This window comes from Pseudophryne corroboree, chromosome 6, assembly GCF_028390025.1.
Source record: "Pseudophryne corroboree isolate aPseCor3 chromosome 6, aPseCor3.hap2, whole genome shotgun sequence".
NCBI classification, from domain to species: Eukaryota; Metazoa; Chordata; class Amphibia; order Anura; family Myobatrachidae; genus Pseudophryne; species Pseudophryne corroboree.
The window spans coordinates 402,260,720-402,404,898 of NC_086449.1; the positions used below are offsets into that span (position 1 = coordinate 402,260,720).

Below are 144,179 nucleotides of genomic sequence, written 5' to 3' on the forward strand. Positions count from 1 at the left end.
GAACACCACCTTAAGGGAAAGCCACTTGAGGTTCAAATGGAGGCTCCTGCAACGCCTCCAAAACAACCGACAAGTCCCAAGGAGCCACAGGCGGGACATAGGGAGGTTGGATACGCAACACACCCTGAGTGAAAGTATGAACATCAGGTAAAGTCACAATTTTTCTCTGAAACCACACCGACAAGGCAGAAATATGAACCTTGAGGGAGGCCAGATGCAGGCCTAAATCTAGACCCTGCTGTAGAAAAGCCAAAAGTTTGGCTGTACTAAACTTGGAAGCGTCAAAATGGTTAGATGCGCACCAAACAAAGTAGGAATGCCAGACCCGATGGTAAATCCGAGCAGAGGCCGGTTTCTGGGCCCGCAACATAGTTTTAATGACCTCTTCAGAAAAACCCTAAGCTCTTAAGACGGAAGCTTCAAGAGCCACGCCGTCAAAGACACCCGGGCTAGGTCCTGGTAGACACAGGGGCCCTGAACGAGGAGATCTGGGCGTTGTGGAAGTAGAAGTGGACGCTCTGATGATAGGCCTTGCAGGTCTGAGAACCAGTGCCGTCTGGGCCACGCCGGAGCTATGAGAAGCAGATTTCCTTTTTCTTGCTTGAACTTCCGAATTACCCTGGGCAGGAGTGACACCGGTGGGAACACGTACGGCAGCCGAAACCTCCACGGCACTGCCAGCGCATCCACGAATGCTGCTTGAGGATCCCTTGTCCTTGCTCCGAAGACCGGAACCTTGTGATTGTGTCGCGACGCCATCAGATCCACATCTGGAAGACCCCACCTTTCCACGAGGAGTTGAAACACTTCTGGATGGAGGCCCCACTCGCCGGCATGCACGTCCTGACGACTGAGAAAGTCCGCTTCCCAATTCAGGACTCCCGGAATGAATATTGCCGATATTGCCGGTAGATGGCGTTCTGCCCAACGTAGAATCCGCGAGACTTCCTTCATTGCCAAACGGCTTCGAGTGCCGCCTTGATGATTTATGTAAGCCACTGTGGTGGCGTTGTCCGACTGTACTTCAACAGGACGGTTCTGAATCAAATGCTGGGCTAGGTTGAACGCATTGAAGACCGCTGCAATTCCAGAATATTGATCGAGAGGAGAGATTCCTCCTTGGTCCACCGACCCTGCAAGGAGTGCTGCTCCAGCACCGTGCCCCAACCTCTTAGACTGGCATCTGTCGTCAACAGGATCCAGTTGGATATCCAGAAGGGACGGCCCCTGCACAATCGTTGGTCCTGTAGCCACCAGAGCAGCAACAGACGGACCTCCGGAGTCAGAGATCATTTGAGACATGATCCAGTGAGGCAGGCCGCCCCACTTGGCAAGAATCAGCTTCTGTAGAGGGCGGGAATGGAATTGAGCATACTCCACCATGTCGAAAGCCGATACCATGAGACCTAGCACTTGCACTGCCGAATGTATCGACACTTGCAGATGAGATAGGAAGCATCGAATCCTGTCCTGAAGTTTCAGGACTTTCTCCTGAGACAAGAACAATCACTGGTTGTGAGTGTCCAACAACGCTCCCAGGTGCACCATGCTCTGAGCAGGGACCAGGGAAGATTTCTTCCAGTTGATGAGCCACCCGTGGGCTTGCAGAAACTGGATAGTCAGATCCAGATGGCGTAGGAGAATTTCTGGGAAATTTGCCAGGATCAACAAGTCGTCCAGGTACGGTAGGATCCTGACCCCTTGACGGCAGAGTACAGCCGTCATAACCACAATGACCTTGGTGAAGACTCGCGGAGCCGTGGTCAAACCAAAAGGTAACGTCCGAAATTGGTAATGGAGGTTGCCAACCGCAAACCTCAGGTACTGCTGATGCAACACTGCAATGGAAATATGCAGGTAAGCATCCTGTATGTCCAGGGAGACCATATAATCCCCAGGTTCCAAGGCCAGAACAATAGAGCGAAGGGTTTCCATATGAAACTTGGAGACCCTCACAAATTTGTTCAATGACTTGAGGTTGAGAATGGGCCGGGATGACCCATTCGGTTTCGAGACTAGGAACAGCGGTGAATAGTACCCCTTGCCTCTCTGAGCCAGAGGCACCTGTACTACCACTCCTGTGTCCAGGAGGGACTGTACCACCGAATGAAGAGTTTTTGCCTTCACCTAATCCGAAGGGACATCTGTCAGGCAAAATCGAAGAGGGGGACGATTCTTGAAGGATGCGGCGTAACCTCGAGTGACTACTTCCCGTACCCAGGCATCTGAAGTGGTCTTCAACCATTCCTGGGTATACCCTAGAAGCCGGCCCCCCACCCTGGGGTCCCCCAGGGGGAGGCCCGCCCCATCATGCGGTAGGCTTATCGGTCTTGGAAGCTGGCTGACGGGCAGCCAAGGCTCTTTTGGGCTTCGGCTTACCAGGTTTGGAAGTGCGGGCCTGTTTTGGGTACGCCTGACCTTTTGCTTTCCCTGAAGGACGAAAGGATCAAAATGGAGTACTCTTAGCCTTCGCACCGAAGGAGCAGTACTAGGTAGACATGCTGTTTTAGCAGAAGCTAAGTCAGTCACTATCTTGTTGAGGTCTTCTCCGAAAAGAATGTCTCCCTTAAAATGGAGTACCAGATCCACAGAGCAAGGATTGTAACCAGAGAATACGGTAAGTCAAAATGGACGTAGTAGAAGCCTTGGCCGCCAGAATACCGGCATCAGAAGCCGCCTCCTTAATGTAATGAGAAGCTGTGACAATATAAGACAGACATTGTCTAGCATGATCAGAAGCGTTGGAAGGCAACTCCGCCTCCAGCTCCTGAGCCCACGCTTCAACAGCCTCTGCAGCCCATGTTGCTGCAATGGTGGGCCTATGCCATTAAACAACCCTCCACACGCTTATCCGTCGGTTCTTTCAGAGACGTGACGGTAGTTACCAGCAGAGCTGAGGATACCACCAGCCGCGCCACCTGCGAATCCACTGGCGGGGGTGTTTCCCAATTTTTACTTAGCTCCGCTGCAAGGGGGTAGCGAGTCAGCATCTTTTTGTGAGGCGTGAATTTCTTTCCTGGATTTTCTCAGGACTCCTGACGTATATCAACTAAATGGTCAGAATGAGGTAAAACTTGTTTAACCACTTTCTGCCGTTTAAACCTGTCCGGTTTCTTAGGGGCAGCATCAGACTCCGGGTCATCAGTAATTTGAAGAATGGTCCTGATAGCCTCCAACAAGTCAGGAACATCCACCTGTGAAACAGATTCCCCATCAGAAGCGTCGGGATCAGAATCTGTGGGGTCAGTATAAATGCCATCCACATCAGACGAGGAGTCTGGGACGTTGGCGGATTGTGAGTAAGTAATGGCCCGCTCAGAGGACCCCTGGGTCTTAGGCGGGCAAGGGTTAGACTTCTTCTGAGTAGTCAGTGATTGGTTCAATTGCTGTAACTGAGCAGACAGTTGATCTGCCCATGGCGGGTTAACTGTGGGGACCATAAGCGGTTGTACCGGCACAGGAGGTCCCAAAGGGGGCGATAGTCTACTTACCAGCGTATTCAATAGCGTGGAGAAGGTAACCCAAGGTGGGTCATTTTGAACCCCCGTTGCTACAGTTCCACTTGGGGGTAAGGATCCCCCAGAACCTGAACCCTCAGCTGCTATGTTTTCCTCAAATGTGTCTACAGCGTCACCACCACACAATGTGGGATCAGCCCCAGCACTATTGCCCTTTGTAGCTGACATACCCGAAAGCTCAATGCAAGGCAACACAGTACAATATCAGCAGCACAATACCTGACAAGAACCCCCTGTGCAGTGTATCAGCACAAAAAGGGAATTCAAGAGGTATATCGTGACTAAAAATCACAGAGAAAAATACACACTGAGTATATCCTGTGAACTACCTATATTAAATGATAAACCTGACGCACTTAGCCCCCTCAGGTTATAGAATATAGGGATAGCAATCTGAGTGAGACACACGAAATGGAGGTCACACAGCAGCTATATGCACACACACATAGTCACATTGTAAAATGCAGAAATTATGACATGCAATAAAACTGCACTGGACTAGCAATATAGAGTAGTATTAAGTATAGCTATACACTCAGTAGATATAACAATGCACAGTAAAGACTGGATGTATATCACAGGGTACTTGTACTAAATAACCCTGACTAAATGCACTCTTTCTTAAATAACACTGTCAGCAGATATGTAGAATACTTAAGTGTCCTGTAAAATGCACAGCGCTGACATACAGGCGGCTTTACAAAGGAGGATTTGCCCAAACAGTCCCAGGATCAGCTCAGCTTGTCCTAATGGTGCCCAAACGCTGACAGGGAGTGAGGGAGAGAGAGAGATGCAGCTCCAGGGTGGGAATATTTACTCTAAATGGCACCCTGGGGCTGGGGGAGGGGCTACAGGTCAAAGCCTTATCCCCCTGCTGGATTTCACTACCAGGTACTGTGGGCTTATATAAACGGTTTATGAGAGAAAACCAACCTGTGCCCTTGCCCTGGTGGTCTAGTGGGGTCCATGTACTACCACAGTGTCCACGCCAGCGCGCACGGCCCGCCTCCCACCGGCCGCGCGGGATCGCGATTTACAGAGGGTCCCGCCGGGGGGACCCACTTACCTCCTCCCTTAGTGTGGCCACGCGATCCAGGAGAACAGCGGTCGTGTGTGTGACTAACTGGAAGAAAACTGGAGCCTCAGCTGTAAGTACCCGGCAACCAGGGCGTGGGAGTATACAGCGACGCTGAGGGAGGTGATGGAGCTGCAGCAGGAGATGTGTGACTGACATCTAACACAGTTAGTGTCTCTGCTGCAGCCCTTGAAGTCTTAATTTTTCTTAAAAGCTTCTTCTCAGGGCTGCTGGAGCAGCCCCCCTGTTGTATGCCTGCCTACTGCATGGCACCAACTACAAAACTGAGCGCCTGTACACGGAGGCAGGGTTATAGAGGAGGCGGCGCTATGCATTATGGGAAAAAGGTCAAAGCTTTGAGCCTGTTTGTGCCTCAGATCAAGATCCTACTCTACACCCCAATGTCATTCCCTGTGGAGCCCAGTGTACCCCGCAGCAGAAATTATTTTATAATACTTTTATAATAATAACTAATATTGCATTTTCAGTAGTTTTGATGTTGTCCTTTATATTTATGAGAGGTATGACTATTTGCATAGTGTGCTGCTTAACTGGGCACTGTATTATGAGAGGTATGGCTATTTGCATAGTGTGCTGCTTAACTGGACACTGTAAAAGTTGCAGAGACATGTAGGGGTCGATGTAATTTGTCTCATCCCTTGCGTTTAGGGAGGCCAATCCCGGGATCGGGATCCCGGGATTTGGGCCCAAAAATGCCGGGATTTGAATCCCGGGATTGGAGCCTCCAATCCCGAGATTCACGGAATTAGAGTGCGCATGCGCATTTTTGCCGGACAGCGCTGAGCACTACAGCACAGCGCTGCCCGGCTGTCAGCGATATAGATATAGCAGCCACAGGTAGTTCTACACTCACACTGACCTCGCTGGCGGCATTTCAAATGTAGCGCCGGCCGCCAGCCAATCAGAGCTGGCATACCGGCAGCCAATCAGGGAAGCGGCAGCAGCCGCGGCTCCTGATTGGCTGCCAGTTCTGACTGGCTGGTGGCCAGTGCTACATTTGAAATGCCGCCAGCGCGGTCCGTGTGTGTGTCCATGGCTGGTGCCCGCGGCCCATTAATTAGTAAGTGTTATCGCATTCGCTACTTACACCCACACTCTCTGCTCCTGACATTCTCCCTCCCTCTCTGCTCCTAAAATCCTCCCTGCTCGCTACACCCACCTTCCCTTCTTGCTCCCTACACAGCCACCCTCCCGCTGCTCCCTACAACCACTCTCCCTTCCTGCTCACTACATCCATCCTCCCTTTCTGCTCCCTACACCCACCCTCCCTTCCTGCTCCTTACATGCTCCCTACACCCACCCTCCACCCCTCGCTGCCCTCCACATATACTCTCCCTGCTCCCTACACTGATCCCTACTGCAATCCCGGGATCGAGCATTTTTCAATCCCGAATCCCGGGATTGAAAAAATGCCCCGGGATTGGCCTCCCTACTTGCGTTGGTGCTCCCAAAATCACTGAGTTTTGTTTGCAGTTCCATAGCATTATGTGCAAAAATGTACAAGCCTGGCATGGGATTGACCTGCAAGGGGGGTGATATGAGGTGCTGGCTCAAGTTCAGAACATGGGACCCACTGGGCTAGCATACCTAAACTGCCTCAGAGCACTATCGATGTGGACATCTATTGGGAATTACTATCTGTGGTGAGCGAAGCGAGCCAACGTGCCCAAAGCATGGCAAGGGTACATGTTTTAATGTTCTGAACAAGTTTAATCATGTTCTGAAGCAGTTTAGTTATGCTAACCCTGGTTCATGTTCTGAACTTGAAGCTGAGGTGCCACTTCAGCGCAACTCCCCCACCCCTTAACGGCTAATTTAATCAACCCCAAATTGTATCATTTAAAGACATACTTTAAAAATATATATATGGTAACCAAAGTGGTGCTCTCATTTTGGTTAGTTGGCAATTACAAAATTACTGTCTTTACAAATCAAATGTATCTATTTGTAACCATTAAAATGGCCACACACCACCAGTAAGAGGTCAACATGCCAGAGAACTACTGTAGCTAATGCTATCTATATTCAAGCTATTTCCTTTTTGCTGAAAGGCCCTTTATGTCCTACTAGGGGTCAGGTCTTGTGTATGAAAGGGATCTAGCCAGCCCTGCACAGTTACTTATTTCCCCTTCGCCAAACAGACCCGGCTCCGACCGCCAGGCGCCTGTTGTCGGCGAAGGGGATTTTAAAGCCAGGAAGTGTGAGCGTAGGCGCACTGCGTGGTGACCGTTACACCCTGCGCACTTGTGATGGCTGCGTACGTATAATGTCGGCAACAGAGGTCTATCTCTGCTCCAGTTGGAGTGACGTCACGCATACCTCCGCTGTATACTGGGAGTCGTAGTTTCACTTCGCTGAATCTTATGTGTGTCTTCTACTGAGTAGGACTACATTTCCCGTCGTGCCCCTCACAGCGGGCTGTACTGATGACGAGCGCATTAGATCAACTAGAGAAGAGCTTTGTTATTGCCCAGCAGCAGTAATGCATAGTGGCTACAGATAGATGTCATTTATGTGTATGTTTAGAAATGTGTTGGTAAATATTGGGAAGAGTCAATGCATATGTAATCCCTTCAGTAGATGCACATACACGCCTGCAGCAGCAGCAAGGTATAGTATGACATGACCTATTTTCTTACAGCACACACTGATCGAACACAATGTAACACTTTAGTAAACTTAATTTAGCATTTTCTTTCATCCATTCATATGAGCAGTTCAACCAAGATGAGCAAGTGTCTCACGTTCTGTACAAGTATGATTTGTCATAGTTATGACATATGCACATAGTATTCTTTCATAGTATACTGTGTTACACTGTGCTTTATAAAGACAATTCACAACATCCTGGTGTATATAAATCTTTGTTACATCTGCAGCACAGCTGGTCATACACATCTCTATGTACCTTGGTTTGTGTCAGGCAATTTATTACTGTAGTTCCTGTTATACCAGGTCAGAGTTATTCTGTACATCATTGATTATAATGGTATAAAACTGCTACTTGTATTGTGGAGAACCTGCTGCTATATTTACAGTGAATGTGGTATTACTAACCTTGCAAGGCTATTCTAATATTGTTTATTCAACTTTTATTTCACTTTAGGCCAGGAATTATTACAAAGAAACTGCAAATATACAGGGTAACCATTTCAGTGTTGCCTATTTTTTATTTAGCTGATTTGTGATGAAAAAGTTAAGAAAATTGTTTAAATATATTTGGACATTTAAGAAATAGAAGAATTTATAATGTTGTCAGGCAGACGGCAGTGAGCGATAGATGCTCTGTGCCCTGTCTCCAATATAATCATCTTAAAACATTTTTCTAAAACATTAAGGAGCATATGTATTAATAATCTCGAAACTGCCGCGATTATTAACACTACCGCAGTGAATATTTTAATTTTTTATGAAAATATTCGCACTATGTATGTAGGGACTACGGGAGTGATAACTACAGTCCCTGCAAGTTACTTCTCTGGCATTTTAAAGAAGTTTGTCATGTTTGTGAAAAAAACGAACACTGCGCATGTGCACAGTGTTAGTTTCCAGGATCGGAACAGGCTGCGGGAGGGGGATCGATGATCTCGGTATCCGTTCACATGGTCGACCATGTTATGGTCGACAGTCATTAGGTCGACCACTATTAGTCGACATGGACACATGGTCGACATGGACACATGGTCGACACATGAAAAGGTCGACATGAGTTTTTTAACTTTTTTTTCTTTTGGGGAACTTTTCCAAACTTTACGATCCACGTGGACTACGATTGGAACGGTAATCTGTGCCGAGCAAAGCAGTAGCGGAGCGAAGGCACCATGCCCGAAGCATGGCGAGCGAAGCGGTGCACTAATTGGGGTTCCCAGTCACTTTACGCAAAAAACGACACCAAAAAAAGTTAAAAAACTCATGTCGACCTTTTCATGTGTCGACCATTTTCATGTGTCGACCATGTGTCCATGTCGACCATGTCAATGTCGACCAATAGTGGTCGACCTAATGACTGTCGACCATAACATGGTCGACCATTCATACCGGAACCGATGATCTCTCTCCTGCTACTATGCCTATATGCTAAAAGGAGTTTACACCATCTGAGGATGGTGTAAACTAACATGGCCAATTTTTCAGGGTTTAGTACATAGTGGTCAGATTGTAGTCCCCCTCTGATAATAATGGGGACTGTGATCTGTAGTGCTAATTAGCAATCTGCATGAGATTTCTGTGAATATTTCTGCATTATGCTATTAGTACATAGCCACAAACCATAACATTATGCAAAAATTCAGTCTCTACATAATTTTATGGGGGGAAAAAGATGCTTAAAGGCGATTAGAAACTATTATGCTGGTGCCAAGCATTTTCTTCACACCAAGGGCAGGGTTGTTTTCTGGATTCCATCTGGGTCAAACTCAGTCCGTTCCAAAAGAAGTATTAAAGTACTTAACATTTTAACAACACAAAATATTTTTATCCACTGGAGCATGAGGACCACATATATTGATAATAATTAGAAGCTGCCACCTCATTGAGTGTTGCAACTCCATAAGGTTAGAAAAAATAAAAAGGGGTGCTACCCAGACATTAAAACCAAATGCAAATATATATATAGGCAGAATTTCTGAGTATTGAATTACTGACTCCATTTTCAAACACGTGGGGCAGATGTATTAACCTGGAGAAGGCATAAGGAAGTGATAAACCAGTGATAAGTGCAAGGTGATAAAGGCACCAGCCAATCAGCTCCAATATGTAAATTAACAGTTAGGAGCTGATTGGCTGGTGCCTTTATCACCTTGCACTTATCACTGGTTTATCACTTCCTTATGCCTTCTCCAGGTTAATACATTTGCCCCACGGTCACTTCCCCAAAATGTCATATAATAGGGAACATGGCCTAGTGAACATGAGTCTACGCCCCCTTACAAACATGTACGTATAAGGAGCCCCGACTAAGGATTTTTAATTGTTAGGAGGTACTATATGTGTTTTAAGTCTCTGAATTCTGTTTCTCTTTGTTTCATCTGTAATACATCACCTGCAGCTGCACGGAAATGCCAATCGCCTGTGATATCTATATAGTTTATTATTATTGATAATGCTGCTGCCTAACAATAGCCACCTTTGCTTTCCGCACCAATTGCTGCTTTATGTAGCATGTGTTTCCCACACCTCTTACACTGTTAGCTGACTTGGGCAGGTCCATTTTCACCTTCACTGTTATGTCTTTGAATGTAATTTGTGTCATGTCATGATCTCCTCAATGAACAGCACTGCGTAATATGTCAGTGCTTTATAATTAAGCATGAGAGCCTTCAAAATATATTTATACTGTGAGTTGTCCCTATTAGGAAGAAATGAACGTGGGAAGTCTTGAATATAAATAGCTGTCATCTGTTAGTTTTCATTCACCAAAATATTTTTTTGCCCTGTTATGAATAGAGCCCAATCTAACAGTGTCTGCCAAATTAATTGATTAAAGGCAAGATGGATAATGAACAGCAGCCAGTGACCGACGAACTCTTACAACACAGCTTGGAGATTATCTCTCTACTGACTGGAGAGGTGAGTATTTGCTGGCCTATGTCACCTGTAAGTAGAGTGACAGGTAAACCCGATGAGATCAAAAACACAGGAATTATTTTACTAGGCCAGTGGTTCTCAAACTCTGTCCTCAGGACCCCAAGCAGTTCACCTTTTCCAGGAAACCTAGCAGGTGCACCAGGGCCGGTGCAAGGTCTCTCTGCACCCTAGGCACAGCTTCAGCCTAGCGCCCCCTAACCTGCAATCCCCACCACCACCTCTCAGAGGGAAGATGCAGGTGGGCTGGGGTGAATTGCATCATTATACATATGATTAGACCTGCAGCAGCAGCCAGCGCAGTGTAAAAGTAGGAGGCTGTATACAGAGACATCCTTCAGATTTTTGCTAGATTCATTCAGTGGAGCCCCCCAGAGGCTGGCGCCCCTAGGCAGCCGCCTAATGGTAGAGCCGGCCCTGAGGTGCACAGGTGTACTCATTACTCACTGACACATATTAAAAGATGGTGCAGGTGTAGCTAATTGCTTCACTTGTGATTCGGGGGGTAATTCGGACCTGATCGCTTGGCTGCGTTTTCTCACAGCCTGCGATCAGGTCTGAACTGCGCATGCATATGCACTGCAATTCACAGGCGTGACGGACCACAGCAACAGGGATCGGTGCATAGCGAAGGGATGGTGCGTAAAAAGCGATCGCAAGGTGACTGACAGGAAGCGGGCGTTTGTGGTTGCCAACTGACCGTTTTCAGGGAGTGTCTGGAAAAACGCAGGCATGTCCAAGCATTGGAAGGGAGCATGTCTGACATCAAATCTGGTCCCGGACAGGCTGAAGTGATCGCAGCAGCTGAGTAAGTCCTGGGCTGCTCAGAGATTGCACAAAATCAGTTTGTGCAGCTCTGCTACAGATGCGATCGCACACTTGCACAGCTAAAATACACTCCCCCAGTAGGCAGCGTCTATCTGATCATAGGGCTGCAAAAATCGCTGCCCAGCGATCAGGTCTAAATTAGGCCCTTGGTGAGCAGACCTGGAAAACATGAACTGTTTGAGAACCTATGTACTAGAGTCAGACAGATGTTCTGAAATTGATGGTGGTGAATGGATATTTGGGCTGAGAATGTTCTTCTAATTGTTTAAATGTCTTGCAGTTTAAGATGATGATGTAATATTCTTGTTATGAAGTGTGTTTCTGTTTCTCCTTTGATGTAGGATTATACAGTTGTAGAGAAACATGGTGAGCCTGTCACTATCAGTGAAAATATTTCTATGTCAAAAAATTCTTCTACCAGTTTGCGATTACCCCAAATAAAGCTTGAGAACAGACTTGTAATGGAGAAGATGCAGGAATTAGCCAACAAAATAATTCAAGTAATCAAAGAGGAGGTGAGTGTACAGCTATATACATAACAGCTACATTATGCAAACTTTACTGTGCCCATAAGTAATAGAACTTGTTTAATCTGTGTACTGCTATATGCCTCAAGACACATACATACATACATACATACATACATGCATGCATGTCATTTTATTAGCTCACCAGTTCTTGGGATTATTATTTGTTTTCTTAAATCCTCTGTTCCTCTTTTTTTTGTTTTCTTAAATCCTCTTCATTTTTTTGTTTTTAATAACAGTTCTCTGGAATGTCAGGTTTCCTAGAAGAACCATGTGAGGGTAAGTAAAGACTATCAGGCTCTTGTGTTATGATGACTAACACACAGTTCATGCTAAATAATCAGAATGTGGGGCAGATGTATAATGCCTGGAGAAGTGAGAAAGCAGTGTTAAGTGGAAGGTGATAACGCACCAGCCAATCAGCTCCTAACTATCAATTTACATCTTGGAGCTGATTGGCTGGTGCGTTATTACTTTGCATTTATCACTGCTTTATCACTTCTCCAGGCTTAATATATCTGCCCCATAATGTGTATCTATTGAAGAGCACAGTAATAAGTATGTCACTCACAGTGTTGCGCATACTTTATTTTGCCGGAAAGTCAGAGGAAGGTACCATAGAATTATTTCTCACACTTTCATCACCATGTGGAAGACAGGTCATTCCATCTGTGGTAGATTTATTTTTTTACATGCCAAATGTCGATTTTGCTATTTCTATACACTGTCTTGGGCATAGTTAGGCTTAGGAAAGCAGGTTCAGCACTGAGTACATTCATGTTTTGCTTTTTCTGCTTTGTAGTATTGGCAGGAAAATGTGGCTTCAGAGTGCAGTCTGCACCTGGCCTCCATCAGCATGACCCTGCTTTCCCTGGGCTGATAGATTTCTCAGAATGCGCAGAGCCGTAGGCGTTTCTACCATGGGTTCAATGTGTGCAGTGCACATGGGAGCCTGAATCCAGGGGGTCCCACACAGCACACACTGCACCCATGTTGTATTATACTTAACCTTTCCCGCAGCCGCAGCAAAAATCACTTCCAAAATGTCTGCTGTACATGCGCAGTAAGAAATTTGTCTCCGAACCATGGCAGGCGCCATGTTTCCGCAGTCCTGCACATGCGCATTTGGCTCCGGCACAATGCCGGAGCCTGTGGCGCCACAGAGAGGAGAGGGCCCACCCAAAATCTGCAGACGGGCCCCCTCCTCTCTTAAAACGCCCCTGTGCAAAGATATATGCATTAAGCCAGGGCTGACCAAACCGGTCCTCGAGATCTACCAACAGTTCATGTTTTCCAGGCCTCCTGGAGATCTGTAGAATTGTCAGTTAGGAATGAATGCAGCACATCTTAATTAGTAATGACTACACCTGTGCACCAGATAGGTGGTCTGGAAAATGTGAACTGTTGGTAGATCTCGAGGACTGGTTTGGCCAGCCCTGCATTAAGCACTACAAGCATTGCTGTGCAGCATCCAGGCCATGTGTATATGCGTACCAGTATTTGACCTTCATCATTTCATACAGTGCAAGTGCCACCACACTTTGGGAGGAAAACTTGCATCTTTTACCCAACAACCCCCCTGTATTGTCATGCGCACCAGCTGCATGTACATGTGCACCCAAAATGGCTGTGCTTGGGACATGTCACCCAACAAAATTCCTAACTGTTTCGGCAGTGCACTAGAATCCCACATAAATAGGAACAGTTGAGCGGTATGTGTGGAGGCCTACAATGATATTACACTTTTGTCTTGGGAGATAAAGCAGCTATGTTTTGCCATTCTGAGGTCCGTCAATTTCATAATGCTCAAATACATTACGAAATAAGCTCTTTTTTTTTTTTATTATTGTTAGATGTAACAAATGTTCTTTATTATTAAAGTAATAGTTTATATGGATTATTGTAAAGCAAAAATTTTGTATGAAAATGAACAATATTTGTTGAATCCAATTAAGTCAACCCCACATGCAAGGGGAGTGAGTTTCCATTACAACAGCGTGTAATTGCTGGCAACGGCTTTGGAATTTGCTCCCCTTGCGGCCCTATCTTCCCAGATTTGTGGATTTTTGTGCACAGCCATATGGGGCTGTAAACAAAAATCCTCATCTAGCTGTACCATAAGTGGCATATAGCCGCATTCAGGCCGGGTACACACTAGGCCGATATCGGCACAATTTTCCGTATTTGCATGACAAATCATGCATATTGCTTAGTGTGTATGTCCAATTTTTGCTCTCGTGGTCGCATGCGTCGTCTTCCGGTCGGTTGGAAGACGACAAAGTTATCCTTCACTAAATCTTTCTGGTGTGTATGGGCAATCTGTCTCTAGGGAATCGTCCCGAAAATGTGCCCGTCGCTCAGGTGTGTACCCAGCCTTACTCGCACCCGCAAGCTAATTGGATTGCACCCTATGTTGGAAATAGAGAAAGGGAGGCTGCTGTTCTAATTGGAGTGCATCCACCCAGGGCAGAGCTATTGCTTTGTGTATATATTTTGTCACCACACCTATTGTTTACTTTCTGTCTTGGCATATAGCCCACACATTTCTTTACATATAATTCCACAGTAGAGTTTACATGCTTTTTTTGTTATGTCAAAAATGATTGCTTAGATGGCTGCACCTCTAAATGCTTTGACATTAATTTTTCAGAGCTCTGAACCCAGCCAATAATTTACTGTGTAAAAATGCTGTAGTATTATTATTATTATTATTATTATTATTATTATTATTATTTACTATTACACACAAGGTTGAAGGGAGAGGTTTTGGGATGATATAAAAAAAATTCTGAGACAGAAACAAAAACAATGGTTTTGTCGCAATGGTTTTGTTGATTGTAATCTTATGAAATGAATATTTCTCAAATCACTGTATTCCTTTATACTTCACAGTTTCTCTGAAATCTCATTACACAGGTCAGAGTAGCATTTTCTGTCCTTGAATCACCTATCTCTAAAAAAAACACATGGATAAGCAAGTTTAATTGCCTATCTAATTATAGTCCATGGAAGGAACAAATAATTTGAAATTACAGCATGTTTGAAGGTGATGTATAAATAAATAATGATTGGGGATTTTTTGTTTTAGTAATGTTGACAAACCAAAAATCATCTAGTTTAGAACATGTGTCTCCAAAACTAAATTAACCCAAACATGAGATGGCAATCATACTAAGGGGCATATGTATTAATAATGGTGGAACTGACGCGAATATTAACACTCTGTTTCACATGCAGGGTCAGCGGTAGTGATGACCACTGTCTCTACAAGTTAATTCTCCGGCATTTTGGAGGAGTTTTTCACTCCTCTGGGGGAATCTGGCATGTGCACAGTGTCAGCTTCTGTGATTGGGGCCAGCGCTAGACAGAGGTTGCAGGAGGGGGATCAGAAGATCTCTCTCCTGCTAATATGCCTCCTAACGCTTACAGCCCTTTACACCATCTCTCTGAAAAGAGTCAGATTCTAGTCCCCACTGATAATAATGGGGAGTGAATAATAATTGATAATAATGGTGAGTGAAATTATAGCCCGCAGTAGCCCGTGATCAGCCCACAGGATGCAGATTTCTGTTCGAGCCTGAGGAGGCTCACATAGAAATCTCTGTTAAATGCCCTGATTGCAGGTGCTGCGAACCTGTTAATCCATAGCTCTGGTAATTTATTACGGATTCTATTGGTTAACACACGTTATCTGATAATTTCTCTGACGTCCTAGTGGATGCTGGGAATTCCGTAAGGACCATGGGGAATAGATGGCTCCGCAGGAGACTGGGCACATCTAAAGAAAGAATTAGGACTATCTGGTGTGCACTGGCTCCTCCCCCTATGACCCTCCTCCAAGCCTCAGTTAGATTTCTGTGCCCGGCTGAGCTGGATGCACACTAGGGGCTCTCCTGAGCTCCTAGAAAGAAAGTATAATTTAGGTTTTTTATTTTACAGTGAGACCTGCTGGCAACAGGCTCACTGCACCGAGGGACTAAGGGGAGAAGAAGCGAACCTACCTAAGTGGTGGTAGCTTGGGCTTCTTAGGCTACTGGACACCATTAGCTCCAGAGGGATCGCACACAGGACCCGACCTCGTCGTCCGTTCCCGGAGCCGCGCCGCCGTCCCCCTTACAGAGCCAGAAGCAAGAAGGTCCGGAAAATCGGTGGCTGAAGACTTCTGTCTTCTTCAAGGTAGCGCACAGCACTGCAGCTGTGCGCCATTGCTCCTCATGCACACCACACACTGCGGTCACTGATGGGTGCAGGGCGCTGGGGGGGCGCCCTGAGCAGCAATAAATAACACCTTGGCTGGCAAACTGACACCATATATAGCCCCAGAGGCTATATAGGTGTATATTAACCCCTGCCAGAAATCTTAAAATTGCGGGAGAAAGCCCGCCGAAAAAGGGGCGGAGCCATCTCCCTCAGCACACTGGCGCCATTTTCCCTCACAGCTCCGCTGGAAGGATCGCTCCCTGGCTCTCCCCTGCAGTCCTGCACTACAGAAAGGGTAAAAAAGAGAGGGGGGGCACAAATTTAGGCGCAGTATAATATATATGCAGCTATAAGGGGAAAACACACTTTATAGGTGATATCCCTGTGGTATATAGCGCTCTGGTGTGTGCTGGCATACTCTCCCTCTGTCTCCCCAAAGGGCTTTGTGGGGTCCTGTCCTCTGTCAGAGCATTCCCTGTGTGTGTGATGTGTGTCGGTACCGCTGTGTCGACATGTATGATGAGGAAAATGATGTGGAGGCAGAGCAAATGCCTGTAAGTGTGTTGTCACCCCCTGAAGGGTCGACACCTGTGTGGATGGACTTATGGAAGGAATTACGTGACAGTGTCAGCTCCTTACATAAAAGGTTTGACGACATAGGACAGCCGGCTACTCAGCTTGTGACTGTTACAGCGTCTCAAATGTCATCAGGGGCTTTAAAACGCCCGCTACCTCAGATGGCAGACACAGATGTCGACACGGATACAGACTCCAGTGTCGACGACGATGAGACTAATGTACCCTCCAATAGGTCCACCCGTTACATGATTGAGGCAATGAAAAATGTATTACACATTTCTGATAGTACCCCAGGTACCACAAAAAAGGGTATTATGTTCGGTGAGAAAAAACTCCCAGTAGTTTTTCCTGCATCTGAGGAATTAAATGAGGTGTGTGCGGAAGCCTGGACTTCCCCCGATAAGAAATTGATAATTTCTAAACGGTTATTGGCAGCGTACCCTTTCCCGCCAGAGGATAGGTCACGTTGGGAAACATCCCCTAGGGTAGATAAAGCGCTTACATGTTTATCAAAACAGGTGGCACTACCGTCTCCGGATACGGCCGCCCTAAAGGATCCTGCCAATAGAAAGCAGGAAGCTACCCTAAAAGCTATATATACACACACGGGCATTATATTGCGACCAGCGATTGCATCAGCATGGATGTGCAGTGCTGCTGCTGCGTGGTCAGATTCACTGTTGGATAATATTGATACCCTGGATAGGGACAATATTTTGCTGACAGTAGAGCATATAAAAGACGCTGTCTTATACATGCGTGATGCACAGAGGGATATTTGCCGGCTGGCATCAAAAATAAGTGCAATGTCCATTGCCGCCAGAAGGGGGTTATGGACTCGGCAGTGGTCAGGTGATGCCGATTCAAAAAGGCACATGGAAGTTTTGCCTTATAAGGGGGTGGAACTGTTTGGGGATGGTCTTTCAGACCTCGTTTCCACAGCTACGGCTGGGAAATCGAAATTTTTGCCACAAGCTACCCCACAGCAAAAGAAAGCACCGTATTATCAAGTACAGTCCTTTCGGCCCCAAAAACACAAGAGGGCTCGAGGCGCGTCCTTTCTGCCGAGAGGCAAAGGTAGAGGGAAAAAGCTGCAGCATACAGCCAGTTCCCAAGAGCAAAAGTCCTCCCCCGCGTCCGGTAAGTCCACAGCATGACGCTGGGACTTCACAGGCGGACCCGGGTACGGTGGGGGCCCGTCTCAGAAATTTCAGCACACAGTGGGCTCTCTCACAGGTGGATCCCTGGACCCTTCAAGTAGTATCTCAGGGGTGCAGGCTGGAATTCGAGACGTCCCCCCCCCCCCCCCCCCCCCCCCCCGCCGTTTTCTAAAATCTGCCTTACCAGCAACTCCCTCTGCCAGGGAGGCAGTGTTGGTGGCTATCCAAAAACTGTATTCACAGCAAGTGATTGTCAAGGTACCCCTCCTTCAGCAAGGAAAGGGTTACTATTCCACAATGTTTGTGGTACCGAAACCGGACGGTTCGGTGAGACCCATCTTAAATTTAAAAGCCTTGAACACTTAATCAAAAGGTTCAAGTTCAAGATGGAATCGCTCAGGGCGGTTATTGCGAGCCTGGACGAGGGGGATTACATGGTCTCCCTGGACATCAAGGATGCGTACCTACATGTCCCCATTTACCCCCCTCACCAGGAGTACCTCAGATTTGTGGTACAGGACTGTCACTATCAGTTCCAGACGCTGCCGTTTGGGTTATCCACGGCACCGAGGGTCTTTACCAAGGTAATGGCCGAAATGATGATACTCCTTCGCAAGAAGGGAGTTTTAATTATCCCGTACTTGGACGATCTCCTGATAAAGGCGAGGTCCAAAGAACAGTTGGTAGTGGGGGTAGCACTTTCTCGGGAAGTGCTACAACAGCACGGCTGGATTCTCAATATTCCAAAGTCACAGCTGGTCCCGACGACACGTCTTCTGTTCCTGGGAATGATTCTGGACACAGACCAGAAAAAAGTGTTTCTTCCAGTGGAAAAAGCCGAGGAGTTGTCATCTCTAGTCAGAGACCTCCTAAAACTGGGACAGGTGTCGGTACATCAATGCACACGAGTCCTGGGAAAAATGGTAGTTTCGTACGAAGCAATTCCATTCGGAAGGTTCCACGCAAGGACTTTCCAGTGGGACCTGTTGGACAAATGGTCCGGGTCCCATCTCCAGATGCAACAGCGGATAACCCTGTCGGCAAGGACCAGGGTGTCGCTGCTGTGGTGGCTGCAGAGGGCTCATCTACTAGAGGGCCGCAGATTCGGAATACAGGACTGGGTCCTGGTGACCACGGATGCCAGCCTTCGGGGCTGGGGGGCAGTCACACAGGGAAGAAATTTCCAAGGACTGTGGTCAGATCAGGAGATTTCGCTTCACATAAATATTCTGGAGCTAAGGGCCATCTACAATGCCCTAAGCCAAGCAAGGCCCCTGCTTCAGAACCAGTCGGTACTGATCCAATCAGACAACATCACGGCGGTCGCCCATGTAAACAGACAGGGCGGCACAAGAAGCAGGAGGGCAATGGCAGAAGCCACAAGGATTCTCCGATGGGCGGAAAATCATGTGTTAGCACTGACAGCAGTGTTCATTCCGGGAGTGGACAACTGGGAAGCAGACTTCCTCAGCAGGCACGACCTCCACCCGGGAGAATAGGGACTTCATCCAGAAGTCTTCCAAATGCTGGTAAACCGGTGGGAAAGACCACAGGTGGACATGATGGCGTCCCGCCTCAACAAAAAGCTAAAAAGATATTGCGCCAGGTCAAGGGACCGTCAGGCGATCGCTGTGGACGCTCTAGTAACACCGTGGGTGTACCAGTCGGTTTATGTGTTTCCTCCTCTGCCTCTCATTCCCAAGGTACTGAGAATAATACGAAGGCGAGGAGTGAAAACTATACTCGTGGTTCCGGATTGGCCAAGAAGAGCTTGGTACCCGGAACTTCAAGAGATGCTTTCAGAGGACCCTTGGCCTCTGCCGCTCAGACAGGACCTGCTGCAGCAGGGGCCCTGTCTGTTCCAAGACTTACCGCGGCTGCGTTTGACGGCATGGCGGTTGAACACCGGATCCTGAAGGAAAAGGGCATTCCGGAGGAAGTCATCCCTACCCTGATCAAAGCCAGGAAGGATGTCACCGCAAAACATTATCACCGCATTTGGCGGAAATATGTTGCTTGGTGTGAGGCCAGGAAGGCCCCAACGGAGGAATTTCAACTGGGTCGATTCCTGCATTTCCTGCAAACAGGGGTGACGTTGGGCCTCAAATTGGGGTCCATTAAGGTCCAGATTTCGGCCCTGTCGATTTTCTTCCAGAAAGAACTGGCTTCCCTGCCTGAAGTTCAGACTTTTGTCAAGGGAGTTCTGCATATTCAGCCTCCTTTTGTGCCCCCAGTGGCACCTTGGGATCTCAATGTGGTTTTGGAGTTCCTGAAATCACATTGGTTTGAACCACTTAAGACTGTGGATTTGAAATATCTCACGTGGAAAGTGGTCATGCTGTTGGCCCTGGCTTCGGCCAGGCGTGTGTCAGAATTGGCGGCTTTGTCCTATAAAAGCCCTTATCTGATTTTCCATATGGATAGGGCAGAATTGAGGACTCGTCCTCAGTTTCTCCCGAAGGTGGTATCAGCGTTTCACTTGAACCAGCCTATTGTGGTGCCTGCGGCTACTGGGAACTTGGAGGATTCCAAGTTACTGGACGTAGTCAGGGCCCTGAAAATGTATGTTTCCAGGACGGCTGGAGTCAGGAAAACTGACTCGCTGTTATCCTGTATGCACCCAACAAACTGGGTGCTCCTGCTTCTAAGCAGACTATTGCGCGCTGGATTTGTAGTACTATTCAGCTGGCGCATTCTGCGGTAGGACTACCGCAGCCTAAATCTGTAAAAGCCCATTCCACAAGGAAGGTGGGCTCATCTTGGGCGGCTGCCCGAGGGGTCTCGGCTTTACAACTTTGCAGAGCTGCTACTTGGTCAGGGGCAAACACGTTTGCAAAATTCTACAAATTTGATACCCTGGCTGAGGAGGACCTGGAGTTCTCTCATTCGGTGTTGCAGAGTCGTCCGCACTCTCCCGCCCGTTTGGGAGCTTTGGTATAATCCCCATGGTCCTTACGGAGTTCCCAGCATCCACTAGGACGTCAGAGAAAATAAGAATTTACTCACCGGTAATTCTATTTCTGGTAGTCCGTAGTGGATGCTGGGCGCCCATCCCAAGTGCGGATTGTCTGCAATACTTGTAAATAGTTATTGTTACACGAATCGGGTTATTATTGCGAGCCATCTGTTCAGAGGCTCCTTTTGTTATCATACTGTTAACCGGGGTTCCTATCACGAGTTATGCGGTGTGATTGGTGTGGCGGGTATGAGTCTTACCCGGGATTCAAAATCCTTCCTTATTGTGTCAGCTCTTCCGGGCACAGTGTCCTAACTGAGGCTTGGAGGAGGGTCATAGGGGGAGGAGCCAGTGCACACCAGATAGTCCTAATTCTTTCTTTAGATGTGCCCAGTCTCCTGCGGAGCCGTCTATTCCCCATGGTCCTTACGGAGTTCCCAGCATCCACTACGGACTACGAGAAATAGAATTACCGGTGAGTTAATTCTTATTTTAGTGCACAAGGAAAAGGGGTTGTAATTGAATAACACCAGGAGGCTACCACCCTTTTCCTGGCGTAGTAAATTACTGCATCTAATTAAATCCGGCCCTATACTTTGCAGAAAAAATATAATGTACTGTAATTTTTTTTTACTAATAATTACAGGCACCACCCAGCATGGGGATAGCAGTCAGATCTCAGAACATTTGAACAACTTAGTCAATTTGGTGAATAAGATGACCAAGGATAAAAATCACACGGTTGGAAACATTTTGAATTGTACTCTGGAACTCATCTACCTTCTGATTGGAGAGGTGAGCAGATAGGGAAAGAAGGTATGTACTTCCGCAGAATACACACAGCAACATTTCTAAAGCTAACACAGAGAGAAACGTCAAGTATGTGCTTTGTTTCTTGTCTTGCATATGATGCATATTTTTAATTGCACTTTTACATTGTTGTTGTGTGGGTTTTTTTTTTTCTTCAGTTTTTTCTTTTTATATTTTGCAGTCCTCATGCTGGAGTGCTTCTAATAATGTAATGAAATAATGGTGTATTACTGCACTATAAGTATAGTAAAACCATTTTGAAAGTGCTTTCAGTTTAATTTTATCTATTAAAATATTTTGAGAAAAATTGTATGGGACCCTAACTGATTATCTGTATATTTTAAGGATAGCAGAACATAATTTATTTTGAATATTTTGTCATTTTGTGTTTGTCAATTGTATTATACTTTTGTATAAAGTGTCCATTGTGATAGTAGTATTCTTTTGTGATAGCTAGACAAAAGTTATAGCAGCTTAATCTGAGTGGTGACAAACCAAAAAGAAACAGGTGAATCTTTGCATCTGGACAGACCATGTTGCAATAGCAGTACAAATACATTCATACTTTTTGCAGTCAGGGTAAATACTGTCTGCTTTTGCATGTAGTCCACAAACAACGGATAATCTAGGGCGCCGTGATTCAAAAACGTTTGTGAACCACTGCATTAATACTGTATTTAAAAGAGATCCCCTCTCCAATCCTGTTACTGCGGTCTAAAAAAAACATCAAATAAGGATGGGTGTAGATGAAAGTATTCCAAATAGTAATGAGTGTAAGTAGCAATCCTCTCCCATTTGCACAGTGACATCTTTCTTGGCATTCAGTATGTTTTCCCGGTGGTAGGGATGTTTGAAATCCCGACAGGGGTGAGGTAAGTATGTTACCCCCTGTCCCATACACCCTAACCCTCCCTTCCCCGCAGCGTAACCCTAACTCTCCCCCCTTAATGCCTAACCACCCCCCACGCCCTCCGGGTGGTGCCTAAACCTAACATCCCCGGCCCTAACCTACCCGTTATAATTACGGTCGGGTTTCCGGCTGTTGGGATTCTGGCGTTGGTCTCTTGACAGGTGTCGGTGTTCCAACTGCTGGATCCGACAGCCAACATCTTAATTGCATCCCCGTTCTTGAGGCCTGTTGAAATCTTTTATCCCTCTTTATGCATAAACCTAATAGGATTTTAATTACCTACTGGTAAATCCTTTTCTCGTAGTCCGTAGAGGATACCTGGGTCCACATTAGTACCATGGTGTATAGACCGGTCCACTAGGAGCCTAGGGCACTTTAAGAAATCAACCGTGTGCGCTGGCTCCTCCCTCTATGCCCCTCCTACCAGTCTAGAAACTGTGCCCGAGGAGACGGACATATGCTGAGGAAGGATGTAACAGAACAGTGGTGAGATTCGAACCAGCACACACACAACAAGCGGAAAGCCATGCTAACCCAACTTGAACAGGAACAGCAACAGCTGAACCAACATTACTTAACTAAGTAACAGTGCAGGAAACATGAAGCACGGACTACGAGAAAAGGATTCACCGGTAGGTAATTAAAATCCTATTTTCTCTTATGTCCTAGAGGATACTGGGGTCCACATTAGTACCATGGGGATGTAACAAAGCTCCCAAACCGGGTGGGAGAGTGCTGAGGTTCCGGCAGAACTGATTGACCAAACTGAAGGTCCTTAGAGGCCAAAGTATCGAACTTGTAGAACTTAGCAAACGTGTTCGAATCTGACCAAGTAGCTGCTCGGTAGAGCTGTAAAGCCGGGACACCCCGGGCAGCCGCCCAGGAAGAACCCACCGATCTAGTTGTGTGGGCCTGTACTTTAGGAACTGGCAAAACTGCCGTAGAATAAGCCTGCTAGATAGCACACCTGATCCAGCGAGCAATAGACTGCTTGGAAGCAGGACACCCAATTTTCTTGGGATCGTAGAGAACAAAGGGGGTAATTCCAAGTTGATCGCAGAAGGAATTTTTTTTAGCAGTTGGGCAAAACCATGTGCATGCAGGGGGGGCAGATATAACATGTGCAGAGAGAGCTAGATTTGGGTGGGTTATTTTGTTTCTATGCAGGGTAAATACTGGCTGCTTTATTTTTACACTGCAAATTAGATTGCAGATTGAACACACCCCACCCAAATCTAACTCTCTCTGCACATGTTAAATCTGTCTCCCCTGCAGTGCACATGGTTTTGTCCAATTGCTACCAAAATTCCTGCTGCGATCAACTTGGAATTACCCCCAAACAGCGAGTCAGATTTCCTGTGACGGGCTGTCCTCTCCACATAGATCTTCAAAGCCCTCACAACATCCAAGGACTTTGAGGAAACAGAGGTGTCTGTAAACACCGGAACCACAATAGGGTGGTTGATATGAAACAGACACCATCGTAGGAAGAAATTGCTGACGCGTTCTGAGTTCAGCTCTATCTTCGTGAAAAATCAAATAGGGGCTTTTGTGCGACAACGGCCCCAGTTCCGACACACGCCTTGCGGAAGCTAAGGCCAACAGTGTAAAGGTTTTCCACGTAAGAAACTTTACGTCAACCTCCTGTAAAGGCTCAAACCACTCCGATCGGAGAAACTGCAACACCACGTTGAGATCCCAAGGTGCCGTGGGAGGCACAAAGGGTGGTTGGATGTGCAGAACACCCTTCAAGAACGTCTGAACCTCAGGGAGGGAAGCCAATTGTTTCTGAAAGAAAATGGATAAGGCTGAAATCTGGACTTGCAAGGAGCACAAACGTAGGCCCACATCCACACCTGACTCTAGAAAAAGGAGAAAACGTCCCAGTAGAAATTCCACTGCAGGAAATTTCCTGTTTTCACACCACGAGACATATTTTTTCCAAATATGGTGGTAATGTTTACACGTTACCCCATTCCTGGCTCGGATCAGGGTTGGAATGACCCTGCTCGGAATGCCTTTCCGGGCTAAAATCTGACGCTCAGCTTCCATGCTGTCAACCGTAGCCATGGTAAGTCTTGATAGACGAACGGCCCCTGTTGTAGAAGATCCTCGCGAAGAGGCAGAGGCCATGGATCCTCCAGGAGCATCTCCAGAAGGTCCGCGTATCAGGCCCGTCTTGGCCAGTCCGGAGCAATGAGAATTGCTTGAACCTTTTCCCTTTTTATTCTTTTAAGAAATCTTGGAATCAGTGGAAGAGGTGGAAACACATAAACTATCTGGTAGACCCATGGAGTCACCAGAGCGTCCACCGCCACTGCTTGTTGGTCCCTCAACCTGGAACAATACCGCCGGAGCCTTTTGTTGTGAAGAGAGGCCGTCATGTTTATTTGTGGAGTCCCCCACGCATGTGTCAAGTACTCGAACACCTGCGGATGACGACCCCACTCTCCTGGGTGGAGGTCGTGTCTGCTAAGGAAGTCTGCTTCCCAGTTGTCTACTCCCGGAATGAGGATTGCCGACAGCGCCACCGCGTGTCTTTCTGCCCAGAGGAGAATTCTTGTTACCTCTGACAGTACTGCACTGCTCTTCGTTCCGCCCTGTCGGTTTATGTACGTTACTGCCATCACGTTGTCAGACTGAACTTGAATGGCTTGATCTTGAAGAAGATGCGATGCCTGTAAAAGGGCGTTGTATTTGGCCCTTAGTTCCAGAACGTTGATCGGAAAAATGGTTTCCTGACTTGACCATTGGAACTGCTCCCCAACCTCTGAGGCTTGCGTCTGTGGTTAGCAGAATCCAATTTTGAATCCCGAACCTTCGACCCTCGGTCAGGTGAGACGTCTGAAGACACCACAGAAGGGAAAACCTGGCTCTTGGCGAAAGACGTATCCTTTGGTGCATGTGAAGATGCGATCCGGACCATTTTTTCAACAGGTCCAGCTGGAAGTGCCTTGCATGAAACCTTCCGTACTGCATAGCCCCATAAGAAGCTGCCATCTTCCCCAGAAGGCGAATGCAGAGATGCACCGATATCCGGGTATGTTTTAGAACATCCCGCACCATTGACTGTATCACCAATGCCTTTTCCACTGGAAGGAACACCTTCTGTGCCTCCGTATCCAGTACCATTCCCAAGAACAGAAGCCTCCGTGTCGGTTCCAGGTGAGAGTTTGGCAGGTTCAGAATCCACCCATGAGCCTGGAGTAATCGAGTTGACAGGACAATGTTAGCAAACAGCTTCTCCCCGGACGGTGCCTTGACCAGCAGGTCGTCCAGGTACGGTACTATGTACACTCCTTGCATGTGGAGGCGAAACATCACCTCTGCCATGACCATGGTAGGGCCTGGAACTGGAAGTGACAGTCCAGTAATGCAAATCATAAATAAGTCTGATGAGGCAGCCAAATTGGAACATGAAGGTACGCATCCTTGATGTCCAGATACACCAGGAATTCCCCTTCCTCTAGACCTGAGATCACTGCTCTCAGAGACTCCATCTTGAATTTTTACCCCTGTAAGTACGGGTTCAGTGACTTGAGTACTACAAACAGGTTGGAATAAAACCCTTTGTTTTGTAGGTGAAGTGGAACTGGAACAATGACCTGAATCAGTACTAATGTTATCCCAATCCTACTTCTGCCACTAGTTGCCTGCTATTGTGTGGTGTTTTTTTTTTTTTTTCCTTTCCATTGCTCGCTTCAACCCCACCATGTGTTTTTCCTGTAATGTTTACCTCCACTGATTGCACACCTTTCCATTGTGCCCTACATGCAGGGTACATCATACTACTACATAAGCATCAGTTTTCCCATATATGAACTTGGCCCTTGTATGGCTCACCTCCCACAGTGTAACCTTCAAAGTGCGCCCAACATGGCTGCCCCATATGGTACACTTGTGGATGGGATGACAAATACATAGGCCTGATGGCTTTGATGGAACCCTACTCTGTACTGTAGGACTCTTAAATCACCCCCATTTTGTGTCATCTCTTCTACGGGTGGACTATTCCACCCTGGGTAATCCTACGCTGAGCGCCCAAGATTGCTGCCGCACCTGGTACCTTGTGACGGTGGAAAGTATTAACACTTGGAAGTTAATACCCAAAATGCCTACAGCAATCCTGCATTATGCTTTCTGTGTGCTTAAGGTTTTCTTTTATGTCTGCTGGCTTATCTATTGTTGTATTACTCAAATCCTCTGTATCATGTGCATTGTTTTTGATATCTGTAAAGCGCCTTGAGTCCTGTTGGAGAAAGAGCGCTATATAAATAAAATTATTATTATTATAATTATTATTACTAGTTTTTGAATTGCTGCCTGTAAAGTCAAATTTGCTCCTGGAGAAGCTGGGTAGCCGGATTTGAAGAATCTGGGAGGTGGGAGTTCCTAAAACTCCAGTCTGTAGCCCTGTGCGATAAGATCTTTGACCCAGGGATCCTGGCATGATGTTGCCCATATGTGACTGGAATAACGTAACTGGCTCCCACCTGCCTGTCTTCCAAGCAGTGCAGTCCACCATCATGCTGAAGGCTTAGAGGATGCAGTTTGGGTTTACTTCTATTGCCTTTGAAGGCTGTAGAAGAACTCTCGGATTTGCCTTTAAAATTTGCCGTCCGAAATGACTGCAGAGTTGGAGCAGAGTAGGTTTTTCTAGCTGGGGTTGCTGCGGAAGGAAGATTTGTAGACTTACCCGCCGTAGCCTTGGATATCCACGTATCCAGTTCACCTCCAAAGAGGGCTTTACCTGGGAAAGGTAGGCATACCACGCCTTTCCTGGAATCCGCATCCGCAGTCCACTGGCGTAGCCACAAGCCCCTGCGTGCTGACACTGCCATAGCAGTGGTGCGTGCATTGAGTAAACCAATTTTCTGTATGGCCTCCACCGTAAGGCTAGCAGAATCCTGTATATGCTGTAGGAGTAAAATAATCTCTCCCCTGATAAGGAATCTAACCCATCAATTAGATTACCTGACCATTTTGCAGTGGCTCGAGAGATCCGTTCACAAACTATAGTGGGTCTTTGGGCCACCCCCACAGCTGTGTACGGGGATTTCAGAGAAGTCTCAATCTTGCGGACAGCCGAGTTCTTTGAGGAGGCTGCACCTGGGACAGGTAAAATAAACTTACGGGACAATCTAGACACGGATGCGTCTACGATTGGTGAGTTTCCTCATTTCTTCCTATCCTGAGGGAAAGGGAGGAAATGAGCAACCTCTTTATGGATCTGAAATTATTTTCACTGGATTTACCAAGTGACTTCAACAGAGATCTCTTTTGATGCAGGAAAAGTAGCTGAGGAATTATTCTTTTCATTAAACAAGATCCCTCCTTGTCTACTGTCACCTAATAGGAATCTGCAATACATCTCTTCTATCAGAGATTGCACCCCCTGAGCCAGAGCTGCATCGCGCCCCCCCCCCCCCCTATATCCACACTGTCCCCTGCATCTGAGTCATCGCCATCAGTGTCAGCCTGCAAGATTTGGGCCAGTGTACACTTTTGGGGACCAATGGTAGGGGTTTGAGGCTCTGGCGTGGGAGCTGAATCTCTATTCATCAGGTCCTCCACATTCTTAAATAATGCGTCTCATTACGGGATAATTTATTATCAATATCAATAATCATCCCGCTTTTTGGAATCCAACCATGCATGGTCGGACCCACAACCTGAGAATGTGTACTGAGTTCAGTGTAATCTGATCCCCCCAGGGGAATAGTAACAACCTGCTGTGCAGGAACACCTCCTTAGACATTTTACACAGCGCTCCTTTAGCCAATAAAAATGTCAGCTGGGCGCAGACTAAGTACCCCTAATAGGGTATTTATACTCTTAATACTGTCCCCCCCCCCCCCCCCCCCCCCAACCACCACCCTTTTGTGGGGAAGCTGCGCATCCCTACCAGCGTTTTCAGTTTGAGCTGCAGAGGGAAAATCGCGGTGGGGAGCCGCAGGATCATCTCATAGTGAAGCCCCGCCCCCTTAATGGCGCTCTGCTTCCCGCTTTTTTATACTGGCCTGAGGTCATTTTTGTGAATAACAGCGGGGTAAAACCCCTGTTATGTCTATAGCCAGTGTATATATAACAGTTGTGGCTCAGCGCGCCCCTCAGCAGCGGGACACCCTATATGAAATGTCTTCCTGAGCCCCCTGGAGCGCAGCCCGCACTTAGAGCTGCGCTCCTACCCTTATGCCGATATTCTCGCAGGCGACCAGCTAACCGGAACGTCGGCGCTGTACTCACCACTCTTCTGGCTCTGTTAGGGGGTGGCGGCGTGCTGTGGGAGGGTACGCTGCGCCGTGGTGTGGCTTGCGAGTGGCTCCCTTAGGAGCTCAGTGTCCTGTCGGCAGAGAAACGGGACCATTAACTCTAAGGAAGTTGGGCTGTTCTCCACCCTAAGTCCCACGAAGCAGTCAGGCTGCTGCCAAAACAGTCCTGAGTGAAAATAACAAACATTTAAAATGTTTTCAGGAGCTCTCCAAACCGTGACCAGCTCCTCCTGGCACATTTTCTAAACTGAGTCTGGTAGGAGGGGCATAGAGGGAGGAGCCAGTGCACACTATTGATTTCTTAAAGTGCCGAAGGCTCCTAGTGGATCCATCTATACCCCATGGTACAAATGTGGACCCCAGTATCCTCTAGGACGTAAGAGAAAACATTATTAAAAAAAAATGATAATGATACAAGTAAAGAGAAAAAAAAACATGTGACTAGGAGAATAAACAAGTGGAATACATAACAAGCATGGCCTCCTGTACTTTTAAAACATACAGTAACTGATGATAACAGTAAATGTGCATATAGAATACATTTGTTGACATTAAGTTTACCTTTGTACAGAAGTTTATTTGATGCACAAACCTGCTTATGTTACTAATCCATTCTTTATTATAAAGGTTTGCAGTAGAAAGTTAGGGTGATAGAGAACTCGAATTGCTCAGCTGCTCTGTCCCAGGGTTTCTACTTTATCCGTTTTACAGCACATTTCTGTTCCCAGCTTTAAATAAACATGCATACAGCTTGGTGCATTGTATTTACATAAGCATAAGGTTGCCTCTGGCTTTTAGATTTTAAATGTTTATTAAAAATGGCAGCATTCGCTCATATCAAAAAACTGTCCTCATGGAACACTTGGTCCCTACTGTCATGGGACCAACATGTCTGGGATCATCAGTTTACAGTGTGTATAGGATGGGTGTAGTATGGTATGCCGGCGGTCGGGCTCCCGGCGACCAGCATAACGGCGCCGGAATTCCGACCGCCGGCATACCGACAGCTGGGCGAGCGCAAATGAGCCCATTGCGGGCACGGTGGCATCTATTCTCCCTCCAGGGAGGTCGTGGACCCCCAAGAGGGAGAAGAACTGTTGGTATGCCAGCGGTCGGTATGCTGGTCGCCGGGAGCCCGACCACCGGCAAAGTGAAGACCACCCTATAGGATTGCTGTTTGTCCTGGTTTCATGCAAACAATCAGTTTACCATACAGTGTATTATTACATCTGACATTTTTTCTGTTTCTTACACCAGCAAGGGCCAAATCTCACCTGTATGAAAAGTCATTGTAATCACAGCGTATTTTGTACAGATGTTGTTGGCACGTAGACCAGTCTGCAAATAGTAAAATCTTTGTGCAGAAATGTAATGCACCTCATCTATTTCTGTATTTATTGGCCATATATACACATTTATTTAATGCTCAAACAGACAGTGCATCCGAAAAGTATTCACAGCGCTTCACTTTTTTTCACATTTTGTTATGTTACAGCCTTATTCCAAAATTGAATAAATTCATTTTCTCTTACGTCCTAGAGGATGCTGGGGTCCACATTAGTATCATGGGGTATAGACGGGTCCACCAGGAGCCATTGGCACTTTAAGCGTTTGAGAGTGCGGGCTGGCTCCTCCCTCTATGCCCCTCCTACCAGACTCCCTTTAGAAAATGTGCCCGGAGGAGCCGGTCACAGATAGGGGAGCTCTACAAAGCTTCTTTAGTAAAGTTTGTTTTTAGAGTTTATTATTTTACAGGGAGGCTGCTGTCAACAGCCTCCCTGCTTCGTGGGACTAAGGGGGGGGGAGTAGTGTCCGCCCTGCGGGGTCTGAGCCACTATCTCCGCTGACAGGACACTGAGCTTCTGAGGGGATAGATCGTTCCCCGCCACAGGGGATCGCTCACCCCAGCAGCATGCCGCCACCCCCTTACAGAGCTGAAGATCAGTGGCGAGTGAGTCACCGGCCGCCCTAACAAGCGGGGGGCCAGTGTGAAGATGGCGGCAACAGGGTAGAAGTGCAGTACTAACTGCGCTCCGGAGTCTCAGCGGTACTTAGTGCGGCGCTGTGAGGGGCGCCCTGAGCCAGCGCCTGAACCCTGCACTGGTCAGCAAGCCTGTCAGGGTCCGTGGATCTCAGCCAGCATTTTACCTCAGGAGAGTATAATCCTTGTGAAGAGCGGGAAGACAGCGCCATTTTGGGGGCGGAGCTGCTCAGCAGCGTTTCAGCACCATTTTCCTGCCTGCCCAGCGCTGTCCAGGAAGAGCAAGTCCCTCCACAGCAACTCCAACTATCTCTCACGATACCAGGGGGTTGTAGAAGGGGAGGGGAGGCTGCAGTAAGACTGTGTAACCTATTTAGGTGCACAGTCAGCGCTAGTAGGGGTCTCCCTTTACATTAAAAGCGCTGTATGTAGGTTGGCTCCAATCTCTGTGTCTCTCTTGCCATTCTTGGGGGTGAAACTCTGCCCTCCCCTGTGTGTGTGTGGAGTGTCTGTGGTCCCCATTAAGCAATGTCCAGGGACCCTGTGTCATATGCTGCAGAGGATATGTCCTCTCGGGATGATCCCATTCCATGTAATCAGAATTGCACTGGTTTAGCACAGATACCAGCAAGGGAGCCTGAGTAGTTATCCTCTATCAAATCTATGATTTCTCAGATTTCAAATAGGGTTGCACAAAATGAATCTGCAACTCAGGCTTTACAGAACTCCTATGGCAGTCTGGCCCAGTTCTGGTACCTCAGGGCCCCCTGCTGTATATTCACATAAACGTGCTCTTGTGCAGATCATGCAGGATGATACGGATACCAATTCTGACACTGCAGACGGTGACGGGGATGTGTTGCGGGGGACAGCATCTCTTGCTAAAGGGGTGCAGTTGATGATAGAGGCTATGAGGCTATTGAATATTGCTGATACAACACTTGAGCAGGTTGAGGAGGCTTACTTCACTGAAAATAAGAAAGCCTCGCTAATTTTCCCTGCGTCAAAGGAATTAAATGCTATTTTTGAAAAGGCTTGATAAAACCCGGATAAAAAATTCCAGATACCTAAAAGGGTTCTGGTGGCATTTCCTTTCCCGGTAGAGGATAGAAAAAAAAATGGAAAACCCGCCTATTTTTGACGCGTCAGTATCCAGACTCTCAAAAAAGGTGGTTTTACCGGTTCCAGGATCTACCGCCTTAAAAGAGCCGGCTGATCGTAAAATTGATAATACGCTCAAATCCATGTACACGGCTTCTGGGGCAGTACTACGTCCCACTATTGCCAGTGCTTGGATTGCCAAAGCTATAGTAAAGTGGTTAGGCATGTTACTTGAAGACTTGGATACTATGGAGAAATGTAATGTTGAATTTTTTTTACGTAACATTCAGGATTATGCAGGATTTCTGGTAGAATCCATGAAAGACCTGGATTCCATGGCTGCGGAAATTTCTTCCATGTCTGTATCAGCTCGTCGAGGACTGTGGTTGCGCCAGTGGTCTGCCGACGCGGAATCCAGGAGAAGTGTGGAGACCCTACCCTACACAGGTCAGGCTCTCTTTGGGGAAGCGTTAGGTGCGTGGATTTCCACGGCTACGGCTGGTAAGTCACCTTTTCTTCCCTCAGCTACACCTGCTCCGAAGAAACCCTTTTCTTCAGCTACATCACAGCCCTTTCGGTCTACCATGCCCAGAAAGGTCAAGCCGTCCAACACCTTCTTTAGGGGAGGGCGGCCCAAGTCCAAGAAACCTGCGGCTGCAGGTTCCCAGGAACAGAAACCTAATTCAGGTACACCAAAGTTCTCCGCATGACGGTGGACTGCACGCCCCGGAGGTGCGGCCAGTGGAGGCGAGACTCAGGCATTTCAGTCACTTCTGGGTGTCATCCGGCCTGGACCCCTGGGTGCAAGATATTGTGTCTCAGGGGTACAGGCTGGTATTTAAAAATCTCCCTCCTCACTGATTTTTTCAAATCAGGCTTGCCAGCTCTGCTGGTGGACAGGACTGTCCTGCAAGAAGCCGTCCAGAAGTTGGTGGAGGCACAGGTCATTGTGCCAGTACCACCTCATATGCAAAACAAAGGTTACTATTCGAACCTTTTCGTGGTACCGAAACCGGATGGTTCGGTCAGGCCCATTCTGAACTTAAAATCACTAAACCCCTTTCTGAGGGAGTTCAGGTTAAAAATGGAGTCTCTAAGGGCAGTGATATCAGGTATGGAGGAGGGGGGATTCCTGGTATCCCTGGATATCAGGGATACGTTCCGCCACATTCCGATTTGGCTGCTGCACCAGGCTTATCTTCGATTCGCACTGTTGGTCTGTCATTTTCATGTCCAGGCCCTGCCATTCGGCCTCTCCACAGCACCAAGGGTATTCACCAAGGTGATGGCGGAAATGATGATTCTCCTCCACAGACACGGTGAACATAATTCCATATCTGGATGATCTGCTGATAAAAGCATCGTCCAAGGAGAAGCTGTTACGGTCCATAGCTCTCACGACCCAGCTTCTCAGGGAACATGGTTGGATCCTGAATCTTCCAAAATCACATTTGGAACCAACCTGGAGGTTGTCCTTTCTGGGAATGATCCTCGACACGGAAGTGAAGAGGGTGTTTCTTCCAGAGGAAAAAGCTTTGGTGATGCAAACAATGGTCCGGGATGTCCTGAAGCCAACTCGGGTGTCGTTTCATCAGTGCATTCGCCTTCTGGGAAAAATGGTGGCCTCATACGAGGCCCTGCAGTACGGGAGGTTTCACGCTCGGTCCTTCCAACTGGATCTCCTGGACAAGTGGTCGGGATCCCATCTACACATGCACCAGAGAATACGTCTGTCACCAAAGGCCAGGATTTCACTCCTCTGGTGGCTGCAACTGCCTCACCTTCTGGAGGGCCGCAGGTTCGGGATTCAGGACTGGATCCTTCTAACCACGGATGCAAGTCTCCGGGGCTGGGGCACAGTCACTCAAGGGGAAACCTTCCAAGGAAGGTGGTCAGGTCTGGAAGCCGGCCTGCCGATAAACATTCTGGAACTAAGAGAACTAAGAGCCGCCTACAACAGTCTTCTCCAAGCGGCACATCTTCTGAGAAATCGGGCCGTTCAAGTGCAGTCGGACAATGTGACCACAGTGGCTTACATAAACCGACAGAGCAGAACGATGAGCAGAGCTGCAATGTCAGAGGTAACCAGAATCATCCTCTGGGCAGAAAAACACGAGTTGGCACTGTCAGCAATCTTCATTCCGGGAGTAGACAACTGGGAAGCAGACTTCCTCAGCAGACACGATCTCCATCCAGGGGAGTGGGGTCTCCATCCGGAGGTGTTCAAGGAGGTAACAGATCTTTGGGGCGTACCCCAGATCGACATGATGGCCTCTCGTCTCAACAAGAAGCTTCGGCGGTATTGTTCCAGGTCGAGGGACCCGCAAGCAGTGGCGGTGGATGCCCTAGTGACTCTGTGGGTGTCCCAGTCCCAAGGGTTCTAAAGCTCATAAGGAGAACAAGGGTTCAAGCGATCCTCATTGCTCCAGACTGGCCACAAAGGGCTTGGTATGCGGATCTTCTGGATCTACTGCAAGGAGAGCCGAGGCCTCTTCCTCTTCGAAAAGACCTGCAGCAGCAGGGGCCGTTCGCCTATCAAGACTTACCGTGGCTACGTTTGACGGCATGGAGGTTGAACGCCTGATACTAGCTCGAAAGGGCATTCAGACCAAAGTTATTCCTACCCTGATACAGGCTAGGAAAGGAGTAACGTCTAAACATTACCATCGAATTTGGAAAAAATATGTATCTTTGTGTGAGACTTACCGTGGCTACGTTTGACGGCATGGAGGTTGAACGCCTGATACTAGCTCGAAAGGGCATTCCGAACAAGGTTATTCCTACCCTGATACACGCTAGGAAAGGAGTAACGTCTAAACATTACCATCGAATTTGGAAAAAATATGTATCTTGTGAGTCCAAGAAATTTCCTGCGGTGGAGTTTCAACTGGGACGGTTTCTCCTCTTCCTACAAGCCGGTGTGGATATGGGCCTGAGGTTGGGATCTGTGAAGGTCCCGATTTTGTCCCTATCCATTTTCTTCCAGAAACAATTGGCTGCCCTCCCTGAGGTTCAGACCTTTTTGGAGGGAGTTCTACACATCCAACCTCCTTTTGTGCCACCTACGGCGCCTTGGTTCGAGCCTCTACAGGAGGTTGAGGTCAAATTTCTTACATGGAAGGCTGTCACGCTGTTGGCCTTAGCTTCTGCTAGACGTGTGTCCGGAGTTGGGGGCTTTGTCCTGTAAAAGCTCATACTTTATCTTCCACGAAGATAGAGCTGAGCTCCGGACACGTCAGCAGTTTCTTCCGAAGGTTGTGTCGGCATTTCATATCAACCAACCTATTGTGGTGCCAGCCAGACTGAATCCTCAGTTTCATCAAAGTCCTTGGATGTTGTACGGGCTCTGACAATCTATGTGAGGAGGACTGCTCGTCACAGAAAATCAGACCCTCCGCTTGTCCTGTATGATCCCAAGAAGATTGGGTGTCCTGCTTCAAAGCAGACGATTTCTCGCTGGATCAGGTTTACTATCCAGCATGCGTATTCTACGGCAGGATTGCCGTGTCCTACGTTTGTCAAGGCCCACTCTACTCGTACGGTGGGGTCTTCCTGGGCGGCTGCCCGGGGTGTCTCGGCTTTACAACTTTGTCGAGCAGCAACTTGGTCTTGGTCGAAAACGTTTGCAAAGTTCTACAAGTTCGATACTTTGGCCTCTGATGATCTGAAGTTCAGTCAATCAGTTCTGCAGGAGCCTCCGCGCTCTCTCTCCCATTCTGGGAGATTTGGTACATCACCATGGTACTAATGTGGACCCCAGCATCCTCTAGGACGTAAGAGAAAATAGGATTTTGGTTACCTACAGGTAAATCCTTTTCTCGCCGTCCGTAGAGGATGCTGGGCGCCCGCCCAGCACTTCGTTTTCCTGCTATCGTTATTTGGTTCAGTACAACTTCGTTTTAGTTTAGTACTGCATTGTTACTTGGTAAGTAATGTTTCTGCTGCGGGGTACACTGGGCTCCACAAGTCTGGACAATGGGGTGTAGAGTAGGATCTTGATCCGAGGCACCAACAGGCTCAAAGCTTTGACTGTTCCCAGAATGCCCAGCGCCGCCCCCTATATCACCCCGCCTCCCAGCACAGGAGCTCAGTTTGTCAGTTGGTGCTGCAGTAAGCAGGCACTTAACAGAGGGGCTGCTCCAAGCAGCCCTGAGAAAAGCTTTTTATGAGGTAAAAAGTGAAGACTTCAAGGGCAGCAGCGGTGGTAAATGTCTTGTGACATTCACTGCTGCAGCTCCAGCTCTCCCCAGCGGCGCTGTACACTCCCGAGCCCTGGTTGCCGGGTACCTACAGCGGAGGCTCCGGTTTTCTTCATGTTAGACACACACGGCTGGGGCTCTCCAGGATCGCGTTGCCGCTCTTCGGGAGGTGGTAAGTGGGTCCCGCTCGCGGGACCCGGTCTTTATCGCGATCCGGTGCAGTCAGTGGGAGGCGGGCCGCGCGCACTGGCGGTGGACACTGTGAAAACAGGCGATCCCACTAGATCACCAAATCCTCCTATGTAAAGCCGCCTGGTTGTCAGCGCTGTGACACTTAAGCATTCTACCTGCCTTTTTAGTCAGTGTTAGTAAGGAAGAGTGCATTTAGCCAGGGGTTTATGTACAATTACCCTGTGATATACATCCAGTTTCTTACTGTGTAGTGTTATATCTATTGACTATATAGCTGTGTAAGCTAGTCCAGTGCAGTATTATTGTCTGTAATAACCTCTGCATTGTACAAACTGTGACTATTTGTGTGTGCATTGATAGCTGAGTGGTGTCCATCTCGTGTCTTTCACTCAACCTGCTATCCCTATATTCTATAACCTGAGGGGGCTTGGTGCGTCAGGTGTTATCTAATATAGGATTTTCACAAAGATATACTGTATTACGATTTTTTCTCTGTGATTTTAGTCACCATATCTCTCCTTTATCTCTGCTGGTGCTGACTACACTGCGCAGGGGTTTGGGTTTAGGGATATGGGCCCTCATTCCGAGTTGTTCGCTCGTTATTTTTCTTCGCATCGGTGCGATTTTCCGCTAACTGCGCATGCGCAATGTTCGCGCGGGATCCGGACTGAAAGTCGACAGTAACTAGGTCGACAATGTCTAGGTCGACCACTATTGGTCGACAGTAACTAGGTCGACAGGGTCAAAAGGTCGACAGGATCAAAAGGTCGACATGTTCTAGGTCGACAGGTCAAAAGGTCGACATGAGTTTTTCACTATTTGTTTCTTTTTTTGAACCTTTTCATACTTAACGATCCACGTGGACTACGATTGGAACGGTAATCTGTGCCGAGCGAAGCGGTAGCGGAGCGAAGGCACCATGCCCGAAGCATGGCGAGCGAAGCGAGGTTCCCGGTCACTCTACGAAGAAAACGAACTAATTGGGGTTCCCGGTCACTCTACGAAGAAAACGACACCAAAATAACATTAAAAACTCATGTCGACCTTTTGACCTGTCGACCTAGAACATGTCGACCTTTTGACCCTGTCGACCTTTTGACCCTGTCGACCTAGTTACTGTCGACCAATAGTGGTCGACCTAGACATTGTCGACCTAGTTACTGTCGACTTTCAATACCACACCCGATCGCGCTGCGTCAAGTAAATTTGCTAAGAAGTTTGGTATTTTACTCACGGCATTACGAGGTTTTTTCTTCGTTCTGGTGATTGTAGTGTGATTGACAGGAAGTGGGTGTTTCTGGGCGGAAACTGACCGTTTTATGGGTGTGTGTGAAAAAACGCTGCCGTTTCTGGGAAAAACGCGGGAGTGGCTGGAGAAACGGGGGAGTGTCTGGGCGAACGCTGGGTGTGTTTGTGACGTCAAACCAGGAACGAAACTGACTGAACTGATCGCAGTGGCAGAGTAAGTGTCGAGCTACTCAGAAACTGCTAAGAAATTTCTATTCGCAATTTTGAGAATCTTTCGTTCGCAATTCTGCTAAGCTAAGATTCACTCCCAGTAGGCGGCGGCTTAGCGTGTGCAATGCTGCAAATAATTGTACTGTGTTACCTCATACTGCAAGTTATATCATGTCTGCTTCTGAGGGTAACTGTTCTGGGGCGGGACACACTGCTGGTGGTTCTGAAGCCACAGACACATATGGGGAGAATATAGCAGCTGTGGGCTCTGGTTCTGGGGGCTCCTTGCCCCCCAGTGGGACTGTGGCAACGGAGGCACATACTGACCCTCCGTGGGCCACTTTTTCCACGCCTCTGCATACGCTAGTTCATAAACTAACACCCCCTATGGGACCCCCAATGCCGGTACAACCATATGTGGTCCCTGCAGCTAACCTGCCGTGGGCGGACGATTTATCTGCTCAATTAAAGAAGTTGAACCAGTCCCTGACTACTAAAAAGTCCAAGAGGTCCTCTAAGTGAGCGCTCGTCTCCTCACAATCCACTGCTGTCACTGACACCTCGTCTGATGAAGACAGCACATACTCTGACCCCACAGGTTCTGACTCAGATACGGCTGATGGGGAGGGTAGTTCACATGTGGATGTTCCTGATCTTTTGGAGGCTATTAAGTTCTGGAATTGCGGGCGGTCTTCAATGCATTGAACCTAGCCCAGCATTTGATTCAGAACCGTCCTGTTCGAGTACAGTCGGACAACGCCACCACAGTGGCTTACATAAATCATCAAGGCGGCATTCGAAGCCGTTTGGCAATGAAGGAAGCCTCACGGATTCTACGTTGGGCAGAACGCCATCTACCGGCAATATCGGCAATATTAATTCCGGGAGTCCTGAATTGGGAAGCGGACTTTCTCAGTTGTCAGGACGTGCATGCCGGCGAGTGGGGCCTCCATCCAGAAGTGTTTCAACTCCTCGTGGAAAGGTTGGGTCTTCCAGATGTGGATCTGATGGCGTCTCGACACAATCACAAGGTTCCGGTCTTCGGAGCAAGGACAAGGGATCCTCAAGCAGCACTCGTGGATGCGCTGGCAGTGCCGTGGAGGTTTCGGCTGCCGTACGTGTTCCCTCCGGTGTCACTCCTGCCCAGGGTAATTCGGAAGTTCAAGCAAGAAAAAGGAAATCTGCTTCTCATAGCTCCGGCGTGGCCCAGACGGCACTGGTTCTCAGACCTGCAAGGCCTATCGTCCGAGCGTCCACTTCTACTTCCACAACGCCCAGACCTCCTCATTCAGGGCCCCTGTGTCTACCAGGACCTAGCCCGTCTGTCTTTGACGGCGTTGCTCTTGAAGCTTCCGTCTTAAGAGCTAAGGGTTTTTCTGAAGAGGTCATTAAAACTATGTTGCGGGCCCGGCAATCGGCCTCTGCTCGGATTTACCATCGGGTCTGGCATCCTACTTTGTTTGATGCGCATCTAACCATTATGACGCTTCCAAGTTTAGTACAGCCAAACTTTTGGCTTTTCTACAGCAGGGCTAAGATTTAGGCCTGCGTCTGGCCTCCCTCAAGGTTCATATTTCTGCCTTGTCGGTGTGGTTTCAGAGAGAAATTGCGACTTTACCTGATGTTCATACTTTCACTCAGGGTGTGTTGCGTATCCAACCTCCCTATGTCCCGCCTGTGGCTCCGTGGGACTTGTCGGTGGTTTTGGAGGCGTTGCAGGAGCCTCCATTTGAACCTCTTGGTTCAGCTGACCTTAAGTGGCTTTCCCTTAAGGTGGTGTTCTTGCTGGCTATTGCCTCTGCTAGAAGAGTGTCGGATTTGGGTGCCTTGTCTTGTAGTTCCCCATGTCTGATTTTTCACCGTGACCGGGCTGGTTCTTAGGACTCGTCCCGGATATTTACCTAAGGTGGTTTCTTTGTTCCACCTTAATCAGGAGATTGTGGTTCCAGCTTTTGTCTCTCCTGATTTGTCTCCCAAAGAGCGGTCTTTGGAGGTGGTACGGGCTCTCCATATCTATGTGAAGAGAACTGCTTCTATTCGAAAGTCTGATTCTCTCTTTGTGCTGTTTGGATTTTACAAACGTGGCTGGCCTGCTCAAAAGCAGACCCTGGCCAGGTGGATTAGAATGGTGATTGCGCATGCTTATGTGAAGGCTGGTCTGTCAGCTCCTGTTCATATTACGGCCCATTCTACTCGGTCTGTTGGACCTTCTTGGACGGCCCAACGTGGTGCGACCCTTGATCAATTGTGCAAGGTGGCTACGTGGTCCTCCGGGAACACGTTCATAAGGTTAAATGCCTTCGATACTGCCGCTTCCCAGGATGCTTCCTTTGGAACGCCGGGTTCTTGTGCCCGCTACAGTGCGTCCCCTCCCATAAGGAACTACTTTAGGACATCCCCATTGTCCAGACTTGTGGAGCCCAGTGTACCCCGCAGCAGAAAACGAGTTTTATGGTAAGAACTTACCCTTGTTTAAACTCTTTCTGCGAGGTACACTGGGCTCCACAAGGCGCTCACCCTGACGCACTTAGCTTCTTTGGGTTGATATGGCATTAGCCGCTGACACTTCTCTTGTCGTGAGAGTGTGGTGTATGTGGCTACTAACCGTTGTCGTCTCTTTTCCTGATACTGCATTGGGCTGGTTAACTAAACTGAGCTCCTGTGCTGGGAGGCGGGGTGATATAGGGGGCGGCGCTGTGCATTCTGGGAACAGTCAAAGCTTTGAGCCTGTTGGTGCCTCGGATCAAGATCCTACTCTACACCCCATTGTCCAGACTTGTGGAGCCCAGTGTACCTCGCAAAAAGAGTTTTAACAAGGGTAAGTTCTTACCATAAAACTCGTTTTTTAGCGGTTGCTGAGTTTTCACACTAGGTTAGCTTGATGTGCCTTGTATGTGTGAGCTGGTATGAATCTCGCCACTATCTGTGTTAAATCCTTCTCTCGAAGATGTCCGTCTCCTCGGGCACAGTTTCTAGACTGAGTCTGGTAGGAGGGGCATAGAGGGAGGATCCAGCCCACACTCTCAAACTCTTAAAGTGCCAATGGCTCCTGGTGGGCCCGTCTATACCCCATGGTACTAATGTGGACCCCACCATCCTCTATGGACTACGAGAAAAGGATTTACCGGTAGGTAACCAAAATCCTATTTTTTCCCTCAAAATTCTACACACAATACTCCATAATGACAACGTAAAAAAAGTTTTTTTGAGATTTTTGCTTATTAAAAATAAAAAACCTAAGAAATCACACGTACATAAGCATTCACATCCTTTGCCATGAACCTCAAAATTGAGCTCAGGTGCATCCTGTTTCCAATGATCATCCTTGATGTTCCTACAGCTTAATTGGAATCCATCTGTGGTAAATTCAGTTGATTAGACATGATTTAGAAAGGCACACAGCTGTCTATATAATGTCCCACACTAGACAGTGCATGTCTGAGCAAAAAACAAGCATGAAGTCAAAGGAATTTTCTGTAGACCTCCGAGACAGAATTGTCTCGAGGCACAAATCTGGGGAAGGGTACAGAAAAATATCTGCTGCTTTGAAGGTCCCAATGAGCACAGTGGCCTCCATCATCCGTGAATGGAAGAGGTTCGGAACCCACAGGACTCTTCCTAGAGCTGGCCAGCCGTCTAAACTGAGCGATCGAGGGAGAAGGGCCCTAGTCAGGGAGGTGACCAAGAACCTGATGGTCACTCTGTCAGAGCTTCAGCATTCCTCTGTGGAGAGAGGAGAACCTTCCAGAAGGACAACCATCTCTGCAGCAATCCACCAGTAAGGCCTTTATGGTAGAGTGACCAGACAGAAGCCACTCCTTAGTAAAAAGCACATGGCAGCCCGCCTGGAGTTTGCCAAAATGCACCTGAAGGACTATCAGATTATGAGAAATAAAATTCTCTGGTTTGATGAGACAAAGATTGCACTCTTTGGCGTGAATGCCAGGCGTCATCTTTGGAGGAAACCAGGCACCGCTCATTACCAGGCCAATACCATCCCTACAGTGAAGCATAGTGGTGGCAGCATCATGATGTGGGGGATGTTTTTCAGCGGCAGGAACTGGGAGACTAGTCAGGATAGAGGGAAAGATGAATGCAGCAATGTACAGAGACATCCTGGGTGAAAACCTGCTCTTGACCTCAGACCGGGGCGACGGTTCATCTTTCAGCAGGACGACGACCTTAAGCACACAGCCAAGATATTAAAGGAGTGGCTTCAGGAAACTCTATGAATGTCCTTGAGTGACCCAGCCAGAGCCCAGACTTGAATCCAATTGAACATCTCTGGAGAAATCTGAAAATGGCTGTGCACCGACACTTCCCATCCAACCTGATGGAGCTTGAGAGGTGCTGCAAAGAGGAATGGGCGAAACTGCCCAAAGATAGGTGTGCCAAGCTTGTGGCATCATAGTCAAAAAGACTTGAGGCTGTAATTGCTGCCAAAGGAGCATCAACAAAGTATTGAGCAAAGGCTGTGAATACTTATGTACATGTGATTTCTTTATTTTTAATAAATTTGCAAAAATCTAAAAAAAAAAAAAAACTTTTTCATGTTGTCATTATGGGGTATTGTGTGTAGAATTTTGAGGGAAAAAAATAAATTATTCCATTGTGGAAAAAGGGAAGCGCTGTGAATACTTTCCGGATGCACTGTACATCAATTATAGTGCATTCCTTTTCCAACTGAGCTTTCCCTCAGTAGAGAAAATTAATATAAGGGTCACACAGATTTTTATTAGATACTAACTAAATAGTACTACTATTATCAAGAGCATTCTCTTCAATTACATAATGTGCCATACTTATGTCTTTGTTTCTTCATTTTTAGGGCTATATTGTTGTCAAAAAGTGTAATGATAAAGTCACAGCCATAAATGACCTCTCTGTGTCTGAAGAAGATCCACACTCTGTGATTTGTGGGAAAAAGAAAGCAAAGAAAGTCTTGGAACTTGCCAGTCAAATAACTAAACTACTTAGTGACCAGGTGAGCATTTCAGGTACATACAAACACAGGTGATTTGTCAGCAAATTGGGCCTAATTCAGATCTGATCGCAGCAGCAAATTTGTTAGCTAGATGTAACATGTGCAGAGAGAGTTAGATTTGGGTGTGGTGTGTTCAAACTGAAATCTAAATTGCAGTGTAAAAATAAAGCAGCAAGTATTAACCCTGCAGAGAAACAGTATAACCCACCCAAATCTAACTCTCTGCACATGTTACATCTGCCCCACCTGCAGTGCACATGGTTTTAGCTAACAAATTTTCTGCTGCGATCAGACCTGAATTACCCTTCTTGTCACTTAGTAAATATATTAAATGCTAATCTATAATGGCACAGTGACTTTATTGGGATGGTTGTCTGCGCTTAAAGTCTATGGGGCCTATGTATTAATCATTTTGGCAGTTACCTAACTATAGTCTGTCTCATTCAGACTTTTCACTTTTGACAAAGAAAATTCCCAGCTATGTACTGCCTGTAACAATCGGGGACAGTGGTAGTGATAACTGCTTCCCCTGCAAGTTATATCCCACCCATAACAGAGGAGTCTATCAAATTTTGCACAACTCCTCCTGAGAATCTGACACTGCGCATGCGCAAAGTGTCAGATTCGGGAGCCAGATAGAGACTGCAAAAGAGAGTGTAACTCTTCTCCTACGAAAATGCCCACACTGGAGCCCTAATCTTATCAGCCCAAATTGGAAAAAATATATAAGCAAAAAGGATTTTTTTTTTTACTTACTGCTGCCCGGCGCGGGCAGCAGAAAGTAAAAATAAGAAAATGAAGAAAATTAAATTATATTAAATAATAATAAATTTTAGAGGGTGCAGTGGGATTGCCTTTGGGGCCCCCCAAGCCGCCGGGCCCCATAGCAGCTGCATCCCCTACACCTCATATAGTTAGAGGGCCCCCTCTTGTCCGTTCGCCTTTCCATCTATACCCCATATGGTGCTCTGTCTGTCGGCACATGCCCCTGTTCGTCCGTCTGTGCCCCCTTCCGTCGATTTATCTATACCCACATATGGTGTTCTATCCGTCCGTTTGTCTGTGCATGCCCCCTCACGTCCGTCCGTCTGTCTGTCCATCCATCTATGCCCCCTCCCGTCCGTCCGTCTATACCTCCATATGGTGGTCTGTCTATTCGTATGTCTGTCTGTGCCCCCTCCCGTCCGTCCATGGCCCCATATTGTGCCTCTGTCCTACCATCTGTCCGCCCATGCCCCCATCCATCCGTCTGTCCATCTATGCCTCCACGCCTGTCCTCTGTTGTAGTCAAGTAGTGTCTCTCCTGCTAGCTCCTTCTCCCCCTAATTCCCTCTTTTTTTCATGAAAACCTGCTCTCTATCTCTCTCCCCCTGGCACTCTCTTTCTCTCTCCTGCCCCTAAGGGGCATTGTAGCGACAAATGCTGGTGGGTGGGCCCTTCCATGGGGCAATGTTCTAGTTTGTCCCCTGCATGTGATTAATAATTAAGATAAATGTTATAATTTCATTGCACCTAAAATCGATTACAATTACACAGCCTAGTAAATAAAGCTGCCAAGTATTTGGGTACTAAGTGGAAAAGCAGGTAGTATTGTCCCTGGATGCCTGCGGCCTAGTTTGTCCTGGTGTGGATTTGCACCTTTTAGCTGGACTTAATTTTAATTTTATATATAATATTTGGTACTCATAGGTAGGTACAGTTTAAACTTGCTTGTAGGCATGATGATCCAAACTACAGTAAAACCATTATCTGGGATAGCCCAAGTCACAAGGTTCTAGTTAATAGATCTGGGTTCTACGAGATAAAATGCTTTCATATACTCATGGATGAAAACTAAAAGGTTATTCTCATTTTAGATGCCTATAAAAAGTGAGGATGTTGAAGTATATTCCACCATGGAGGAGTATATAAGAGGATATAGGGAATTTTTTAAAGATGTGATAATGGACAATGAGCAGAGACACCAAAAACTTGGTAAGAGCTTTCCTCATTACAGTAGCTGCCACAAGTGCATTCTGTACAGGTGTCACTCTTCCACACTGACGTTTATATGAACATCATTTGTTGTTATTATTATTATTATTAGCTTTTATTTATAATGAACCACAAGTTTCTGCAGCACCATACAGAGCAAAAATTTCTCTGACGTCCTAGTGGATGCTGGGAACTCCGTAAGGACCATGGGGAATAGACGGGCTCCGCAGGAGACTGGGCACTCTAAAGAAAGAATTAGGACTACTGGTGTGCACTGGCTTCTCCCTCTATGCCCCTCCTCCAGACCTCAGTTAGAATCTGTGCCTGGCCAGAGCTGGTTGCACACTAGGGGCTCTCCTGAGCTTCTAGTAAAGAAAGTATTTATTAGGTTTTTTATTTTCAGTGAGATCTGCTGGCAACAGACTCACTGCTATGAGGGACTTAGGGGAGAGAAGCGAACCTACCTGCTTGCAGCTAGCTTGGGCTTCTAGGCTACTGGACACCATTAGCTCCAGAGGGATCGAACACAGGCCCAGCCTCGGTCGTCCGGTCCCGGAGCCGCGCCGCCGTCCCCCTTGCAGAGCCAGAAGACGGAAGATTCCGAGGACAAAATCGGCGGCTGAAGACTCCGGTCTTCATTAAGGTAGCGCACAGCACTGCAGCTGTGCGCCATTGCTCCCCATGCACACCACATACTCCGGTCACTGATGGGTGCAGGGCGCTGGGGGGGGCGCCCTGGGCTGCAATTTGATTACCTTAAAAATGGCAAAAAAACACATAATATAGTCTAATAAACTATATATGTGTAAAAATCCCCTGCCATAATATTAATATAAAGAGCGGGAGAAGCCCGCCGAAAAAGGGGCGGGGCTATCTCCCTCAGCACACTGGCGCCATTTTCTCTTCACAGCTCCGCTGGAAGGACGCTCCCCAGGCTCTCCCCTACAGTTTCCAGGCTCAATAGGGTAAAAAAGAGAGGGGGGGCACTAAATTTAGGCGCAATACTGTGTATTATAGCTGCTATAGGGAAAATCACTTTGTGTAGTGTAATATCCCTGTGTTATATAGCGCTGTGGTGTCTCCCCAAAGGACTTTGTGGGATCCTGTCCTCAGTCAGAGCATTCCCTGTGTGTGTGCGGTGTGTCGGTACGGCTGTGTCGACATGTTTGATGAGGAGGCTTATGTGGAGGCGGAGCAGGTGCCGATAAATGTGATGTCACCCCCTGCGGGGTCGACACCAGAGTGGATGGATATGTGGAAGGTATTAACCGACAGTGTCAACTCCTTACATAAAAGGCTGGATGACGTAACAGCCGTGGGACAGCCGGCTTCTCAGCCTGTGCCTGCCCAGGCGTCTCAAAGGCCATCAGGGGCTCAAAAACGCCCGCTACCTCAGATGGCAGACACAGATGTCGACACGGAGTCTGACTCCAGTGTCGACGAGGATGAGACATATACACAATCCACAAGGGGCATCCGTTGCATGATTACGGCAATAAAAAATGTATTGCACATTTCTGACATTAACCCAGGTACCACTAAAAAGGGTATTATGTTTGGGGAGAAAAAGCAACCAGTGGTTTTTCCCCCATCAGATGAGTTGAATGAAGTGTGTGAAGAAGCGTGGGCTTCCCCCGATAAGAAACTAGTGATTTCTAAAAAGTTACTGATGGCGTACCCCTTCCCGCCAGAGGACAGGTTACGCTGGGAGACATCCCCGAGGGTGGATAAAGCGCTCACACGCTTGTCAAAAAAGGTGGCACTGCCGTCTCAGGATACGGCCGCCTTAAAGGAGCCTGCGGATAGAAAGCAGGAGGCTATCATGAAGTCTGTATATACACACTCAGGTACTATACTGAGACCTGCTATTGCTTCAGCATGGATGTGCAGTGCTGCAGCAGCGTGGGCTGATTCCCTGTCTGATAACATTGATTCCCTTGACAGGGACACTATATTGCTAACCATAGAGCATATTAAAGACGTAGTCTTATCTATGAGAGATGCACAGAGGGATATTTGCCGGCTGGCATCTAGAATAAATGCAATGTCCATCTCTGCCAGGAGAGTATTATGGACTCGGCAGTGGACAGGTGATGCGGATTCTAAAAGGCACATGGAGGTTTTGCCTTACAAGGGTGAGGAATTGTTTGGGGATGGTCTCTTGGACCTCGTTTCCACAGCAACAGCTGGGAAGTCGACATTTTTACCTCAGGTTCCCTCACAGCCTAAGAAAGCACCGTATTATCAGGTACAGTCCTTTCGGCCCCAGAAAGGCAGGCGGGTTAAAGGCGCGTCCTTTCTGCCCAGAGGCAGGGGTAGAGGGAAAAAGCTGCACCATACAGCCAGTTCCCAAGAACAAAAATCCTCCCCTGCTTCCACTAAATCCTCCGCATGACGCTGGGGCTCCACTGGTGGAGCCAGGTGCGGTCGGGGCCCGTCTCCGGAACTTCAGCGACCGGTGGGTTCGCTCACAGGTGGATCCCTGGGTTCTACAAGTGGTATCTCAGGGATACAAGCTGGAATTCGAGACGTCTCCCCCTCGCCGTTACCTCAAATCGGCCTTGCCAGCAACTCCTCAGGACAGGGAGGTAGTACTGGCGGCAATTCACAAGCTGTACCTCCAGCAGGTGATAATAAAAGTTCCCCTCCTTCAACAGGGAAGGGGTTACTATTCCACAATGTTTGTGGTACCGAAACCAGACGGTTCGGTGAGACCCATTCTAAATTTGAAATCCTTGAACACTTATATAAGAAGGTTCAAATTCAAAATGGAATCGCTCAGGGCGGTTATTGCAAGCCTGGAAGAAGGGGATTACATGTTATCACTGGACATCAAGGATGCTTACCTGCATGTCCCCATTTACCCACCTCACCAGGTGTACCTCCGTTTTGTGGTACAAGACTGCCATTGCCAATTCCAGACGTTGCCGTTTGGTCTGTCCACGGCACCGAGGGTATTTACCAAAGTAATAGCCGAAATGATGATACTCCTTCGAAAGAAGGGAGTTATAATTATCCCATACTTGGACGATCTCCTTATAAAGGCGAGGTCCAGGGAGCAGTTGTTGGTCGGAGTAGCACTATCTCAGGAAGTGCTACAACAGCACGGCTGGATTCTGAATATTCCAAAGTCGCAGCTGGTTCCTACGACGCGTCTGCTGTTCCTGGGTATGATTCTGGACACAGAACAGAAGAAGGTGTTTCTCCCGGAGGAGAAGGCCAAGGAGTTGTCATCTCTGGTCAGAGACCTCCTGAAACCAAAACAGGTGTCGGTGCATCACTGCACGCGAGTCCTGGGAAAGATGGTAGCTTCTTACGAGGCAATTCCATTCGGCAGATTCCATGCAAGAATCTTTCAGTGGGATCTGTTAGACAAGTGGTCCGGATCGCATCTTCAGATGCATCGGCTGATCACCCTGTCCCCGAGGGCCAGGGTGTCTCTGCTGTGGTGGCTGCAGAGTGCTCATCTTCTAGAGGGCCGCAGATTCGGCATACAGGACTGGGTCCTGGTGACCACGGATGCAAGCCTCCGAGGTTGGGGGGCAGTCACTCAGGGAAGAAACTTCCAGGGACAATGGTCGAGTCAGGAGGCTTCCCTACACATAAATATTCTGGAACTAAGGGCCATTTACAATGCCCTAAGTCAGGCAAGACCCCTGCTTCAAAATCAGCCGGTGCTGATTCAGTCAGACAACATCACGGCGGTCGCCCATGTAAACCGACAGGGCGGCACAAGAAGCAGGATGGCGATGGCAGAAGCCACAAGGATTCTCCGATGGGCGGAAAATCACGTGATAGCACTGTCAGCAGTGTTTATTCCGGGAGTCGACAACTGGGAAGCAGACTTCCTCAGCAGGCACGACCTCCACCCGGGAGAGTGGGGACTTCATCCAGAAGTCTTCCAACTGATTGTAAACCGTTGGGAAAGGCCACAGGTGGACATGATGGCGTCCCGCCTTAACAAAAAGCTAAAAAGATATTGCGCCAGGTCAAGGGACCCTCAAGCAATAGCTGTGGACGCTCTAGTGACACCGTGGGTGTACCAGTCGGTTTATGTGTTCCCTCCTCTTCCTCTCATACCAAAGGTGCTGAGGATAATAAGAAAGAGAGGAGTAAGAACTATACTCATCGTTCCGGATTGGCCAAGACGGACTTGGTACCCGGAACTGCAAGAAATGATCTCAGAGGACCCTTTGCCTCTGCCTCTCAGACAGGACCTGCTACAGCAGGGGCCCTGTCTGCTCCAAGACTTACCGCGGCTGCGTTTGACGGCATGGCGGTTGAACACCGGATCCTGATGGAAAAGGGCATTCCGGTTGAAGTCATTCCTACGCTGATAAAAGCTAGGAAAGATGTAACAGCAAAGCATTATCACCGCATATGGCGAAAATATGTTGCTTGGTGTGAGGCTATGAAGGCCCCCACAGAAGAATTTCAGCTGGGTCGTTTTCTGCTCTTCCTACAGTCAGGACTGACTATGGGCCTAAAATTGGGTTCCATTAAAGTCCAGATTTCGGCCCTGTCTATTTTCTTTCAAAAAGAACTGGCTTCACTGCCTGAAGTTCAGACGTTTGTTAAGGGAGTGCTGCACATTCAGCCCCCTTTTGTGCCCCCGGTGGCACCTTGGGATCTCAACATTGTGTTGGATTTCCTAAAATCACATTGGTTTGAGCCACTTCAGACCGTGGAATTAAAATATCTCACGTGGAAAGTGGTCATGCTTTTGGCCTTGGCTTCGGCTAGGCGGGTGTCAGAATTGGCGGCTTTGTCCTGTAAAAGCCCCTATCTGATCTTCCATATGGACAGAGCAGAATTGAGGACGCGTCCCCAATTCCTCCCTAAGGTGGTATCAGCGTTTCATTTGAACCAACCTATTGTGGTGCCTGCGGCTACTGGGGACTTGGAGGCCTCCAAGTTGCTGGATGTAGTCCGGGCCCTGAAAATCTATGTTTCCAGGACGGCTAGAGTCAGAAAGACTGACTCGCTGTTTATCCTGCATGCACCCAACAAGCTGGGTGCTCCTGCTTCTAAGCAGACTATTGCTCGCTGGATCTGCTCCACGATTCAACTTGCACATTCTGCGGCTGGACTGCCGCATCCTAAATCAGTCAAAGCCCATTCCACGAGGAAGGTGGGCTCTTCTTGGGCGGCTGCCCGAGGGGTCTCGGCTTTACAACTTTGCCGAGCTGCTACCTGGTCGGGATCAAACACGTTTGCAAAATTCTACAAGTTTGATACCCTGGCTGAGGAGGACCTTGAGTTTGCTCATTCGGTGCTGCAGAGTCATCCGCACTCTCCCGCCCGTTTGGGAGCTTTGGTATAATCCCCATGGTCCTTACGGAGTTCCTAGCATCCACTAGGACGTCAGAGAAAATAAGAATTTACTCACCGGTAATTCTATTTCTCGTAGTCCGTAGTGGATGCTGGGCGCCCATCCCAAGTGCGGATTGTCTGCAATACTTGTATATAGTTATTGCCTAACTAAAGGGTTATTGTTATGAGCCATCTGTTCAGTGAGGCTCAGTTGTTATTCATACTGTTAACTGGGTATAGTTATCACGAGTTGTACGGTGTGATTGGTGTGGCTGGTATGAGTCTTACCCGGGATTCCAAATCCTTTCCTTATTGTGTCAGCTCTTCCGGGCACAGTTTCCCTAACTGAGGTCTGGAGGAGGGGCATAGAGGGAGGAGCCAGTGCACACCAGTAGTCCTAATTCTTTCTTTAGAGTGCCCAGTCTTCTGCGGAGCCCGTCTATTCCCCATGGTCCTTACGGAGTTCCCAGCATCCACTACGGACTACGAGAAATAGAATTACCAGTGAGTAAATTCTTATTATAAAACCGGTTAATATGAATAACAGTATTAACAAAAATGCATTGTAACAATAGGGAGCATAAAATGTACACATAATAAATAGTTAAAACACATAGTTGCAAATATGGAAATAATACAGAAATTTTAACAACTATGGCAGAATGCTAACATATAATAAATAACCATAACTAGTTTGCTGAGACAGTGGACAAGGGATAGAGGGGGAGCAAAAACATTGGGAGGGAGGACAATGCTTATAAAAGGGAAAGAGGGAGGGTGCGGTATAGATACAAGGGTTAGGGAAGTGGGAGGAAAGGCCAAACTAGCTGAGATACAGTACGTAATGGTGAATAAGTCTATTTTAAGGGCACTCATGAAGCAATAGATACTAGGTGAGTACCAAACAAGCGAGAGCATTCATTAGGTAGTGGGCAGTATGGGAGAGGTCTTGGAGGCGGGAGTGAGAGGAGGTAACCGGTGGGGAGGAAAGTAGGTGGTCACTAGCTGATCTTAGTGGGTGGGAGCAGGTGTGGATGTGAAATGAGGTTCGAGATGTAGGTAGGTGTAGAGAGTGACAGAGTTTACAGTTAAGGTGAGAAGTTTAAACTGGAGCCAGTGGAGGGATTGGCAGAGGGGGATGCAGAGACTGAGAGGATTGATAGAAAGACCAGTCTAGCTGCAGTGGTAAGGAGAGATTGGAGAAGAGAGAGGCAGTTGAGGGGAAGACCAGCAAGAAGGTTGCAGTAGTCTAGTTGAGAGAGAATGACGGAATGGTCAAGTGTTTTTGTGGCATCAAGGGAGAGTCGGGGTTGAATTCTGATGATATTTCAGGAGTGTTTACTTGACTAAGGAGTCTATTTACTAAGCTTTGGATGGAGATAGAGTGGATGACCAGCACCTGTCATTTTTCAAACACAGCTGGTGACATGACAGATAGATAGGAGCTGATCGGCTGGGACTTTATCTCCATCCACTTTATCTACATAAAAGACTTTGTTATTAGACCCCTAAATATTAGGAGTTAATGACTGCAGGAGACTATGACTGCACACGGGAATCGGTTAAAATACCGCTAGTTGGGATTTCGGTGGTCACAATGCCGACGCCGGATCCCGACTAGTGGTGAAATGCCGCTGCCGGAATACTGGCGAGACACCCATAGAGAGAGAATATAACCTGTGACGAGTGCAGCGAACCCGCAAGGGGCTTCTAGTGTTCGCCCCGCTGCCAGCACTATGGCGGGCGTGATCCCGCTGTTGGGATCATGACCGCAGGGATCCCGTCCACCGGAATTTCATACCGATCCCCATGGCATATGCAATATGTTTTGTGCAGAGCTTTGCATTTAAAGTACACCAAAACACCCTGGAGGCAACCATTTTTGTCAGTTAAACCAATATTAATTAGAATACAGCTATTCCACTTGTCTTTGTTATTAACTTACCCCAAAAATGGAGGCCTCCAGTGGGCATGGGCACTTTAAGAAGAATATGGTTGGACCGTTTGTGATATCTTTATGCAGTAAATGTATATCCAAAAATACCAGTTGGTTTCTACTAATATTTATAGGAACATCAGTACAAACATCACATTCCTATTTCTATATGACTACAACTGGGTTCACTGTGTACTTTTTCCTCCATTACACAGAGTCAGTGACTTGTTATGTTACAGGTTGAGTATCCCTTATCCAAAATGCTTGGGACCAGAGGCATTTTGGATATCGGATTTTTCCGTATTTTGGAATAATTGCATACTATAATGAGATATCATGGTGATGGGACCTAAATCTAAGCACAGAATGCATTTATGTTACATATACACCTTATACACACAGCCGGAAGGTCATTTTGGCCAATAGTTTTTATAACTTTGTGCATTAAACAAAGTGTGTCTACATTCACACAATTCATTTATGTTTCATATACACCTCATACACTCAGCCTGAAGGTAATTTAATACAATATTTTAATAACTTTGTGTATATAACAAAGTTTGTGTACATTGAGCCATCAAAAAAACAAAGGTTTCACTATCTCACTCTCACTCAAAAAAGTCCGTATTTCGGAATTTTCCGTATTTCGGAATATTTGGATATGGGATACTCAACCTGTACTGCAAATAAGGCGTTTGTAGACACACAATGGGTATATTTACTAAATGTCGATTTTAATCAATTTGTATTTATTTCTCTGACGTCCTAGTGGATGCTGGGACTCCGTCAGGACCATGGGGATTAGCGGCTCCGCAGGAGACAGGGCACAAAAATAAAAGCTTTAGGACTCGGTGGTGTGCACTGGCTCCTCCCCCTATGACCCTCCTCCAAGCCTCAGTTAGGTTTTTGTGCCCGTCCGAGCAGGGTGCAATCTAGGTGGCTCTCCTAAAGAGCTGCTTAGAAAAAGTTATTAGGTTTTTTATTTTCAGTGAGTCCTGCTGGCAACAGGCTCACTGCAACGAGGGACTTAGGGGAGAAGAAGTGAACTCACCTGCGTGCAGGATGGATTGGCTTCTTAGGCTACTGGACACCATTAGCTCCAGAGGGATCGAACACAGGCCCAGCCATGGAGTCCGGTCCCGGAGCCGCGCCGCCGACCCCCTTGCAGATGCCGAAAAGTGAAGAGGTCCAGAAACCGGCGGCAGAAGACTTTTCAGTCTTCATGAGGTAGCGCACAGCACTGCAGCTGTGCGCCATTGTTGTCAGCACACTTCACACCAGCGGTCACTGAGGGTGCAGGGCGCTGGGGGGGGGCGCCCTGGGCAGCAATGATAATACCTTGTTCTGGCTAAAAATACATCACATATAGCCCCTGGGGCTATATGGATGTATTTAACCCCTGCCAGGTCTCACAAACACCGGGAGAAGAGCCCGCCGAAATAGGGGGCGGAGCCTATCTCCTCAGCACACAGCGCCATTTTCCTGCACAGCTCCGCTGCGAGGAAGGCTCCCAGGACTCTCCCCTGCACTGCACTACAGAAACAGGGTAAAAAAACAGAGAGGGGGGGCACTTTTTTGGCGATATTGATATATTAAGCTGCTATAAAGGAAACAACACTTCTGTAGGGTTGTTCCTATATATTTATAGCGCTTGGGTGTGTGCTGGCAAACTCTCCCTCTGTCTCCCCAAAGGGCTAGTGGGGTCCTGTCTTCGATAAGAGCATTCCCTGTGTGTCTGCTGTGTGTCGGTACGTGTGTGTCGACATGTATGAGGACGATGTTGGTGTGGAGGCGGAGCAATTGCCGGTAATGGTGATGTCACCCCCTAGGGAGTCGACACCGGAATGGATGGCTTTGTTTATGGAATTACGTGATAATGTCAGCACGTTACAAAAATCAGTTGACGACATGAGACGGCCGGCAAACCAGTTAGTACCTGTCCAGGCGTCTCAGACACCGTCAGGGGCTGTAAAACGCCCTTTACCTCAGTCGGTCGACACAGACCCAGACACGGACACCGAATCTAGTGTCGACGGTTAAGAAACAAACGTATTTTCCAGTAGGGCCACACGTTATATGATCACGGCAATGAAGGAGGCTTTGCATATCTCTGATACTGCAAGTACCACAAAAAGGGGTATTATGTGGGGTCTGAAAAAACTACCTGTAGTTTTTCCTGAATCAGAGGAATTGAATGAAGTGTGTGATGAAGCGTGGGTTAACCCCGATAGAAAACTGCTAATTTCAAAGAAGTTATTGGCATTATATCCTTTCCCGCCAGAGGTTAGGGCGCGCTGGGAAACACCCCCTAGGGTGGATAAGGCACTCTCACTCTTATCAAAACAAGTGGCGTTACCGTCTCCTGAAACGGCCGCCCTCAAGGATCCAGCTGATAGGAGGCTGGAAACTACCCTGAAAAGTATATACACTCATACTGGTGTTATACTGCGACCAGCCATCGCCTCTGCATGGATGTGCAGTGCTGGGGTGGTTTGGTCGGATTCCCTGACTGAAAATATTGATACCCTGGATAGGGACAGTATTTTATTGACTATAGAGCAATTAAAGGATGCTTTTCTTTATATGCGAGATGCTCAGAGGGATATTTGCACTCTGGCATCGAGAGTAAGTGCGATGTCCATATCTGCCAGAAGAAGTTTATGGACGCGACAGTGGTCAGGTGATGCGGATTCCAAACGGCATATGGAAGTATTGCCGTATAAAGGGGAGGAATTATTTGGGGTCGGTCTATCGGATTTGGTGGCCACGGCAACAGCCGGGAAATCCACCTTTTTACCTCAGGTCCCCTCCCAACAGAAAAAGACACCGTCTTTTCAGCCGCAGTCCTTTCGTTCCTATAAGAACAAGCGGGCAAAAGGACAGTCATATCTGCCCCGAGGCAAAGGAAAGGGTAAGAGAGTGCACCAAGCAGCTCCCTCCCAGGAGCAGAAGCCTTCCCCGGCTTCTGCAAAGCCCTCAGCATGACGTTGGGGCTTTACAAGCGGACTCAGGGGCGGTGGGGGGTCGACTCAAGAATTTCAGCGCACAGTGGGCTCACTCACAGGTGGACCCCTGGATCCTGCAGGTAGTATCTCAGGGTTACAGGTTGGAATTCGAGAAGTCTCCCCCTCGCCGGTTCCTAAAGTCTGCTCTGCCAACGTCTCCCTCAGACAGGGCGACGGTATTGGAAGCCATTCACAAGCTGTATTCTCAGCAGGTGATAGTCAAGGTACCCCTCCTACAACAGGGAAAGGGGTATTATTCCACACTATTTTTATCGATAAAAATGTACTTACAGTATAGTCAATATACCCCAATGAGTCACAATAAAACGACATAATGTTTTAGTATATTTATGTATGTGTGTATATAAAATATATTGATAAATGGACCCAGCCCACCCCACTATATTAACCCCACCTGTTCTGGGCATTGTTTTGTCTCATTACTATGTGTGTATGTATATATCTATTAAATAACATATATGGCTTCATAAGTTGTCTTGATGAATCTTAACACCTATTTTGCTTCTGCAGATTCCACAAATGAGGAAAACACCACTGTTGAACCTGATCTTAATACAAACCTCCTGTCACAAAATAAAATAAGCAAACGAAAGAGCAAGCCAGTGAGAATTGTTAGCAAGGCGTTTCCTTCGCATAAAGAGAAAGCCCTCACAGAACCGATCATTTACACATTAAAACACCATGAAATTTCACATGAACATTCTGTTGCCAATGACTGTGACCAAATTAACACAAGTGTGCAGAAAGAGTGCATCAATTTAGTACCAAATAATTGCAACATTGGCAAGTTGGGTAAGGACTTCACTGTTACATCTGACTGTGCATCTCAGGAGAGTAAACACACAGAAGATATAATTGAAGCCATAGTGAAGGAAGAGAATATACTGGCTTTCTCTGAAGACAATGAAACTGGTCAATCAGAATTTGTTATACATCATACGCGAGGAAAGCCATATGTATGTACACTTTGTGGCAAATATTTCACAAAAAAGTCTCATCTTGTAACACATCGGAGAGTTCACACTGGAGAAAAACCATATGGCTGTCTAGACTGTGGAAAACGCTTTACTAGCAACTCAACTCTTGTAGACCATCAAAGAATTCACAGAGGAGAGAAGCCATTTGTCTGTTTAGATTGTGGAAAAAGTTTCACAAAGAATTCCAATCTCATTGACCACCAGAGAACTCACACAGGAGAGAAGCCCTTTGCTTGTACAGCATGTGGCAAGTGCTTTGCCAGAAGCTCAAACCTAGTGGAGCACCAGAAGATTCATACAGGGGAGAAGTCTTTTGTTTGTTCTGAATGTGGGAAAGGTTTTTCTAGGAGTTCAAGTCTTGCTGAACATCAGAAGATTCATACTGGAGGAGAAACCTATATATGCTCTGAATGCGGACAGTGTTTTACCAAAAACTCTAGTCTGGTTAGACACCAGAGCATTCATACAGGAGAGAAACCATTTGTATGTATTGAGTGTGGCAAAGGTTTTTCAAACAGCTCAAATCTTGTTAGACATCAGATTACGCACACGGGAGAGAAACCATTTACGTGTCCTATATGTGGACGGACTTTCAACCAGAACTCAAATCTTATATCACATAAAAAAACTCATAAAGTCAAGTCTGTTACATTAAAATAATATATATATATATATATATACACAAAAACAATTGTAAAAACACATAAAAATATATAAATTTGTAAATGCTTATTTCTATAAAACTACTTTAATTTAAGAAATATTTGTGCAATCAGAGCTTTATATGACGTAATATCTTGAGATATGTAATGGTAATTTATTTCCTTTTATATTTTGTTTAGAGGGAATATTAGGTAAAATGCTCACATTTGAGTTTTCCCAGAAATAAGCATAATGAATATTGTAATCAATATTTCTCTGACGTCCTAGTGGATGCTGGGAACTCCGTAAGGACCATGGGGAATAGCGGCTCCGCAGGAGACTGGGCACAAAAGTAAAGCTTTAGGACTACCTGGTGTGCACTGGCTCCTCCCCCTATGACCCTCCTCCAAGCCTCAGTTAGATTTTTGTGCCCGGCCGAGAAGGGTGCACACTAGGGGCTCTCCTGAGCTTCTTAGTGAAAGTTTAGTTTTAGGTTTTTTATTTTCAGTGAGACCTGCTGGCAACAGGCTCACTGCATCGAGGGACTAAGGGGAGAAGAAGCGAACCTGCCTGCTTGCAGCCAGCTTGGGCTTCTTAGGCTACTGGACACCATTAGCTCCAGAGGGACCGAACACAGGCCCAGCCTCGGAGCTCGGTCCCAGAGCCGCGCCGCCGGCCCCCTTACAGAGCCAGAAGCAAGAAGAGGTCCGGAAAAATCGGCGGCAGAAGACATCAGTCTTCAACAAGGTAGCGCACAGCACTGCAGCTGTGCGCCATTGTTACTCAGGCACACTTCACACTTCGGTCACTGAGGGTGCAGGGCGCTAGGGGGGGCGCCCTGAGCAGCAATGTAAACACCTTGGCTGGCATAAATACACCACATATAACCCCCAGGGCTATATGGATGTATTTTAACCCCTGCCAGAACTCACCAAAAAGCGGGAGAAAAGGCCGCCGAGAAGGGGGCGGAGCCTATCTCCTCAGCACACGGGTGCCATTTTCCATCACAGCTCCGCTGGAAGGACGTCTCCCTGACTCTCCCCTGCAGTCCTGCACTACAGAAAAGGGTAAAAAAGAGAGGGGGGCACTAATTTGGCGCAGTTTTAATACTAACAGCAGCTATAAAGGGAAAAGCACATTTTATAGTGGTATTCCTGTCTATATATAGCGCTCTGGTGTGTGCTGGCATACTCTCCCTCTGTCTCCCCAAAGGGCTAGTGGGGTCCTGTCCTCTATCAGAGCATTCCCTGTGTGTGTGCGGTGTCGGTACGATTGTGTCGACATGTTTGAGGAGGAAAATGAGATGGAGGCGGAGCAATTGCCTATTATAGAGTTGTCACCCCCTAGGGAGTCGACACCTGAGTGGATGAGCTTATGGAAGGAATTGCGTGACAGTGTCAGCTCTTTACGACAGACAGTTGACGACATGAGACAGCCGGCTACTCAGCTTGTGCCTGTCCAGGGGTCTCAAACGCCATCAGGGGCTTTAAAACGCCCGTTACCTCAAATGGCAGACACGGATACTGACTCCAATGTCGATGATGAGGAGACAAACGTGACTTCCACTAGGGCCACACGTTACATGATTGAAGCAATAAAAAATGTATTGCATATCTCTGATAATACAAGTACCACTAAAAAGGGTATTATGTTTGGTGAGAAAAAACTGCCTGTAGTTTTTCCTGTATCCGAGGAATTAAATGAAGTGTGTGATGAGGCGTGGGTTTCCCCCGATAAAAAACTGATAATTCCTAAAAGGTTATTGGCATCGTACCCTTTCCCGCCAGAGGATAGGGCACGTTGGGAAACACCCCCTAGGGTGGATAAAGCGCTCACACGCTTGTCTAAACAGGTAGCACTACCTTCTCCTGATACGGCCGCCCTAAAGGAACCTGCCGATAGAAAGCTGGAGAATATCTTAAATGTATATACACTCACACGGGTGTTATACTGCGACCAGCAATCGCCTCAGCCTGGATGTGCAGTGCGGGCCTGGCGTGGTCGGATTCCCTGACTGAAAATATTGATACCCTAGATAGGGACAGTATATTACTGACTATAGAGCATTTGAAGGATGCATTTCTATATATGCGTGATGCACAGAGGGATATTTGCCGACTGGCATCAAGAGTTAGCGCGCTGTCCATTTCTGCAAGAAGAGGTTTATGGACGCGGCAGTGGTCAGGTGATGCGGATTCTAAAAGGCACATGGAAGTATTGCCTTATAAGGGGGAGGAGTTATTTGGGGTAGGTCTATCAGACCTGGTAGCCACGGCAACTGCTGGAAAATCCACATTTTTACCCCAGGTAGCTTCTCAACCTAAGAAGACGCCGTATTATCAGGCGCAGTCCTTTCGACCCCATAAGGGCAAGCGGGCAAAAGGCGCCTCATTTCTGCCCCGTGGCAGAGGGAGAGGAAAAAGGCTGCAACAAACAGCCAGTTCCCAGGAACAAAAGCCCTCTCCCGCCTCCGCAAAGTCCTCAGCATGACGCTGGGGCTTTACAAGCGGACTCAGGCACGGTGGGGGCCCGTCTCAAGAAGTTCAGTGCGCAGTGGGCCCACTCGCAAGTGGACCCCTGGATCCTTCAGGTGGTATCTCAGGGGTACAAATTGGAATTCGAGACGTCTCCCCCTCGCCATTTTCTAAAGTCTGCTTTACCGACGTCTCCCTCACACAGGGAGGCAGTATTGGAAGCCATTCACAAGCTATATTCCCAGCAGGTGATAATCAAGGTACCCCTCCTACAGCAGGGAAAGGGGTACTATTCCACACTATTTGTGGTACCGAAGCCGGACGGCTCGGTGAGACCAATTTTAAACCTAAAATCCTTGAACACTTACATACAAAGGTTCAAATTCAAGATGGAGTCACTCAGAGCAGTGATTACAAACCTGGAAGAAGGGGACTATATGGTGTCTCTGGACATCAAAGATGCTTACCTACATGTCCCAATTTACCCTTCTCACCAAGGGTACCTCAGGTTTGTGGTACAGAACTGTCACTATCCGTTTCAGACGCTGCCGTTTGGATTGTCCACGGCACCCCGGGTCTTTACCAAGGTAATGGCCGAAATGATGATACTCCTTCGAAGGAAGGGAGTTTTAGTTATCCCTTACTTGGACGATCTCCTGATAAGGGCAAGATCCAGGGAACAGTTGGAAGTCGGAGTAGCACTATCTCAGATAGTGCTGCGCCAGCACGGTTGGATTCTCAATATTCCAAAATCGCAGCTGATCCCGACGACACGACTTCTATTCCTAGGGATGATCCTGGACACATCCAGAAAAAGGTGTTTCTCCCGGAGGAGAAAGCCAGGGAGTTATCCGAACTAGTCAGAAATCTCCTAAAACCAGGCCAAGTCTCAGTGCATCAATGCACAAGGGTCCTGGGAAAGATGGTGGCTTCTTACGAAGCAATCCCATTCGGCAGATTCCACGCAAGAACCTTCCAGTGGGATCTGCTAGACAAATGGTCCGGGTCGCATCTTCAGATGCATCAGCGGATAATCTTGTCACCAAGGACAAGGGTGTCTCTCCTGTGGTGGTTGCAGAGTGCTCATCTTCTAGAGGGCCGCAGATTCGGCATTCAGGACTGGGTCCTGGTGACCACGGATGCCAGCCTGAGAGGCTGGGGAGCAGTCACACAGGGAAGAAATTTCCAGGGCTTGTGGTCAAGCCTGGAGACATCACTTCACATAAATATCCTGGAGCTAAGGGCCATCTACAATGCTCTAAGCCTAGCAAGACCTCTGCTTCAAGGTCAGCCGGTGCTGATCCAGTCAGACAACATCACGGCAGTCGCCCACGTAAACAGACAGGGCGGCACAAGAAGCAGGAGGGCAATGGCAGAAGTTGCAAGGATTCTTCGCTGGGCGGAAAATCATGTGATAGCACTGTCAGCAGTGTTCATTCCGGGAGTGGACAACTGGGAAGCAGACTTCCTCAGCAGACACGACCTCCACCCGGGAGAGTGGGGACTTCACCCAGAAGTCTTCCACATGATTGTGAACCGTTGGGAAAAACCAAAGGTGGACATGATGGCGTCCCGCCTCAACAAAGACTATACTCGTGGCTCCGGATTGGCCAAGAAGGACTTGGTACCCGGAACTTCAAGAGATGCTCACAGAGGACCCGTGGCCTCTACCTCTAAGAAGGGACCTACTCCAGCAGGGACCCTGTCTGTTCCAAGACTTACCGCGGCTGCGTTTGACGGCATGGCGGTTGAACGCCGGATCCTGAAGGAAAAAGGCATTCCGGATGAAGTCATCCCTACCCTGATCAAAGCCAGGAAGGATGTAACCGTACAGCATTATCACCGTATTTGGCGTAAATATGTTGCGTGGTGCGAGGCCAGGAAGGCCCCTACAGAGGAATTTCAACTGGGTCGTTTCCTGCATTTCCTGCAAACAGGACTGTCTATTGGCCTAAAATTAGGGTCCATTAAGGTTAAAATTTCGGCCCTGTCGATTTTCTTCCAGAAAGAACTGGCTTCAGTTCCTGAAGTTCAGACGTTTGTCAAGGGGGTACTGCATATACAGCCTCCTTTTGTGCCTCCAGTGGCACCTTGGGATCTCAATGTAGTTTTGGGGTTCCTAAAATCACATTGGTTTGAACCACTCACCACTGTGGACTTAAAATATCTCACATGGAAAGTGGTAATGCTGTTGGCCCTTGCTTCAGCCAGGCGTGTCTCAGAATTGGCGGCTTTATCCTATAAAAGCCCTTACCTAATTTTTCATACGGACAGGGCAGAATTGAGGACTAGTCCTCAATTTCTCCCTAAGGTGGTTTCAGCGTTTCACTTGAACCAGCCTATTGTGGTACCTGCGGCTACTAGGGACTTGGAGGACTCCAAGTTGCTGGACGTAGTCAGGGCCCTGAAAATATATGTTTCCAGGACGGCTGGAGTCAGAAAATCTGACTCGCTGTTTATCCTGTATGCACCCAACAAGCTGGGTGCTCCTGCTTCTAAGCAGACTATTGCTCGTTGGATTTGTAGTACAATTCAGCTTGCACATTCTGTGGCAGGCCTGCCACAGCCAAAATCTGTAAAAGCCCATTCCACAAGGAAGGTGGGCTCATCTTGGGCGGCTGCCCGAGGGGTCTCGGCTTTACAACTTTGCCGAGCAGCTACTTGGTCAGGGGCAAACACGTTTGCTAAATTCTACAAATTTGATACCCTGGCTGAGGAGGACCTGGAGTTCTCTCATTCGGTGCTGCAGAGTCATCCGCACTTTCCCGCCCGTTTGGGAGCTTTGGTATAATCCCCATGGTCCTTACGGAGTTCCCAGCATCCACTAGGACGTCAGAGAAAATAAGAATTTATTTACCGAGAATTCTATTTCTCGTAGTCCGTAGTGGATGCTGGGCGCCCATCCCAAGTGCGGATTGTCTGCAATGCTTGTACATAGTTATTGTTACAAAAATCGGGTTATTATTGTTGTGAGCCATCTTTTCAGAGGCTCCTCTGTTATCATGCTGTTAACTGGGTTCAGATCACAGGTTGTACGGTGTGATTGGTGTGGCTGGTATGAGTCTTACCCGGGATTCAAAATCCTTCCTTATTGTGTACGCTCGTCCGGGCACAGTATCCTAACTGAGGCTTGGAGGAGGGTCATAGGGGGAGGAGCCAGTGCACACCAGGTAGTCCTAAAGCTTTACTTTTGTGCCCAGTCTCCTGCGGAGCCGCTATTCCCCATGGTCCTTACGGAGTTCCCAGCATCCACTACGGACTACGAGAAATAGAATTATCGGTAAGTAAATTCTTATTTTTGCTGTCTGAGACATCCAATTCCTAGTCACTTTAATAGTGACTATATTAGTTCTGTTTGTATAATGGACTTTAGCAAAGAAGCTGTCATCTACCTGTATTTACAAGCAGGCCACATAAATAATGTACCAAACATGGTATGAGATTCTTTTGTATCCAATTTGGCCATAATTGGCATAGCCAGAATGGGTTTAATTTTTAAATGTGTTGCAATGAAAGGCATAGGGCTCTAGATAAACGTGCTATTGCTGCACTTCCATAAGTTGTCTTTATGAACTCCAGTAGCCCATCCCACACTTCCTCTTCTTTCCCAGGCCCGGGCTCTCAGTAATGCTGAGACTATTACATTCTCTTTCCTGAGAAGGCAGGCCGCTTGCCTCCCTGGTTCTGCCAACTTCACAAGGTTACAATTGTATCTTCATGGCCCCCTGGCCCTGCTGTGCAAAATGCAGCATCGTGCAGTGTTGGGGGAATTCAATGTTGCTGCAAATCACGCTGCCACACTGAACCTCCCTTCTGAGAAAGATGAAGCCCAATGACCGTAGGTTATTTCTTCTACTAGGAAAGTACTCTCTAAAATGCCTGCTTTACCTATCTTAATGCATTGTAAATGCAAAAATCATGTTTTTCACAGTCATTGTATGCAGGAATTATGCACATTTCTCTTACGTCCTAGAGGATACTGGGGTCCATTTTAGTACCATGGGGTATAGACGGTTCCGCAGGAGCCTTCGGCACTTTAAGACTTTTCAAGTGTGAACTGGCTCCTCCCTCTATACCCCTCCTCCAGACCTCAGTTTAGAAAATGTGCCCAGGAGACTGGATGCACGCTAGTGGAGCTCTACAGAGCTTTGCTGGAAAAATACTTTCTTAGGTTTTTTATTTTACAGGGAAGCTGCTGGCAACAGCTTCCCTGCTTCGTGGGACTTAGGGGGGGGGGAAGTAGGAACCAACTTCTCAATTAGTTAATGGTTCTGCTTCCGCTGACAGGACACGATTAGCTCCTGAAGGGTACTGAACACAGCCCAAGCCTGGCCAGCGTTCACTCTCACAGCACTGCCGCCACCCCCTAACAGAGCCAGAAGTCAGAAGGCTGGTGAGTATATTACCGGAGTCCTGCAGAGGGGGGATCCTCCGGTCATCGTTGGCGGCATACAGGTACACGCACAGCGCGCACCATGTCTCTCAGCACAAGGGTGCAGAGCGCGGGGCGGCGCGCTCTGAGGGCATGATTTAAAACCTTACTCTCACTGGCAAAAAGGGTACATACATGTACAGCCGCTAATGTGCCATCCCCAGCCAGTATAAATATTACATTGCTGAGGCTGAAGGGCGGGGCTTCTCCTCAGACTTGCCAGAACACTCACTGGGTGCCATTTTCTTCTGCAGAAACTCCAGTGTGAAGCTCCTGAACGCTGCTTCTCCTCATGACAACGCTGATACAAGTACAGGGTGTTATAGAAGGGGCAGAGAGTGTTCATTATAATTAGGTCTGTGGGGCTATTATTGGGGTATGCGCTGTAAGTGGGTAATATTTCCACAATTCACAATAAGGCGCAGTGTGTGGACTGGCAGATCCCTCTGTGTCTCTCTGACAGACTTTAGTGTGGGTCTGTCCCCAATAGCTCCCGTGTGTGTGTGTGTGTACAAGTGTGTAACATGTCAGACATTGGGGAGGGTTCTTCCCAGGAAGAACCCATTTTAGATACACAAGAGGGTAATGTGGTGGCCCTTCCCTCTTAGAAGGAGCCGGAGTGGGTGAGAATGTTGCAAAGGAATATGTCAATGCTTGCAAAGAAATTCTCTGAGTTTGAACAACAGACTAAATATTGGAGGCAGTCTGTGGAGGATGCACTGTTTACTGACCCCTCCATATCATCCACTCTGGTCCCATCCAGTTCCCAGAAAAGGTCTCTGGCCCAGATAATGCAAGGGGACACAGACACAGATTCCGACTCTGACGTCGACACTGGGGATTTGAGAGGGGTAGACCCCAAATTAGCCAAAAGCATACAATGTATGATAGTTGCTATAAAGGAAGTGCTGGAGTTTCCTGAAACAACACTGGTTCCTGAGGAAAAGGATTATTTTAAATTAAATAAAAAGCAGGTTGTGACTTTTCCTTCTTCAAAGGATTTGAATGCATTCTTTGAAGAATCCTGGGCTAACCCAGAGAAGAAATTTACCCTTTCCAGAAGGATACGTGTAGCGTACCCTTTCCCTGAGGAAGACAGGCACAAATGGGAGACTCCCCCCAATGATAGACACCTCAGTTTCTCGGCTGTCTAAGAAAATTGTTTTGCCTGCCCCTGGTTCAGCTTCTTTAAAAGATCCAGCTGACCGTAAATTAGAAACAACCCTGAAATCCATATATACGGCTAACAGAATGGTGCTCAGGCCCACCATTGCTTGTGCGTGGGTGGGTAACGCTGTGGAAAAATGGTCTGACAACTTGCTTGTTAACATAGACACAGTTGACAGGGATGAAATAGTCCTAACTCTCGGCCATATCAAAGATGCTGCAGGTTACTTAGTTGAAGCTATGAAGGATATTGGGTTGCTGAGTTCAAGATCCTCCGCTATGGCGATTTCAGCCCGCAGGGCGCTGTGGATCCGCCAATGGAATGCTGATGCGGAATCAAAAAAGAACATTGAAGCGCTTCCTTACAATGGAGATGCCCTCTTTGGAGACAAGCTGGATGCCATGATTTCAACAACAAATCAGCAAGTCAGCATTTTTGCCTTCCGCAGCTGCTCCACCTAGGAAAGGATTTCATTCTCATACGATGCAATCCTTTCGGCCCAACAAGTCCAAAAAGGCAAAGGGTACCCCCTTCTTCGCAGGAAGAGGGAGAGGAAGGGGTAAAAAAAATCTACAACACCATCAGGCTCGCAGGGGCAGAAGTCAACAGCTACTTCTGCTAAAACCTCAGCATGACGCTGGGGCTCCCCTGCGGCAGTACGATCGGGTGGGGGCATGTCTACTGTCTTTCAGTAAGGTCTGGGTTCACTCAGATCTGGATCCTTGGCTATTGCAGATAGTATCCCAAGGGTACAAATGGAATTTCAGGACCTTCCCCATGCCGATTTTTCAAATCAGCCTTACCAGCTTCTGTTCAGGACAGAGCAAAAGTGCTGAACGCAATACAGAAATTATGTCAAGACAATGTCATTTCCTTAGTTCCTGTGTCACAACAGAAAAAAGGGTTTTATTCAAGCCTGTTTGTAGTGCCGAAACCGGATGGCTCGGTCAGACCGATTTTAAACCTAAAGACTCTGAACCTTTATTTGAAAAGGTTCAAATGCAAGATGGAATCCCTGAGAGCGGTGATCTCCAGCTTGGAGGAAAAGGAATTTCTGGTATCGATGGACATCAAAGATGCTTATTTACATGTTTCCATCTACCCGCCGCATCAGGCATACCTGAGGTTTGCGGTGCAGGACTGCCACTATCTGTTCCAAACATTACCTTTCGGGCTCTCCGTGGCTCCGAGAATATTCACCAAGGTGATGGCGGAGATGATGGTTTTTATTTGCAAGAAAGGAGTCAAAGTCATCCCATACTTGGACAATCTCCTCATAAAAGCGAGATCCAGGGAGAAACTAGTGCAGAACATTGCACTTTCCCTGACGGTGCTTTAACAGCACGATCATAACCCTTCCAAAATCACAATTGGAACCCACAAGGAGGTTATCATTTCTGGGAATGATATTGGACACGGAAGCACAGAAAGTATTCCTACCGGTGCAAAGGGCTCTGGAGATCTAGAGGATGGTCAAACAAGTTTTAAAACCAGCACGCTTATCGATTCATCAGTGCATCCGCCCGCTCGGGAAGATGGTAGCGGCCTACGAGGCTCTACAGTTTGGCCGATTCCACGCCAGGGTGTTCCAATGGGACCTACTGGACAAGTGGTCCGGATCACACGTACACATGCACCGGAGGATAATCCTGTCAACAAAAGCCAGAATTTCACTCTTGTGGTGGCTTCAAAGTTCTCACCTCCTGGAGGGACGCAGGTTCGGGATTCAGACTTGGATCCTGGTGACCACAGATGCAAGCCTCCGAGGTTGGGGAGCAGTCACGCAAGGGGAAAGCTTCCAAGGACGATGGCAAGTCAAGAAATACTCCTTCACATAAACATTCTGGAATTGAGAGCTGTGTACAACAGCCTTCATCAAGCGGCACACCTTCTTCAAGGTCGTCCCATACAGATCCAGTCAGACAATGTAACGGCAGTAGCTTACATAAACCGCCAGGGCGGAACAAAAAGCAGAGTGGCAATGGCAGAGGTGACAAAGATACTCCTCTAAGCAGAAATACATGCAAAAGCTCTGTGGGCAATTTTCATTCCGGGAGTGGACAACTGGGAAGCAGACTTCCTCAGCAGACACGATCTCCACCCAGAAGTCTTTGCAGAGGTAGCAGATCGTTGGGGCGTTCCTCAAGTAGATATGATGGCAGCACGTCTCAACAAGAAGCTTCAGAAATATTGTTCCAGGTCAAGAGACCCACAAGCAATAGCAGTGGATGCACTGGTAACCCAGTGGGTGTTTCAGTCGGTGTATCTGTTCCCTCCACTTTCACTAATACCAAAAGTTCTCAAGATCATCAGAAGAACAAGGGTTCGAGCAATTCTCATTGCTCCAGACTGGCTAAGGAGGGCTTGGTATCCAGATCTTCAGGAGTTATTACGATATGAGATCCTCAGCTTCTTCCTCTTCGCGAGGACCTGCTTCATTAGGGGCCGTTTGTTTATCAAGACTTACCGCGGCTGCGTTTGACGGCATGGCTGTTGAGCGCCAGATCCTAGCCCGTAAGGGTATTCCCAATGAAGTCATTCCCACACTTATTCTGGCCAGGAAAGGGGTAACATCCAAACATTACCATCGTATTTGGAGAAAATATGTATCTTGGCGTGTATCCAAGAAGTCTCCTGCGGTGGAGTTTAAATTAGGACGTCTTCTCCTATTTCTACAGGCGGGTGTGGATGCTGGCTTGAGCAAGGTCCAAATTTCGGCCTTGTCCATTTTCTTTCAGAAACAGTTGGCTTCCCTTCCTGAGGTCCAGACGTTCGTGAAGGGGGTTCTGCGTATCCATCCTCCCTTTGTGCCTCCTGCGGCGCCATGGGATCTTAATGTGGTGTTGCAGTTCCTTAAATCGGACTGGTTTGAGCCTCTACAAGAGGTAGAGTTGAAGTTTCTCACTTGGAAAGGGGTCATGCTGTTGGCCTTGGCCTCAGGCAGACGAGTGTCTGAATTAGGGGCTCTGTCACACAAGAGTCCTTATTTGATTTTTCATGACGATAGAGCTGAACTGCGGACGCATCAGCATTTTCTTCCAAAGGTGTTGTGTCTTATTTCCATATCAACCAACCTGTGGTGGTGCCAGTAGCATCTGACACCTTAGCCATTTCAAAAGTCCTTGGATGTCGTCAGAGCGTTGAGAACTTATGTTGCAAGAATGGCTCGGATAAGGAAAACAGAATCTTTGTTTGTCCTCTATGACCCCAACAAGCTTGGGGGTCCTGCTTCTAGGCAGACTATTGCGCGCTGGATTGGAGGTACCATTCAGCACGCTTATTCCACAGCAGGATTGCCGTTACCGAGTTCGGTAAAGGCCCACTCTACAAGGAAAGTGGGTTCTTCCTGGGCGGCTGCCCGGGGTGTCTCGGCGTTGCAAATTTGCTGAGCAGCTACTTGGTCAGGGGTCAAGTTTTACAGGTTTGACACCTTGGCTGCTGACGACCTTCAGTTTGGTCAGTCAGTTCTACAGGAACATTAGCACTTTCTGCTGCGGGGTACACTGGGATCCACAAGGAAAGACATAGGGGGTGTAGAGTAGGATCTTGATTCGAGGCACCAACAGGCTCAAAAGCTTTGACTGTTCCCAGAATGCATAGCGCAGCTTCCTCTATAACCCCGCCTCCCTGCACAGGAGCTCAGTTTTGTAGTTGGTGCCACAGATAGCAGGCACATAACAGAGGGGCTGCTCTGGGCAGCCCTAAGAAGAGCTTTTTGAGAAGAAAAGTGAAGACTTCAAGGGCTGCAGCAGTGTGTACATGTCTAGTGACATTCACTGCTGCAGCTCCGTCTCTCCCCAGCGGCGCTGTACACTCCTGAGCCCTGGTTGCTGGGTAACTACAGCAGGAGGCTCCGGTTTTCTTCTAAAGTCAGGTACACACGACGGGGGCTCTCCGGGATCGCGTGGCTGTGCTTCGGGAGGTGGTGAGTGGGTCCGTACTTTATCGTGATCCGGCGCGGTCAGTGGGAGGCGGGCCGCGCGCGCTGGCGGTGGACACTGTGGCAGTACAGGCGATCCCACTAGATCATCAGGGCATGGGTGCAGGTCAGGTTTTCCCTTAAAACCATTTTACTAGTAGCCCACAGTACCCGGTGGTTTTGCCAGCAGGGGCATAAGGCTTAGACCTGGAGCCCCTCCCCCAGCCCCAGGGCGCCATTTCCAGCAAATGTTCCCGCCCTGGAGCTGCATATCTGTCCCTGTCAGTGTTTGGGCGCCATTTCTCTCAGCTACACTGTTCCTGGGACTGCTTGGGCAAATCCTCCTGTGTAAAGCCGCCTGGTTGTCAGCGCTGTGACTTTACATGACACTTAAGTATTCTACATGTCAATTAGACAGTGTTAGTTAAGAAAGAGTGCATTTAGTCAGGGTTCTCTGGTACAAGTACCCTGTGATATACATCCAGTTCTTACTGTGCAGTGTTATATCTATTGACTACATAGCTATATAAACTGGTCCAGTGCAGTATTATTGTTAGTAATAACCTCTGCATTGTTTACATGTGACTATATGTGTGTGCATTAGCTTGCTGAGTGGTTTCCATTTCGTGTCTCTCACTGAACTTGCTATCCCTATATTCTATAACCTGAGGGGGCTTGGTGAGTCATGTTTTATATTTATATAGGATTTTCACAAAGATATACTGTATTACGTATTTTTCTCTGTGATTTAGTCACCATATCTCTCCTTTATCTCTGCTGGTGCTGACTACACTGCGCAGGGGTTTGGGTAAGAAGTATTGTGCTGCTGACAATTGTACTGTGTATCCTAATACTGCAAGTTAAATCATGTCTGCTTCTGAAGGTAACGGTTCTGGGGCTGAATACACTGCCGGTGTTGCTGAAGCCACAGACCCCTATGAGGAGATTATAGCAGCTGTGGGCTCTGGTTCTGGGGGCTCCTGCCCCCCAGTGGGACTGTGGCAACGGGGGTACATAATGTCCCACCGTGGGCTACTTTCTCCACGCTTCTACATACGCTAGTTACTAAACTAACACCCCCTATGGGACCTCCTATGCCGGTGCAACCGTATGTGGTCCCCGCAGCTAACCCGCCTTGGGCGGACAATTTATCTGCTCAATTGAAGAAGTTGAACCAGTCCTTGACTACTAAAAAGTCTGACCCGCGCTCGCCTAAGACCAAGGGGTCCTCTAAGCGAGTTCTTATCTCCTCACAATCCACTGCTGTCACTGACACCTCGTCTGATGAAGATGGCGCTTACATCGACCCCACAGATTCTGACACAGATACTGCTGATGGGGAGGGTAGTTCACATGTGGATGTTCCTGATCTTTTGGAGGCTATTAAATTAATTTTACAGATTACGGATGATCCCGAGCCATCCGCCCCTCCTAAGAAACCAGATAGGTTCAAGCGTCAGAAGGTGGTTAAACAAGTTTTACCTTACTCTGACCACCTAGTGGACATACGTCAGGAACCCTGGGGAAACCCGGGAAAGACGTTTGTGCCTCAAAAGAAGATGCTGGCTCGCTATCCCCTCGCGCCAGAGCTGTCTAAAAATTGGGAAACGCCTCCTCCAGTAGACTCGCATGTGGCTAGGATGGTGGTTTCCTCAGCTCTACCTGTCACTACCGTCACGTCTCTAAAAGAGCCTACGGATAAACGTGTGGAGGGTTGTCTGAAAGCGATTTACACCCTCACGGGTGCTGCACAAAGGCCCACTATTGCAGCAACATGGGCTTTAGAGGCTATTGAAGCATGGGCCCTAGAGTTAGAAGCTGAAATCTCTTCTGACCATGCTAGACAATGCTTGTCATATATTGTCACAGCTTCTCACTATATTAAAGAGGCGGCTTCTGATGCCGGTATCCTAGCAGCCAAGGCCTCTACTAAGTCAGTCCTGGCTTGCCGGATATTGTGGCTGAGATCCTGATCTGTGGATCTGGACTCTAGAAAAACCCTGGAGGTACTCCCTTTCAAGGGAGATATTCTGTTTGTGGAGGACTTAATTAGGATAGTGGCTGATTTGGCTACTGCCAAAACTGCCTGTCTGCCAAGTACCGCTCCTTCTGTGTCGAAGGCTAAAGGTACTTCCTTTCGCCCTTTTCGTCCTTCAGGTAAAGCAAAAGGTCAGGCGTACAACAAGCAGGCCCGCACTTCCAAACCTGGTATGCCGATGCCCAAAAGAGCCTGGGCTGCCGTCAGCCAGCTTCCAAGACTGATAAGCCTGCCACATGACAGGACGGGCCTCCCCCTGGGGGATCCCAGGGTGGGGGGCCGGCTTCTAGGGTATACCCAGGAATGGTTGAAGACCACTTCAGATGCCTGAGTACGGGAAGTCGTCACTTGAGGTTACGCCATAGCCTTCAAACACCGACCCCCTCATCGATTTTGCCGGATAGACGTCCTGTTGGACCAGACAAAGGCAAACACTCTACATTCGGTGGTACAGACCCTCCTGGATACAGGAGTCGTAGTACAGTTGCCTCTTGCTCAGAGGGGCCGGGGGTACTATTCTCCACTGTTTCTGGTCCCGAAACCGAATGGGTCCTCCCGGCCCATTCTCAACCTCAAGGCATTGAACAGGTTTGTGAAAGTTTCCAAGTTCCGTATGGAAACCCTTCGCTCTATAGTTCTGGCCTTGGAACCTGGGGACTACATGGTCTCCCTGGACATACAGGATGCTTACCTGCATATTCCTATAGCAGTGTCACATCAGCAATACCTGAGGTTTGTGATTGGCAACCTCCATTACCAGTTTCAGGCGTTACCTTTTGGTTTAACTACGACTCCGCGAGTCTTCACCAAAGTTATGGCGGTGATGACGGTGGTACTCCGCCGTCAAGGGGTCAGGATACTGCCGTATCTGGACGACTTGTTAATCCTGGCAAATTCCCCAGAAATTCTCATACTTCATCTGGATATGACTGTCCAGTTTCTACATGCCCACGGGTGGCTCATCAACTGGAAGAAATCCTCCCTGGTCCCTGCTCAGAGCATGGTGCACCTGGGAGCGCTATTGGACACTCACAACCAGCGGTTGTTCTTGTCTCAGGAGAAAGTCCTGAAGCTTCAGGACAGGATTCGTTGTTTCCTTTCTCGTCTGCAAGTGTCGATACATTCGGCGATGCAGGTGTTGGGCCTCATGGTATCAGCATTCGACATGGTGGAGTATGCTCAATTTCATTCTTGCCCCCTCCAAAGGCTGATTCTAGCCAAATGGGATGGCCTGCCTCACCGGATCAGGTCTCACATGATCTCATTGACTCCGGAGGTCCGTCTGTTGCTGCACTGGTGGCTCCAGGACCAACGATTGTGCAGGGGCCGTCCCTTCTGGATATCCGAATGGGCCCTGTTGACGACAGATGCCAGTCTCAGAGGTTGGGGAGCGGTGCTGGAGCAACACTCCCGTCAGGGTTGGTGGACCAAGGAGGAATCTCTCCTCTCGATCAACATTCTGGAATTGCGGGCGATCTTCAATGCGTTGAACCTGGCCCAGCATTTAATTCAGAACCGTCCTGTTCAAGTACAGTCGGACAACGCCACCACAGTGGCTTACATAAATCATCAAGGCGGCACTCGAAGCCGTTTGGCGATGAAGGAAGTCTCACGGATTCTACATTGGCCGGAACGCCATCTACCGGCCATATCGGCAATATTCATTCCGGGGGTCCTGAATTGGGAAGCGGACTTTCTCAGTCATCAGGACGTACATGCCGGAGAGTGGTGCCTCCATCCAGAAGTGTCTCAACTCCTAGTGGAAAAGTGGGGCCTTCCAGACGTAGATCTGATGGCGTCTTGACACAATCACAAGGTTCCGGTCTTCGGAGCAAGGACAAGGGATCCTCAAGCAGCATTCGTGGATGCGCTGGCGGTGCCGTGGAGGTTTCGGCTGCCGTACGTGTTCCCTCCGGTGTCACTCCTGCCCAGGGTAATTCGGAAGTTCAAGCAAGAAAGAGGAATTCTGCTTCTCATAGCTCCAGCGTGGCCCAGACGGCACTGGTCCTCAGACCTGCAGGGCCTATCGTCAAAGCGTCCAATTCTACTTCCACAACGCCCAGACCTCCTCGTTCAGGGCCCCTGTGTCTACCAGGACCTAGCCCGGCTGTCTTTGACGGCGTGGCTCTTGAAGCTTCCGTCTTGAGGGCTAAAGGGTTTTCTGAGGCGGTCATTCAAACTATGTTGCGGGCCCGGAAACCGGCTTCTGCTCGGATTTACTACAGGGTCTCGCATTCTTACTTTGTTTGGTGCGCATCTAACCATTATGACGCTTCCAAGTTTAGTATAGCCAAGTTGTTGGCCTTTCTTCAGCAGGGCCTGGACTTATGCATGCGTCTGGCCTCCCTCAAGGTTCAACTTTCTGCCTTGTCGGTGTGGTTTCAGAGAAAGATTGCGACCTTACCTGATGTGCATACTTTCACTCAGGGTGTGTTGCGTATCCAACCTCCCTATGTCCTGCCTGTGGCTCCTTGGGACTTGTCGGTGGTTTTGGAGGCATTACAAGAGTCTCCGTTTGAACCTCTTGGTTCAGCTGATCTTAAGTGGCTTTCCCTTAAGGTGGTGGTTCTGCTGGCTATTGCTTCAGCTAGAAGAGTGTCGGATTTGGGTGCCTTGTCTTGTAGTTCCCCATATCTGATATTTCACCGTGACCGGGCGGTTCTTTGGACTCGTCCCAGTTTTTTGCCTAAGGTGGTTTCTTCGTTCCACCTTAACCAGGAGATTGTGGTACTTGTTTCTCCTGATCTGTCTCCCAAAGCGCTGTCTTTGGATGTGGTATGGGCTCTCTGTATCTATGTGAAGAGAATTGCTTCTATTAGGAAATCTAATTCTCTCTTTGTGCTGTTTGAATTTCACAAACGGGGCTGGCCTGCTCACAAGCAAATTTTGTCCAGATGGATTAGAATGGTGATTGCACATGCTTATGTGAGGGCTGATCTATCAGCTCCTGCTCACATTACGGCCCATTCTACTGGGTCTGTTGGACCTTCTTGGGCGGCCCGCCGTGGTGCGACCCTTGAACAATTGTGCAAGGCGGCTACGTGGTCCTCAGTGAACACGTTCATAAGGTTCTATGCCTTCGATACTGCCGCTTCCCAGGATGCTTCCTTTGGACGCCGGGTTCTTATGCCCGCTACAGTGCGTCCCCTCTCATAAGGAACTGCTTTAGGACATCCCCTATGTCTTTCCTTGTGGAGCCCAGTGTACCCCGCAGCAGAAAACGAGTTTTATGGTAAGAACTTACCTTTGTTAAAACTCTTTCTGCGAGGTACACTGGGCTCCACAAGGCGCCCACCCTGACGCACTTAGCTTCTTTGGGTTGGTATGGCATTAGCCGCTGACACTTCTCCTGTTGTGAGAGTGTGGTGTATGTGGCTACTAACTGTTGTCGTCTCTTTTCCTGCTACTGCATTGGGCTGGTTAACTAAAAACTGAGCTCCTGTGCAGGGAGGTGGGGTTATAGAGGAGGCGGCGCTAAGCATTCTGGGAACAGTCAAAGCTTTTGAGCCTGTTGGTGCCTCGGATCCCTATGTCTTTCCTTGTGGAGCCCAGTGTACCTCGCAGAAAGAGTTTTAACAAAGGTAAGTTCTTACCATAAAACTCGTTTTCCCGCCCGTACTGGGAGCTTTGGTACATCCCCATGGTACTAAAATGGACCCCATCATCCTCTAGGACGTAAGAGAAAATAGGATTTTAATTACCTACCGGTAAATCCTTTTCTCGTAGTCCGTAGAGGATGCTGGGCGCCCGCCCAGTGCTAATTTTTCCTGCAGAATTACGTTTTATCTTTTTACACAGGTTCTCATGTGTTAAGATGTTCACAGCTGTTGCTGTTGCGTTATGCATGCACGTTAGCATGGGTTATGTTAAAGGCCATGTTAGGTGGCATGTTTTGTATGGTGTGAGCTGGTGTGAATCTCACCACTAGTTTAATGTAAATTCTTCTCTCAAAGTTGTCCGTCTCCTCGGGCACAGTTCCTATACTGAGGTCTGGAGGGGGGGCATAGAGGGAGGAGCCAGTTCACACTGTTGAAAAGTCTTAAAGTGCCGAAGGCTCCTGCTGAACCGTCTATACCCCATGGTACTAAAATGGACCCCAGCATCCTCTACGGACTACGAGAAAAGGATTTACCGGTAGGTAATTAAAATCCTATTTTTTAATACTATAGAAGTGTACAATTATGCTACATCAGTACTATACAGTGTAATAATTTCAGTGTATGATGATAGTGTTTTTGTCATGTTCATAATGTCACTTTAAGCATAAATGTGGTATACTAAATGATCCATTTAGTCAACCAGTCACTTAGTGTGAGTATGTAAGGAAATTAATGCATCATTATACTTTCATACATTGATACAGATACTGCATATGGGATTGCAGCACTTTTCCAAAGTAGCCATTTTTAATCTTTAATTAAAATACAATTTGCTGTATATCAAAATAACATTCTGGTGTTACTACTTCTACATGTTGACCAATTAATGATCTGAAACTAAATAGACTTTCAAGTAAGAAAAGCACATAGAATCAAGGAAGACCCCGCATCTTTGTATGTACACAGTTGAAAGAGATTTAAAAGGACAATCGTTTTATTAGCAAGGCACTGGTAGTAAAATCCTTAACCTTTTAAATTTGAGGTATTATTAACACAACCAAAAGTACTGAGTTGTACAACCCCATGCTACGTAAATAAACCCCCGGACCATATAATGGATTACATTCAGCTATGAGCTGAATTGTGTGTATGTATATTGAGAGAGAGCAACACAGCAAACACTAAAGGGCCCTACACACTGGCCGATTTTTTGAAAGATATGAACGATCTCGTTCATAAATGAACGAGAACTCGTTCATATCTTTCAGTGTGGAGATTCCTGCGATGAACGATGCGCGGCCCCGCGCTCGTTCATCGCTGGTCTCCCGTCGGCTGTGCATGCAGGCCAATATGGACGATCTCGTCCATATTTGCCTGCACTTCAATGCAGCCGCGTGACGGGGGGAGTGAAGAAACTTCACTCCCCCCGTCACTGCCCCCCCGCCGCCGGGTCGCTCGTCGGCCGTATCCGCCGTCGGGCAGCTCGGCGGCGGGTCGGCCAGTGAGTAGGGCCCTTAACACAACCGTTCTTACTTTTTTTTTTCTTTTCTAAATACAAACACCTGCTGCTTATTTATTTATTTGTTAGCTACACTCTCTAGTAGAGTTGATCTAAAATGTACTTAAGCAAGAAGTAATTCTGCTGTCTTCTCTGTCTTTGGTGCACATTCTAAGGGAAAAATGGTATTACTTCTTTAAAAATAAAACAATCATCAGAGGAGACCTATTGACAGAATTGACATACATTATTGTGTACCAAATGGAATGTTACACTACTCTTTAACTAATGCAGGTATCCGTATAATCAGGGCTTTATTTATGTTGGAACAGCTTTCTGCTGCTTTTAACTGGCAGCCCTGAAATCACTAATGTATTCTTCGCAACATTCCAGCAAGTTAGTCATACCACCAATAAGCCCAAACAAAAGCCAATTACTCCCTCACTTGTAGAGGTGTGGATAAATGATATCCCTTTTGGGCCTTGAAAATCACTAATGTCCTGTGAAATTCAGGACTCTTGATGGGCAGGCTTATGAGAATAGTTTATCCTAAAGCAGCCAAACAATGGCAGTTGCTCGGTCATTCCTGGAGATAATTATATATCGGGTGCTAGAAAGGGGGAGGGGTCACAGACAAACAACGACAGAGGGGGGGGGGGGGGAGGGGTGTAAATCCCCACCCCTAAATTTTCACAGCACCTGATATATAATTATTTCACTTTGCATGTAATAAGTCTATGGAATATATTAGTTTCACCTTTTAAGTTGAATTACTGAAATAAATTAACTTTTGACGATATTGTAATTTTCTGAGTTTCACCTGTATAGACAATTATTTTAAACAATGCAATTAATTTCCTCCATTATTAGACCCCTTCCATGTAATGATTATTTTGATCTTTTATTTATAAAGTGGTGACATATTATGCATCGCTTGATGCAAGAGAGTGTTATGACATACACGGTCAAGTCACATTATTATGACCGCCTCCTACATTGGACATTGGCAGCGCGTAGCCCATGAAGTATGTCACGTGTTGTGCTCTGGCATGGTGGGTATATCAGATGTGCAACAGGCTGTCTGCTCACATATCACTCATTGCTGTCGTGGGTAAAAGCAGCAATTTCTCTGACGTCCTAGTGGATGCTGGGAACTCCGTAAGGACCATGGGGAATAGACGGGCTCTGCAGGAGACTGGGCACTCTAAAAGAAAGATTAGGTACTATCTGGTGTGCACTGGCTCCTCCCTCTATGCCCCTCCTCCAGACCTCAGTTAGAATCTGTGCCCGGCTAGAGCTGGATGCACCTAGTGGGCTCTCCTGAGCTTGCTAGAAAGAAAGTATTTGTTAGTTTTTTTATTTTCAGTGAGATCTGCTGGCAACAGACTCACTGCTACGTGGGACTGAGGGGAGAGAAGCAAACCTACCTGCGTGCAGCTAGCTTGTGCTTCTTAGGCTACTGGACACCATTAGCTCCAGAGGGTTCGAACACAGGGCCTGACCTCGATCGTCCGTTCCCGGAGCCGCGCCGCCGTCCCCCTTGCAGAGCCAGAAGACAGAAGAAGGAGATAAAATCAGCGGCAGAAGACTCCGGTCTTCATTAAGGTAGTGCACAGCACTGCAGCTGTGTGCCATTGCTCCCACTGCACACCACACACTCCGGTCACTGTAGGGTGCAGGGCGCTGGGGGGGGGCGCGCCCTTGGCAGCAATAAGTATACCTTTTGGCAATATATACACATAATACAGTCTGGAAAACTGTATATGTGTAAAACCCCCGCCATTTTTAGTCAGAAACAGGACAGAAGCCCGCCGCTGAGGGGGCCGGATCTTTTTCCTCAGCACACCAGTGCCGTTTTCTCTTCACAGCTCCGCTGGAAGGAAGCTCCCCAGGCTCTCCCTGGCAGGATCCTGGTACACAAAGTGTTAAAAGAGAGGGGGGGCACATAAATTTAGGCGCAAAATTTGTATATACAGCAGCTACTGGGAAAACACTGAGTTGTAGTGTAATCCCTGGGTTATATAGCGCTGGGGTGTGTGCTGGCATACTCTCTCTCTGTCTCTCCAAAGGGCCTTGTGGGGGAACTGTCCTCAAATAGAGCATCCCCTGTGTGTGTGGTGTGTCGGTACGCGTGTGTCGACATGTCTGAGGTAAAAAGCTCCTCTAAGGAGGTGATAGAGCGGATATGTGTGTGAGAGGGTGTCTCCGTCGACAACGCCGACACCAGTTTGGATATGTGTAAGTGCTAGGGTGAATTTATTGCACAAAAGGTTAGGGAACAGACAGGAAATCTACCCATGTCTGTCCCTATGTCACATAGACCTTCAGAGTCTCTCAATGCTCACTATCCATAATAACAAACACTGGTATCGACATGGAGTTTAACTCCACTGTCGACTACGATAATGCAAAGTTACAGCCAAGATGGCTATAAAGTATTCAATATATGATTATTGAAATAATAGATGATTTGCATATCACTGATGACTCATCTGTCCCTGACACGAGAGTACACATGTTTAAGGGGAAGAATGCTGAGGTAAATTTCCCTCCTCTCATGAGGAAAAAGAGCGGGAATCTCCAGACAAGAGACGGCAGCTTCCCACAAGAGAATTCTCAGGCTGTATCCTTTCCCCACTAGGGCCAGGATGTGTTGAGAATCTTCCCCTAGGGTGTCCTGTTTGCACAGACGGTAGCACTTGCTATTCTCAGGGATCCTGCAGATAGCGTGCACATTCTAGTATACTACCCAGACCGGCGATTGTGTCGGCATGGGTTTATAGCGCTGTGGCAGCGTGGACAGGTACCTTATCAGCAGAGATGAGACCCTAGTATGCAATATAAATATATTAAAGATGCTGTCTTAAGTGATAGATATATTGTTATAAAGCATGCCCAAAGAGACATGAGTATACTGGGTCCTAGAGTCAAAGCTATGTCGATCTCTGCTTGACGTGTCCTGTAGAATATGCATTGGACAGATGATGCCGACTTAAGAGGCATATGGAAGGCTGAGGATTGTGTGGAGAAGGGTTCTCGGGCCTGGTCTCCACAGCTATAGCTGGTAATTCTGCTAGTTTGCCTTATATTCCTGCACAACCTAAGAAAGCACGACATTATTAAATGCAGCCTTTCGTATAAAGAAACAAAAAAGTCTGAGGGGCGTCCTTTCTTGTCAGAGCCGGGCAGCTAGTTCCCAGGAACAGAAGTCCTCCCCGGCCCCTACAAAAATCCACCAATGTCGCTGGGGCTCCACAGGCGGAGCTAGGCCGGGTGGGGACACGCCTTCGTAAGTTCAGCCACAAGTGGGTTCACTCCCTGTTCGATCCCTGGGCAATAGATAGTGTCTCAGGGATACAAGCTGGACTGTGAGAAGATGCCCCCTCACCGACGGCCCTGCGGGCTTCCCCCCAAGAGAGGGAGCCAGTGTTATCTGCAATTCACAAATTGTATCTTTAACAGGTGGTGGTCAAGGGTCCCTTCCTTCAACAAGAGGGTGTTCTTATTAGACCATGTTGTAATCCTGAAACCAGACGGTTCGGTCAGACCCATATTGAATTAAAAATCCCTGAACATATACCTGAGAAGGTTCAAGTTCAAGATGGAATCGCTAAGAGCGGTCAGTGCAAGCCTAAAAAGGGGGAGACTTTATTGTGAATCGGGACATAAGGGATGCATACCTTCAGGTCCCCATTTATCCACCTCATTAAGCGTACCTCAGAATTGCGGTACGGGATTGTCATTACCAATTTCAGATGTTGCCATTTGGTCTCTCCACGGCCCCGAGAATATTCACCATGGTAATGGCGGATATGATTGTGCTCCTGCGGAAGCAAGGTGTCACTATTATCACGTACTTGGACGATCTCCTCATAAAAGCGAGATCAAGAGAGCAGTTGCTGAACAGCATATCACTTTCTCTGGAAGTGTAACGGCAACACGGCTGGATTCTATATATTCCAAAGTCGCAGTTGGTTCCTACAGCTCATCTGCCTCTCCTAGGCACGATCCTAGACACAGACCAGAAAAGGGTTATCTCCCGATAGAGAGAGCTCAGGAGCTCATGACACTGGTCAGGAATCTATTAAAACCAAAACAGGTGTCAGTGCATCACTGCACTCGAGTCCTGGGAAGGATGGTGGCATCATACGAGGCCATCCCCTTAGGCAGGTTCCATGCGAGGACCTTCCAATGGGACTTACTGGACAAGTGGTCCGGATCACCTCTTCAGATGCATCGGTTAATCACCCTATCCCCCAGGGCCAGGGTGTCTCTCCTGTGGTGGCTGCAGAGTGCTCACCTTCTTGAGGGCCGCAGATTCGGCATTCAGGACTGGATCCTGGTGACCACGGATGCAAGCCTCCGAGGGTGGGGGGCAGTTACACAGGGAAGAAATTTCCAAGGTCTGTGGTCAAGTCAACTGACTTGCCTTCACATCAATATCCTGGAACTAAGGGCCATATACAACGCCCTAAGTCAAGCGGAGATCCTGCTTTGCGACCAACCGGTTCTGATCCAGTCAGACCGCAGGGGTTCATGTAAACCGCCAAGGCGGCACAAGGAGCAGGGTGGCGAGGGTAGAAGCCACCAGAATTCTTCGCTGGGCGGAGAATCAAGTAAGCGCACTGTCATCAGTGTTCGTTCCGGGAGTGGACATCTGGGAAGCAGACTTCCTCAGCAGGCACGACCTCCACCCGGGAAAGTGGGGACTTCATCAGGAAGTCTTCACGCAGTTTGCAAATTGATGGGAACTGCCTAAGGTGGACTAGATGGCGTCCCACCTCAATAAAAAGCTAAAAAAGGTTTTACGCCGGGTCAAGGGACCCTCAGGTGATAGCTGTGGTCGCACTAGTAACACCGTGGGTGTTCCAGTCGGTCTCTGCATTCCCTCCTCTTCCTCTCATACCCAAGGGCTGAGAATTGTAATAAAAGAAGGAGTGAAAACAATATTCTTTGCTCCGAATTGGCCAAGCAGGACTCGGTACCCGGAGCTGCAGGAAATGCTCTCAGAGGACTCAGGGCTTCTGCCTCTCAGACAGGACATGTTGCAACAGGGGCCCTGTCTGTTCCAAAATTTACCGCGGCTGCATTTGACGGCATGGCGGTTGAACGCCGGATCCTAGCGGAAAAGGGCATTCCGGATGCAGTTATTCCTACGCTGATAAAGGCTAGGAAAGACGTGACAGCAAGACTTTTTCACTGTATATGGCGAAAATAGGTTGATGGTGTGAGGCCGGGAAGGCCCTACAGAGGAATTCCAGCGTGGTCGATTTCTGCACTTCCTACAGTCAGGAGTGACTATGGGCCTAAAATTAGGATCCATAAAGGTCAAGATTTCGGCCCTATACATTTTCTCTAAAAATGAACTGGCTTCACTGCCTGAAGTTCAGACGTTGTTCCGGGGGTGCTGCATATTCAGCCTCCTTTTGTGCCACCGGTGGCACCTTGGGATCTTAACGTTGTGTTGGATTTCCTGAAATCCCACTGGTTTGAGCCACTTAAGACCATGGAGCTAAAATATCTCACGTGGAAAGTGGTCATGCTATTGGCCTTAGCTTCGTCTAGGCGTGTGTCAGTATTGGCGGTTTTGTCATGTAAAAACCTTTATCTGATCTTCCATATGGACAGGGCAGAATTGAGGACTCGTCCCCAATTTCTTCCTAGGGTGGTATCATCGTTTCATTTGAACCAGCCTATTGTGGTGCCTGCGGCTACTAGGGACTTGGAGGATTCCAAGTTGCTGGACGTAGTCCGGGCTTTGAAAATGTATGTTTCCAGAAAGGCGGGAGTCAGAAAGTCTGACTCGCTGTTTATTCTGTATGCAGCCAACAAGGTTGGCGCTCCTGCTTCGAAGCAGACTATTGTTCGCTGGATCTATAGCACGATTCAGCTGGTTCACTCTGCGGCTGGATTGCCGCATCCAAAATGGTGAAAGCCCATTCCACAAGGAAGGTGGGCTCTTCTTGGGCGGTTGTCCGAGGGGTCTCGGCTTTACAGCTTTGCCGGGCTGCTACTTGGTCGGGGTCAAACAAGTTTGCTAAGTTCTACAAGTTTGATACCCTGGCTGAGGAGGACCTTGAGTTTGCTCATGCGGTGCTGCAGAGTCATCCGCACTCTCCCGCCCGTTTGGGAGCTTTGGTATAATCCCCATGGTCCTTACGGAGTTCCCAGCATCCACTAGGACGTCAGAGAAAATAAGAATTTACTCACCGGTAATTCTATTTCTCATAGTCCGTAGTGGATGCTGGGCGCCCGTCCCAAGTGCGGACTCTCTGCAATACATGTATATAGTTATTGCTTAACTAAAGGGTTATTGTTATGAGCCATCTGTTACTGAGGCTCAGTTGTTGTTCACACTGTTAACTGGGTATGGTTATCACAAGTTGTACGGTGTGATTGGTGTGGCTGGTATGAGTCTTACCCTGGATTCCAAATCCTTTCCTTGTTGTGTCAGCTCTACCGGGCACAGTTTCCTTAACTGAGGTCTGGAGGAGGGGCATAGAGGGAGGAGCCAGTGCACACCAGATAGTACCTAATCTTTCTTTTAGAGTGCCCAGTCTCCTGCGGAGCCCGTCTATTCCCCATGGTCCTTACGGAGTTCCCAGCATCCACTACGGACTACGAGAAATAGAATTACCGGTGAGTAAATTCTTATCTTTTCAGAGTTGCAAAAAGGGATGACTATTGGCTTTCGGGCCCAGGGTGGCAGTATTTCTGAAACAGCGCAGTTAGTGAACTGTTCACCTGCTGCTGTGGTGAAGGTGTATCAGGACTGGCCAAATGGCACCATTGCGAATAACCAATATGAAAACTGCGGAACACCACGTGCCATTGATGTGAGAGGTGAACATCGGCTACGAAGGTGCATGAGGGCTGACCGACACTCTACAGTGGAGCAGCTCACCATCAAAATAACCCTGGGGCTACCAGATGTGTGTCTAGAACGACAGATCAGCCCGTTTAGCTACCGTTCATGCTGCATACGGCGGTTATTCTGGCTATTAGCTAGAGGTCATAATAATGTGACTCGACCGTGTATTACATACATTCATTTAAAACAGAAGGTAGATATGGCCGTGCCCAAATGAGCACTATACATAAGCGAATGGAATCACAGTTATAGCTGCTGATAGGGAAAGTGCAGGCGGCTATTGTACAGCGGCTGCATTATCAGATGCCAATTAAAAAAAAAAAAAAACTATAGTGTGGCATTGTTAGAATGTGGAGAGTCATTGGAACATATGACACATAAACCAGTCACTGTAGAATTCTTAAAACAGACATTTCCCTCCTTCGTCTCCTCACTAATGCGATTCCTTTGGGAGCACACCTTCACATCAGGTAATTACTTTTCCCCTCCTTTCACACTTAGAACTGGAGAAATCCTGTACCACTTAGCCTGCATGTACCAATAAGGTTTCTGAGCTGTACTCCCTGGACACACATTTAACGTCTCTAGTACAAGTAAACAAGTAATAACAGTCAAATAAAGCAACCTCCCAAAGGAAAGGGTGTATAGGTATAACATCAAAACAAATGCTACAACCTCCAAGCACAGTCAACAAGTGTGCATAGCGACTTCATCCATTTTATATTATTGTTTTCCTGTGTGGCTGAACAACATAAAACCTTTCAAGGGTAAAACTGCCTTTGACATATCTGGGTTTTTTGTTTTGTTTTTTAAACGCATGAGTGTAGAATCATATTCTTTTGTTCAATAATAGGTTAAAGCTCCCAGGAAACTACATTTACAACAAACAAGTCCTCTCTAAATGCTTTTAAAGTAAATGATTTGGTATCTTACTTGCAAACAATAAATATAACAATTGTATGATGACTGTAACATTTAAAGAAAACAAATCTGTATCTAAATAGAAATCTTTCCAAAATAAACTTATGTGAAGAGCAGCATGAAGAGATATAATCTAACCTTTAATATACTTCTCGTTGTTGTGTATCCAGGGCAGAAGTATGGTGAGTAATTTGCAAACAGGAGTAGTTTTTGTCACATAAGAATAGCGGATGTCTGTGTTCACTCTCTTTACTGTTATCTAGAACATTAGACAGGAGATGCACTTTTCTACTACTGATGCAATTCAGGCCCACGTAATTATAACAAAAAATCTGGTAATTATTGTAACATGAGAGTTTGTAGCCAGTTGGAAAAATTCCCAAAACATCTGCTATAGATCTCTCCAAGTTAAGTTTACAAGCAACTGTATATTAACTCACAGTTTACTACAATAGGTGCAGAAGAAATTCAATCTGTACATTTCACAAGAAAAAATATTAATGCGATATTTGTGCATGGGTGGCCCAACAACATCTGAAGACTGAGGGGATTATTTATCAAGCATTGTTTTCATAATGTTATGTAGAAACAGCCGTTTCTGCATAATTTTATGTATTATATGAAATGTTGCTACGTCCAACAGCTTAATAATTTCACAGAAATCTCCTCCTGAAGGCTTAAATAGCACTGTAGACAACAGTCCCTACAGCAGAGCTGGCCTAACCAGTCCTCGAGATCTACCAACAGTTCACATTTTCCAGATCACCTAGTTAGTGCACAGGTGTAGTCATTACTAATTAAGATGTGCTGCATTCATTCCTAACTGGCAATTCTACAGATCTCCAGGAGGCCTGGAAAACATGAACTGTTGGTAGATCTCGAGGACCGGTTTGGCCAGCCCTGCCCTACAGTTATCAATGGGGACTACATTCTGATTCCTATATACCAAACGCTTTTTTGGAGTTTGGCCACACTGTTTTTCACCATCCTCAGATCAGGGAAGCGTCTGATTGGCTCAAAATTTACATACAGTCAATGTCATTAAGAATTATCTTCAGCATAAAGAAGAACTAGGAGTCCAGGAAGTGATGATATGGCCCCCACAGAGTCCTGATCTCAACATCATCGAGTCTGTCTGGGACTACATAAAGAGACAGAAAGATTTGAGCAAGCCTACAGCCACAGAAGATATGTGGTTAGTTCTCCAAGAGGCCTGGAACACCCTCCCTGCTGAGTTCCTTCATAAAACTGTGCAAGTGTACCTAGAAGAATTGATGCTGTTTTGAAGGCAAAGGGTAATCACACCAAATAGTGGGGCAGATGTATTAACCTGGAGAAGGCATAAGGAAGTGATAAACCAGTGATAAATGCAAGGTGACAAACACACCAGCCAACCAGCTCTCATATGTAAATTAACAGTTAGGATCTGATTGGCTGGTGCCTTTGTCACCTTGCACGTATCACTGGTTTATCACTTTCTTATACCTTCTCCAGGTTAATACATCTACCCCAGGATTTGATTCAGATTTCTGTTCATTCACTTTGCATTGTGTTAAAGCATTCTTACTTTGCAGCATTTTTTCCACAACTGCCTAAAACTTTTTCACAGTACTGTAGCTCAGAACCATGTGCTGTACAAGATGTTGTAGCTCATAGGAGAACTTAAAAACAACATTGCTGCAGACCTTATATCTGTATTCACATGTTGCAAGAATTTGGAGGCTGCACAGATTATTTAGAAAAACAGGCTGGTAGACTCCCACAATGAGTTAATCCCCTCCTGTGAGTTCAACCAAGCTGAACTATGAGATAAAACAGCGGACATGGAAGACAGAGAGAAGTAATATAACAATTTGGAGCATATTACATACATGGCAAAGTGGATTCACATTTAATTCTAGATCAAATTTCCTACCAAAAGCTAGAGGCACACTGGATGGGTCACTGAGACATACTATTATACAACAGCATTATTACCATGTTAAAGAAATCCTCCATGCTACCTGATCATCTAATTGACTCCCTCTGTATTAGGCCATTTTTACTTTTATGAAGACTTGTCACCAGCCATACTGGCCAAGAGGAAACTCTGTCAGGTAAAGCTGTACCTGGCATGGTGCTTCATCCAGTGATGTCACTAGGGGGGTGCAGGCTGCAACTGGTTGTCACCCTCCGAGAGATGACACCAAAATGCCAATTTCTCAGTGACAGGAGCCAGGTGCTGCACTGTGACATTATGTGTAACACTCAGATCCTGTCACAGTGTAGGAGCTGGCAGTGAAGCCAGATGAGTCTCTGGAAATGCTGGGCACGCCGCTGGGGTAATGAAAATGGGTCAGGCAGTGAGGCCACACCCTTCCCATAAGGTGAATTTTATTAAGAGGGGTGGAGTCAATTTTATTGGGGTCCCTCCTCAATTTAGTTGACCTGGGGCCCCCACAAGCCTTAATCTGGCCCTACTAGTGGTAGCATGTATACTGCAAATAGCACTGGAGATAGGATATAACCCACTGGAACATGACATGGTAGTGTAACTGGTGACATTAATAATAATTCAGTAGATACTAGGCTAAATGTAATAGCCTGCGAGTTGCTGGAGATGCGGGACTGCCCGTATTTATAAAGCGGAAATCATTTTACAAGGCAAAACCAACCTGTTTTACAGGCACACTTGCAGGTTATTACATTTAACCCACTCTCTCTGACCTACCAGTGAGAAACGAGTTGAACAACTAAGGATTGTTCCAGTCTACAGAAACTTTTCAGGCGCTCAAATATTTAATCCCATGGCCCATGTTTTCAAATGCTGCAAAGAAACCCGCAAGGATTGATATTGAATAATCACCTATGCTACTTGCCATTAGAAGTTTATTAAACTCACACCAGGGGCAGAATGTAATGAAGTCTGAGTTCAGGATGTCGGACGAACTTAGACTATTTTTTTTAAAGGGGCAATCATTTACAAGGCTAAACCATGCCTTGTAAATGATTGCCCCTTTAAAAAAAAGTCTGAGTTAAGCCGGCATCCTGCACGGCCGCAGAACTCGGACTTCATTACATCCCGCCACAGTGCAGTTTCAGTGCTATGTCATACCCTGAATCCTGACTACAAAGGATCATATCATGGCTTGACAGGATTTCATTTGAGTTTCAACCATTTTCTCAATAACATTTCATAGACCATTTGTCTCAGTTTCAATTCAGTTAAATGCATTTCTAGAATTATGGAAATGATTACTTTTGCATTTTTTGCCTATTTTCTTTTACAAGCTTATTTTCTGGTCTGAAAATAAAAACCTATTTATTTCAATTTTTTACCAAATGTTTTTTTTGTCATGAAAAAAACAAAACAAAACAATATAATACAATCTACTGTCTTCGTGGGATTAAATGATCTTTATGGCAAGCAAGCAGAATTTCAGTGAAATGTATATGTATTCATTGTGCAGAATAGGCATCACATTGGTAGATTATCTATTTAACTCACTAAGCAACTAAAGGGGTAATTCCGACTGAATCGCCGCTGTGCAATGCTTTTGTACCTGTTCTGGTGGGGGGTGACATGCGGGCGGACTAGCCCTGTGCTGGGCGCCCCCCCTACCCCCCCCCCCCCCCCCCCGCATGTCAGAGTAACTGATCATGGATGTGACCTGATTGGTTTGTAACATGATCTACCCACTTTATGGTGCATATTCAATACTCCCTCAACCTTTTACCATATTTTGGCATATAGCAAACTCATATAACTTGCCCATCCTATCCTATGCCCTTTTTTCTAGTTATTTATTCTTAGTCCTCCCTCATCTATTTGGATATCCACCTGACTACAGCTTTGACCAAATGGAAGTAAAACACATAGCTGAAATGACCCAAATGTTGCAACCTACCACCTGTGATCTGGACCCTGTCTCAATCGGTTATGGATCCACCTGAAAAAGGTCAACAGTGTCTGGGTCGGTCTTGAAATTCCAGCAGTCAGGATGCCAGCGATTAGAAGACCGAACGCAGCTTCCCGACAGTGAGAATCCCGACAGGGGGGAGGTAAGTTTACTTATCTTCCCCCAATGGCCCCCTAACCCCAACCCTCCCTTCCCACAACCTAAACCTAACCCTCCCCCCACCCACAGCCTAACCCAAACTCTCCCCTGGGTTGCCTAAACCTAACCCCCCTCCCCACAGCCTATTCCTAACCCCCCCCCCCCCCACACACACACACACAGCCTAAACCTACCCCCTTCCCCCCGCAGCTTACTTCTCTGGGTGTCAGCATATCGAGCAGTGTTGGGATTCAGGCGTCGGTATTCATCTAGGTCAACCCAAAAAGGTCGACACTGACAAAAGGTCAACATGGTAAAGGTTGATGCTCTTCTACCGCTGCGCACGTCACAGGTTACTATTCCCAATCATAGTCCACGTGGATGGTAAAGTATGAAAAAGTATGAAAATGAAAAAGAAAAACTCATGTCGACCTTTTCCGGTGTCGACCATTTGTCAATGTCGACCTAATGCATGTTGACCAATTGTGGTCAACCAATTGACTGTCGACCTAAGTACTGCCGACTATCATCTCACTGGTCTCCCGGGGTACGCATGCGCAGTGCGGCCATTGCGCGTGCGCACCCCACAAACTAATTCAGACTGCGATCGCTGCCGCTGCAGTCTGCATTATCCCGTGTTTCTTTGTCCCCCCATCAGTGCTGCTTAGTGTTCCCTCTATCCACACACTTCTGTTCCCCCATCCACACCGCTCTGTCTCCTCCCTCCAACCAACAACACTCTTAACTCATCCGAGCAGCTTTGTCTTCCGCTCAGACCTTCAGTTGCATAGACTGCATGTGTGTATTCCAATGAGCACACAAATCTGTGAATTAGCAGCTCCACCATTGTGTGAGTGACAGCAATCTCACTCTGTGAGAGTGCTGAATCTGCACTTACCCACAGGCTGTGATGGCATACCATATCTGTATTGCGCAAGGAACACGTCCATTAAGGCGTCAGCCTTAATGATCGGAATTTCATTGCTTTTTGGAGTTTGAGTGGAAGAGTTACAACAGGTTTCTGAAATTTCGATCATGTCTAAGAAGCCTTAATGGGACATGTGAAACCGTAAGATTTTTTGTCTATGGAATTTCATAGCTTTTTTTCAATTTATTTTTTTTAATTCAGAAATGTAAAAATTTCACTGTAAGAATAAACATTTGATTTTTTAAATGTTTAATGAAAATGTTCGTGTAACATCAGTGCAAAATGCAAAAATAATTTTATTTACCAAACAGAATTGTTATACTTTTAACTTAGGTCAAAATACTTTGCTGCCTTTGCGGATGATGCAGGGAGGGAGTAGACGGCAGCAGTCTGTTACTGAGGCTAGAGGCATGTGTGAAATGCATTGCATGTACATGTGAGGTGCCATGCGTGTACGTGTGTGTGTCAGGTGCCGTGCTTATATTTCTATGTGTGTTTGTCAGGTGCTGCGCGTATATATGTGTGTGTCAGGTGCTGCGCATATATGTGTGTGTGCTTCAGGTGCCGTGCGTATATATATATGTGTGTGTCAGGTGCCGCACGTATATATGTGTGTCAGGTGCCACATGTATATATGTGTGTGTCAGTTGGCGCACGTATGTGTGTGTGTGTGTGTGTCAGGTGGCGCGCATATATATGTGTGTGTCAGGTGCTGCGCGTGTACATGTGTGTGTGTTTGTTAAATTCTACATCTGTGTATATGTGCATGTGTGCCAGGTGCTGCGTAAATGCTATGTGGGTGTGTGTTTCAGGTGCTGCGTGTATATGTGTGTGTGTGTCAGGTGCTGCATGTATATGTGTGCGCGTGTGTGTGTCAGGTGCTGCGTGTTTATGTGTGTGTGTGTGTGTGTGTGTGTGTGTGTCAGGTGCTGCGTGTTTATGTGTGTGTGTGTGTGTGTGTCAGGTGCTGCGTGTTTGTGTGTGTGTGTCAGGTGCTGCGTGTTTATGTGTGTGTGTCAGGTGCTGCGTGTTTGTGTGTGTGTTGTTTGTCAGGTGCTGCGCGTATATGTGTGTATCAGGTGCTGCGCATATATGTGTGTGTGCTTCAGGTGCCGTGCGTATATATATGTGTGTGTCAGGTGCCGCACGTATATGTGTGTGTGTCAGGTGCCGCATGTATATATGTGTGTGTCAGTTGGCGCACGTATGTGTGTGTGTGTGTCTCAGGTGGTGCGCGTGTACATGTGTGTGTGTTAAATGCTACGTCTGTGTATATGTGCATGTGTGCCGGGTGCTGTGTAAATGCTATGTGGGTGTGTGTGTGTTTCAGGTGCTGCGTGTATATGTGTGTGTGTGTGTGTGTCAGGTGCTGCGTGTTTGTGCGTGTGTTGTTTGTCAGGTGCTGCGTGTTTGTGTGTGTCAGGTGCTGCATGTTTATGTGTGTGTGTCAGGTGCCGTGCATGTATGTTCACGTGTGTGTCAGGTGCGGCGCGTGTATGTACACGGGTGGGTGGGGTGCCACGCGTGTACGTATAAGCATACAGTGCGTACGTGAGTGTGTGTCAGGTGTCGCGCGTGTACGTACATGTGTGTCAGGTGTTGCGCGTGTACGTACACGTGTGTGTGTGTGTCAGGTGTCGCGCGTGTACGTAAACGTGTGTGTGTCAGGTGTCGCGCGTGTACGTACACGTGTGTTTGTCAGCTGTCACGCGTGTACGTACACGTGAGTTTGTCAGCTGTCGCGCGTGTACGTACACGTGAGTTTGTCAGCTGTCGCGCGTGTACGTACACAAGAGTTTGTCAGCTGTTGCTCGTGTACGTACACGAGAGTTTGTCAGCTGTCGCTCGTGTACGTACACGAGAGTTTGTCAGCTGTCGCTCGTGTACGTACACGAGTTTGTCAGCTGTCGCGCGTGTACGTACACGAGAGTTTGTCAGCTGTCGCGCGTGTACCTACACGAGAGTTTGTCAGCTGTCGCGCGTGTAGTTAGGCGCGCGTGTCAGGTGTTGCGCGTGTACGTACACGCACGTGTCAGGTGTCGCGCGTGTACGTACACGCGAGTGTGTCAGGTGTCGCGCGTGTACGTCAGGTGTCGCGCGTGTACGTACACGCGCAGGTGTCGCGCGTGTACGTACACGCGCGTGTGTCAGGTGTCGCGCGTGTACGTACACGTGTGTTTGTCAGATGTCGCGCGCGTGTACGTACACGTGTGTTTGACAGGTGGCGCGCGTGTACGATCACGTGTCTGTGTCAGGTGGCGCGCGTGTACGTTCACGTGTGTGTGTCAGGTGTCGCACGTGTACGTACACATGAGTGTGTGTGTGTGTGTGTGTGTGTCAGGTGTCGCTCGTGTACGTAGACGTGTGTTTGTCAGGAGTCTCGCATGTACACGTGTGTGTCAGGTGTCGCGCATGTGCGTACATGTACGTGTGTGTGTCAGGTGTCACGCGTGTACGTACACGTACGTGTGTGTGTCAGGTGTTGCGCGTGTACGTACATGTGTGTGTGTCAGGTGCCGCGCGTGTACGTACACGTGTGTGTGTCAGGTGAAGCGCGTGTACATGTACACTTGTGTGTGTGTCAGGTGTGTACATACACGTGTGTGTGCCAGGTGTCGCGCTTGTACATACACGTGTGTGTGTCAGGTGTCGCGCGTGTACATACACATGAGTGTGTGTCAGGTGTCACGCATTTACGTACACGTGTGTGTCAGGTGTCGCGCGTTTACGTACACGTGTGTGTCAGGTGTCGCGCGTTTACGTACACGTGTGTGTCAGGTGTCGCGCGTTTACGTACACGCGTGTGTGTCAGGTGTCGCGCTTGTACGTACACGTGAGTGTCAGGTGTCACACGTGTACATACACGTGTCAGGTGTCGCGCGTGTACGTACATGTGTGTTTGTCAGGTGTCATGCGTGTACGTACACGTGTGAGTCAGGTGTCACGCGTGTACGTACATGTGTGTGTGTCAGGTGTCACGCGTGTACATACACGCGTGTGTGTGTCAGGTGTCACGTGTGTACGTACACGTGTGTGTGTGCCAGATGTCATGCGTGTATGTACACGTGTGTGTGCCAGGTGTCGCGCTTGTACGTAAAAGTGTGTGTGAGGTGTCACGCGTGTACGTACACGTGTGTGTGTCAGGGGTCGCGCATGTACGTACACGTGTGTGTGTGTGTGCACGCTCATCAGGGGTCACGCATGTACGTACACGTGTGTGTGCGCACGTCAGGTGTCGCACGCGTGTACGTACATGTGTGTTCGCATGCGTGTCAGGTGTCGCGTGTGTATGTATACGTGTGTATCAGTTCTGTGAGGTGCCACGTGTTTGTCAGGTGCCGCGCGTGTATATGTGTGTTAAATGCTACATGCATGTATATGTGTGTGCCAAGTACTGCATGTGTATAACAGTGTGTCTGATGCTGTGCCTGTATATGTGTGTGTCTGGTGCTGTGTGTGTATGCATCAGTTGCTGTGCGTGTGTGTGTCAGGTGTTGTGCGTGTACATATGTGTGTATAAGGTGTTGCGCATGTATATATGTGTGTGAGTGTCAGGTGCTGCGCGTGTATATGTATGTGTGTCAGGTGCTGTGTGTGTGTGTGTCAGGTGCTGCGCGTGTATGTGTGTGTATCAGGAGCTGCGTGTGTATACGTGTGTGTCAGGTGCTGTGTGTATGTGTGTGTGAGTGGCAGGTGATGCGTGTGTATATGTGGTGAGCGGCAGGTGCTTTGCATGTATATGAGTGGCAGGTGCTGAGCGTGTATATGTGTGTGTGAGGTGCTGTGAGTGTATGTGTGTTAGGTGCTGTGAGTGTATATGGGTATGTGTGTCAGATGCTGTGTGTGTGTTAAATGCCACGTGTATATATGTGTATCAGGTGCAGCCTGTCTATATATATGTGTCAGGCGCTGCATGTTTATATTAGTGTGCCAGCTGTTGCACATGTGTGTGTGTCAGGTGTTGCGCGTGTATATGTGTGTGTCAGGTGTTGCACGTCTACAGTATGTGTGTGTGTCAGGTGCAGCGCGTGTATATGTGTGTGTCAGGTGTTGCATGTGTATATGTGTGTGTTAGGTGATGCCCGTGTATATGAGTGTGTGTCAGGTGCTGCGAGTGTATATGTGTGTGTGTCAGGTGGTGCGAGTGTATATGTGTGTTAGGTTCTGTGCGTGTTAAATGCTGTGTGTGTGTGTGTGCGTGTTAAATGCTGTGTGTGTATATTAGTGTGTCTGATGTTATGCTTGTGTGTATACATGAGTCAGGTGCTGCCTTTGTGTGTGTCAGGTGTTGCATGTGTATATGACATACTTGCCTACCCTCCCGGAATGGCCGGGAGGCTCCCGAAAAATGGGTGACCCTCCCGGCCCCCCGGAAGAGCAGGCAAGTCTCCCGATTTACGGGGGTCACCCCCTGCCCGCCGCCCACTTAACGAGTAAAGTGGGCGGTCCGGGCAGGCGATGACGCGATTCTTGTTGAATCGCGTCATCGTAACCACGCCCTCTGCTGTATAATGCCGGTAATCGCGGCATTACACAGCTGGGGGCGTGGCTTAAATGATGTGTTCCGAACGCCACGCCCCGTTCCGCCTCCGGCCCGCCCCTGTTCCGCCTCCGGACCGCCCCCCTTGCGCGTCACCTGACTGCCAGCCCCCCCTGCTGAGCCGACGGGCTTCTCTCTCCCGGAGAGAGCAGCCCAGAAGTCGGTAAGTATGGTATATGAGTGTCATGTGCTGCGTGTGTGTTAAATGTTAAATACCGCTTCCCCCCCCCCCGAACACAAACATACCGAGCTCTCTAGATCTGCTCTCACTACTGAGGAGCGCTGTCTTCCACAGATCCTGGCAGGTTGTCTTTCTCCTGCCTGTCACCGGCTCTACTGTAAGCGTTCTTCCACGACTCCTGTCAGCATGCACTGCGTGTATGACTACAGATCAGTGGTTCCCCTCACACCTCTATATAAAAAAGAATAAAATAATAATAATAATTATATATATATATATAAGCACAATGAAGCGGCACTCCAGGACTTAATTCCCTGGACCCGTTTATTTGTATTAAGTCCTGGAGTGCCGCTTCATTGTACTTATATTTTCAACCAAGTTGATTTAGAGGGCACCGGGCAAGCTGACTGTGATGTTTATTTCATGAGTGCTGAATACAAATACTATTTATTTACATATATATATATATATATATATAGTGGAAAGCAACACTCAGGGCACAGGGGACTGTACTGAAGGGGGCAACAAGCAAGGCGCAGGCACTGGACGGGGGGCGGCACGCAGCAGGCACAGGACTGTACGGGGGATCGACACATATGGTGCAGGGACTATACAGTGGGGAAATGCACAGGGCGCATGGGACTATACAGGGGGACAACACACACGGCGCAGAAGATTGTATAGGGGGCGACATACAGGGTGCAGACGACTGTTAGGGAGGGGTGACTCGCAAGGTGCAGAATGCATGGGACTGTACGGGGTGGTGACACGCAGGTGCAGGGGACAGTAACGGGTGTAAGCGACACGCTGGGTGCAGGGGACTGTACTGAGGGGGTCGACACGCAGGGTGCAGGGGACTGCACAGTGAGAGCAACATGCAGCAACATGCAGGGCGTAGGGTACTGTGAGTGGGGCAACATGCAGGGCCAGGGGACTGTACAAGGGGGGAAGCGGCGACAGAGAGGGTGCAGGGGACTGTACGGGTGTGGGGGCAACATACACGGGAATGTACGGTGGTAGGGCGACCTGCAGGATGCAGAGGACTATACGGTGGGGGGGGGGGGGGGGTGACTTGAAGGACGCAGGGGACAGTATCGGGTAAAGCAACACGCAGGGGCCTGTACTGAAGGGGGGGGGGACGATATGCAGGGTGCAGGGGACAGTACCAGGGGAAAGCGACCCTCAGGGTACAGGGGACTGTACTGAAGGGGGAACTGTACGGGGGAGCGGCATGCAGGGCGCAGGGGACTATGCGGGGACTGACACGCAGGGTGCATGGGACTGTACATGGGACAACACGGAGGGCGCAGGGGATTTTACAGGGAGGGGGGTAACGCGGGGCACATGGCGACTATACGGGGGAGGTGACACGCAGAGCACAGGGGCCTGTACAGGAGGTGACATGCAGGGCTCAGGGTACTGTACAGGGAGGTGACATGCAGGACGCAGGGGACAGTACCGGAGGAAAGGAACACGCAGTGTGCACGGGACTGTACTAATGGGCGCGACACAGAGCACAAGGGACTTTACTGAAGGGGTTGACACACAGGGTGCTGACTGTATAGGGGTGGGCAACATGCAGGGGACTGTACGGTGGGAGTGACACACATAGGGTGCAGGGGACTGTACCAGGGGAAAGGGACACGCAGGGCACAGGACTGGGTGAAAACGACATGCAGGGGACTGTACGGGTAGGGGTACAAAACGCAGGGGAGTGTACAGGGTTTGGGCGACATTCAGGACGCAGAGGACTGTACGTGTAAGGGGGGGTGGCACGCAAGGGACAGTGCCGGGGAAAACAACACGCAAGGCACAGGACATGGGGAAAGCAACATGCAGGGTGCAGGGGACTGTACTGAAAAGGGGGCCACACTGGCTGCAGGGAACTGCGTAGGGGGGGACGACACGCAGGGAGCAGGGGACTGTATGGGGAGCCACACCTAGGGTGCAAGGAACTGTATGGGGGCAACATACAGGGCGCAGGGGACTGTATAGGGTTGGCCAACACGCAGAGGACTGTATGGTGGGGCAACACACAGGGACTGTAGAAGGAGCGTAACGCAGGGCGCAGGGGACTTTATGTGGGTAGTGACACGCAAGGAGCAGGGGATTGTACAGAGGGCGACACACAGGGAGCAGGGGACTTACTGAGGGCAACATGCAGGGGACTGTACGGGGGGGTCACATCCAGGGCGCAGGGGACAGTACTGGGGGAAAGCAACATGCAGGGTGCAGAGGTCAGTAGAGGGGGAAAGGGACATGCAGGGCGACATGTAGGATGCAGGGGACTGTACTGAAGGGGGTAAAACACAGAGCACAGGGGACCGTACAGGAGGGGAGACATGAATGGCGCAGGGGACTGTATGGGGGGCAGCATGCAGGGGACTGTACGGGGGGGTTACATGCAGGTTGCAGAGGACTGTACTGGGGGGTGACACGCAGGGGGCTGTATGGGACAACACACAGGGCATAGGGGACTGTACTTGGGGGCGACTTGCAACAATCTGGGCAGCACTCACCTGGTGAGAAGGAGCAGGAACAGGCATGGAGGAGTGCACCGATGGCCATCCCTCTTTCGAGTGATCCCAGGCGCTGGGTACACAGACAGAGAGGGGAGGCAGTCAAAGGCGGAGGGCTGTCAATGAACATATCCGAGCGGCTGCAGGGAGGACCAGTGGGTGCGCCAGGCACATAGCTCGGAGGGTGGAGCCGGTCACAAAGCACAGGGGGAGAAGCGGGGGAGCCGAGAACTCAGCATGGGGGGGGGGTGGAGTGGGGGAGCCGGGCACCCAGAACGAGGACAGGAGCGGGAAAGCCGGGCACACAGAACATGGGCGGGGGGGAGGGGGTGGCCGGACACACAGCGGGGGGAGGAGGGTAGCCGGACATACAGCAGGAGGGGTGGCAGCCGGGCACACAGTGCGGGGGGGGGGGGGGGGGGAAGGGGGTGCTGTCAGAACTCACCCAGTGCTGAGCTACTGGTACTGTGTCTCGATGTCCTAGGACTTCCGGTGTTCGAATCTAGTGATGTAGTGGGTGCTTTTTCTAGCTCTCTCGCTCTTCATTGTGATGGTGGCAGAGTGCGGCTGTGTCACACTGCAGGGCCGGGCAGTGGAGACTCTGTGCCTGGTAGAGTGCACTGCAGATACAGCATGGGAAGGACACAGCGGGAGGAGAAGGGCTGGCCGGACACATAGCGGGAGGGGAAGGGATGGGGGTGGTGGCTGGACGCACAGCGGGAGGAGGGGGGGTGGCCGGACGCACAGCGGGAGGAGGAGGGGGGTGACCGGACACACAGCGGGAGGGGAAGGGAGGGGGGCTGGTGGCCGGACGCACAGCGGGAGCAGGGGGGGTGGCCGGACTCACAGCGGGAGGAGGGGGGTGGCCGGACGCACAGCGGGAGCAGGGGGGGTGGCCGGACTCACAGCGGGAGGGGGGGAGCCCCTGTCGAGCAACACGTAAAGAGACCCTCGGAGGGAGCAGCTGCTAGGGAGACCCGTGTCGGACAAGTTGCAGCAAAGAAGGGGGAGGAATGTCACAGAACAGCACCAGCCCAAGTCAGAGGCAGAAGGGAGAACCAGGGAGCAGGAATTGAATGAGGGGAAATAATTGATGGCTCGTATTTATTGCGCAATCGTGTCCAGTCTCCCGGCCAACTCCGAGGAACAGAAAGCTGATTCATGGATCACTGGTGGCTTACTGTCTCCTCCGTACCTCCCGCATAGAATGCTGCCTGAGACTGTGCTGTGAGCCAGCGCCGCGCTACCGTAGGCTCCTGTCTTAGCAGTCACCCTGGCGGCTTGGGAGCCCTGGATGCATCGTTGCGCTGGGGAATCACTGTATTACTTTCTGGGGGTGTAGCAGGGGCACTCAGGGGAGCAAAAACTGGGATGCTGGGACCTTTATTCTGCACAGGATAGCGTGCCCTGTTTGGCGGAGCTGCAGGGACGGCACGTCTGCTCTGGTATAAAGCTCGGCATCGCACCACTTGGATGTGCCCTTGAGCATTGAGATCCCCACCGGGGATCTGACATCATACTAGTCCCCGGCGGCAACAGGCACACAGCAGCTCAGACTAGAGGAGCGGAGCAGGGAGAGAAGGTGCACGGAGGGACCCGCAGCCGCCGGCATTCCCCATTATACTAATAATGAGTTAGTGACTCATAGTGCACCGAAGCCAGCCACGGGCAGTAACAATGAGGGACGCAGAGAAATTAGACAGCCTGGTCAGTCTCCTCCAACCATACTGCTTAATTTCTCTGCTTCCCTCATTGTTACTGCCCGCGGCTGGCTTCGGTGCACTATGAGTCACTAACTCATTATTAGTATAATGGGGAATGCCAGCGGCTGCGGGTCCCTCCGTGCACCTTCTCTCCCCGCTCCACTCCTCCAGTCTGAGCTGCTGTGTGTGCCTGTAATTGACAATGCTGGCGGCTGCGGGTCCCGTCTTTATGGTAAGCCTAGTGCCTCAGGCTCAGCAGTGCGGCAGTCTACCGAGGGGTCTGGGCTGGCTTCAAAGTCGGACATATTTGTACACCCATATGAAGCATCTCTGCGTACTCCCCCTGCTGGCAGCCACTGCGCAGGCGCAACAAATTGAAAAGCCCTATCTTTAAAATGAGGCATATTTTCCTAAATTAAAAAAAAACTATAACGTTCTGAAAAACCTTAACCCCAAAAGGCACTACACTGGGACAAGATCTATCTAATAAAACAAACTCCAAGTCTTAATTCGTCCTCTATCCTGAGTTATGCCTTCCCAAAAAACTTTCCATAGACTATATGGGAAAATCATCCTCAAAAGTGCCCTGCAGCGCGGATATCCTGGCCCTTAGGATTATATTCCGGCACATATGCAGGTGAGACCCGGGCCACATTTCCAACTGGCCCCGTGAAAACCACTCTGGCATTTGACCAGCTCACCGAAAAAAACCTCTTAGGCCGCACCAATCTTCTTTATCAACGGAACATATTGATGGATTGTCACTGCAAATCTGATCCGACTCCGGATCCACAGACCTCTTTCCACAGGAACACACAGAACTTCAACCATTCCGTATCTACTCTGATACCCACCTCCGACGTCTGCGTCGTTGGGAATAACAGGTTTCCCCTGTGTTGAAGAACAGTCAGAGAGAAAACAACGATTTGCACCACTTGTGTCTTGACCTCGCCTTAATCAGGAGAGTGTCCCAATACAGAGTAACGATGGCTTTTACTATTGAAAAAATACCATCCTACTGCCATCACTCCGGTGAAATGGCAAAGACAATCCTGGATATCCACCCATGTAAGCTGAATGTGGAGAAAAACGCATTTAAACTAGAGATGAGCGCCGGAAATTTTTCGGGTTTTGTGTTTTGGTTTTGGGTTCGGTTCCGCGGCCGTGTTTTGGGTTCGACCGCGTTTTGGCAAAACCTCACCGAATTTTTTTTGTCGGATTCGGGTGTGTTTTGGATTCGGGTGTTTTTTTCAAAAAACACTAAAAAACAGCTTAAATTATAGAATTTGGGGGTCATTTTGATCCCAAAGTATTATTAACCTCAAAAACCATAATTTACACTCATTTTCAGTCTATTCTGAATACCTCACACCTCACAATATTATTTTTAGTCCTAAAATTTGCACCTAGGTCGCTGGATGACTAAGCTAAGCGACCCTAGTGGCCGACACAAACACCGGGCCCATCTAGGAGTGTCACTGCAGTGTCACGCATGATGTCCCTTCCAAAAAACCCTCCCCAAACAGCACATGACGCAAAGAAAAAAAGAGGCGCAATGAGGTAGCTGTGTGAGTAAGATAAGCGACCCTAGTGGCCGACACAAACACCGGGCCCATCTAGGAGTGGCACTGCAGTGTCACGCAGGATGGCCCTTCCAAAAAACCCTCCCCAAACAGCACATGACGCAAAGAAAAATTAAAGAAAAAAGAGGTGCAAGATGGAATTGTCCTTGGGCCCTCCCACCCACCCTTATGTTGTATAAACAGGACATGCACACTTTAACCAACCCATCATTTCAGTGACAGGGTCTGCCACACGACTGTGACTGATATGACGGGTTGGTTTGGACCCCCACCAAAAAAGAAGCAATTAATCTCTCCTTGCACAAACTGGCTCTACAGAGGCAAGATGTCCACCTCATCATCATCCTCCGATATATCACCGTGTACATCCCCCTCCTCACAGATTATCAATTCGTCCCCACTGGAATCCACCATCTCAGCTCCCTGTGTACTTTGTGGAGGCAATTGCTGCTGGTCAATGTCTCCGCGGAGGAATTGATTATAATTCATTTTAATGAACATCATCTTCTCCACATTTTCTGGATGTAACCTCGTACGCCGATTGCTGACAAGGTGAGCGGCGGCACTAAACACTCTTTCGGAGTACACACTTGTGGGAGGGCAACTTAGGTAGAATAAAGCCAGTTTGTGCAAGGGCCTCCAAATTGCCTCTTTTTCCTGCCAGTATAAGTACGGACTGTGTGACGTGCCTACTTGGATGCGGTCACTCATATAATCCTCCACCATTCTTTCAATGTTGAGAGAATCATATGCAGTGACAGTAGACGACATGTCCGTAATCGTTGTCAGGTCCTTCAGTCCGGACCAGATGTCAGCATCAGCAGTCGCTCCAGACTGCCCTGCATCACCGCCAGCGGGTGGGCTCGGAATTCTGAGCCTTTTCCTCGCAACCCCAGTTGCGGGAGAATGTGAAGGAGGAGATGTTGACAGGTCGCGTTCCGCTTGACTTGACAATTTTCTCACCAGCAGGTCTTTCAACCCCAGCAGACTTGTGTCTGCCGGAAAGAGAGATCCAAGGTAGGCTTTAAATCTAGGATCGAGCACGGTGGCCAAAATGTAGTGCTCTGATTTCAACAGATTGACCACCCGTGAATCCTTGTTAAGCGAATTAAGGGCTCCATCCACAAGTCCCACATGCCTAGCGGAATCGCTCCGTGTTAGCTCCTCCTTCAATGTCTCCAGCTTCTTCTGCAAAAGCCTGATGAGGGGAATGACCTGACTCAGGCTGGCAGTGTCTGAACTGACTTCACGTGTGGCAAGTTCAAAGGGCATCAGAACCTTGCACAACGTTGAAATCATTCTCCACTGCGCTTGAGACAGGTGCATTCCACCTCCTATATCGTGCTCAATTGTATAGGCTTGAATGGCCTTTTGCTGCTCCTCCAACCTCTGAAGCATATAGAGGGTTGAATTCCACCTCGTTACCACTTCTTGCTTCAGATGATGGCAGGGCAGGTTCAGTAGTTTTTGGTGGTGCTCCAGTCTTCTGTACGTGGTGCCTGTACGCCGAAAGTGTCCCGCAATTCTTCTGGCCACCGACAGCATCTCTTGCATGCCCCTGTCGTTTTTTAAAAAATTCTGCACCACCAAATTCAAGGTATGTGCAAAACATGGGACGTGCTGGAATTTGCCCATATTTAATGCACACACAATATTGCTGGCGTTGTCCGATGCCACAAATCCACAGGAGAGTCCAATTGGGGTAAGCCATTCCGCGATGATCTTCCTCAGTTGCCGTAAGAGGTTTTCAGCTGTGTGCGTATTCTGGAAACCGGTGATACAAAGCGTAGCCTGCCTAGGAAAGAGTTGGCGTTTGCGAGATGCTGCTACTGGTGCCGCCGCTGCTGTTCTTGCGGCGGGAGTCCATACATCTACCCAGTGGGCTGTCACAGTCATATAGTCCTGACCCTGCCCTGCTCCACTTGTCCACATGTCCGTGGTTAAGTGGACATTGGGTACAACTGCATTTTTTAGGACACTGGTGAGTCTTTTTCTGACGTCCGTGTACATTCTCGGTATCGCCTGCCTAGAGAAGTGGAACCTAGATGGTATTTGGTAACGGGGGCACACTGCCTCAATAAATTGTCTAGTTCCCTGTGAACTAACGGCGGATACCGGACGCACGTCTAACACCAACATAGTTGTCAAGGCCTCAGTTATCCGCTTTGCAGCAGGATGACTGCTGTGATATTTCATCTTCCTCGCAAAGGACTGTTGAACAGTCAATTGCTTACTGGAAGTAGTACAAGTGGGCTTACGACTTCCCCTCTGGGATGACCATCGACTCCCAGCAGCAACAACAGCAGCGCCAGCAGCAGTAGGCGTTACACGCAAGGATGCATCGGAGGAATCCCAGGCAGGAGAGGACTCGTCAGAATTGCCAGTGACATGGCCTGCAGGACTATTGGCATTCCTGGGGAAGGAGGAAATTGACACTGAGGGAGTTGGTGGGGTGGTTTGCGTGAGCTTGGTTACAAGAGGAAGGGATTTACTGGTAGGTGGACTGCTTCCGCTGTCGCCCAAAGTTTTTGAACTTGTCACTGACTTATTATGAATGCGCTGCAGGTGACGTATAAGGGAGGATGTTCCGAGGTGGTTAACGTCCTTACCCCTACTTATTACAGCTTGACAAAGGCAACACACGGCTTGACACCTGTTGTCCGCATTTCTGTTGAAATACTTCCACACCGAAGAGCTGATTTTTTGGGTATTTTCACCAGGCATGTCAGTGGCCATATTCCTCCCACGGACAACAGGTGTCTCCCCGGGTGCCTGACTTAAACAAACCACCTCACCATCAGAATCCTCCTGGTCAATTTCCTCCCCAGCGCCAGCAACACCCATATCCTCCTCATCCTGGTGTACTTCAACACTGACATCTTCAATCTGACTATCAGGAACTGGACTGCGGGTGCTCCTTCCAGCACTTGCAGGGCGTGCAAATGGTGGAAGGCGCATGCTCTTCACGTCCAGTGTTGGGAAGGTCAGGCATCGCAACCGACACAATTGGACTCTCCTTGTGGATTTGGGATTTCGAAGAACGCACAGTTCTTTGCGGTGCTTTTGCCAGCTTGAGTCTTTTCAGTTTTCTAGCGAGAGGCTGAGTGCTTCCATCCTCATGTGAAGCTGAACCACTAGCCATGAACATAGGCCAGGGCCTCAGCCGTTCCTTGCCACTCCGTGTGGTAAATGGCATATTGGCAAGTTTACGCTTCTCCTCCGACAATTTTATTTTAGGTTTTGGAGTCCTTTTTTTACTGATATTTGGTGTTTTGGATTTGACATGCTCTGTACTATGACATTGGGCATCGGCCTTGGCAGACGACGTTGCTGGCATTTCATCGTCTCGGCCATGACTAGTGGCAGCAGCTTCAGCACGAGGTGGAAGTGGATCTTGATCTTTCCCTAATTTTGGAACCTCAACATTTTTGTTCTCCATATTTTAATAGGCACAACTAAAAGGCACCTCAGGTAAACAATGGAGATGGATGGATACTAGTATACAATTATGGATGGACTGCCGAGTGCCGACACAGAGGTAGCTACAGCCGTGGACTACCGTACTGTACTGTGTCTGCTGCTAATATAGACTGGTTGATAATGAGATGTAGTATGTATAAAGAAGAAAGAAAAAAAAAAACCACGGGTAGGTGGTATACAATTATGGATGGACTGCCGAGTGCCGACACAGAGGTAGCTACAGCCGTGGACTACCATACTGTACTGTGTCTGCTGCTAATATAGACTGGTTGATAATGAGATGTAGTATGTATAAAGAAGAAAGAAAAAAAAAACCACGGGTAGGTGGTATACAATTATGGATGGACTGCCGAGTGCCGACACAGAGGTAGCTACAGCCGTGGACTACCGTACTGTACTGTGTCTGCTGCTAATATAGACTGGATGATAATGAGATGTAGTATGTATAAAGAAGAAAGAAAAAAAAAACACGGGTAGGTGGTATACAATTATGGATGGACTGCCGAGTGCCGACACAGAGGTAGCTACAGCCGTGGACTACCGTACTGTACTGTGTCTGCTGCTAATATAGACTGGATGATAATGAGATGTAGTATGTATAAAGAAGAAAGAAAAAAAAAACCACGGGTAGGTGGTATACAATTATGGATGGACTGCCGAGTGCCGACACAGAGGTAGCTACAGCCGTGGACTACCGTACTGTACTGTGTCTGCTGCTAATATAGACTGGTTGATAATGAGATGTAGTTTGTATAAAGAAGAAAGAAAAAAAAACCACGGGTAGGTGGTATACAATTATGGATGGACTGCCGAGTGCCGACACAGAGGTAGCTACAGCCGTGGACTACCGTACTGTACTGTGTCTGCTGCTAATATAGACTGGATGATAATGAGATGTAGTATGTATAAAGAAGAAAGAAAAAAAAAACCACGGGTAGGTGGTATACAATTATGGATGGACTGCCGAGTGCCGACACAGAGGTAGCTACAGCCATGGTCTACCGTACTGTACTGTGTCTGCTGCTAATATAGACTGGATGATAATGAGATGTAGTATGTATAAAGAAGAAAGAAAAAAAAAACCACGGGTAGGTGGTATACAATTATGGATGGACTGCCGAGTGCCGACACAGAGGTAGCTACAGCCGTGAACTACCGTACTGTGTCTGCTGCTAGTATAGACTGGATGATAAATAATGATATAAAAAAATATATATATATCACTACTGCAGCCGGACAGGTATATATTATATAATGACGGACCTGCTGGACACTGTCTGTCAGCAGAATGAGTTTTTTAATTTTTATAGAATAAAAAAACACCACACAAGTCACACGACGAGTGTACTTTTTCAGGCAGACATTCAATCACAATATACTATACTGGTGGTCAGTGTGGTCAGGTCACTGGTCACAGTGGTCAGTGGTCAGTCACACTGGCAGTGGCACTCTGGCAGCAAAAGTGTGCACTGTTTAATATGTACTCCTGGCTCCTGCTATAACCTATAACTGCTCCCCAGTCTCCCCCACAATTAAGCTGTGTGAGCACAGTCAGATATTATACATAGATCAGGGGTGGCCAACCAGTCAGAAGCAAAGAGCCAGAAAAGATCTGTAGTCAAGAGCAAGAGCCACCATCATGCGCGCGCCGTAAGCGCGTGCGCAAAAGTGGGGGTGTGGCATAGTTGTCACAAAGACACACCTTTTGGCATCACGTTTGTAGGAGTATGACATCATATCATAACCCCGTATTTTTCGTCAAGTTGTACAGTGCCACATACATATAGTGCCCCAGAACAGTACATATTAAAAAACAAACAAAATATGGGTGCCTCCACAGTGCCAGATACATACTGTATGTGTATCTGGTACTGTGGGGGCATATGTGTATCTGGCACTTTGGGGGCATATATGTCCCCACAGTGCCAGATACATATATGTCCTCAATGCAGATACATATGTCCCCACAGTGCCAGATATGCCCCCAGTGCTAGATACACATGTCCCCACAGTGCGTGTTATGACCCCAGTGCCAGATATGCCCCCAGTGCAGATACATATGTCCCCACAGTGCCTGCTTTGTCCCCAGTGCCAGCTATGCCCCCAGTGCAGATACACGTCCATACAGCACTCACCAGCCCCCGCGCCCCGCTCACCGCGCTGCTGCTGCTCAGTGCTAACTCTCTGGCGGCGGTGTCTCTCTTGAATTAAGCGCCAGTCCGTGAGCCAATCAAAGCTCGCGGTCCGGCAGCCAATCAGGAGCCTTAGCTGCCAGTCCGTGAGCTTTGATTGGCTCACGGGCTGGCGCCATATGAAGAGAGACACCGCCGCCGGAGAGGCGTGTGTGTGTCTCGGGCTGGGAGCAGCGGTGGCCAGGAGCTGACCGAGCCGCATGCGGCAGATGAAAGAGCCACATGCGGCTCGAGAGCCGCGGGTTGGCCACCGCTGACATAGATGATGCAGCACACTGGGCTGAGCACAGATATGGTATGTGAGTGTGACTGAGTCACTGTGTATCGTTTTTTTCAGGCAGAGAACAAGAACAGAACGGATTATTAAATAATAATAAATTATAAAACTGCACTGGTGGTCAGGTCACTGGTCATCAGTCACTAGTATAACTCCTCCTAAGCTCCAGTAAGTAAATGAAGTGTCTCACTCTCACTCTCCTATCTATTTTAATTTCTAAACGGAGAGGACGCCAGCCACGTCCTCTCCCTATCAATCTCAATGCACGTGTGAAAATGGCCGCGACGCGCGGCTCCTTATATAGAATCCGAGTCTCGCGATAGAATCCGAGCCTCGCGAGAATCCGACAGCGTGATGATGACGTTCGGGCGCGCTCGGGTTAACCGAGCAAGGCGGGAAGATCCGAGTCGCTCGGACCCGTGTAAAAAAACATGAAGTTCGGGCGGGTTCAGATTCAGAGAAACCGAACCCGCTCATCTCTAATTTAAACCCCTTTCTATCTTTATGTGCTGGAGCTCCCTGGTCTGAGAGATTCCATCCTGTAGTTTAACTTCGTAAGGAGAAATCTTTGTTTTCCTTTATTTTTTAAAAACAGGGACAGCAGGACAATGCCCTGAACCTGACGCAACTCTGGTATGGCGTCTCGTACTACCTCCCCTTCCAGAGGAGAAACGGCAAGATCTATTTGAAAAATCAGTGAGGGGAAACATCTGTAAACGCCAGAATGTCCCCTTTGGATTCTATAATTAACTCACAGGTCCTAGTCCATTCCCGGACTGACAAGTAGACGAGTACCCACCGGAGTGGGCTCCAGCCAGATAGACCCAGTGACATGCGATGGATGTGGTAGAAAGAGAAACAGTGATCGCGCTGAGCCCCAAAAAAAGTGGGTCCCAGGGACCCCTCACTTTTGAAAATTGGGGTCCTACCGGTCTTTTTCTGGGTCCCATCGGAATGAAGGTTCTTTTAAACTTAATCTTGTTTGGACACTACAAAAGTGTTGCAAGGTGGGGAGGATGGGGTGACAATGCTGCTGGGCTGTGTAGCATGCAGGACACCCTGCACCAGAGCTGTAACCAGACATTTTGGTGCCCTTAGGCAGAAAGTGAATTGGTGTTCCACCTTACTAGACTGTAAAGCACAGGCAGTGCGCGCCGAAGGCGCGGCGCAAAATTTGAGGGGCGTGGCTTCATGGGGAAGGGGCGTGACCACATAATAGTGCCAATTCACATTACACCACACAGTAGTGCCGCTTATACAGATTGCACCAGGTAGAACCTCCTGTACACACTGCGCCAGGTAGAGCACTTTATACACATTGCGCCAGTTAGAGCGCATTATTATACACAATGCGCCCAGTATATCGTGGGAGCCGACCCAGGAGGAGGATACGACCGATCAGGCATGCAGTGACCAGCCGCGGTCGTCAAGGGACCAAATGGAGAAGTCAAAGAAAAAGAAAAAGCCTAGACAGGTAAATACTGACAACACCTGCAGACACAATAGCATCCAACTTGACACACCCTAGTTTGCGCACTGCCATGAACACCTACAGGTATCTTTGCACACTGCCAGGGATACTGACACTCACAGGTACATACCGATCTTAGTAAATGCATGTTTTGTTTTTTTAATCCCTAAAGGCAAGAAGCCAGCCAGAGGAGCAGTCGGAGGAGGAAGCCTCTGGTGAAGATGCAGGACCGAAGAAGCCGCATGGACCCAGATACACTGAGGCGGAAAACTGTGCCCTAGTGGATGGCGTTGACAGGTCCTACGACGTTCTGTATGGACCAAGGGCACAGACCACAGCAGCTAAGACCAAGCGAAACATCTGGGATGCCATCGCGAGACAAGTCACTGCAGTATCTGGAAACCGCCGGAGCACCAGAAACTGCATGAAGCGGTATAGTGATTGCCGCAGACAGACCAAGAAGAAGATGGGGATTCAGCGCCGACATGAGACAGCTACGGGAGGTGGCCCGGCTCATAATCTGAAGTGGCTACCCTGGGAGAATGTTATTAGAAGGCGCATGAACCCTGCCATGGTCGAAGGAGTTCGCGGAGGTGTGGACTCTAGCCGTCCTGCTGGCTTTCCCGAGGAGGAAGAACCGCCCAAAAGACGGAAGACGGCGGGAGACAAGCAGTCCAAAAGGAGGCCTGATGGTAAGAATACATTCAGATGAGCTGTTCTAAATCTTTTCTTTATTTTTTTATTTGCTAATGTGTTTTTTTTTTTCACAGACACGCCTGCCCAGAGGACATTACCTGCGCGCAGGACATCGCCAGCGCGCGGACCATTTCCTGCGCAGCAGGCATCGACAGCAGCGCGCGGACCATCACCTGCGCAGCAAGCACCGGGAGCGTGCAGACCATCACCTGCGCGCCACACATCGTCATCGCGCAGAAAGTCACCTGCGCGCCATATGTCGTCAGCGCGCAGACCATCACCTGCGCGCCAGACATCAGCGCGCAGAACGTCACCTGTGCGCCAGACACCGTCGGCGACCACACCACCAGATGGGCGCCAAACTACAGCTCCTGTGCGCAGGCCATCACCAGCTCATCCCTCCAGGAGCTCTGGGACTGTGACCGAAGAGCCTCAACAAGACACTACCCTTGTGGACCCATCACCCGACTTGTTTGAGTCTACAGGGTTAACGGATGAGACTTTTCTTGGGTTTGATGACAGCCGTGCAGAAGTATGCAGCCGGACCCTTGAAAAGTCTCCAGAATTAAGGACAAGCGAAGCTCCTGGAGCAGCGGCACCTCAGGATGGAGAAGGTTTGTATTTACTTTTGGGGGGGGGGGGGGGGCAACAGTTTTGTATAGTTTATTAACTTTAATTTTTTTTTTCTATTGCAAACAGAGGTGCCACGGACCAGCAGAGGACTTGCGTCGGGGATTGGTCCCTACTACAGGCCGGATCTCCTACAGGATTCGTCAGAGGATGACGAGGTGGAAGTGCAGCAGCCTGCTGTTTCTACATCCCCGTGTAAGTAAATATCGAATTGTGAGCCTTCAAACAAATGTATGAATGTGTATAGTAATTTCTAATTTTCTTTTCAGCTGCACAAATGCAATTGGTGGCAGACGTACAGGAAGGGCAGGATCCCTCAAATGTTCAGAGGGTACACACCCTGGCATCCCACATTACTTCCCGCCAGGATACTTACACGAATGTCGTTGAAACCAGACTGGACGCCATTGAGAAGACAATAGAGAAGATTGCAAACAGTCTGGTTGAAATGCAAAAGGCACATGCCGACAGCACGGCCAAAATGCAAAAGACCAGACGAGAAGATCACAGGGAGACTATGGACATCCTTCACGTTCTGGCCACATCCATCAACCGGCTGGTGGAGAACACATCATGCCTGGCACACAGCACTGACAACATGTCGGAGAGCCAACGACATTCGGCAGCCAGCCAACAGATCATCGCAACCACACTGCAGATGATGTACGATAAGCTCCCAGAGCCAGCTCATCAACACGCTGGTGATCCACCACTTCCGCCATCACAAGTCACATGGACGCCTCCTTCCCTTCCTCCACCACCATCCTGGTATAGACGGTCACAGCTGTACCAAGGATATACAGGGATGTACCCCACCCACCAGATGCCTCCACCACCAACACCGGCCGCAACATCTACACCCGCACGGGCACCGAGGCCAAGTCAACACAGTCAACACACTCCCCAGCCGCCCAGGGCATCGACGCCCCATCAGGAGGAAGAAGAGGATCCGGACAGACAACCACCATAAGCCCGGTCGTATTGTTTTATTTACTGTTATGTTTTTCATGTATCCCTTTCTCCCCCTCCCATTAGTTTTTTTTTCTTCTTACTATTGTTTTATATTTGTGTTGGGCTCCCCCACCCGTGACCGGGTACTACCAAGGAGCTTTATGTCTAGGCATACATGCGCGGGCATGTATGCGGGCACGTGTGGTAACGGATGAAAGCTCCTTGTGGCTACATGTATGATGGGCCAAAGAGCTATTCTGATACCACTTTTTTTTTTTAACAAAAAATCCTTTTTGTATTGGTGTACAATAGGCTTTCACTGTTGTGTGAATTTACTATTCACTAGTGTTTGTTTTTGGCTTATTCATAGGATTGGGTGGAAAATTGAAGTGGACGGCATAGTTCGTGTTGTGCGTACCAAGGTGAGTAAAGCAATGTTTCAATGTATATATTCAAGAAACTTTGGACCGCCTGCCCTTGTGGAACCATACAGCCCAGCACAGCAATGGGTCATGCTGGGCTGTGTGGTTCCACAAGTGCAGGCGTGTCAAAGTGCTGACCACTGACACCACTATTCCACTTTGGACCGCCTGCCTTTGTGGAACAATGGGTCATGCTGGGCTGTGTGGTTCCACAAGTGCAGGCGTGTCAAAGTGCTGACCACTGACACCACTATTCCACTTTGGACCGCCTGCCTTTGTGGAACCTGGGCTGTGTGGTTCCACAAGTGTAGGCGTGTCAAAGTGCTGACCACTGACACCACTATTCCACTTTGGACCGCCTGCCTTTGTGGAACCACACAGCCCAGCAATGGGTCATGCTGGGCTGTGTGGTTCCACAAGTGCAGGCGTGTCAAAGTGCTGACCACTGACACCACTATTCCACTTTGGACCGCCTGCCTTTGTGGAACCACACAGCCCAGCAATGGGTCATGCTGGGCTGTGTGGTTCCACAAGTGCAGGCGTGTCAAAGTGCTGACCACTGACACCACTATTCCACTTTGGACCGCCTGCCTTTGTGGAACCACACAGCCCAGCAATGGGTCATGCTGGGCTGTGTGGTTACACAAATGTTCTTGGGAAAGGAAAGAACATGACATCATTACTGTCTTTACTTAATATGTTTCCCCCCCACACACACAGATATCTATCTACACAAGAAAAGAATGTAAAGAAGAACAAACTACTTTTTTGTTTTATTACATTTCATTTTTTATTTCAAAAATAAAATACAATTTTATATATTTCTTCAATATATTTTTAAAATGAGAAGTTTTCTGTGGTTTTTACTTAAATTATTAGTAAATACAATGTTAAATATGAGATGCAGTGGTATTGTGTTAGGTCGCCCATGGTACAGCAGGGGAACTGTCGTGTCCCTTTTCATCCATGAGGATTCAAGCCACTTGGGAAGGATACTCCGCAAGACCTGTGGAAGAGAATAGTATGAGGTTCCAGCTATTGGTAGTGTCACCCTTCTATGGAAATGGTAAAGGTACAAGCAACACGACACAAGCAGGTTACAGCGACCCCAAATGCAACCCTCCGGCACTTGCGTAACTACACATCCAAACATTCCCTGACGCAGCGTAAGCATTGCTGTCAGGGCATGATTGGATGTGCAGTTTTGCATATGCTGGAGGGCTACACTTGGGACACGCTGGGGTGACTTTGGACAAGAGGGAGTTTTGGGCAATACATCTCACCTGAGCGGGGTTGTCTGCAACATGGCGGAGGTTCAGGTCCACATCACAAGTAGGTCGCCCATGGAACATCAGGGGAAATGTCGTATCTCTTCACATCCGCGCCACTTGGGAAGGATACTCCACAAGACCTGTGGAAGAGAATAGTATGAGGTTCCAGCTATTGGTAGTGTCACCCTTCTATGGAAAAGGTAAAGGTACAAGCAACACGACACAAGCAGGTTACAGCGGCCCCAAATGCAACCCTCCGACACTTGCGTAACTACACATCCAAACATTCCCTGACGCAGCGTAAGCATTGCTGTCAGGGCATGATTGGATGTGCAGTTTTGCAAATGCCGGAGGGCTACACTTGGGACACACCGGGGTGACTTTGGACAAGAGGGAGTTTTGGGCAATACATCTCACCTGAGCGGGGTTGTCTGCAACATGGCGGAGGTTCAGGTCCACATCACAAGTAGGTCGCCCATGGAACATCAGGGGAAATGTCGTGTCTCTTTACATCCACGCCACTTGGGAAGGATACTCCGCAAGACCTGTGGAAGAGAATAGTATGAGGTTCCAGCTATTGGTAGTGTCACCCTTCTATTTGACCGCGGGTAACCCCACCGCTGACCACAAAGTTCCCACCATTGAAACTAATGGAGGGAGCTGTGCGATGCGCTGTCTGCCAGCTCAGACGCGCAAAGCCAATCAGGAGAGTGCCACGAAGTGGCACTTCCTGATTGGCTGAAGGGACCTTTCTGTGACATGAGTCACGGGGGGGGTCTCTGCATTCAGGGAAAGGGGTCCCATGTGTAAACATGGGACCCCTTTCAGTCCGTCTGGTTCGGGTTAATGCGGTTTGTTTTTTTGCCAAGTACGTGGATTATAATAAAAGACCAGACACTGGATCAGGTGAGTATAATTTTATTTTCAGGTACCCCGGACGTCGACATTGGAGACGAGGCCAGAGTCGGCGTGTCCACATAGGTAAGTATGTGTGTCAGCATGTATGTAATAAAGTTATACTTTCACGGTGTCTGTGTCCTGTTTTTATTTGGGTATTTTTTTTTGCAGTAGAACTACAGGTACCAGCGGGCCCGTTTCCCCCCTGCATGCTGGTACTTGTGGTTCTCCAAGTACCGGCTTGCGGGGGAGGCTTGCTGGGACTTGTAGTTCTTCTGCAAAAAAACAATATTCTTACATTTTACTCAAGGCTATCAGCCCCCCATCCGCAGCCCTTGGATGGGGGGGACAGCCTCGGGCTTCACCCCTGGCCCTTGGGTGGCTGGAGGGGGGGACCCCTTGATTTAAGGGGTTCCCACTCCTCCAGGGTACCCCGGCCAGGGGTAACTAGTTGGGTATGTAATGCCAGGGCTGCAGGGACCAGTATAAAAGTGACCCCCGGCTGTGGCATTATGTACCTGGCTAGTGGAGCCCGGTGCTGGTTTCAAAAATACGGGGGACCCCTACGCTTTTTGTCCCCCGTATTTTTGGAACCAGGACCAGGCGCAGAGCCCGGTGCTGGTTGATTAAATATGGGGGAACCCCTGTCATTTTTCCCCCCATATTTTTTCAACCAGGACCGGCTCAAAGAGTCCGAGGCTGGTTGTGCTTAGGAGGGGGGACCCCATGCATTTTTTTTTCTGATTTTTACCATTCCATTTAAAAAATATATATATATATTTTTTTAAATATATAAATAATACTTGTGCCTCCAAAATAGACAAACCAAGTACCTAATCCCTTCTAATATAAATAGATATGCTATTACCAATAAAAAAACACAAAAAAACATGTTTTTAAATTTTTTTATTAGATTCCCCCAGCAAAGTGTGGCGGATTGAAAATGACGAATTTACTGTCTAAAAGCACTGTTGTCGAATTTACAATCTTCAATTGAATATACTTTTGTCGAATTGCCGCATTTGTACCATTGCAGAAATGCTGAATTTGACAAATGTCGAATTTCAAAAAGTCGAATTTTGAAAGTCCGTTTTTTTGACGAAAAGTACTGAATTGCATTGTCGAATTTTTTTGGGGGGCGAAAATGTCCCGTTTTTCAACATTTTCGGGAATTCGACCGCAATTGCATATACCCCTATATCCGCTTCCTCAGGCAGACAAGTGTCTGGAAGCTCACTCATTCCCTGGTGATAACTGCAGCTTGTCTACCTTCTAGGGGTATTGCCTATTAGTGTTCCAACGCTCAGAGCCCAGAATTCACAGGGAAGAGGAGTCACGGACCGGTGCTAGTGCTACTAGTGTGTGGAGCATGAGGTGGACAGTGTAGGGAAGAGCAGGAGAGGTATGGGGGATCCGAGGGGAGAGGAAAGGTGCAAGGGATAGCAATTATGAAGGAGGGTGCTCAGGGGAAGGGTCACAGTGAGGGGGATCAAGGGAGAATCAGAGCCGAGGAAGAAACCAGTGTGGTGGTAAATGCATAAGACTATAACAGTTACCAACACCAGAGCTGATGATGCCTGCGGTGCCCACACATCCTTCTCCAACCAGTGACACAGAGCAAATAGCGCCCATTAGGAGTATCTGCTGCTGCCCGGCAGCCTGCCACGCTGTACACACAAGCCCTCACATACCTCGCTGCTGGGGTGACTGAGGTATAACTAGTACTGTGATGGTATCCAGGCCGAGAGAGCAGTGTGACTCGGTGCAGGGGGAGTGGCGGGCACCTACGTCAGCACTGGCTGAATGTGCCGGGAACTGCGCGGAGTGATGACACCCAGAATCCATATCACATGCAGAGGGCCTTGTCACTCGGGTGTGCATAGAGCCCCGGCTGCTGATGCCGCTGCTGTTCCTATCTCCCCCCCCCCCCCCCCCGTTACCGTGATGAGGCCGTGCCGTGCTCCTGTCTGCTGATCCGGATGTCTACCTCGGTGCGGCGCAGCTCCAGGTACCTCCTCTCCTGCCACGGATCCCGCTTCGGGTAAGGGGGGTAACGCTGTCAGTCAGGACCAGATGTCTCCTCCTTTTGCGGCGCAGCTCCGGCCATTCCTCCTGCTGCGGCTCTTCTCCGCTCTGTAGGGACTTGAGGAGAACGCAGTAAGCACACACCCAGGGTACCGCTGGCTCTCCTCCCGCCGCCAGCAGCGACTTTTATAACCTCTCCTCAGCCTGCACGAGACCCCTTCTCTCACTCTCGCTCTCCTGGCAGCCACTGCGCAGCCGCATCAAATTGAAATGCCCTATCTCTATAATGGGGCATATTTTACTTAATTAAAAAAAAACTATAACCTTCTGAAAAACCCCAACCCCAAAAGGCACTACACTGGGGCATACTCTATCTAGTAAAACAAACCCCAAGTCTTAATTCGTCATCTATCCTGAGTTATGCCTTCCCAAAAAACTTTCCATAGACTATATGGGAAAACCATCCTCAAAAGCCAACCAGGAAGTCGCAGAAAAAAACTGACAGTTGAAACTTTAGGTTACTCCCAATTCCTCAGCTCTGTACGTTCAATCACTTTTGAGGTACAGCCCCTCAAACACCATGCCCCCATCTCAGAAGTTCCCTATGGGAGAATTCCATTTGTTCGATTCAGCCTTGATATAAGGGCACGACCGTGCCCTTATAATAAATATATATATATATATATATATATATATATTAATATATATATACACACCGCTTAAAAAAATAAAGGGAACACTTAAACAACACAATGTAACTCCAAGTCAATCACACTTCTGTGAAATCAAAGGGGTAAATTTACTAAGCTCCCGATTTTGACCGAGATGCCGTTTTTTCATCAAAGTGTCATCTCGGTAATTTACTAAGCACTAATCACGGCAGTGATGAGGGCATTCGTAATTTTTTCCAAGTTCAGGTAAAAAATTACGAATGAATACACCATCGGTCAAAACGCGGCTGTTTAAGTATGAATCTCGGTCATTTACTAAGAAGTGCAAAGCAAAAAAACACAAAACACTGCCGTGAAAAATTACAACTCGTAAAAAAGTGCTAAAAAAAAACAGACCTGCTTTTTTTTTCCGTGATTTGATAGGCATGCAGGGATCCATGAGATCCGTGCATGTATATCAGTTGGAAGGGGTGGGAAAGTGCTTATTTTTACAAAAAAAATTGCGTGGGGTCCCCCCTCCTAAGCATAACCAGCCTCGGGCTCTTTGAGCCGATCCTGGTTGCAGAAATATGGGGAAAAAAATGACAGGGGTTCCCCCATATTTAAGCAACCAGCATCGGGCTCTGCGCCTGGTCCTGGTCCCAAAAATACGGGGGACAAAAAGAGTAGGGGTCCCCCGTATTTTTAAAACCAGCACCGGGCTCCACTAGCTGGACAGATAATGCCACAGCCGGGGGTCACTTTTATATAGTGCCCTGCGGCCGTGGCATCAAAAATCCAACTAGTCACCCCTGGCCGGGGTACCCTGGGGGAGTGGGGACCCCTTCAATCAAGGGGTCCCCCCCCCCCAGCCACCCAAGGGCCAGGGGTGAAGCCCGAGGCTGTCCCCCCCCCCATCCAATGGGCTGCGGATGGGGAGGCTGATAGCCTTTGTTGTAAAAGAAAAGATATTGTTTTTAGTAGCAGTACTACAAGGCCCAGCAAGCCTCCCCCGCATGCTGGTACTTGGAGAACCACAAGTACCAGCATGCGACGGAAAAACGGGCCCGCTGGTACCTGTAGTACTACTACTAAAAAAATACCCAAAAAAAGACAAGACACACACACCGTGAAAGTAAAGATTTATTACATACATCCACACAAACATACATACATACTTACCTTATGTTCACACGCAGGTCGGTCCTCTTCTCCAGTAGAATCCAAGGGGTACCTGTTGAAGAAATTATACTCACGAGATCCAGGGGTCCAGGCTCCTCGGGAAATCCAGGGGTAATCCACGTACTTGCATAAAATAAGAAAACGGAAAGCCGAGCCACGAACTGAAAGGGGCCCCATGTTTTCACATGGGACTCCTTTCCACGAATGCCAGAAACCCACTCTGACTGATGTCTAAGTGGGTTTCTTCAGCCAATCAGGGAGCGCCACGTTGTAGCACTCTCCTGATCAGCTGTGTGCTCTTGTCCTCACTGACAGGCAGCACACGGCAGTGTTACAATGTAGCGCCTATGCGCTACATTGTAACCAATGATGGGAACTTTCAGCTCAGCGGTGACGTCACTTTAGGTCAACCGCAGGGCAGAAAGTTCCCATCATTGGTTACAATGTAGCGCATAGGCGCTACATTGTAACACTGCCGTGTGCTGCCTGTCAGTGAGGACAGGACCACACAGCTGATCAGGAGAGTGCTACAACGTGGCGCTCCCTGATTGGCTGAAGAAACCCACTTAGACATCAGTCAGAGTGGGTTTCTGGCATTCGTGGAAAGGAGTCCCATGTGAAAACATGGGGCCCCTTTCAGTTCGTGGCTCGGCTTTCCGTTTTCTTATTTTATGCAAGTACGTGGATTACCCCTGGATTTCCCGAGGAGCCTGGACCCCTGGATCTCGTGAGTATAATTTCTTCAACAGGTACCCCTTGGATTCTACTGGAGAAGAGGACCGACCTGCGTGTGAACATAAGGTAAGTATGTATGTATGTTTGTGTGGATGTATGTAATAAATCTTTACTTTCACGGTGTGTGTGTCTTGTCTTTTTTTGGGTATTTTTTTAGTAGTAGTACTACAGGTACCAGCGGGCCCGTTTTTCCGTCGCATGCTGGTACTTGTGGTTCTCCAAGTACCAGCATGCGGGGGAGGCTTGCTGGGCCTTGTAGTACTGCTACTAAAAACAATATCTTTTCTTTTACAACAAAGGCTATCAGCCTCCCCATCCGCAGCCCATTGGATGGGGGGGACAGCCTCGGGCTTCACCCCTGGCCCTTGGGTGGCTGGGGGGGGGGACCCCTTGATTGAAGGGGTCCCCACTCCCCCAGGGTACCCCGGCCAGGGGTGACTAGTTGGATTTTTGATGCCACGGCCGCAGGGCACTATATAAAAGTGACCCCCGGCTGTGGCATTATCTGTCCAGCTAGTGGAGCCCGGTGCTGGTTTTAAAAATACGGGGGACCCCTACTCTTTTTGTCCCCCGTATTTTTGGGACCAGGACCAGGCGCAGAGCCCGATGCTGGTTGCTTAAATATGGGGGAACCCCTGTCATTTTTTTCACCATATTTTTGCAACCAGGATCGGCTCAAAGAGCCCGAGGCTGGTTATGCTTAGGAGGGGGGACCCCACGCATTTTTTTTAATTATTTTACAGTGTTTAATTAAAAAAAATAAAAAAAATAAACCCCAGCACGGATCACACAGATCCGGCCGAGATTGATTGTAAAAAAAGTCGGCAGTGTTTTGCTAATCACTGCCGTAAAAATAGGTAAAAAACCACGAATGACATCGACATCGGAAGAAAAGAAAAACCCGAATACGACAGCTTAGTAAATCCATCGTAATCAATTCAAAAAGTTGCAGTTTTACACTGTCGATGTCATTCGTGATTGAACTTTGACCTTTTTTCGGAAATTACGAATCTTAGTAAATTTACCCCAAACTGTCCACTTAGGAAGCAACACTGGTGGACAATCAATTTCACATGCTGCTGTGCAAATGGAATAGACAACAGGTGGGAATTATAGGCAATTAGCAAGACACCCCCAATAAAGGAGTTGTTCTGCAGGTGGTGACCACAGACCACTTCTCAGCTCCTATGCTTTCTGGCTGATGTTTTGGTCACTTTTGAAAGCTGGCGGTGCTTTCACTCTAGTGGTAGCATGAGACGAAGTCTACAACCCACACAAGTGGCTCAGGTAGTGCAGCTCATCCAGGATGGCACATCAGTGCCAAGAAGTGGCAAGAAGGTTTGCTGTGTCTGTCAGCGTAGTGTCCAGAGCATGGAGGCGCTACCAGGAGACAGGCCAGTACATCAGGAGACGTGGAGGAGGCCGTAGGAGGGCAACAACCCAGCAGCAGGACCGCTACCTCCTCCTTTGTGCAAGGAGGAACAGGAGCACCACTGCCAGAGCCCTGCAAAATGACCTCCAGCAAGCCACAAATGTACATGTGTCTACTCATACGATCAGAAACAGACTCCATGAGGGTGGTATGAGGGCCCGACGTCCACAGGTGGGGGTTGTGCTTACAGCCCAACACCGTGCAGGACGTTTGGCATTTGCCAGAGAACACCAAGATTGGCAAATTCGCCACTGGCGCCCTGTGCTCTTCACAGATGAAAGCAGGTTCTCACTGAGCACATGTGACAGACGTGACAGAGTCTGGAGACGCCAATGAGAACGTTCTGCTGCCTGCAACATCCTCCAGCATGACCGGTTTGGCAGTGGGTCAGTAATGGTGTGGGTTGGCATTTCTTTGGGGGGCCGCACAGCCCTCCATGTGCTCGCCAGAGGTAGCCTGACTGCCATTAGGTACCGAGATGAGATCCTCAGACCCTTTGTGAGACCATATGCTGGTGCGGTTGGCCCTGGGTTCCTTCTAATGCAAGACAATGCTAGACCTCATGTGGCTGGAGTGTGTCAGCAGTTCCTGCAAGACGAAGGCATTGATACTATGGACTGGCCCGCCCGTTCCCCAGACCTGAATCCAATTGAGCACATCTGGGACATCATGTCTCGCTCCATCCACCAACGCCACGTTGCACCACAGACTGTCCAGGAGTTGGTGGATGCTTTAGTCCAGGTCTGGGAGGAGATCCCTCAGGAGACCATCCGCCACCTCATCAGGAGCATGCCCAGGCGTTGTAGAGAGGTCATACAGACACTACTGAGCCTCATTTTGACTTGTTTTAAGGACATTACATCAAAGTTGGATCAGCCTGTAGTGTGTTTTTCCACTTTAATTTTGAGTGTGACTCCAAATCCAGACCTCCATGGGTTAATAAATTAGATTTCCATTGATAATTTTTGTGTGATTTTGTTGTCAGCACATTCAACTATGTAAAGAACAAAGTATTTAATAAGAATATTTCATTCATTCAGATCTAGGATGTGTTATTTTAGTGTTCCCTTTATTTTTTTGAGCAGTGTATATAAGGGATCACCCACTTAATAGATTAATCTGATTCAAATATAAATTGAGCTCCTTCACGTGATGTCAAATACTCCTGCCATCGAAACCACTTAACTAGTGGAGAGTTAGATGTAAAAGACTGAGGTAAGCCCATGGTCTCCCTCTGAAAAGAGTGATGAATTTTTTGAACGATTTTAAGGAGTGAGGGGGAGGGGGAAGGACTCTTCCAATCTTGTGCTATCGCAGCTCTAGTAGCGATAAAAATATGACCTCAAACATATCGATCTTCAGTAGCGATAACAGGTGGGTAAACATGTAGAAGAGCCAATGAGGGTGATTCTTGAAGGGGATATGGAGAACATTAGAGGCAAAGGCAAATACCTCTCTCCATACCCCGCGAATTTTAGAGCATGACCAAAAGATGTGGAAAGCGTCAGCAATCTCTGAGCAATTCCTCCAACATAGATTGGACACTGTAGGCCAGATTTGATGTAATTTAACAGGAGGAAAGTAAAGACCATGTAACAATTTAAAATGCATTTCTACATGATTATTGCATTTGGACATCTTATGGGACGAGAGAAAAATCAACTCCCATTGTTGCTGGGAAAAAGAGCAGGTTAAGTCTGATTCCCATTTAAGTTGTATGGGAGATTTTTTCCCCCACTCAACATCTTGTACCAGTGGCGTGCGGTGAGGTCAGTGGCTGGTGAGGCACTACAGCCATAATGTCCGCCGAATCCTGCCGATGACCCCTACCGCCACCGAGCCAATGGCCGCTACTGCCGCCAATGGCTTACAAACTCGCCCACCATCAACTGACCCAGCCATCCACCACTAATTTGCATCTCAGTCCGATGCCACCAATGCCCGCTGCCTGCCTGCTCATCATACTTGTTGTATATTGTACATTTTTATAGAAAAAAAGATAATAATTAGTGTTTGGGACTGGGAAGGGAGTGGGAGGAGGACATGAATGCAATTTTGTTGTCCAGGGCTTCCATTAACTTAATGGAGAAGGGTCTGAATGGGTTAAAAAAAAAATTAAAAAAATGCGTGAGGTCCCCCCGCCTAAGTATAACCAGCACTGGGCTCTTAGTCCGGTCCTGGTTCCAAAAATACGTGGGACAAAAGATGCAGGGGTCTCCCATATTTTTAAAACCAGCACTGGGCTCCACTAGCCAGGGACATAATGCCACAGCCAGGGGACACATTTATGTAGGTCACTGTGGCCGTGGCATTACCCCCCCAACTAGTCACCCCTTGGCCGGGGTTCCCTGGAGGAGTGGGGACCCCTTAAATCAAGGTGTCACCCCCCCCCCTCCATGCACCCAAGGGCCAGGGGTGAAGCCCGAGGCAGTCCCCAGCACCCCTGGGCGGTGGGTGCCAGGCTGATAGCCATGTGTGTAAAAAAAATAATATTTTTTTTGTTCTGGAACTACAAGGCCCAGCAAGCCTCCCCCGCTAGCTGGTACTTGGAGAACCTCAAGAAAAAGCATGCGGGGAAATAACGGGCCTGCTGGTACCTGTAGTTCTACAACAACAAAAATACCCAAATAAAAACACAACTCACACACCGTGAAAGTAAAAATGTATTAAAACACGCTTACACACTCACACATACTTACCTACATCCCAAGCCGGTCACGTCCACTTGTCCAGTAGAATCCAATAGGGGTACCTGTAAAAATGAGAGACAGATTACTTACCTACATCCCACACCGATCACGTCCACTTGTCCAGTAGAATCCAATAGGGTGGGGGGAACCTGTAAAAAATAGGATTTTAATACCTACCGGTAAATCCTTTTCTCCGTAGAGGATGCTGGGGACTCCAAAAGGACCATGGGGTATAGACGGGATCCGCAGGAGACATGGGCACACTATAAGACTTTGAATGTGTGTGAACTGGCTCCTCCCTCTATGCCCCTCCTCCAGACTCCAGTTAGAGAACTGTGCCCAGGGAGACGGACATTTCGAGGAAAGAATTTATTGTTTAAACACGGTGAGTGTCATACCAGCTTACACCTCGAACATGCCGCAGAACGTGGCATTCAATAGAACACCAGCCGACGGCATGAAAAATATACAGCAATATGCTGACCGAAAATGTAATACAACCAGTGTGTAACACGACCAATAATAGCATACCGCATGCCATTGCAAGAAAAACGTCAGCAACAGACCTGACTGAAAAGAAACACCACATGAGTGTAACCACAACCAATAGCTGCAGATACAGTACGCACTGGGACGGGCGCCCAGCATCCTCGGACTAAGAGAAAAGGATTTACCGGTAGGTTTAAAATCCTATTTTCTCCTATGTCCTAGAGGATGCTGGGGACTCCAAAAGGACCATGAGGTTTATACCAAATCTCCAGACCGGGCGGGAGAGTGCGGATGACTCTGCAGCACCGATTGAGCAAACCTGAGGTCCTCATCAGCCAGGGTATCAAACTTGTAGAACTTAGCAAAATTGTTTGAACCCAACCAAGTAGCTGCTCCGCAATTGAATCACTGAGACTCCTCGGGCATCCGCCCAAGAAGAGCCCACCTTCCTGGTAGAATGGGCCCTCACCGACTTCGGTAACGACAATCCAGTCGTAGAATGAGCATGCCAAATCGTATCCCAGATCTAGCGTGCAACAGTCTGCTTAGAAGCAGGAACCCCAATTTTGTTGGGAGCATACAGGATAAACAGAGCCTCTGTTTCCCCAATCTGAGCCGTTCTGGCGACTTAAATATTCAAAGCTCTGTCTATATTGAGAGACTTCGAATCATCCAAGGCTTCAGTAGCCACAGGCACCACAATAGGTTGGTTCATGTGAAAAGCAGAAACCACTGTTGGCAGAAATTGTTGCCGAGTTCTCAATTCCGCTCTATCTACATGGAAGATCAAATAGGGGCTCTTGTGAGACAAAGCCGCCAATTCCGACACCCGCCCTGCGGACGCCAAGGCCAATAGCATGACCACTTTCCAAGCGAGAAATTTTAACTCAACCTTTCATAAAGGTTCCAAGCAGTGTGACATAAGAAACTGCAACACCACGATAAGGTCCCATGGCGCCACTGGGGGCACATATGGAGGTTGGATGTGCAGCACTCCTTTCACGAAAGTCTGAACTTCTGGAAGGGTGGCCAATTCCTTTTGAAAGAAAATTGATAAGGCCGAAATCCGCACTTTAATGGAGCCTGACTTTAGGACCTCATCCACACCTGCTTGCAAAAATGGAGAAACGCCCCAGCTGAAATTCTTCCGTAGAAGCCTTCTTGGATTCACACCAAGACACACACTTCCTCCAAATACGGTGGTAAAGCTTCGCCGTTACTCCTTTCCTAGCCTGAAGCAATGTGGGAATGACTTCACCGGAAATACCCTTTCGGGCTAGTATATGGCGTTCAACCGCCATGCCGTCAAACGCAGCCGCGGTAAGTCTTGATACACGCCCGGTCCTTGCTGTAACAGGTCCTCTCGTAGAGGAAGAGGCCAGGGATCTTCTATGAGTAAGTCTTGAAGATCTGGATACCAAGCCCTCCTTGGCCAGACCAGAACCATGAGGATCTCCTGAACCTTTGTTCTTCTTATGTTTATCACCATCGGAAAGAGTGAAAGTGGAGGGAACACATAGACCGACTGAAACACCCACGGTGTCATGAGGGCGTCCACTGCTATTGCTTGAGTGTCCCTTGACCTGGAACAATATCCCTGAAGTTTCTTGTTGGGGCGAGACGCCATCATGTCTAATTGAGGAATTCCCCAAAGACTTGTCACTTCTGTGAAAACTTTTTGATGAATTCCCCACTCTCCTGGATGGAGATCGTGTCTGCTGAGGAAGTCTATTTCTCCGTTGTCTACACCCGGAACGAAGACCGCTAATAGAGCGTTTACATGCCTTTCCGCCCAGCGAAAAACTTTTGCAGCTTCTGGCATTGCCGCATTGCTCTTCGTTCCGCCCTAGCGGCTTACTTACGCCACTGCTGTTAAGTCGTCCGACAGAATTAAGACGGGCAGATCGCGAAGAAGATGTTCCGCTGTAAATAGCTCTTAATTCAAGAATGCTTATTGCAGACAAGCTTTCCGGCTTGACCTTTTCCCCTGGAAATTCTTCCCCTGGAAAGGCTGCTCGCCAGCCTCGGAGACTTGTACCCATGGATACCAGGATCTAATCCTGGATCCCGAACTTTCGTCCCTCTAGGAGGTGAGAACTGTGTAGCCACCACAGGAGAGATATCCTGGTCCTGGAAAATAGGATTATTTTCTGGTGCATGTGCAAGAGAGACCCGGACCACATGTCCAACTGGTCCCGCAAAAACCACTCTGGCATTTGGCCTGCTCACCGAATGGCCTCGAAGGCCGCAACCATCTTCTGCATCAACGGAACGTATTGATGGGTTTACACTTTTGCAAATCTGATCCGACTCTGGATCCTCAGATCTCTTACCACAGGAAAAAACAAACTCTCAACAGTTCAGTTTCTAATCTTATTCCCAACTCTGACATCTGCGTCGTTGGGATCAACAGCAATTCTCTGTTTTGAAGAACTGTCAGAAAGAAACAACGATTTGTACCACTTGTTTCTTGACCTCGCCTTAGTCAGGAGAGCGTCCCAGTGCAGAATAATAATGGCTCTTACTATTGAAGGAAAACCATCATACTGCCATCACTCCGGTGCAATGGCAATGACAATCCTGAATAGCAAACCCAGGTAAGCTTAATGCGGATGAAACCGTATTTAAACCCTCTTTCTTCTTTTACAGGTTGGAGATCTCTGCCCTGAGAGATTCCATCTTGTAGTTCAACTTCTTAAGTAGAAATCTTTTTGGGATTGTTCTGACCGAGCTGTTCGGGCTCAGAAGCACGAAAAAGCTTGAATAACAGCTTCTTCTTTTTTTGTGACAGGGACAGCAGGACAATGTCCTGATCCTGACCCAACTCTTGTATGGCGTCGCATACTACCTCCCCGTCCAGAGGAGAATCGTCTATTTGAAAATCAGTGAGGGGAATCATCTGGAAACTCCAGTATGTCCCCCTTTGGACTCTATTCTTACCTCACTGGTCCAAGTCCATTCCAGGACTGACTGAAGAGTATTAGATGAGTTCCCACCGGTGTGGGCTCTAGCAAGATAGACCCAGCGACATGCGGTAGATGTGGTAGAAACATAGGACGATATCTGCTTCTGTGAACTTTAAAAGGCTGCAGACCCCTTGCCTTTTCACCTTCCAGTACCTGCAAAGAAGGGGAAAAAACGGTATCCAACCGGTCAAAATGACTGCATCCTACAAAAAATGCGTCACCAACCGTTGTGAGGGAACATAGCTCAAGAAGGTAGACTTACCAGTGGTATCTGCCAAGATCAACTTAACAAAGCCATCCCCAAACCAGGTTACACCTTCATAGGGAAGATACTCCAGTATTTCTCGGAGTCAGCCCCAGCATTCCCTTGGTGAATCCACAACACCCTCCTAGTCGAGACGGCCATGGAATTGGCTCGCGAACCCAAGAGTCCCATACGTCTTGTAGTCGCACGGCAGCAAGCTGCAATGTTCTAGATAAGACCCAATTTAAGGAATATCCCTTCTCTCCCCAGGGTAATAATCTCAGATAACAAGGTAACCGACCATTTCTGAATACAAGCACTCCCCCATGCGTATGTAATCCAAGTATCATCAAAGCATATAATTAAAGTATCACTTAGCTTCCAGTATACGATCCTTTGTGACAGGGCCCCGTGCAGACCAGGGGTTGACTTTCACTTTATTCTATCCACGGCGGGAAAAGAATAAACACTCGGACTCCTCGTGAGGATTCGAGACCATCTTGTCATGGCTGACCTAGAGCTTCATCAACAGAGTGACCAGCACATGAGAAGGAATAACTTTACTTCAGCATTCATAATAAATTGTAATACAAATATACACATTTAAATACACATATACACACATATATCTATATATACATCTCATATATATATATATATATATATATATATAATTTGTCAGGAACAGCAGGGTCCCTAGTGACATTAATGTGTTCTGAATGTGTACGAACATGTACTGAATGCCAATGTTGTGGATCTAATCAGGAAACCTTATGGCCGACATAAAACATAGTATTCGTGTCGACAACAGGGAGTAGTAACTGGGCAAAATAAAATTTTTGTGACCCCGAGGGGTCTGAGGGAAATATATACCTAATTTCACTAGGATGCCCCCACAAATACTACCACGTCTGTGCTCGAGCTACAGCTCAATGCAAACGTACCATACATATATATACATACAGGTATAGGTTTTTTACATTATTTTACACCCAGTCATAATAGTTGGTGCCGACAGGGTCACCCACATATGTCTGTGTCTCCCATACAGTGTTTTCTTTGGAAAAGCATACAACTACTGACATGCTGACACTTAATCCCATGATTCAAGTACCATCAGGAGTCGGCAATGCCGACAGAGGGATTCCCATAGCTGTTTGTGGCAGAGCACTCACACATGTCGACACACGTGTACTAAACACCCACCGACATTGCTATAATGGGTAGATTCCAGTATCTGACAGGGAAAACACAGAAACTTTCACCAACTCATTTACCACACGCTCATTATATATATATATATATATATATATATATAGTGCCTATATTGCACTAAACAACTGTGCCCCCCCCCCCCCCCCCCCTCATTTTAAACTGTTAGCTGTTCAACAGTGTTTTGGCGGGGCCAGCGCCTCTGTGAGGAGAAAATGGCGCTGTATAGAGTTGCGAGAGCTAAGCCACGCCCCCTTCTCGGCACGCTTCAGTCCCGCTAGTTTTTCACATTTTTATACTGGCGGGGGTCAGTATACAGTGCCTATGCACTGTATACCTCTTTGCCAGGCTAGATATATGAGGTATATTGCTGCCCAGGGCGCCCCCCCCTGCGCCCTGCACCCTTGTAGTGCCGCTTGTGTGTGGGAGCAATGGCGCGCAGCGCGACCGCTGCGCGGTACCTCAGAGACTCTGAAGTCTTCTGCCGTCACTGAAGTCTTCTGTTCTTCCTTTTCTCACCCGGCTTCTTTCTTCTGGCTCTGTGAGGGGGGTGACGGCGCGGCTCCGGGAATGAGCAGCTAGGCGAACCAAGTTATCAGACCCTCTGGAGCTAATGGTGTCCAGTAGAAGAAGCAGAGCCTTGAAACTCACAGAAGTAGGTCTGCTTCTCTCCCCTCAATCCCACAATGCAGGGAGCCTGTTGCCAGCAGGTCTCCCTGAAAATAACAAACCTAACATAAAGTCTTTTAAGAGAAACTCAGGAGAGCTCCCCTAGTGTGTGTCCAGTCTCTCTGGGCACAGAGTCTAACTGAAGTCTGGATTAGGGGCATAGAGGGAGGAGCCAGTTCACACCAATTCAAAGTCTTATAGTGTGCCCATGTCTCCTGCGGATCCCGTCTATACCCCATGGTCCTTTTGGAGTCCCCAGCATCCTCTAGGACATAGGAGAAATGAACATTATACTTACAAACTGAGAGAGAGAGAGAGAGAGAGAGAGAGAGAGAGAGGGCGGGATGTACTAAGCAGTAATATAGTGGTAAAACCTGTTACCGGCCCGATGTCTTTTCCCCGTATGTTCTATTAATCCTCAGCCTACTGCGCTGTCAGTTGTTTCCGCATCTCCTGTTCCACGTGACTTCTTCGGCACGGTACCTGCTCTCATAGGTAGCCTATTGTTCCACCACGGGCACTGTATGTACGAATGTACAGGACCCGTCACCTCCAGGCATATGTGCCATTGTTTAATGATCGGAGGTGATGGGTCCCATACGTTCGTACATACGGTGCCCGCAGTGGACCAATAGGCTGCCTATGAGTGCAGGTATCGTGCAGAAGTCACGTGTAACAGGTGCAACTGACAGCGTGGCAGGCTGAGGGTTAATTAAATACGTGGAAAAGATATTGAGCTGGTAAGACACACACACTCACACTCACACACACACACACACACACACACACTAACCTGCTGCTGCTGGGGAGAGCCGCACACTGCAGGGCCACACCGGAGGAGAGGGAGAGCCGCTCCGGGTATTGGGAGGACGGAGGAGGGGGAGAGCCGCACACCGCCGCTCCGGCCACTGGGAGGACAGAAGAGGAGGAGAGCCGCACACCGCCGCTCGGCTCAGCGGGAGGACGGACCAAGCGGCAGGGACGGTGCTAGGGTGTTCGGCGCCCCCCTGCAAACTATAAATTTGCGCCCTCCCATATTCCTTTGGCGCGCGCCGGGAGAAGGGGTGTAGTCTCACAAGTAAGGGGCATAGCCACACAATAGTACCCCCATTCAAAATTACGCCACAATGTAGCACAATCTTATTCATCTTATACGTAATGCCCCACCCGTAGTAGTAGCGTACTTATATGTAATGCACCCTAGTAATAGTAGCGTCCTTATACGTAATGCCCCCCAGTAGTAGTAGTGTCCTTATACATAATGCCCCCCCAGTAGTAGTAGCAGTTATATGTAATGCCTCCCCAGTAGTAGTAGCATCCTTATACATAATGCCCCCCCAGTAGTAGTAGCAGTTATATGTAATGCACCCCCAGTAATAGTAGCATCCTTATACGTAATGCCCCCCAGTAGTAGTAACGTCCTTATACATAATGCCCCCCCAGTAGTAGTAGCGTCCTTATACATAATGCCCCCCCAGTAGTAGTAGCAGTTATATGTAATGCCCCCCCAGTAGTAGTAGCAGTTATATGTAATGCCCCCCCAGTAGTAGTAGCAGTTATATGTAATGCCCCCCCAGTAGTAGTAGCATCCTTATGCATAATGCCTCCCCAGTAGTAGTAGCAGTTATATGTAATGCCCCCCCAGTAGTAGTAGCATCCTTATACATAATGCCCCCCCAGTAGTAGTAGCAGTTATATGTAATGCCCCCCCAGTAGTAGTAGCATCCTTATACATAATGCCCCCCCAGTAGTAGTAGCATCCTTATACATAATGCCCCCCCAGTAGTAGTAGCAGTTATATGTAATGCACCCCCAGTAGTAGTAGCATCCTTATACATAATGCCTCCCCAGTAGTAGTAGCATCCTTATACATAATGCCTCCCCAGTAGTAGTAGCATCCTTATACATAATGCCCCCCCCAGTAGTAGTAGCAGTTATATGTAATGCCCCCCCAGTAGTAGTAGCAGTTATAGGTAATGCACCCCCAGTAGTAGTAGCATCCTTATGCATAATGCCTCCCCAGTAGTAGTAGCGTCCTTATACATAATGCCTCCCCCCAGTAGTAGTAGCAGTTATATGTAATGCACCCCCAGTAGTAGTAGCATCCTTATGCATAATGCCTCCCCAGTAGTAGTAGCATCCTTATACATAATGCCTCCCCAGTAGTAGTAGCGTTCTTATACGTAATGCCCCCCCAGTAGTAGTAGCAGTTATATGTAATGCACCCCAGTAGTAGTAGCATCCTTATGCATAATGCCTCCCCCAAGTAGTAGCGTCCTTATACGTAGTGCACCCCCAGTAGTAGTAGCGTCCTTATACGTAATGCCCCCCCCCCCAGTAGTAGTAGCATCCTTATACGTAATACCCCCCCCAGTAGTAGTAGCATCCTTATACGTAGTGCATCCCCAGTAGTAGAAGCGTCCTTATACGTAATTCCCCCTAGTAGTAGTAGCATCCTTATACGTAATGCCCCCTCCAGTTGTAGTAGCGTCCTTATACGTAGTGCACACCCAGTAGTAGAAGCGTCCATATGCATAATTCCGCCCTAGTAGTAGTACCGTCCTTATACATAATGCCCCCCCCCCAGTAGTAGCATCCTTATACATAATGCCTCCCCAGTAGTAGTAGTGTTATACGTAATGCCCCCCCAGTAATAGTAGCGTCCTATACATAATGCCCCCAAGTAGTAGTATCGTCCTTATACGTAATGACCCCCCAGTAGTAGCGTCGTTACACGCAATGGCCCCCATTAGTAGCGTCGTTACACGTAATGCCCCCCCTGTAGTAGTAGCGTCCTTAAAGCACACATAAACGCACACAGACATACCACACACACACACACACACACACACACACAGACACAATACACACACACACACACACATTTCCCTCTCATACTTCACTTACCTAAGCCAGTCTCCCTACACTACAGCAGCCTGGTCCGTGTAGCCCCGCCCCCTTCTGCCCCGTTTAGCCCCGCCCCCTTCCGCCCCGCTTAGCTCCGCCCCCTTCGGTACCGTGCACAGCGCTGTCCTGTCACACAGGTGAGGGGAGGGGAGGGAGGAGGATTTTCATGCTGCAGGTGCGCAGCCAGTGCCTGTCATACAGTGACAGGCACAGCAGCAGCAGGGGGCACAGGACGGCGCAGCAGGGAAGGAATGCAGAGCAGGGGGAGCGCCTCTCCGTCCCAGCGCCTCCCTGCACTGAATCCCTTCGCTGAGCGGGTAGCGCCGGGACTGCCAAGCGGAGATCAGGGGAGAGCAGCACACACTGCTCCTCCCGGCTACCTCCAGCAACACTCACTGCCGGGACCCGCCGCCTCCAGCGCCGCGTGTGGGTGATTGGACAGCGGATCCAGCACTGGATCCTCTGTCCAATCACAGGTGCCTCGCTGACATGGGGGTGGTGTCCCAGTCAGCAAGTCACTTGCAGAAGTGCCGCTTTCCCTATCTTTTTGAATGGGCTTTTACAGCCCAGTGCTTGGCCCCACCCCCCACTCTGTCCCGTTTCTATTATGTTTGGGAGGCACTGCTATCAGTGCCTCCCAAACACATTTAAAGCAGGAAAATTATTAGAATTACGTAAAGAAGATACTTATGACAGAATATGTGTCATAAGTATCTTCTTTATATTATTTTAATAATTAATCACAGGGGAGGCACTGCCTCCCCTGACTGCACGTACCTGTCTTGTATAATAGAATACCAAAATCTTATGGATCCTCTGCAATTACCCAGCTTAATTTTTGTCAATATATTAGGAGATGGCAAAAGTATTGGACCTGAAGATCTTACGGAGCTAGTTAGCCAGTGCATTACACGATTATATGAAAATAGTCCCACAGCAGGGAGATTATATTGATGTTGTAGAACATCGAACGGAGTAATTGCTGTACCATCCACTAGTGTAGAGATTATGTCTATACCACAAAAAGTACCACTTAGAGAGATCAAAATCTGAAATCAATCTCGAGAAGGCAAAAAGAGACAGTGTACGAGAAGGTAGAGAGACAGTTTTAGAGGAAACTACCAACGAATCCCACGCAATAAGGGAGTTTGAGATAGTACGAAGAGTAGATAATGAGGAGGGTCTGTGTTGGATTGGTATCCATAATAGGTCTATTAAGGGAACGCGAGAGTATAGCTGTTTCTCTAGATCCACCCACCGTTTCTTGCCAATAGGTAGAGACCAGTCGGTCAGTTAAGCCACTAAACACGTAAGTTGGTATTTTTTTAAGTCCCGTACTTCCAGACCTCCAAATTTCCTAGGTCTAGTGAGGCGTCTATATGCTATTCGGGGGAGTTTCTTCTTCCAGATATATTTCAATATTAGTGAGTGTATGCGACTGATAACCTTTTGGGGAACTATATAGGGTATTGCTCGGAAAAGGAACATTAGCCTCGGCAGAATCAACATTTTAAATGCTGCTATTTTGCCCAACTACGATACCTCCAGGCCAAACCATGATTTAAATAAAGAATCTATCTGGGATAATAAAGGGTTGTAGTTGATTTCCGTTACTGTAGACAGGGAATTACGGATATTAATACCGAGATACATAAGAAAGTATGTTTTCCAGTTATATTTATAGTGCTGTTGTAATGTAAAGAGCTTATCTGAATCTAAATTAAATGGCAATGCCTCAGATTTGGACGTGTTTAGTTTATAAAATGACGCCGCACTAAAGCGGTCTATAATCTCATGAAGAACTGGTAAAGTAGTGGAGGGTTTCATACAAAATAAGAGGATGTCATCAGCAAACAAACCAATCTTATGGAAAGATGATCCCACTTTTATACCGTGGAAGGCAGGGGACTGACGTATCGCCATAGTGAGAGGTTCAATTGCTAATACGTACATAATAGGAGATAGAGGGCAGCCTTGTCTAGCTCCATTAGAGATTTGAAAAGGGGACGAAGAAAAACTATTACTGAATACTACCGCAGTTGGGAAACTATACAACGCTGAAATGGAGGACAGAATGGAACCCTGTAGACCAAATTTGGACAGGGTGTCATAGAGAAATCCCCAATGTAGTCTGTCAAATGCTTTCTCTGCGTCTAGGGAAAGGAAAATTGCCTCTTCACCCCTATTTGAGACATATTCGGCTACGTCAAAAACTCTTCTGGTATTGTCTGATGCCTGACGCCCTCTTACAAAACGAACCTGGTCCAGATGGATCAACTCGGGGATAAGGGGAGAAAGCCTATTTGCAATAAGTTTGGAGAAAATTTTGAGATCAGAGTTAAGTACTGCGATAGGTCTATAATTCTGACATAACGATGGATCTTTACCTTGTTTGGGAATCGTGATAATATGGGCTTGTAACATTTCCTCTGGGAAAGATCCGCTCTCAGTAGCATATTTGTATAAGGAGGAAAGGTTGGGAGGAAAAACAAGAAGAAACTGTATGGTCGACGCACTAGGAAAGATTGCTTTATTCTAAAACATAACCTTTATTAGATATACATTAAATAATATATTAATTAACCCAGACTACAGTGAAACATAAGAGTGAAAATCAGACAAACCAACATATACGTGAGACCTAAAATACGGGCTTGTAACATTTTATCTGGGAAAGATCCACTCTCAGTAGCATATTTGTATAAGGAGGAAAGTAATGGGACGAGGTCCAGCGCATATTTTCTATAAAAAGAGTTAGTAAAGCCATCCAGTCCAGGGGCCTTTCCTGAAGGTAGAGATTTAATAACTGTCATTATTTCTTTTTCAGACCAAGGAGCATTGAGAGTTACTAATGACTCGGGAGATAATCAAGGAAAGTGCAGGTCTTCTAAAAAGGAAGTTATCAGGAAGGGGGTAGGTTCAAGTGCCAAATTATATAAATTATTATAAAATTTAGCAAAAGCATTTGCAATGTCAGATGGGTTTAACAGTTATGAGTCTGAATACATTTAATTCTATTTCTAGCTTGGCGTAGTCTCAATTTATAAGGTAGGAATTTACCAGATTTATTGCCTAGGGAATAGAATTTATGTTGCAGTTTAGAGTATGCGCGTTGCATGCGATTCAAAAACAGCTTTTGGAGCTGGTTCCGGATTGAAACTATGTTAGAACACGTCTTAAAAAATCTAAGTTAGACCTTGACTGCATGACCATCTACAGACCAGTATCTTTTCTAGGAAAAGTTATTGTGAAAGTGGTTTGACATCAGGATCTAATTGAGCGCCTGAAAAATTTCTGTGGACTAGATGGCACAGTCCTTAGCTGGTTCAAATCATTTCTTATTGGCAGGTCAAAGAGAATTTAATCTGGAGTATGCGCATCATCACCAGTGCCATTGACTTGTGGTGTCCCAGAGAGTTCTATACTATCTCCCACGTTTTTTCAGTATACATTCTACCACTGGGTGAAATAATCAGACGTCATGGCCTGGTCTGCCATTGCTATGCAAATAATACACAACTGTACCTGTCCTTTGCTCCAGGTACTGATAATCCAATAACAACCCTAAATGGCTGTCCAGCTGAGCTCCAGGAGTGGATGAGTGCCAGTTGGCTGTGACTGAAAAAACTGCCAGTTAAGCAGCGAAATGCGTTGGTGAAGAACATTTATTTCACCCATCAAGTGGATCAATACCTACCTTCATCTGTCTGAACCAGCTCCGGCACTGATATAAAAGGAATATATTCCATTTGGACGGTACACGACTATTACTTCCTGCTTAGACGGTATTGAGGACCCAGATTGCAGCACAATAGAGGACTTCAGCCTATACCTTTACATCTGGCACAGGAGAGCGTTCCTCGGCAGGTGAGCATAAAAGGGGGCCTACTGTTAAAGAGCTTGCATTGTTTTTTTGTGCTGTAAAGGCAAATGTAAAGCACTTTGAGTCCTATTAGGAGAAAAGTGCTATATAAATACTATGATGATGATGATTATTATTATTATAATTATTATCCCCAAAGTATGCTTGCCCACTTTTTTAATTGTAGGCCTTCTGTAGACTCCTGGGGGTTTGGTGGGACACAGTATAACTTCATGTCATTGTGGCCATTTCCACTATGTACAATGTCGCTGCTTCTTCCATTATACAGTGGAGGACAGAGCCATCATTGTCTGTCATCAAGCTCCTAGAACTCACCTTTCACTGGGGTGGTGGGTGGAGATCCAAAAGGCTGTGTCTACCATTCCAGGATGCGGTCAATCTCCCCAAAATTTGGAAGACTTCTGGACAGTCTGAGAATTAGCAAGTATGCCCCAGACAATGCCACCACAAAAGCTGCATGGAGTAATATTATTTCAAATTGACGCTCTTTGAAAGCTGTCCACAATGAAAGCAACGTTGGTGTAATAAACAGCCTGACATATGCTGTTTGACACTGGGACACTATGAATAACAGAAATACTTTTTCTCACACTGGCGCATATCACTTAAGTATTTGAAAAAAGAGTCCTTACTCCAATAGACTTTAAGAATGGGAAAGGTCCAAAATCCCTTTTGTCATGAAGTGGAATAATTCTTATCCATATATGGTATAATGTCCATGAATATAATTCCACAGCAGGTTCTCAATCTCAAAGAGAAAAACTAAGAATCTAGTGCAATATTGTCTGAACAAATGAACAGAATTGATTTTATTACATTAGACTCACAATAAAAACATGGAAAACAAGCATATCACCACAAATTGTGGATGGGGATCATCACAGCTGACAAATTCCACTCTATTACCCGTCCCAGACCGAATAGGGTTCAGAGGCCGAAAGCTCGGGATTCTTTCACCTCCTATGGTAATTGGTGGATCAAGTGATGTTATCCCTCAAATTAATCTCACCAGCAGCCTAAAGCTTTACGGACAACACCTCCTGCCTCTGAGGACGAGCCTTTCCATCCATCCAAATCCTCTCTACAGTATATAAAATTGGTTTCTCACATATGGCCAGACTAAATACTAAAATGAAACAAAATAGCTGCCAGCATTCTTTCTGCCAAGTTGGTCACATCCTCACTTTCTCTCATTTCCGACAAGATCATAACCTGTCATGCCTGAGTGAAGTCCTCCCCGTTCCTAATGCCTACAGGCATTCCAGATCTAGGTATTCTGTGCCATAAAGGCTTGGATGAAGCACACCATTTGTCACCGGGTGCTAGATGTACTAAGCCTTGAAAAGTGATAAATTGCATGGTGATAAAGTACCAACCAACCAGCTCCTGTCATTTTTCAAACCCAGCTTGTGAGTGACATGGCAGTTAGGACCTGAGTGGCTGGTACTTTATCACTGTGAAATGTATCACTTTTCATAGCTTAGTACATCTGGGTGAGATGCACTAAACTGCCATCATTTCAGTCAGTGGCCAATAATGCTATCCTTGCTGCCCGAATGCATTGATAAAACTTGCCTGTACAACCTTTCCAGCTGTCCTGGTAAACTCATTACTTACGAGAGTTACTGACCCAGCAGATGTAAGGTGCATGTGAGGTCACTGGACTGTGCATTTGCAAGCAACAAGTGATGGAAAAGAATACAAGGGACTCTGTAGTCATGAGGATACAATGGCTAACACCATGAAATTATAGCATTGGCCCTCAGGACTCAGCTCCCAAAAGCTTAACTTTTCAGAGCTTGACAGATCACAGTCCCAATAGAAAGCTATGAAGACTGCCATGAGGAATGATAACAGAGGGAGAGCTGCAGAAAAGATGCAAAAATCCTGAGAAAACTGATGTTTTCAGGGGATTAACTGCAAATCAACATCTAGCCCTAAATCTCGTGGTTCCCAAACTGGGCACTTGCAGGGGTGTCATAGGTTGGTGATCCAGGACTACATCAAAATATTAATGGTTAAAGTGATAAGCAAGTGTTGGTGGCTGCCAGTCATAGAGTCATAAAATATGTAAACAAACAGAAGCGAACCCTGCCCTCCGCCACATACAGTGCACCCGGAAAGTATTCACAGCGCCTCACTTTTTCCACATTTTGTTATGTTACAGCCTTATTACAAAATGGAATAAATAAATTTTTGACAACATGTACATGGGTTTTTTTTTGAGATTTTTGCAAATTTATTAAAAATAAAAAACGAAGAAATCACATGTACATAAGTATTCACAGCCTTTGCTCAATACTTTGTTGATGCACCTTTGGCAGCAATTACAGCCTCAAGTCTTTTTTAATATGATGCCACAAGCTTGGCACACCTATCTTTGGGCAGTTTCACCCATTCCTCTTTGCAGCACCTCTCCTGGGAAGCGTCGGTGCACAGCCATTTTCAAATCTCTTCAGAGATGTTCAATTGGATTTAAGTCTGGGCTCTGGCTGGACCACTCAAGGGCATTCACAGAGTTGTCCTGAAGCCACTCCTTTGATATCATGGCTGTGTGCTTAGGGTTGTTGTGCTGCTGAAAGATGAACCGCCGCCCCAGTCTGAGGTCAAGAGCACTCTGGGCAGGTTTTCATCCAGGATGTCTCTGTACATTGCTGCATTCATCTTTTCCTCTATCCTGACTAGTCTCCCAGTTCCTGCCACTGAAAAACATCCCCACAGCAAGATGCTGCCACCACCATGCTTCACTGTAGGGATGGTATTGGCCTGGTGATGAGCAGTGCCTGGTTTCCTCCATATATGACGCCTGGCATTCACGCCAAAGAGTTCAATCTTTGTCTCATCAGACCAGAGAATTTTGTTTCTCATGGTGTGAGAGTCCTTTAGGTACATTTTGGCAAACTCCAGGCAGGCTGCCTTGTGCTTTTTACTAAGGAGTGACTTCGGTCTGGCCACTCTACCATACAGGCCTTATTGGTGGATTGCTGCAGAGATGGTTGTCCTTCTGGAAGGTTCTCCTCTCTCCACAGAGGAATGCTGAAGCTCTGAAAGAGTCACCATCGGGTTCCTGGTCACCTCCCTGACTAGGACCCTTCTCCCCCGATTCCTCAGTTTAGACAGCCGTCCAACTCTAGGAAAGAGCTCTGGTGGTTCCAAACTTCTTCCATTTACGGATGATGGAGGCAACTGTGCTCATTGGGACCTTCAAAGCAGCTGATATTTTTCTGTACCCTTCCCCAAATTTGTGCTTCGAGACAATCTGACAGGAAGGCGGAATCATTCCAGTTCTACAGGGAATGTAACAAAAAATGCAAAAAAGAAATCAGAGCAGCCAAAATAGAAAGCAAAAAACAAATTGCAAAGGAGAGTAAAACAAACTCCAGAAAGTTCTTTAAGTATATAAATGGTAAAAGGTTAAAAAAGGAAAATATTGGACCACTAAAGGGCAAGTTGGATGTCTTGTTTAATGATGATAGGGAAAATGAAGATTTATGGAATAAATTATTTTCATCATTTTTCGCGAGAGAGGACCAGTTGACAGGAGTAGTGCATAACATCAGCGATAAAAATGACCCGTTGCTAGAGACATGGTTAAATGAGGAAGTAGTACAGGAGAGACTAAGTAAAATGAAGATAAATAAATCTCCTGGGCCGGATGGAGTACACCCCAGGGTTCTTATGGAATTTAACTCAGAGCTATCAAGGCACCTATATTTGATTTTCAGTGAGTCAATTACATCAGGAATGATACCGAAGGACTAACATACAGCAGAGGTAACGTACAGCAGAGGTAGTCCCAATATTTCAAAAGGGAATTTAAACTCATCCCGGCAACTATAGACCGGTAAGTTTGACATCTATAGTGGGGAAAATACTGGAAGGGATATTAAGGGTTATTAATAGGAACCAGCATGGTTTTGTGAAGGACATGGAATGTAAAACTAACTTAACAAGCTTCTACGAGAAAATGAGCAAAAATATTGATCAGGATAAAGCAGTGGATATGGCCTTTCTGAACTTTGCTAAGGCCTTTGACACAGTGCCACATAAGATACTAATTTTCAAATTGAGAGAGCTTGGGGTGGGTAACACTATTTGTACTTGGGTAAGTAATTGGCTGTACAACAAGGAACAGCGAGTGGTGATTAATGGAAGTTCTATGAATTGGCCTCAGTGCTGAGTGGAATACCGCAGGGTTCAGTGCTCGGGCCATTGCTGTTTAACATATTCATTAGTGACCTAGGAATGGGCCTAGAAAGCACAGTGTCAATTTTCGCAGACGATACTAAACTGTGTTGAGTAATTAACTCAGACAAGGATGTTGAGTTTCTACGGAATGACTTATCCAGACTGGAGGTCTGGGCAGACAAATGGAGAATGAGGTTCAATATACAAAAACGTAAAGTAATGCACTTTGGGACTAAGAACAATCGGGCAGCCTATAAAAGAAATGGGAAAAATGTAGGGATAACAGTAGTTGAAAAGGATTTGGTGGTGCTCATTGATAATAGACTTAGTAGCAGTACGCAATGTCAAAATGCAGCAACAAAAGCAAATAAGGTGTTAGCATGCATAAAATGGGATGTGAGTGTAATCCTGCGACTGTATAAATCATTGGTATGGCCACACCTGGAATACTGTGTACAGTTCTGGGCACCTCACTATAAAAAAGATATCTTGGAACTAGAAAGGGTTCAGAGGCGAGCCACCAAATTGGTTAAAGGGTTAGAGGCACTGTATTATGAGGAAAGACTTACAAGGTTAGTGTCACAACTGTGGTCTGGTGCTGACTGCAGGGAGCCTCAGTTGTAGGGGCTGAGGAATACTTAAACTTAGGAGGCAGGATAGGATTCCTGAACATGCGTGTACACTTGTAGTACCAGTGCCCGAAGGCGTGACCATGACAACCAGAGGATAAGTTTCAAAGGTTTTATTAAGTACACAGCTCACAGGTATATTAGCAGTTGCAGAGTGGAAGTCACAGACAATAAGTCACAGTTCCTTAGAGTGCAGTGGAAGTCTCTAGGTGTGGTTTTAACAGGGGAAAGTCTTAAAGGACCTTGAGGTGGTATGTGCTTACCAACACCGATGCACTGAGTGGTGACTTTGGGAACGGAAGCTGGTGACTGTGTAACTGCCGGGTTTTACCAGATGGGACTGGTCCAATGGATGAGCTGTGTTGATAGTGCTAGTGAGCACTAATGTAGCTAGGGAGCAGAGATACAGACGGGTAATGCTTAGGAGCATAAACAGGAGATGCTTGAGAGCATATACAGGAGATGCTTGGGAGCATATACAGTTGATGCTTGGGAGCATATACAGGAGATGCTTGAGAGCGCAGATTACCAGGAACAGAGCCAGGACACCGCTGGGAGCTGGAGTGCTGGGAACCGGTGTTAAGTAATCTGGCAAATGCAGGATGCAGTGATGAGACACTGCGGAGTCAGGCTGCACCAGAAGGAGTGGAACTGGTGCGAGTCTCTAGTGGAGTTTGCAGGCAGGAACGACCACAATGAGAAGAGACTGGTATCACTGGGATGACAACTGAAGCACTGACAATCCTCCAGCACAGGAACAGGATATTTATACCTGCTGGTATGCAGGCATTGGCTAAGCAATTAGGTAGTGTTCTGTAGCACAGTGGATTGGAGGAAACAGCAACATGTGACCACAAGCAACATGGCTGCGCCCATGTTATCACTTGGAGGGAAAGTCAGCTTGGGAAGAAACATGTGGAAAACAACAGTAATGGCGGCGGAGGCCGCGGCAGACAGGAGACGCCACACTGATCCAATTGCACAGCCAGACCACAGGGACAGTGGCAGAGACCGCAGTGGGCAGAAGACGTTATACCCAGCTCTCTGCACACTGAGGGCACGGACCCGCGGCAACAGAGATTGCGGCGGGCAGGAGACGCCACACCTGCTCACCTGCGCAGCAAGGCCACAGGGACAGTGACAGAGACCCCAGTGAGCATGAGACGTCATACCCATGAGACCATATCCCATATCCCAGACCATATTCAGGACCATATCCCTACCAATCGATCAGGTATTGAAGATGACCATACCGGAGGCGAGAATCCAGGATCTTGACGACCTCATATTCAACACCACGTTGAGTCTGGACCTTGGGAGCAGAGGGAAGCGCTGAATGAAAGCGATTCAGAATCACGGGTTTCAGGAGGGACACATGTAATGTCCTGGGAATCTTCAGAAAAGGAGGTAGCTGAAGTTTGTAAGCCACTGGGTTGATGACTTGCTCAATCAGGAAAGGTCCGATATAGCGGGGGGCAAATTTCATGCTCGGGACCCTAAATCTTAAATTCTTTGTAGACAGCCAAACACGGTCACCAACTTTAAGAGCAGAAATTGCTCTACGCTTCTTATCCGCAAAACTCTTGTACCTGGAGGATGCTTTTAATAGAGCTGCTCGTACCTTCTTCCAGTTATTTGAAAACTGACGAAGAGTGATATTAACTGCAGGCACCGATGTTGCTGGAAGTGGTTGAAATTCCGGAACTTTTGGGTGGAACCCATAGTTGGTGAAGAATGGCGTGGAGGAAGATGAAGAATGGTACTGATTGTTGTAGCAAAATTCAGCCCATGGGAGGAGCTGAACCCAATCATCTTGGGAAGATGAGACATAGATGCGGAGGAAGGCCTCCAAGTCCTGATTCACCCTCTCTGTTTGCCCAAGCTGTGGAAAAGTTCAACTTGACTTGGAGAGCCTGGCAAAGACTTCGCCAGAATTTGGCTACAAATTGAACACCTCTGTCGGAAATTATCTCCTCAGGGAGACCGTGTAATCTGAAGATCTCTTGGATGAAGACTTGAGCCAATTTAGGAGCTGACGGAAGACCGGTGAGAGGAATGAAATGAGCCATCTTGGTGAACCGGCCAACTACCACCCAGATGGTGTTGAATTTATTACACACAGGAAGATCCGTAACAAAATCCATAGATAGATGAGTCCACGGATGATGAGGGACAGATAAAAGAACCAGTTGCCCAGCGGGTGACTGGCGGGGTACTTTGTGTTGGGCACATTTTGGGCTGGAGGCCACAAACTCAGCAATGTCCTTCTTTAGGGTCGGCCACCAGTATGATCTGGAAATGAATTCTAAGGTCTTGTGTATGCCCGCGTGTCCGGCGAAGCGAGAGGAATGTGCCCAATGCAAGAGCTTCCTTCTGAGAGCCGGTTTAACTAAACTTTTCCCTGGCGGGGGCATAGAGTCCATCCTCACTGCGGAGAACGCCACTGGATCAATTACATAATGCTTGTCAGTAGACTCAGACTAATTTTCTTGGTCCCATGAGCGGGAAGGGCATCAGCCTTGCGATTATGTGACCCTGGACAAAACTGTAGCTTGAAGTCAAATCTGGAAAAGAAAAATGGCCACCTGGCTTGGCGAGGGTTAAGACATTGAGCGCCTTTTAGATACAGGAGATTCTTGTGATCCGTCATAATGATGATGGTATGAGAAGCTCCTTCTAACAAATATCTCCACTCTTCCAAAGCGTGTTTGATCGCCAAAAGTTCTTGATCGTCAATGGCGTAGTTGCGCTTGGCAGGAGAGAACTTTCATGAGAAGAAGCCACAGGGATGAAGATGACCATCCTTAGCTCTTTGAGACAGTACTGCGCCCACTCCAACGGAAGAGGCATCCACCTCGAGGATGAAGGGCGAACTGGTATCTGGCTGTTTCAAAACCGGAGCAGAGACGAATCTTTGTTTCAACAAATAAAAAGCTTGGGTAGCTTCTTCTGACCATTTGGAGGGATTGGCACCCTTTTTGGTAAGAGCAGTAACAGGCGCTACAATAGTGGAAAAGTCCCGAATAAATTTCCTGTAATAATTGGCAAATCCTAGGAATCTCTGGATGCCTTTGAGGGTTACAGGAATCGGCCAATCTTGGATCGCTTGAAGTTTTTCAGGGTCCATCTCCAGACCGGAACTGGATAAAATGTACCCCAGGAACGGGATGGATTTAACTTTAAAGACACACTTCTCCAATTTGCAGTAAAGGCGGTTGGCACAGAGACGGGACATGACCTCCTTTACCCAGAATCGATGTTCCTCCAGGTCATTTGCAAAGATAAGAATATCGTCAAGATAGACCACCACATGACGATAGAGAATATCCCTGAAGATCTCGTTCACGAAGTGCTGAAATACAGCTGGAGCGTTGCTGAGTCCGAAAGGCATGACGAGGTACTCATGATGTCCGTTACGGGTGTTAAATGCGGTCTTCCACTCGTCACCCTTCCAGATCCGAATGAAGTTGTAGGCACCCGTCAAATCTAACTTCGTGAATATGGTGGCTCCACTGACGCGGTCAAATAACTCGGTTATAAGCGGCAGAGGGTACCGGTTTTTCACTGTGATGTCGTTCAGGCCCCAATAATCAATACATGGCCGCAGGCCGCCATCTTTCTTCTTCACGAAGAAGAAGCCTGCGCCAGCCGGAGAGGAAGAAGGCCGGATAAATCCCTTTGCTAGATTTCCCTTAATGTATTCTTCCATGGAATGAGTCTCAGGCAACGACAAGGGATACGTGCGTCCACGGGGTAGAGCCTTCCCCAGGATGAGATCGATAGGACAATCCCATTCTCTATGAGGGGGAAGAACGTCTGCAGAGGATTTACTGAAAACATCTGCGAAACCTTGGTAAGGAGGAGGCAGAACATCAGAAGACTTGGAGGAGGATGTGCACACTGGAAGCACTTTAGACAGGCAAGTCTCAGAGCAGGAGGGACCCCATGCCAGGATATGGGTAGTCCTCCAGTCAATCTGAGGATTGTGAAGACGGAGCCATGGGAGGCCCAGGACCACGGGATGAGTGGCCTTTGGAATTACTAGGAAACAAATTAGTTCTGAATGCAAGGCTCCCACCTTCAGATGGATAGGTAGAGTCTTGAAGGTAACAACTGCATCGGAAATCCTACTACCGTCCACGGCAGTCAAGTATATGGGAGATGACAGTCTTTCAGTGGGTAGGGACCACTGCTTTACATATTTCTCAGTCATAAAGTTTCTGGCCGCCCCGGAATCCAACGAAGCTATAAGATTCCTGGTACGCTGAGCCACTTGAAGCGAGACTGAGAGATTGCAATCACTTGAAGATGAAGAGGAGGACATGACTCCTAGCCAACCCTCTCCTTGGCGGGCTAGGACTTGGAGTTTCCCGGACGCTCAGGACAAGCGTTGATGACATGGGAAGATGCAGCACAGTACAGGCAGAGACGTTTAGAGAGGCGTCTTCTTCGGTCTGCTGGGGATAAACGAGAATGACCTATCTGCATAGGTTCGTTCTTGGGTGGAGATGGCTGACGAGGAGGAGGAGTAGAAGTCTTGGAAGACATTGACCTGCCTTGCTCATTAGCCCTTTCACGGAACCGTAGGTCAACTTTAGTGCAGAGTGAAATAAGCTTGTTCAACTTGGAAGGTAAGTCTCTGGTAGCAAGCTCATCCTTAATGGGTTCAGATAAGCCTTGCCAAAAGGCTGCATAAAGAGCGTCATCGTTCCAGGAAATTTCGGAAGCCAAAGTCTGAAATTGAACTAAATACTGGCTGACAGTTCGTGTCCCCTGACGAAGCCGGAGGATTTCAGAAAATGTCACACGACCTGGCTCGTCAAAGATGCGCCTAAAAGTTGCCACAAAGTCAGAATAGGAGGACAACAGAAGATCTGATCTCTCCCATAGAGGTGATGCCCAGTCGAGGGCGGAGCCACTGAGGAGGGAGATAATGTAGGCATCTTTGTAGATGTAGGAAAACTGCCAGGTTGTAACTCAAAGTGAATCTCACACTGGTTAAGGAATCCCCTGCAGGCTTTTGGAGATCCATCAAACTTAGTGGGTGTCGGCAAGTGGAGACGTGGAACTGAAACGGGCATGGTGAGTGGGGACACCACCGTTGGTACTGTAGTCGGTACACTGGACGCCCCTGACCCACGCAGGGTCGCTTGAATTTCATCCAGCCGGGAGGAGAGGTCCTGGAGACAGCGGACAACATGGCCTTGGGCAGCCTCCTGATGTTCGAGGCGGACTGCCAGTTTTTGCATTGGCCTCATCGCTTGGACTTGATCTCCGACCGGATCCATTAGGTCAGTGCTTACTGTCACAACTGAGGGCTGGTGCTGACTGCAGGGAGCCTCAGTTGTAGGGGCTGAGGAATACTTAAACTTAGGAGGCAGGATAGGATTCCTGAACATGCGTGTACACTTGTAGTACCAATGCCCGAAGGTGTGACCATGACAACCAGAGGATAAGTTTCAAAGGTTTTATTAAGTACACAGCTCACAGGTATATTAGCAGTTGCAGAGTGGAAGTCACAGACAATAAGTCACAGATCCTTAGAGTGCAGTGGAAGTCTCTAGGTGTGGTTTTAACAGGGGAAAGTCTTAAAGGACCTTGAGGTGGTATGTCCTTACCAACACCGATGCACTGAGTGGTGACTTTGGGAACGGAAGCTGGTGACTGTGTAACTGCCGGGTTTTACCAGATGGGACTGGTCCAATGGATGAGCTTTGTTGATAGTGCTAGTGAGCACTAATGTAGCTAGGGAGCGGAGATACAGATGGGTAATGCTTAGGAGCATAAACAGGAGATGCTTGAGAGCATATACAGGAGATGCTTGGGAGCATATACAGATGATGCTTGGGAGCATATACAGGAGATGCTTGAGAGCGCAGATTACCAGGAACAGAGACAGGACACCGCTGGGAGCTGGAGTGCTGGGAGCCGGTGTTAAGTAATCTGGCAAATGCAGGATGCAGTGTTGAGACACTGCGGAGTCAGGCTGCACCAGAAGGAGTGGAACTGGTGCGAGTCTCTAGTGGAGTTTGCAGGCAGAAACGACCACAATGAGAAGAGACTGGTATCACTGGGATGACAACTGAAGCACTGACAATCCTCCAGCACAGGAACAGGATATTTATACCTGCTGGTATGCAGCAATTGGCTAAGCAATTAGGTTGGAGGAAACAGCAACATGTGACCACAAGCAAAATGGCTGCGCCCATGTTACCACTTGGAGGGAAAGTCAGCTTGGGAAGAAACATGTGGAAAACAACAGTAATGGCGGCGGAGGCCGCTGCAGGCAGGAGACGCCACACTGATCCATTTGCACAGCCAGACCACAGGGACAGCGGCAGAGACCGCAGTGGGCAGAAGACGTCATACCCAGCTCTCTGCACACTGAGGGCATGGACCGGCAGCAACGGAGATCGCGGCGGGCAGGAGACGCCACACCTGCTCACCCGCGCAGCAAGGCCACAGGGACAGTGACAGAGACCACAGTGAGCATGAGACGTCATACCCAGCTCTCTGCACACTGAAGGCACAGGGACGGCTGCAGCGGTCGCGGCGAGATGAGAACGCCATTCAGGGAAATGACAAGTATACTGGGAGAGGACACTGTACCAGTGCTACGGGTTAACAGTGGAGCGATGCAGAATACATACATCAGCAACACATCTGGGACCCAAGCCTGGAACGCAGAGCCAACCTCAGAAGACACTTGACGGGTAAGAAATGACGACCAGTTACCCGGACCGTAACAGTTAGATATGTTTACACTGGAAAAGAGGCGGCTGAGAGGGGACATTATTAATATTTATAAATACATTAAGGGACAATACAATGGCTTATCAGACGATCTGTTGATAAAAAAAAAAGCTACACAGGACACGAGGACACCCCCTGAAGTTAGAAGAAGAAAAAAAATTCATAACGGAGGAAAGTGTTCTTCACATTAAGAGCAGTAAGGATTTGGAATTCTCTACCAGAGGAGGTAGTAATGGTAGACTCACTAAATAAGTTTTAAAATGGATTAGATAAATTCCTAACTGATAGAAATATCCAAGGTTACAGCATCTAAATTATATTTAATTTTATAATACAGGTTGAACTCGATGGACATTTTGTCTTTTTTCAACCTCACCAACTATGAAACTATGTAATCCTGTCTCGGAGGTCTACAGACAATTCCTTTGACTTTGGTTTGTGCTCAGACATGTATTGTCAAGTGTGGGACCTTATATAGACAGGTGTGTGCCTTTCCAAATCATGTCCAATCAACTGAATTTACCACAGGTGGACTCCAATTAAGCTGTAGGAACATCTCAAGGATGATCAGTGGAAACAGGATGCACCTGAGCTCAATTTCGAGC

At 47.9% G+C, this 144,179-nt stretch overlaps 1 protein-coding gene across 4 annotated transcripts; it reads left to right on the top strand.

The window, feature by feature from the left end:
• Positions 1-6,841: 6,841 nt before the first annotated feature.
• On the top strand, positions 6,842-56,341 carry LOC134932437 (zinc finger protein 3-like). 4 transcript variants are annotated; one of them, XM_063926868.1, is made up of 9 exons: positions 6,842-7,224; positions 7,721-7,757; positions 10,060-10,182; positions 11,367-11,540; positions 11,792-11,831; positions 21,094-21,242; positions 42,199-42,354; positions 44,211-44,328; positions 55,114-56,341. In XM_063926868.1, the coding sequence occupies exons 3-9, from the start codon at positions 10,105-10,107 to the stop codon at positions 56,238-56,240; spliced, it is 1,842 nt and encodes a 613-aa protein (XP_063782938.1). In that variant the 5' UTR covers positions 6,842-7,224; positions 7,721-7,757; positions 10,060-10,104; the 3' UTR covers positions 56,241-56,341. The 4 variants fall into 4 exon arrangements, with proteins under 4 accessions (XP_063782938.1, XP_063782937.1, XP_063782939.1 ...); XM_063926867.1 differs by lacking the exon at positions 7,721-7,757; XM_063926869.1 differs by lacking the exons at positions 6,842-7,224; positions 7,721-7,757 and adding an exon at positions 9,462-9,549.
• Positions 56,342-144,179: the final 87,838 nt, after the last annotated feature.

Bases quoted from the DNA above. Each gene is read 5' to 3' on its own strand.
- LOC134932437 (XM_063926868.1), top strand. From the start codon at position 10,105: ATGGATAATGAACAGCAGCCAGTGACCGACGAACTCTTACAACACAGC. The intron at 10,183-11,366 runs GTGAGTATTTGC...CCTTTGATGTAG, and splicing joins TCTCTCTACTGACTGGAGAG to GATTATACAGTTGTAGAGAA. The intron at 11,832-21,093 runs GTAAGTAAAGAC...TAATAATTACAG, and splicing joins CCTAGAAGAACCATGTGAGG to GCACCACCCAGCATGGGGAT.